We start from the raw sequence: 140,623 nt of genomic DNA on the forward strand, positions 1-140,623 counted from the left end.
ATTTTAATCATCATAATCATTATTCCTATCATAATAAATCATGCTCATGTTTTAATTGTATTATTTATAATGAATGTATTAAAAACTAATCAATTATTTGACTTGAGGGAGAGGTCAGGTCGCGGGGGCAGTAGCTTTAATAGGGAAGCCCAGACTTCCCTCTCCCCAGCCACTTCAACCAGCACTTCTGGGGGGATCCCGAGGCGTTCCCAGGCCAGCCAGGAAACGTAGTCTCTCCAGCGTGTCCTGGGTCTTGCCCGGGGTCTCCTCCCGGTGGGACGTGCCCGGAACACCTCACCAGGGAGGCGTCCAGGAGGCATCCTAATCACAGGCCCGAGCCACCTCCTCACGCTCCTCTCAACGCGGAGGAGTAGCGGCTCTACTCTGAGCCCCTCCCAGATGACCGAGCTTACCTCTAAGGGAGAGCCCGGACACCCTGCGGAGGAAACTCATTTCTTCCGCTTATATCCGGGATCTTGTTCTTTCGGTCACGACCCACAGCTCGTGACCATAGGTGAGGGTAGGAACGTAGATCGACCGGTAAATTGAGAGTGTCGCCTTTCGGCTTAGCTCCTTCTTCACCACAATGGACCGATACAAATTCCGCATCACTGCAGACGCTGCACCGATCCGCCTGTCGATCTCCCGATCCATTCTTCCTTCACATGTGAACAAGACCCCAAGATACTTGAACTCCTCCACCAAAGCTGCATTCCACTTGGCAAGCCATTACCCATCAGCTGCCTCAGGAGTCCCACAGGCCAAAAAGGCCTGCTAGGACTCTTTCTTCAGTTTGACGGCATCCCTCACCGCCGATGTCCACCAACGGAAACGGGCGTTGCCGCCATGACAGACACCGACCACCTTACGGCTACAGCTCCGGTCAGACGCCTCAGCAATGGAGGCGCGGAACATGGTCCACTCGGACTCAATGTACCCCCGCCTCACCTGGAACGTGTGTGAAGTTCTGGCGGAGGTGGGATTTGACACTCCTTATGACAGGGGATTCTGCCAGACGTTCCCAGCAGACTCTCACGATACGTTTGGGTCTGCCAGGTCGGACCGGCTTCTTCCCCCAACAACATACCACCAGGTGGTGATCAGTTGACAGCTCTGCCCCTCTCTTCAACCGAGTGCCCAAGAAATGCGCCCGCAAGTCCGATGAGACGACCATAAAGTCGATCATTGAACCGCGGGCAAGGGTGTCCTGGTGCCAAATGCACGTGTGGACACCCTTATGCTTCAACGTGGTGTTCGTTATGGACAATCTGTCATGAGCACAGAAGTACAATAATAGAACACCACTTGGGTTCTGATCGGGGGGGGGGGGGCGTTCCTCCCAATCACGCCCTTCCAGGTCTCACTGTCATTGCCCACATGAGCATTGAAGTCCCCCAGCAGAATGATGGAGTCCCCAGCGGGAGCGTTCTCCAGCACCCCCTACAAGACTCCAAAAAGGGTCAGTACTCTGAACTGCTGTTTTGTGCATACGGATAAACAACAGTCAGGACCCATCCCCCCACCCGAAGGCAGAGGAAGGCTACCTTCTCGTCCACCGGGCAGAACCCCAAAGTACAGGCACTGAGCCGGTGGGCAATAACTATACCCACGCCTCTCACCGTGGGCAATTCCAGAGTGAAAGAGAGTCCAACGCCTCTCGAGAGAACTGGTAACAGAGCCCAAGCTCTGTGTGGAGGCGAGCCCGACTATATTTATTCAGAACTTCTTGGGCTCCTCCCCCGTCAGAGAGGTGACATTCCATGTCCCTAGAGCCATTCCTTGACCTTATATGCTTCTTCTTAAACCACTCCTTCATCGTCCTGGCAGTAGGTTTTGGGTCATTGGCCGCTAGAAGACCCATGCACGACCCATCTTTAGTGTTCTTGCTGATGGTTTCATCCAAGATTTTACAATACATGGCTCCGTTCACTGACTACTCAATGCGGTGAAGTCGGGCGGTAACCTCTGGAGAAAAACAACCCGAAAACAATGTTTCCTCATCCATAATTGGCGGTAGAGATGGTGTTTTCTGGGTCATACTTTCTCGCAAGCCTCCTCTGAATCATTTAAATTTACTGGTGTACTTAAAGCGGGCATGTACATGTGGCTTCTTGAACAGGGAGACCTTGGAGCCACTGCAAGATTGCAGGGGTATCAAATCTGGAAGCCTTCAGTCACATGCTATATTCTTTCACGCCTGGCATTTCTAAGGAAGTGCCACTAATATTAATTAAGAATCTTCATTTACCCTAACATACAGTACTAGAAAAAAGTTTGGACATACCTTGTCATTTATAGCACGAGCTGATGTTGTTTACAGTGAGCTTGTATTTATGTGATATACTGGATTACATACTGTATATTTACATTTTACAGTCTACCGGCTCAAAATCAAAGGTTGTCCTGCTTGTCTTGTCATTACTGGCAACTGTTAACCATTAGATATCGGCAGTGAACACCCAAGAAGTGCCACATGTTGCGGAGAAAGGACAATATGAGACTGAAGAAAATGTGGTTTGGGGAAATGAGTAGCTGTATTTCTGTGCACGCTGCCACGCCCGGCAGAGGAGGCCACGGTAATTACATGAGTACAGGACTGTGGAGGCCACTTGAAGGGCGGCAGTAGGGTCCTGAAACTAAATTTAAACCCAGAGAAAATACATGTTAGATGGCACGGGAAGGTTGAAGGCAGAGGCTTTCCTGAACTGGAGGATGGAGTGCAGAGTGGAATTAAGGGTAAACACTGTAAACATGCAGAACAGAGGAAAAAAAACATACTCACAATAGTTTGTTTGGTACATGTTGGTAGTATTTCCTCATTTATTTGCATTCTTTGAGAATGTGGTACATAATATATTAACTTGTCAGTTGGACAACATAAAATTGTACATCCATGATCCAGATCTGCTCCAGGTTGCTTTCAAACTGTTCTATTGGTGTGACTGTATATGCCATTTGAGCAGGGTGAATTGAAATCTAGTCGGGAGGATGAGTGGTCATAAAATGATGGACATGTTCAGCAACCATGCTCAGGACAGCTGTGGAGTTTAAACAATGTGTGACCCAAAGTGAGTCACAAAAATATCCACCATTGCAATAATAACTTGCATAATACTAGGCTGCATGGTGTAGCTTATGTGTTGCAATATGGTTTTTTCTAACATTAACTGCTAATTGTAACCATATCATCCAAATATTGCTACTGAAGCTGATACTCAAAACAACAGGAAATATTTCCCAATCTTATCCTGTCCAATTATAGTTATTCTTTGCAAATTGCATCATTATTTCCGTACTGTAAAAGTATACTACATAGTTTTTGAGAACCTTTAATTGAGCCAGTTGGCCTCCATTTTGCCATAAAATCTCACGGCACACCTCCAAAACAAAAATGGCAGAAAACAATTTTCCTATACTTAAATGTTTATTTGATTTGTTGATATTATACTTATGTAGACTTAACCTCAATGTTTTGTATTGTCCTATTTTTCAGTATGTCAAAGGCTTTGGAGTTTGTTTCAACAAAGTAAAAAAAAAACAAAAAAAAAACTAAACATGATTGACTGGCACGTGTGACGTCACATCTTGCAGTCAATCTCCACGAAACTACTCGTGGACGTGACAATACAATATCATAAAGCAACTACGTTAACTAACAAAACACGTAATTACAACGTAAGGAAACATAGTTATTTCAAACAAAACCGGTCCCTATTTCGTGTATTTTATGCAAGAGGTTGTGCTAAATTAATAGCGCGTAGTTGGCTGTAGTTAGCTTCCGGGTAACCGACGATGCAGAATAAGTGCTCTTCGATGTCACAGCTAAATTACAAGTAGGCACTCGGGTTCCCACCGGACTCATATTATTGGCTCGAGACGAGGCGCCACTCCCTCTGTGCTGTTGGGAGGGGGGACGTACGGTAGCAGGCGGCGGTCACTGGGTGGAGGGGAAGACACCCAAGGAAGGTGAAGGACCCCCGAGGAAGGAGGTCGTTGAATTCGGGACAGACACAGATGTGGATTAACGTCCGTCTTGTGGCCGGGAAAAATACTCGACATGCACCGAGTAACGGGCAGGAGTGCAGGGAGCAATTTGATAGAGATGAGCCCGTCTGACTCTTATAATGGTGAGTAGTTTGATAATCAGCACTGTTTTTTTTTTTTTAAATGGACAGTACTGACACCGCCGAAAATTATCCGAGTTGTTTTGCCTCTGGAGGATTTTATTGTAAGCCTGTAAACACTGTAAAACCAACCTCATATTGACAGTAATTACTGAGATATTTCAGCCAGTAAGTGCTGACAGCAATGACGCCATTACCAAAATTACCCTTTACGTATGCACTGTTTGTTTTTTTGTCTGTTTGAGATTAAGTCATTAACGCATTCATAAATGCAAATGTACTCAGGCAGTATTTCTATTAAATCCTCTCATAACCAAAAAGATATTAAGACTCAATGTGTGGTGTGTGTTATATATATATATATACACTTAGTTAGTTTTGTGTGACTCTGGTTTGTGTAAAAAAGTTTTTTAAAAAAAGTTTTAAAACAAAATCAACGATATCCACCTTGAACATGTCTCCTAAGTTTTGCCTCTCATTATAAGGTTGTGTACACTGTGTAAAAAAAAAAAAAGAAAAAAATCATGGCACACTCAACTTATTTACAGAGCTCTTTAAAATAACTACTGCAGCTGAAACAATTAGTGCTACACATAAATAAATGTCGGTGATATCCTGCAGTGCCTCATCTGTGTCTTTGAGCAAACTGTCACTGTCCATATGTTGGCTACCTTTTCCACCAGCGGCCAGTTGGTGGTCTCAAGGTGTAAGAAGTTGTGGTCAGACTCCTCAGAGGAGAGCTAGCGACGAGCCATATGCTCCCAGTGGCATACAAGAGTTCCAGATTTGCTGAGATATTTCAGTCAGTGTTGACAAAAATGACATGATGTCATTGTCAAACTAACTTTCGCATAGACACTGTATTCTTACTATTAAGTCATCATCACTATTCACCTTAAGCATGTCTCCTTAGTTTAGCCACCTCACATGTTGTGCTGTGGATGGAAAAAGTGACTTTTCGCGCCAACCAGTCTGACAGCTGGCCCACTTACAGGAAACAATACATGGAGACAGGCAACCGGGCAACTCATAGACACAAGTCAATCTGCGAATCTCTGTTTCTGACTTAATTTAGCCTACACACATGATAGTGTCTTTGTGGCCACTTATGGACATGCTTCTAAAATCTAAACCTGTTGTTGTAATGAATTTAAAATTGAGATAGTGTCTTTGTGCCCACTTATGGATGTCATTCTAAAATGTAGCCTAAATCCTTTGTTTTGTAGCTTTTTGTAGATGTAAACTCCATTTTGTGTTTATCATCATTCATGTTTACTTGTAATATGGAACCATTCTTTATGATGAGTGTCCAACCTTTATGATGAGTGTCAATTAAGAGCAGGTGTAACTTCAACTGTGTAAACATTTTTCCCCCCAAATAGAAATGCATACATTAGTATTGCACACTTGTGGCTGGAAACATTGGTGGCCTTCCCGCTATCAGCTGCTTTCTGTTGAACAAAGTTGTGATTCTAGAGCTACGTGCTTGCTGCTTGCTTGTAGGCAGAGTGCCCGTTGTGCAGAAATAGGCTAAGCTGTATGAGAGACTTTCTCATATAACAGCAAGCCAGACCTTTGCTGTATGCACTCTTAAAGAGAGGAAGCAAATGTTTGACCACCAAATCCATACCATAAACAGACAATACTGATGATTAGCTGGATTCATATAACCCCTATACTATCATAGCCATGATGCACATATTGCATGTCTTCTAGACTGGCATTTATTTATGTACATTATGTGAATGTTCTGTCTAATGCTGTGAATTCATTTGTTTGGCAAAAGGCAAGTGAATGTGATCATATAAAAGTTGAGTCTTTCAAATCTAACATTTTTTTTCCGACTGCTGCTTGACACAATAACAAAACTGTACATGACACCATAACTGTGTCGTAGCCACTTTCTGTGGCTGGTGTGAGCCCTGCCTCCAACTGTAGTACAGATATAGACCACAACACTGGCTGCTCCATACCTGCAGCTGTTCATTATTGCTTTATAACTCAACTTCAATACCATTGTTATGCCTCTCACATTCTTTATGTGCAAATGAACCAATGTTACACAAGACTGGATGTGACATTTTTATTTTAGTGTGTCTCATGTTGCTGTCTTGCAGATGATGTAAATGGCTACTATCAGGACTCACCCAGCCCAGGATCACTACATGGAGAATCAGAGGTGAAGACACCATACATGTCTTAAAGTACACTAGGCTGCAGTATATTGACTAACCTATCGAGATTTCTGAATTAAATAGTTACTGAGTCAGGGATTGAGTTCAATTACATAATACATTGTACAGCAGCTGAAATAAGTATTTAACACCTTAACAATTTAACCTATCAATAATCAAACAGCAATCCAGCCCCCTGTCAGTGCAAATGAATAACAGCTGGTTCAGTCCTAATTGATGGCCTACAAAAAGGTCTCATTGCCAAGGTGTTAGTCAAGACACATCTCATGATGGGTAAGAGCAGATAGCTGTCTCAAGACCGTTATGAAGTAATTGTTGCAAAACATAATGATGGCATTGGTTACAGGCGCATATCTAAGCTTCTGAACATTCCACTCAGAACGGTTGGGGCCATAATACGTAAGTGGAAAGCCAATCATATCACCATAAATTTGCCTTGATCAGGTGCTCCTCGTAAGATTTCTGACAGAGGAGTGCAAATAATTATCAGAAGAGCCAAGGAGCACCTGCGGAGAGCTTCAGACAGACCTGGAATTAGCAGGTACTGTTGTCACAAGGAAAACTGCGTAATGCACTCCGCTGCCATGGCCTGTATCCACGCTCCCCATGCAAGACCCCCTTGCTGGAAAAAAAAACCTTGTCAAAGCTCGTTTAAAATTTCCTGAACAACATTGGAACGTGCCAGTTAAATACTGGGAGAATATAGTCTGGTCTGATGAGAGCAAAATTGAACTCTTTGGATGCCATAATGCACACCACGTTTGGAGGAAAAATGGCACTGATTATCACCCTAAAAACACTATACCAACAGTTAAGAGGTCAGAGGTGGGAACATGATGATATGGGGCTGCTGTTCAGCAGATGGTACTGGTAAACTTCACACTATTGAAGGAAGGATGAATGGGCAAATGAAACGAGACATTCTTGACAAAAATCTCCTCTCATCTACAAGGATAATGAAAATGAAAGGAGGGTGGATGTTTCATCAGGATAATGATCCAAAACATACTACCAAGGAAACTCTCAATTCGTTTCAAAGAAAAAAATACAGTGGCTTGAATGGCCCAGCAAATCACCTGACTTGAACCGAACGAAAATCTATGGAAAGAACTGAAACTCAAGGTCCATAAAAGAAGCCCATGGAACCTTCAAGATTTGAAGACTGCTTGTGTGGCGGAATGGGCCAAAATCACACCAGAGCAATGCATACGACTAGTTTCTCCATACAGAAGGTGTCTTGAACCTGTCAGTGCAAACAAAGACTTTTGTACAAAGTATTAAATAAATTCCATTTTGCGTGTTCCATACTTTCCCCCTGTGTCATTTCACATTATTACAAACAACTTAATTTCTGAGTTTATTTGTTCTGCTTTCTTTGTATGTATGTATCAACTTTATTGTTTTTAGAAATAATCATTAATTTAGAATTTTATGGCTGCAACACGTTCCCAAAAAGCTGGGACAGGTGGCAAAAAAGACTGAGAAAGTTGTGGAATGCTCATCAAACACCTGTTTGGAACATCCCACAGGTGAACAGGCTAACTGGGAACAGGTGGGTGCCATGATTGGGTACAAAAGGAGCTTTCCTGAATTGCTCAGTCATTCACAAGCAAAGATGGGGTGAGCTTCACCTCTTTGTTAACAAGTGCGTGAGAAAATAGTCAAACAGTTTCAGGACAATGTTCCTCAACGTACAATTGCAAGGAATTTAGGGATTTCATCATCTACGGTCCATAATATCATCAAAAGGTTCAGAGAATCTGGAGAAATCACTGCAAGGCCGAAAACCAAGATTGAATGCCCGTGACCTTTGATCCCTCAGGCGGCACCTGTGATGGTATGGGGCTGTGTTAGTGCCAATGGCATGGGTAACTTTCATATCTGTGAAGGCACCATTAATGCTGAAAGGTACCTACAGGTTTTGGAGAAACATGCTGCCATCCAAACAACGTCTTTCATGGACACCCCTGCTTATTCAGCAAGACAATGCCAAACCACATTCTGCACATGTTACAACAGCGTGGCTTCGTAGTATAAGAGTGCGGGTACTAGACTGTCCTGCTTGCAGTCCAGACCTGTCTCCCATTGAAAATGTGTGGCGCATTATGAAGCGTAAAATACGACAACGGAGACCCCAGACTGTTGAACAGCTCAAGCTGTACATCAAGCAAGAATGGGAAAGAATTCCACCTACAAAGCTTCAACAATTAGTGTCCTCAGTTCCCAAACGTTTATTGAATGTTGTTAAAAGAAAAGGTGATGTAACACAGCGGTAAACGTTTTGCAGCCATTCAATTAAATATAGGTTGAACATGATTTGTAAATCATTGTATTCTGTTTTTATTTGTTTAACACAACGTCCCAACTTCATTGGAATTTGGGTTGTATTTAGTGATAAAAATGGTGACGTGTTAAATACATATTTCAGCCGCTGTACATAAATCTTCCAATACATTTTGGATAGTTACTACATATGCTTCCCATTTTGTGGGGACAGTTCTGGGGAATGCCATTTTCTGTTCCAACATGGCTGTGCCCGAGTGCACAAGTTCCACAAAGGCATACACGGATTAGTTTGGTATAGAAGAATTTAGCTGGCCAAGAAATGAGTTGAACGAGAAAAGATTATACACCAGGCACTCTCAAAATCTAGTAAAAAGTCTTCCCATAAGAGTGTGAACTGAGTGAAATTTTCTTCTTTTCACTTCCCAGTACTCTTGTCTATCGTAAAAATACTTTTTATTTTTTCAAATTATTGACAATTGATGTTTAAAGGACTTTGTTCAGAAAACACAAGTAGTCGTTGTTTCTGAGTATAGTGTTTCTTTACCACTTTCGACTGGCCCGGCATGTACAGTGTGTATGTGTGTAATGACAGGATTATTTAAAAAAAAAAATCATTTTTAGCGTGTGAACTGTTTGTTTTGTACTTTTTAAAATAATTCAAAGTCAAGGGTTCCTGTTTTAGTCAGTTGTATTATATTGTAAATGTACACTTAACGCCAGCCTCAAAATTGTGGATTATTTGAACATCAGCACAAACTTCATATGTCGTCAATGACTCAAAAAACATCTTTTATATAGGTTGCCTGATCAAGCTGTGTATATTTTGCCTTATTTACAGATCGTTGTGCTGTATTAACTGGATTTATATGGAACTGCAGGGCCAAGGATTCCTTGTGTAAAACGCTAAGAGATTATCCCATGCTAATGTGCCCTCTTGCCCCCTTTTTAAGTGTCATGGTGTGTGTGTTGAGACCTGTGAGTCTCTCAACACCAGCATGGCCACACTGGCCTCATCTGACAATAGTGACGAAGCTCATATGGACGCTCACACTTTAGAGCCCATCAGTTCTTTGATTGGGGTAAGACAACAGTCCGGTGCACAGGTGCATGCTGCTGCTGTGTTTGCATGTGTTTTTCTGACACCTTGTGGATCTGTGCTGTTTTGTTTTTTTACTAAGCCAGATCCTGATGCCTTAACTATAGTTTTTCAGAATAGATTTGAAGTAATTTTTTTACCTAAACATTTAGCTTGTTTTGATACATTCTCCTCAGTGACACTGTTAGGTTGGAGTTCTTGGACTCTACTTTAAGGCTTACTCTCACTGTACCCTCGGTTCCTCCACAGTTCTGGAAAAAGCGGGCGCTGTTCCTGATGTTTCGTTCGAGGGTATGGCATGGTAAAAACAGGCTTTTGATGTGATGCGTATGGTCCGTCTGCCACAATCAGCTTCATAGAATGAAGTGTGCCTGACAGAGCTGAAATCAGTGTGCATATTGGTTGGAAGGAGCTAATTGTAAGTAGCTTCATGAGCATGTTTTTATTACTCCTGCAGAGTTGGAAAACATGCTGAGGCGATGCATTATGAGAGTTCATTAAAACTGCTTTGCTCTCACTTGTGATAATTCTATGCTTCACTAAGAGGAAAGTGGCTGCTGGAGCATAATTAGTGTTCACTACTTGTTGTTGGCCTCAGTTTCAATATGTGTGTTTGTGTTTTCTTTTGCGTTTATTGAGCTTAGCATTATACCGTAGTGTGTTATCGATTAAGACGCTGCACGGAACTTCTGCGGCTGACCATTTAAGGTCATTTCCTTTGCTCATTCAGTATGCTGCATATTATAACATGCTGAAAAATAAATCTGTTTGAGGGTAGATAAAACAAACAGCACAAAAAGCTGGTTGCATCAGTATGCCCTTTGTTCAAGCACATTTTCCTTCATTCATTTTTGGTCGTAGTTGATCAGCATGGCACAACTTGACTTGGAAATGTGACCAAATGCACCCCACAGATTTTCAATTTGAAATTTTTTTCAATTGGCCCTGGCGAGACCAATCATTTCAAAACTTTCATTTTCTTCCGGTGAAGCCATTCATTTGTTGATTTGGGTATACTGTATGCTCCAGTTAGTTGGTTATACAGTTTTCTGTTCAAATGCCAGGTTTTCCTGATATTCAAAATGAGAGCAAGAAATCATTTCAAAACGTTCTCCACCATAATTGTGACCTATAACCACTAAAACGCAATGGAAAAAAACAAGAAAAATACCCACCATCTTTTACAGAGGATAAGCAAATATAAACAATGGAGATAAGTTGGTTGTACGAATCTGCATGCCGTCTTATATGTAACTGGGGGTGTGGCTGTTCATAATTAACCAATCACATTCAGACCAATGTTAAATGGGAGTTAGCACACACCTGCCACCATTTAATGTGTCTCTGATTAACCTCAAATAAAGTTCAGATGTTCTAGTAGTCCTTTCCTGACATTTTCCAGTCACATCCTATAGCACAAACCAATGTCCACAGAGAGCTTCCGGAGCCTCAGAGCCATCTTTTTGTTGAAAGGTGTCAGTCAGCAGATCAGTACAAAATAATTTCTAAGGTTACATATACCATGCAACACAGTGAAGAAAGTGGAGACAATATGGCACAACAGTGATATTGCCAATCACTGGATGTCCCTCTAAAATGTATGAAAAGACAATAAGAAAACGGATGAGCTTTCCGAAAGGTCTGTCTTGGGCAAACACAACAAACACTGCTTATCACCAAAAGAACGCAACACCTACAACACCTACATTTCTTCAACCTGAACTGGGGCCGTGTAGTAAATGTGAAGGGAATTGCGAACAATGCCAAATACACGTCAGTGTTAGCACATAGACTACAGGGTTCTGGTAGACAGCAAAATGTCAGGGAAAGCCTACGAGAACATCTGAACTTTTTGAGAGGTTAATCAGAGGAAATTTAAATGGTGTGCTGACTCCCATTGAATGTGAGTTTGAATGTTTGGTTAATTCTGAACTCAGCGCACTTGCGCAACCACATTATCTCAGTGATTTATGTTTACCTCCCCTCTTAAAAAAACGTTTTCTTTCAATTTGGGAAATAAAGGTTATAGGTCACATAGTGTAAAAAGTTTTGAAATGATCTACTGTGGTCTATTTTTTTACATTACAAATTTGAACAACAGGTGTGTAGACTTTTATTTTTAAATCCCCCGTATCTGTTAAATGTCTTTCTGAGTAGTATTTATGTTTTCCAAAAAAATTTTCCTCTGAAAAAGTCACAATTAAAAATATTATTTTTACACTTCCCCTTTAAATTAGTAACTTGCTGTGTAACACCATGTTTTACACATACCACATACGTAATACGATATAAAGTAGACGAGCGGAACCAAGACATCACCCAGTAGTTTGGGGTTAGTGGTGGATGCACAGAACTCTGGTAGCTCCACTTGGCAGAGGCGGGGTCAAACAGAAGCACGGATTTTTTTTTCTTTCTGGCTGATCTGTAATTACAGCAAATTAGAGACTTTTTGCTGTTGTTAAGGAAGGCCAACGCCCCTGCATGGTCATCATAAACTAATTCATTCCAGGAGCTAATGTAGGAATTCAGGCTTTATTTGGGATAAGAGCTGTTGAAAAGGTTAAACATTTGGACTTGTAAGCTTCTCCAGCAAATTAGTATCCAGCTTTTTCCGCATAAAGGATTTGCACACATTGATTGATTGCTTTTAGACTGAGAAGCCAGACCGCAGAGCTTTACCCTTCATCAGCCTCTTCAGACTAGATTATTCATGATTTAACGGCCTTATTTTCAGCCTGTTGTGGTAATAGCAATGGATTTTATTGAATTAGCTTGCTATCGGATAGCGTTTCTCACAAATATGATGACGTCATCTTGAGGAGTCTTTTTTTCCCTCCAATCTCCCTTCCACCTCTTTACTCATTGCGGGACGTGTGAGCGTGTGAGGGCTTGCATGAAACTCCTCTGGTGCAGAGATACTGGGGGCAGCAATGCTTTCAGTGCTCTCCTGCAGTCTTTGTAGGAAGGCAAGTGGTGCTGGATCGGAAAGCCGGCTTTTCCCCGGATGCATCATAGCCATAAAGGGAGGAGGGCCATGGAGGTAAAGTGCTTTCTCTCCTCCTCGCAGAGTGCAGACAGGCAGGGCCCACTCTTTTCCTTTAGACGTGGTGGTGGTGGGCGTTGTCATTGTACGGAAAGTATTTTCCCGCTGTGGTGATGTTAAGTAGTGCATGGTTATGTTTAGCTGCCTGAACAGCTGAAGAAGCATCAGATGCTGGCAGACAAACTGCCCTGTCCTCTCTTGGAGCATTCCTGTGGAGTTTGTTTCCCGTCACCAAAGCAGGCGACAAACTGCAGGGCTACTGCTAGCTAACACACGGCTGACATTTACACTGGCCACAATAATGCTGGTCTAAGCCCAACAAGTGCATGAATTACAGGAGAGAAATGCTAAAACACTGGATAATGTAAAACCAGATTGTTGGATCTCTGTTTATTTATTCATTTGTGTTCCCCTCGACATGACCATGCTAAGCCTGTGTAGTTCTAATTTGAACAATACGGCAACTTTAAAAGTTATGCTTTAAAAAATAAAAAAAATACACAGTGGTCTCGACCTCTACAGTTCCGGCTAAGTGTCATGTCATCACAAGCGTTTCATCGTGTTTTTTACAGCAGTGATTTTGACATAGTAAAACAATAAATAGACTGAAAACTGATCTATAAAACAAAAAATAAGAACCCATAACACTACATTTTTAAGGATCTGATTCAAAGTGCTGATACAGGTATTTAGTATTTGCACAATTTCTTGTCATCAGAGGTGGGGAGTAATAATAATAATAATAATAATAGTAAATTTTATTTGTATTGCACTTTACATCCATAGAGCTCAATCTGCTACAGAGAGGATAATGTTAAAAAAAAGGAAATAGATAAATACAATTGGATGCAGTAATATAATGAACAGAAATGTGGAGTAATTAAGAGAGGAACTAAAACCACATTTAGCAATATGCTTTTTAAAAAATAATGTTTAAAAGCATTTGTAGTCCACAGCCTCGGAGCTGCAGAGGACAAAGCCCTATCACCTTTGGTGCGGAGCTTGGTTCTTGGGGCTCGGAGGGTATTTGTGGCTGCAGAACGGAGGGTGTGTGAAGGAGTCTTGGGGCTGAAGATTTCGTTTAGGTACTGAGGGGCATGTCCGTGTGGGCGAGGAGGGTAAAACATAAAATTTGATTTGAATGGGATTCAAATTAAACTGTCAAGCATTTCAGAAAAGCATTATCATTCAACAGAACATAACCATAAATAAATTAATGATGGTGGTTGTTCGGTCATCAGTTGTACTTAAAAAAACAATATTTCACAAATTCTGTATGTAAACGTATGAGCACAACTGTACATATATGCGGTCATACGTACCCCTGTTATATTGGAATGAAAGTGTAGGCTACACCTTTTTCATCACCTCTAGGTGGCGGTGGCATATTTGAATGAAAGTATACACCTTTCTCATAACCTCTAGGTGGCGGTGGCATATTGGAATGAAAGTGTACAGCTTTTTCCTAACCTCTAGATGGTGTCATACATTTATAAAATGTGAAAGTTTTTTTTTTTTAACATTTTCCCCTATACCTATGTATAATGCGGAGTATTGACTTTTTACAATTATTTGGGGGAAAAATATGCATTATACACAAACAATTACGGTACTACTAATTAAAAAAAAAAATTGAAAGAAATTACGGTATTCCATTAGATTCTCAAGTAACTTTTTTGATAACTAACATAGTAGTTTTAATGCAATATACTTTTTACTTGAGTATTTTTGTTAAGACATGCTGCTTTTACTCTGTTACGTTGAGCTACATTCCACTCGTTTATTTTTTTTCTTTGATCTACCGGTATTATTGCTTGTGTGATCTATTTATGTTGGTTTGTCGGAGTACCTCGTGTCACATGACTGTTTCACCAATCAGGGAAACCATTACCGATGTTTGATTCAGTTTCACCAATCAAAAGGAGCCAGGGGTGTAGTCACATGACCGCATACAATCTATTATTGTTTTTATTTGTGTTTTATTTGTATTGTTTTAAAAAAATTTCGGGGTGGGAAGGGGGGGTGCATACAAAGTCTATGCAGCCCCCTCCCAAGACTTTTGCATGGTACTGTACCTGAGTGTGATACTGTGGGGCTCTCTACTGACACAGTGTGCCTCTGTGAAGTGTTGTCAATTGTGCACCAAGACTTGTAGTGTGTTGTCCATGTTGTGAGCTCTTCTACCTTGTTATAGATCGAGAAACAGCAGCAGAGCAAAGACTTAGTGTTCTTGCGTGATGGAGTACGCAGGATTGATTTTGTCCTGTCCTACACTGAAGAAGAAACTGAAGGAAGGCCGGTAAGAAACAAGTGCATACCTGTTGTTTTTTCTTTTTTTTACCCTTCTTATTTTGGTTCCAAACATTGTTGAGCGTCAAGGATCTACATCTTTAACAATATCTGTTAGTTCTACAGTTATGCACCAGAAAACATCTTTTTGACATGACCCTTAGAGTAAAAGGCAGAAATAAACCAAATACTACATATTGTTGCTCAGTCGATAAATTTGATGAGGGATAGATTTGATTCAAACCCGCGACACACTTTTGGGTCCCGACCCTCTAATTGAGAATAACTGTTTTTTAAAAGTGTATGGTGCCTTTTACGCCACTCAAAAACGGTTTCTTCCTTGTAACTGAATTTAGTATTTTTGCAAGAATACCTTTTGCAGATTTCCATGAAACTCCCAATTCACTAAAATTGATTGCACTGTTTTTTTTCGACTGCAACAAAGTGACTTAATATTATTCTATGTACTCTGAGTTAAGTACGGTGTGCAAAGATCATTCATAATATATGCCTTCAAACGATAGCTACCCTTATTCCATTTCATGGGCCCTTTATTATTTGTCTGGTCAGAACCGGTTCTTACAGGATGTCCCCCGACTCCAGTGGGAGTCAGCAGCGACATACTCTAGATAGCGCAACACTGATAAAAGTAGACAAACGTGTTCTCAGCTTATAGAATTTATTTTCATTCCAACAAGGCCGCTTTTCCTTTGGCTTCAACTCATGGAAATATTCCGTGAACTGACCATTGAGATTTTTACACAGACTCTCTACTTTGTGCCACTATGTTTGTGGCAAGTCTTAAGCTGCAGAGACTTTTAGAGGTTGATAGTAGGGTGTTAGACTTCATATCTGCCTGTTAGCACTTTACTGCTATGTTACTCCGGCATGTTGAATTCAACTTAGGAGATCCCAGTCAAAGGTCCGAGCACTGGTCTGCCAGGAGCAGGAGCATTTTTTTTTTTAGTGTGTGAGGAGGAAACGGGACGCCACGTCCTGTGTTATTAGCTGCACTTTTCAGTATATGTCAGCTATGACAAGGGACTCATTTGTCAGTACTCTTGACGTCATGAAAAAATACCAAATAAATGGAAAAGGTTTTCTGTATTTTCCCTTAATGCTATTATCACTGGTGTAAATTTTCACAGAGGAACTTAAGAATCAATGATTATATGCACCAAAGAAGCTTTTTCTGGCTTTTCCATTTTGTTCATGTTGATATTTGCAGAATTGTTATATTTTTAAAACTTTGACTGAGAAAAGTATCATAACACACACATATCAGAGTGGATAGGTTTACAATGCATTTCATTTTTAATGGCCGTAGAACTGTTGCAAAGGAAAAAAATATATATTGACTACAATATTGCAATTTTTTCTACTAAAGGGAAGAAAGAGGGAGTTGTACGAAGCCAACCTAGTGAAAATCGGCTTGGAGCTGGAGACAGAGGATAAATCTGTAAGAGGTCATGGTCATTGATTTGATAATGTCTCACAATGTAAGCAAATATAATGGCCTGAAAAGCAAATTGTTTACCACATTTTAGGAATCGGAAGATGGGAAGACCTACTTTTTGAAGATCCACGCTCCCTGGGAAGTGTTGGCCACCTACGCAGATGTGCTGAAAGTCAAGGTCCCCTTCAAGACCAGTGACATAGAAAAGAAAAATGCGATGCGAATGAGCTGGCTGGCCACCCCTTTTCGTCTTCCGGAGCACATCATGTACCCTGAGCCAGACTACTTCACTGCTACCTTTAACAAGACCAAATCTGACTTCTTCCTCATCGATGACAGAGACACATTTTTTACCCCTGCTACTCGCAACAGGATAGTAAGTATGCTTTTTTTGGGGGCAAATCTTCAAGACAATATACAGAGAGAAAGAAATAAAACATCACTGCTGTTTTTTGTTGACCGGTATGTATTTTTTATATCAGACAGCATTGTCTATTGCATACTTACAGGGAAATAAACCCTCATGGAGAACACCTGCACAATTAATACGATCTCGACAAGAGCTGTAGAGTGTCCAAAGCGTGACTAATTTAAAAAGAAAAAAAATCTGCAATTCAAATGAGCCACTCACCTTATTGTTGGCGGATTAATGGTCCCAAATATTATAGAGATTATAAGCACACGTTAGGTTAATTAAGGACTAAATGTCTGCAGGTGTGAAGGTGTGCGTGAAGCGTTGTTTGTGTCTATATGTGCCCTTGACTGGTGACCAGTTCAATCCAGTAGCCCAATGTCAACTGGGATAGGCTCCAGCTCCCCCCCGTGACCCTAAAGAGGACAAGTGGTGTAGATAAATATATGGGTGGATGTTTAACTGCAAGAGAAAGTTTTTCTTTTTTTTTTTTTTTTTTTTGGGAAAATAAAAACAGTTGTGTGGAGAACTCAGCATCGTAGCTGAATTGTAGTTGTTGTTTTTGAACTGGATCCGAGATTGTTTTATGAAGTGCTCGGTGGCAGTTTTTCTTTTCTTTTTTTTTTGAAACGCATATAACATGCAATCCTTTAACTAAGTCTGTTTGTTTCTTTGCCAAGGTATATTATATCCTCTCCCGATGTCCATACACAGAGGATGAATATGTTGAGAAAGACAAGAAGGGGATCAAGAGGTTGCTTAACAATGGCACCTACACGGGGGCATTTCCACTGCACGATGTGAGACCCTTTTGCTGAGTGTAATGAAATATTGAATTAGAGGTGCAATGATTAATGGATTAATCGACAACTAATGGATTCGATGAATCGATGAATCATTTAGAGACCTTCTTTAACTTAACATTGTCCAAATCCTTGAAATCTCAACCTCTCAACAGTAAATAATAATTATGTTAATAATAATAATAAATAAGTAAATCTTACTTAGTGTATTCATTATAATAATAAAGCAGACTGATTATCTTGTGTGTTACATCAAAATAAGACATTTGCAAACGTCTTTATCAACTTTTTTTGTTGACACCAAACCAGTAAGTGAATCATAAACAATTTACGTAATTTGAAATAATGTCCTGGTAATAAAGGGATGCAAATGGATTAATTGAAAAAACAATCAACAGATTAATCGATTTATTAAAGTAAGTCTTAGTTCCAGCCCTATACAGATGAATCGATTATTAAAATAAGTCTTAGTTGCAGCCCTGTATTCAAAGATCAAAGGTTTTTCAGAACAAGGATTTAAATAACAGCACTTTATTAATGTGTCCTTTGTGTGAATGCATGCAGAGCAGATACTGGACAAGATATAAGGATCCTAGTTGTGAAAGGGACCGATACAATCTCTACCAACACTGGGCCAAATTCTCATGTTTCTTCAAAGAGCAGCCCCTCAATCTCATAAGGTGATTGATTATACAGAGCACAGTGTCCATCTTTGTTGCATGAGCAAATTCATACAGCTCACAAGCTAAAACATGTTTTTCCCCCTCTACAGGAAGTACTACGGGGAGAGGATTGGCCTCTATTTTGCCTGGCTGGGGTTCTACACTGAGATGTTGGTTTTTGCTGCGATTGTGGGGACAATTTGTTTCCTTTTCGGATTGTCCTCATACAAAGACAACGAGTGGAGGTAAATTGGGAAGGAATACATAACACTGTGTCCATAATAATCGTGCTCATCACTGCCATTGATTCCAATTGTGCTTAGTAAGGAAATCTGCAGTGATGAAATTGGAGGCAATATTGTGATGTGTCCATTGTGTGACAAGAAATGCAGCTACTGGAAACTCAACATGACATGCAACGCTTCATGGGTAAAGACATCTGTATTTCATAGTTCATTCATGATCCGTGCTCTATGACTTTTAAAGTGGGATATTACTGCATTTCAACAATTTCTTACATTCTCCAACGTCTTTTCTTTCAGCAAGCGCACCTGTTTGACAATGTGGGAACATTGTTTTTTGCCATTTTCATGGGGATTTGGGGTGAGTAAATTCAGTCTTGCACTTTTGAGCTGCAGGACCACCTAGTGGTACAGCTTCTGCAGCTAGCCACTTGTATATAGTGTCATCATCATACAGGGGTGGCGACTTATTCTACCTCTTCATACCATCACTATCACATCACAGTTATAAAAAAACATCAATAGTACTACACACAAAAAAATGCACGGATGATGCAACTGTGCCACGGACATCATCTGGATCTTATAACATGACAAAAACAACCATTTAATAATGTACATTATATTGACCAGCGATGCTGATTATTAAATATATCAATGTATTGAGATTGCTACAGACATGTTTTACTAGTCAAATTTGAAACCTGGTTAAAAAAAAGAAAAATAATCCCAATGCTTCTATAGTTTTGCTTGCATTGGCCAGTGCTACTGATTATAAAGGCCTTGGGCTGATTAGATTGAAATGGGAGCACATAGAGGCTGAAATCTGATTGGACAAAAAATGTCTTATGTCCACTTCCACGTACTGGAAGCAATGCAGCCAACAGAAACGGTATGAAATGAAGAGAATAGATTGTTGGGATTAAATGAATGCAATTTGATGGAACAAATATTACCATTTAGGTGGTAAAATAGGTAAGTGCTTCTGAGTAAGCCTTGCGGCACACCACTGATTTATTGTACAGTGACATTGTTCCTGGAGCTCTGGAAGAGGCGTCAGGCCCGTCTCGCGTACGAGTGGGATCTGGTGGACTTTGAGGAGGAGCAGCAGCGACTGCAGATCCGTCCGGAGTATGAGAACAAGTGCACCAGCCGCAAGCTGAATCCCATTACTCAGGTGTTTACATGCTAATGAAGTAAAATACTGTTGTCATTTCTAAGTGCTATGAGTAGAAAGCAAATGAGTATAGTTGGATAAGGACTAAATACACATTATGAAGTAAATTGAAGTTAGACACATTATTAAACAGGAACTGGATGCTTAAAATTTGCCTTCGCCATATCATATCCATCTTCAGGAAGCAGAGTTGGTTTTTGAGAGGACTGCTACTGATCTAGTGGGGAAATTATTTCTGTGCTGGGTCACCGTGTTTTTCTGGGTAAGGGTGGTGCTCCAAATGGACTGACTGCCACTTTGATGTGGGAGAGGTTTTCTTGTGGTGTACGTTGTACCGATGAAGACCACAGGCACAAGTTTCCTTCTATGCTCCATTATCGTACATCTGATAATTGGGCCTTACATGCGGATGCATCTTAGGTCTGCCTCAAATCAAAAGTGATTGGTAATTAAAGGAACCTTGTGGAGTGGCTTTTCAGGCTATAACAAAGTGTCACTGACCTTTTTTTTTGTACACGCTTTGCTTGCTCATGGTATAGGAAGTGGAGCCTTACTTACCCATAACAACAGTCAGGTGTGCACGCATATGTCTGTCTGGAGCCACTGTCCTGTTGTGGGTGAGCATTCTATCTTAGATCTCTCAAGTTTATTTTCTCTTTTCCTTTATAACAGTAATCATGTGACCAGAACTGACTGGCAAATGTATCATAGTTTGCCAACCATGCATGTGAAGTGGGCTCGTATTTTCATGCAATATTTGGCCTACTTAACTTGCCTTGCCTGCGTGTCTGTATTTTGGCATTTGCACTTGTAAGAGTACTGGTTGTGGTGTTGTGATAGCAGTCATATTGTCATGTTCTCTCTTTGGCATCTCCGTCCCAAAGATCTCTCTGACCGTTTCCTGCATCATTGGAGTGATCGCGTACCGCCTGGCGGTATACGCTGCCTTCGCTAGTTTCATGAAGGACAATGCACATTTGAACAAGATGGGTTCCTCAATCACCCCGCAGCTGGCCACGGCTGTCACGGGCTCCTGCATCAACTTCATTATCATCATGATCCTCAACATCTTGTATGAACGAGTGGCTGTTTGGATAACTGACCTCGGTGAGGGCAAGAGCGACGTGGTGTATTCCTGTCTTTGGTGACGTTCAACAATGTTTCAAATGTGCCAGCCTTTTTCTGTATGAAGTATTTTATTTTCTATTTTATTTTTTTTGCATATCATTGCCACAGAAATTCCAAAGACCCATGTGGAATATGAGAACAAGCTGACAATAAAGATGTTCCTATTCCAGTTCGTCAACTACTACTCCTCCTGCTTCTACGTGGCTTTCTTTAAGGGCAAGTTTGTTGGCTATCCTGGAGGTTATTCTTACATGTTTGGCCAGAGGAGCAGCCTCAGGAATGAAGAGGTAGATAGAAATCACTATTTAATCAAGTTGACTTTAATTCTGTTCTGTTCAATTTCGGTATGTTTGCATTCAGTGTGACCCCGGTGGCTGTTTGATTGAGTTGACCACCCAGCTGGTAATAGTGATGACCGGTAAGCAGGTTTGGGGAAACATCCAGGAGTCTCTGGTCCCGTGAGTAAACCAAAATATAATCTCCATTGCTTAAAAAAAAAAAAAAAAAAACGCTATGCATATGCATTGCCAGCACTCGTTGACCCACTTGTGTCTGTCAGGTGGTTGAAGAACTGGTGGCGCAGCAAAAGAGTTCGGGCGCATCCAGAGAGTCTGGACAGCCGCTGGGAGCAAGACTACAACCTGCTGATGTCTGGGCATCTGGAACTCTTCTACGAATACCTGGAAATGGGTATAAATGGGTAGCCATCCCATAGCCTGTTCAATACATTCAGTCAGTAACTGAGATATTGTACTCAATGGCCACGTTAGGCACACTGGCACAACAAATTGAGGTCCAATACAAGGGCTGTATAAACTCTGCTTTTGCTCAAATTAGAATGTTCATTTTTAATGTCAGAGGTATAAATTAAACAATGTTAATTATAGTAGTTGTAGTCACATCAAACCTGTAGTTTATTTCTAATTCTAATGTCCTTGTTTTAATCAGAGTGCAGCAAAAAGTATTTCAAACACCTTCAATAGGATGCAGTGCAGTAAAACAATACTGAAAACTCCACCACAGTAATAAAGATTGTTAAATCCGAACCTCTCCAAAGATGTCATTTAAAACTGAACGTTTACTATTGTTGGCAAATGCAGTGTTTTCCAACCTTTATTGAGCCAATATACATATTTTACATTAGCAAAGTCTCGCAGGTTTCACACTTAAGTTGAACTAAGCTGTTTAGTTGAACAACAAAGCTGATGTACTCTCAGGAAGCCGCGACTTAACGTTCTTTTTTATGAATGGCAACAGGTGCATACACTACACTGCAGGCTAATTGTACCACAATATCGCTGGATATTGATAGATTCACAAAGATACCTTACTTATAGTATATTATTGAATAATAATTTTCTGACCAGTAAGTACATTTGGATAATCTCCCACGGCACACCTGATGATCTCTCACATTGGGAATCATTGGGGTCGGCCTGGTTAATGTTTACGGAGGTAAATTTAATGGGAAGCAAGGCTGCAATCAATATCATTTTATATTCAAAATACAGCCAGGACTAGAGAAATGGATCCTGCAGGTGGTGCTGTTTCTTCCCTAACTTCCCTTTTCTCTTTTTGCTCTAGTGATCCAGTTTGGTTTCATCACTCTGTTTGTGGCTTCCTTCCCTCTGGCTCCCCTGCTGGCTCTCATCAACAACATCATTGAGGTTAGAGTGGATGCCTGGAAGCTCACCACGCAGTTCAGACGTCCTGTGGCATCCAAAGCTCACAGTATCGGAGCCTGGGAGGAAATCCTCAGTGGGATCGCCATCCTCTCTGTTGTTACCAATGTAAGAGGTGGACTACATCTTTTTTTGGCTATGTCTCTGCCCGGTTTCATACTAATGGCATACAAATTACAGCGTTTTTTTTTTTTTAACCAAATGTTGACTCATTGTTGTTGAGTCTTACAGCTAACTGGTCTTCTGTTGCTTCTTGTTCTCTTCTTGTCCTTTTGCAGGCATTCATTGTGGCCTTCACCTCTGACATGATCCCCCGACTCGTGTATATGTATGCTTACCAGCCAGATGGGGTGGTTACTATGAAAGGCTACATCAACAACAGCTTGTCTGTGTTCAAAATCTCAGAGATCCCACTGGACAACAGGCCAGAAGATGGGGAGATTCCCTACTGGTTCAGCAGCTCCATCACAACCTGCAGGTTTGTGCAAGTGTCTGAGCTTTGAGTGTTGGTCAGATGACAAGTAACTGTGCATGGAGTGTGTCTTAACTATCTGCTGTGGTAATCAAATCAGAGTTATTGCTATAGCACTATTCATAAATTAAAATGCTACCAAAAGTGATTTACAGAGATAAAAACAGACAATTAAAAAAGCAAGAAATATACACAAACCCACCTATACCATCCCAACATATAAATGCAAACACACATATTGACTAATAGTGTAGAGACATGGCATAGCAAGGCACTGAGGATCCATGTGAGGGAAGACAACCTGTGGGAGCCATCCACACCGAGAAGTGCCACCGGCCGCAGCCACAGAGGATGCCGCCACGGAGACCACCACGACCTGGATAGAACTCCACGTTGTGCAGACCCCCCACCCAGTCCCCCTGGCCCAGGGAAACTGCTGGATGACATGACCAGTCTGAAAACACCTCCCAGCATGAAGGCTCCCATGAGGAGACACTGGAATTGAACTTTAGACTGAAAGACAATAGGACATAATAAAAAAACAACAACAACAAAACACAAGGGACCATAATAAATATAATAAAGTAGGATAAAAATGTAATACATTGATACATGAATACATGTGTCATATATAAATATCTAAATCAACAAATAATCAGTTAAAAGCTAAACCAAACAGGTAAGGCTTGAGCCTCCTTTTTAAAGCATCAACAGTCTCTTCTGCTGTTTCTTGTTCTGATGTTTTTGTCTGCACTGTGGTATACAATTGCATATTGTTGTCTTCACATTTACAGAGTTGACTGAACCCTAATGCTAGTTAACTATTCATGCAGGTACCATGACTACCGCTACCCTCCTGGCCATACGAATCAGTACACCCACACATTGCAGTTCTGGCATATACTGGCTGCCAAGCTGGTCTTCATTATCATCATGGAGGTAACGTCAACATTTACTGACCACATTCACTAACAAAGGATCAGGTTTGAAGAAATGTTCCTAAATGAGAAATGCAATTTGTTCACAATTGAAAGGTTTCCAGGCATCTCGATAAAAGGTCGCTGACATTCTTTGCTCAAAATGCACAAAGGATTAAGAATTACAGCACACTTCTAACACTGCCCTTTTTGAGGCAGCATGGCGGACAAGTGGTTAGTACATCTGCCTTAGCACATCTTGGCGCCGGCAGTCCTGTGTGGAGTTTGCATGTTCTCCCCATTCTTGTGTGGGTGTTCTGCCGCTACTCCAGCTTCCTCTCTCAGGTTCATTGAAGACTCAAATTGTGCATAGGTATGAATGTAAGCGTAAGTGGTTCGCCGCGTTTGAGTGGCAACCACTCCAGCGCCCAAAGTCAACTAGGATCATTTCATAGAGACTGTCTACAAGGCCGCGCAAGGTTATTTGTGTTCTAGTATAGTTCACAGCTGTGCCTTCATCCTCTGCAGCATGTCGTCTTTCTGGTCAAGTTCTCCTTGGCCTGGATGATTCCTGATGTTCCGGCCGACGTGACGGATCGAATAAAGAGAGAGCGCTACCTAGTCCAGGAGTACCTCCACAACTACGAAGTGGAGAGGCTCAAAAGTCAACTCAGCGGAAACAAGGACGATGGTACTGATGAGGATGCGGTCTACTCGTCTTTGCCCACACATGAGGTGTTATCAGAGCATCTCTAGCACTGAGAGCAGCTTCTCAGTCGGCAAGATGTGATGACGGTGATCCAGACACGCCTGCTTGTTTATGTTGGTCCCTTTTTAGCTGTGCAGTAAACCCCTGCTATTCGAGCCCTGCCGCGAATAGTGAAATTCTGCTAGTAATTCACAACCCTCCAAAAATGTTTGTAATTGCCCGAAATTAATATTTTAAATAACTATACCGCAAACTATGATCACAAAACAATGTAATATCATTTAAAACTTTTAAGTTGCAACATTAGCATTTAAAAAAAATAGCTTACAGATTTGATTTGTATGATGTGCCATCGGAAGTGCGCGTGTACATTCACATGCGGCAAAGATTCTCTTAACCTCCGCTAACAGCCCTAGCTCTTCCTCAACATGCAAACATCTTAGATCTCAGTCGAGATGTGTCACTTTAACATACTTCCTTGACGCCAATTACTACTTGGTATTCGCCTTAAGTTGATCCCCAACGTACAAAGCTGTTAGCCTCTCAGTCGAGACGTGCCACTTCAACATGCTTCTTTGACACCAATTACTACTTTCCAAATGGCCAGAGCTTCGGCACCATCTTGTGGCACCTTACAGTGTTACAGAATGAACACAAGACAACACAAATAGGTGCGTTGTAGTGGTACAAAAATGCAAATAGTGATCTGTGATTGAGGGGGTTGACTGTATTTGTGTCATTATTAATGACGCACGCACTTGTACACACACAGCCTTTATGAAGGAGCTCCAGGTGTCCTCAGTCCTCAGCTGTCCTGCTTTCAAGCATGCTGAAAACCTAGAAGACTTGAATATAACTGCCTTGTATTTATGACCTTTATTCTATGCTGTAATTGTAATGCCGAGAATGATCACATTTTGCTGTAAGAAAAAGGAAAACAAGCCACGCCTTTCAGGACTATTTATTTTACTAGCCAGTATAAGTTGCTTAAGAATAGACGCCTTAATATATATAACACTTTGTCCTTGCTTTGATATTTCAGTGTTCGGTCATGTGCAGTTCTATGAACAGCTGTGGTATTTGCCAAAAATGTATGAATCATTTGATTCATTAGTAGTTTTTACTGTTTCTGTAGTTCCTGAGGGTATCCCATAAGTTTGGCCTTTGAAATGGCAAAACGTAATAAAGACAGGGTGTCCCATGGGTTTCCATACGTAAAAAAATGGTTTTGTTTTTTTTCCAATGAAAACTATTTTATTTTAAATATGCTCTACATGACTACCGTTGTTTAAAAACACGTTTCAATGCGTGTCCTCCACTGCTGAAGAACACGTATTAGCACAGCTGCAAAGATGTTCCTTGAAAATACAGTGGTACCTTAAGAGTCATTCGTTCTGTGACCACGCTCGTAACTGAAAAGAATCTAAATCAATTTCTGTGTTTTTAAATAAGAAGTACTTTAAAAAACAGTAATAAATAGAATGAAAAGTAAATAAAACATTTTTGGTACATTTTTTGCTTCAATTCAATGGACATTGTGCTGCTCCTTCTGGTGTGAGCGCCTCGTCCCGCTTGGGTAGTAATAAAAGACACAGTGGATATGGAAAGTATTCAGACCCTTTGCTCAGTATTTAGTAGAAGCATCCTTTTGAGCTAATACAGCCGTGTGTTTTTTTTGGGAATGATGTAACACGTTTTTCACACCTGGATTTGGGGATCCTCTGCCATTCCCCATTGCAGATCCTCTCCAGGTTGGATGGTGAATGTTTGTGGACAGCCATTTTCAGGTCTCCAGAGATGCTCAATTGGGTTTAAGTCGGGGAAGAACAGTCACTTGATGAAGCCACATTATTTTAGCTGTGTGCTTAGGGTCATTGTCTTGTTGGAAGGTGAACCTTCGGCCCATGAGGTCCTGAGCACTGGAGAAGGTTTTCTGTCCATATGAGGTGCTGTGTGTACATTAATGTGGGGGGGAAAACAATGCGTGAGTGAAAATTTAAGGGGGTCTGAATACTTTCCGTACCCACTGTATAGAAACAGCCACGGAGACAGCCACAAGCTATTCAAGGAATTTGTCAAACCTACACACACTTAAACATGGTATGACACTATATATAAAATGTGTTGCTCTTTATTCGAAAGCATTTTTTAGGATAACTGAAATATTTTTTTTAAATGTTAAAAACTAGAGTACATGTATGGAAACTTAAACGTGTATGGGACACCCTGTAGGGCACAGCGCTAATAGAACACAAGCTACAAAACTAGCTGCTTTTTATATTGGTATGAGATCCTCGATATTTTTCTAAACCAAAACCTGACATGTAACTTGCTTCACTTAAAACGTAGTTGCAAAAATCTGCTGCTGTTGCCACTGTGATTAACAAGGCGCTTTGACACTGACGGGTCATCCAGGCTTAACAGCTGCTGCGTGTTGAGAAGTGCAAGCCCTGAGTGATTGAGGAGATCCCTGTTTAATGGGCCCGTGTTTGCCAACACGCTGGAGCTAAAAAAAAAAAAACAGCCACTGGCCTTCTACTTAACTGTTTGCTCCAATACACAAAGCGCCATCGCCCAGCTGTTCGTACATGAAAAAGATTTTTGATTTAGATTTTTAATCGCACAACGCACTTGATGAAAATGGACTTATCCAAGTCATAAGCATGCCAGTCCTGCGGTTGTCGTGACGAGGCCGCATCCACAACCCTTGAGTGTTTGGAAGTAACAATGTGTCAATCTGACGGTGTTCATATGCAGGATATTTAATTTTAGAAGGCTGTCTACAGAAAAATAGTCTTTAATTGAAGTATTTAAATTGCTTAAAATAGCAGCTAATCTTATGATCATTTTATTTTATACTAATTATTTGTTATTTCTTGGTGAATTCATGTTTTGTGCCTGTTGTCCTTTGTCACTTTTTATACTTTACCAAGTGAACCTGTGTACATGTGCTATCCAGTCATCAGGTTGTGTATTTTTCAAACATTTCCTGTATTGAAATCTCCAGAATAAAGTCAATTTCACCCCATGTTTGCATGATTCCTAAACGCTGTAACTGTCCACTCTGCTGTTTTGCTGAGAACATTGGCAAGCGTGAACATTCGCACAACAGATGGGCCGAGAGGATGCTGGTTCCCTGTCAGTGTTTGTTCGCACTAGTGGGTGTGGTTAACACTTAAATACACTGGCACACTCTTCTCACCTGGCATACAAAAACAAAGGCAACATGTATATGTGCTCTTTTTGCTCCCCTATTACTCGGACACGATCACCAACTACCCACACATGAAAATCAGGAGTGGACCTTATATTGTCTTTAAAATATCTTGAATTATAACCTAAACATATCTCTGTCATGATTAGCCTTGCTAAGATGATTGGTCACATGTTTTTTATTGCAAATATTCACAGTTTTTGAATTTGATGCCTGCAACATGTTCCAAAAAAAGCTGGAACGGGGGCATGTTTACCACTGTGTTACATCACCTTTCCCTTTAACAATGCTCAACAAGCGTTTGGGAACTGAGGGTACTAATTGTTGAAGCTTTGTAGGTCTAGTACTCACACTCTTTTACTATGATGCCACACTGTTGTGACACGTGCAGAATGTGGCTTGGCGTTGTCTTGCTGAAATAATCAGGAACCTCTCAGAAAAAGATGCTGCTTGGATGGCAGCATATTTTGCTCCAAAACCTGTATGTACCTTTTAGCATTAATGGTGCCTTCACATATGTGCAAGTTACCCATGCCATGGGCACTAACACGCCCCCATACCATCACAGATCCTGGCTTTTGAACTTTGCACTGATAACAATCGGGGCGGTCCTTTTTCTCTTTGGCCTTGAGGACGCGACGTCCATGATTTCCAGAAAACAATTTGAAATGTGGACTCACAGAACACTTTTTCCACTTTGCATCAGTCCATCTTAGATGAGCTGTGGCCCAGAGAAGCCAGTGGCATTTCTGAGTGTTGTTGATGTACGGCTTTTGCTTTGCATGGTAGACTTTTAACTTGCATTTGTAGATGTACCGACGAACTGTGTTAACTGACAATGGTTTTCTCAAGTGTTCCTGAGCCCACATGGCAATATCATTTATACAATGATGCCGGTTTTTAATGCAGTGCCGCAAGAGGGATCGAAGATCAAGGGCACTCAGTGTTGGTTTTCGGCCTTGCTGCTTTCGTGCAGAGATTTCTCCCCTATTCTCTGAATCTTTTGATGATGTTATGGACCGTAGGTGATGAAATCCCTAAATTCCTTCCAATGGTATGTTGAGACGTTCTTAAAGGTCCCATATCTTGGTTATTTAGACCTCCATAGAATGACTCTCTAACATGGACTTAGTATAAAAGTGTCAATATCATTCATAAAATAAACACGTTGCTTTTTTTTTTTTTTTTTTTTTTAAGCATACCTCAAATTTCCCAGCCAGCTTTTTTTGGAACGTGTTGCTATTGAGGTAGATGACGATGTCCAATAATTAGGAGCAGCTCTCAGCACAACCACAATGATGAACTTTACATTGGTAAGTCACTGTCGAGTCCACCAAAGCTGAACACGATTTGCCATTACAAAAAAAAAATAAAAAATTTCTCACTATGTAATTCATTTTGTGGCTGGTGAGTTTATACTGTACTTTAATTCAAGATGACAGCTTGCATCCTGCATAAACACGCAGAAGTGGATGAAAGTGAGCATGGACAGCTGGTGTCTGCTGTCAGTCTTCCTTTCGCCTCCTCATTGCATATACATCCCAATGCAAACATGTACCGAGAAAAAGCTTCTATACTTCTAATGAAAGCCAGAGAACATCAACGAAAGGCCCGAGCTGGAATTTCGAACCTGCAGGAGCTTTCCGCTGTGAGGCAGACATGCTAACCACTTTTCCCACAGTGCTGCCCTATACTGTATTGAACAGTGTTTCCCAAGCTTTATTGAGCTAAGGCGGAACAAACAAAAATGTCACAAAAGGTATGAATGAATCTCGTGTCAATTTACTCACAATGTGACTTCCTCGGTGTGAAATCTGAGCCTGTTTAATTGAACACAAAGCCGATATACTTGCAGCAAGCCATGCATGACAGGTTTATTGTGTCTTCTGCCATCTAGTGGAAGAGAGTGTAATTTTTCTGCTTGTCACAATACGTCGCTGGCATCGACAGTCGAACAAAGATATATTTCATTCATTCATCTTCCGTTTGTCGTTGATAGTTCATAATTTTCAGATCAATTAAGTGAAATTGGATCATTTCCCGCGGCGCCTTTGATGATCACTTATTTCACCCCAGTACGCCAAGGTTGGGAGGTTTTGAACTTTCACCCTTCTTGTGATCACTGTAAATCATGATGTGTTTCTTAATGAATTAGGCCTGCTTATTATTGTATACCTATTAGCCCATTTATGCGGTTGCATGATACGGGACACTACTTTATTCACATCATTTACTTTAGATAAATATTGTGCACATTTGGTAAAAATCAATGTTGGTATTGACAGCGAGATTTCTCAAAGTTTGGATCTTTTTTTTTTTTTTTTTTTGTCTCGTTTTAACTGCTGCCCCCAGTGGCTCACGAAAATGTTGCAAGTGTCACACATGATCGCAATGGCACGATCATTATGGATGCACGTTGTTTTTTTACAAACACCCTGATGTATTTTATTATTATTGTTATTATTTTTCAATCAAGTCTTTTTACATAATCCAACTGAGTGCCTGGACCTGTAATTCTTTCCAAGCTTTTATTGATGAACATTTCACCCTTCCTTGAGCACCAGGGAACACCGGGATACCGACAAGCAGCGCTCCATTGTTTTCACTGCCGTATTATATCGACAACATTCCCCTTACACTATTCCGCCTTTACAAAAACAAGGATCCGTAGGTTTTTTTTGTATTTGTTTAATTAATGAGTTGGATGGGATAGGAGCATTGCATTCGACCTCATTAAATTAGGCATAATCATGTTGTTGTATAGAGAACAATCCTCTTAATTGTGCAGCGGGCAATGCTTTCATTTGGGTTTCCAACGTTTGTGTGTGTGTGTGTGTGTGTGTTTTTTTTTAAGTGTGCAACGTGATTCATGGCTACTCATCTTCACACCACCATAGTGAAGCAGGAAGGGTAGGTAGTGTAATAAACGTGAAGAATTGTTCATGAGGGGGCGGGGCTCCGGTTGCACACAGGTGGAGCGCTCCTCCTCTGTCCGTGGTGCTGAAAGCTTCTCTCACTCCGGACGCGAACCTCCTCCACCGGCCGCCTAAAACCTGCAAGCCCATCCAATATCCCCAACGAGCTTTCCCACTATTACATCTTGATACACGCGTCTTTCTAACGGCCAGTGGATCTTAAAAAAAAGAAAAGAAAAAAGAAAATGGCTCTGCGTGGATTAAGAGACTGCGCAAGGCAAAAACGGATTTACAGGAGCCCCGCTTTGTGACTGTGGAAGCAGTCTTTGCACACTGAGCGTCTTCGTCCTTTCCTTATTCAAGCTCCATTGGATCTCCAGAATACAAGACGTTTCTCTTGAGGGGGGGTTGGGGGGGGGGGGGGGGGGGAGCGCAACGAAAACTCGAATTATTCGGATTATACTGACAATATGAACATACATCACTTGCTTTTCTTATTCTAGAATAGTCGTGCAGTGATCATTTTTGGGGGACATGGAGCCTGAGAGCAGTGAGGGAGCTGTTCCAAAGACTAAAGAGGGACTAAAACAGATCGCAGGGAAGGCCCTGGGAAGTCTGTACAGGTAAGGCAAATTCATATCATTTATGCATGTCTTCAAACAAACACAAAATGCATTTCACGTTAGGGAATATCGGAAACAAATCCACTTGAAATGAGCACAATTCGTCAATATTTATTCCTATATTAAAAATGTTTTTTTTTAAATCCAGGTGAGAATTGTCATTTATGTGTTGAATGTGAGGATGCAGAGAGCACACGAATATTTAAGGATCACATATTTCCCAGGAGGATTAATCCCCCCCCCAACCCCCCCCCCCCCCGCCACCCCCACCACCAGCTGTGCATCTTTTTTTTTAAATGATTATTATTATTAATAATGAATGAAACACACGCAGTCTTGACACAAAGTCTACCATGATATCTATTAGCGTTTGGATCAGTCTGCATTAATGCAAAATCGATGCTCGTCAAATCAATTGACTGTATTTGTTGTATCCTATCAGGACAGCAGAGAGGCAAAGCAAATGCTTTAGAAATATTTGGAGTTGTCGGGTTAACGAATTTTATGATTTAAAAAACAAACAAAAAGGTTTTTATCCTTCCCCTCTCAGAACAAACAAATATGAACACATTCAAAAGAGAAAAAACGGATTTCAAACATTTGCTTCCAAGCTGGGAAAAAAAAACGTGACTCAAAGGTGTGAAAAAAAAAAATCTACTGCAGGCCCACTTTTTCCTCAAGGCCTGCACAATTCCACACATCATTGTTATTTTAAAAAAAAATATATTCGAAAAGGAAGATAGCCACACATTTACGTCATGTTTTTTTTTAAAGTTATATTTAAATACATATATTTACAAAAAAAATCAAGGAACCGCAGTGATGCTGTCGTTGCTGCAATGCGGTATGAAGGTCATTGCCTTTCCTTTTGGTGGGGGGGGGGGGGGGGGGGGGGGGGGGATAAATGGAATTTGCAATTAAATGAAAAAAAGTGTGCTTTTTTTCGGGCAGCATGTTCCAAATGAAAAAATTCAATAAATGCACATTCTGCGTGTTTTAATTTTCCATTTTTTTTGCATATCCGATTTGCCTGCATAGTTGACTATACGGATCTATGATTTTTATTTATTTATTTTTTTTTAACGCCCCATGCCGCGCAGGAGGTTGGAGAAGCGGCAGCAGACGGGCGAGGCCATCGAGCTGACCGACGATGGGCGGCCCCGGGCCGAGCAGGGCCGCAGGGGGCCCCTGTGCGACTGCACGTGCTTCGGACTTCCACGCAGGTACATCATCGCCATGCTGAGCGGCCTGGGCTTCTGCATCTCCTTCGGCATCCGCTGCAACCTGGGCGTGGCCATCGTCAGCATGGTCAACAACAGCACCATCCACCAGAACGGCAAGATCATCATTAAAGAGGTGCGTGCGTGCGTCTACCCCCAACCCCTCCCCCCCCCCCCCCCCCCCAAATTTGGATTCCCTGCACATTCTTACTATTTGCGAGCCAAGATGTGTTCAACTAATATTCTTTTGTTTTTGACAGAAAGCGAAATTTAACTGGGACCCCGAGACGGTGGGGATGATCCATGGCTCCTTCTTCTGGGGTTACATCGTCACCCAAATTCCAGGGGGATATATTTCCTCCAGACTGGCTGCCAACAGGTCATTCATTGCTTAAATTCATCATAAGATTGTTATATAGTCAATATTTGTATGACACAATACGGTGTACACCTATTGTGATGCAATAATATACTGTATATAAAAAATGACAACATATTCATGCGGGCATATATTGTATACAAGCATCTATTTGTAAGTAAATGAACTTTTGTTTTAAATGACGATACTATTTATTACGTTCATCATAAATAATAAATAATAATAATAATAATAAAGAGTTTAGAGCTGCTTCTTGGGTACTGGTTAATGCGAAGGGCGACCACTTTGATGCTTATTTCTGAAATAACAAATTTGCTTGCATTACCTCGACTTATAAATAGTCACTATTATTTATATTTCATTATAAATAATTAATAATATTCATATGAAGACACACATAATCCAGTCCAATTTATTTATAAAGCCCATTTTAAAAAAAAAGAAAAGAAAAAATGAAAGAAAGAGACCAAAATGCTGTATATAGCATAAATAACATCAAATCAGAAGTTGGTAAAAACAGTGCTATAATTTCATTAAGGACATTTCCAAGTGATTTCCACATTTTTGAACGGTACTGTAATATAGCCTACTTTACAACAGTGTGTTTTAACGGAAAACTGTTTCTAATACAGCACTGTTTATTTATTTCCCTAATTTAGCACCACAAGAGGGGTAAAATATTAAAAACTACCTTGTCCTGACTCAATGAATACGCATTCATCAGTGGATATTTCAGGTGTACCTAATGCTGTGGCCATATCTAAAAAATAGATACATTTCTTCCATTTGAAACAATGTAGTGATGCCGGCCACGTTCACGCGAGCTCGTGTCTTGAAGGAAGTCCAAGCTCCCAGTTTTGCTGATGACGCCCGAGCCAGGCGAGCCTCCTCCCTCCGATGTTAATGAGCTCCCATGGGAGATGCCGTGTCTAATCCTTTATGTTCACATGTCGGCATGGCGACCGCACCAGCCTCGGCCCTGTGTGAAATGTGGCTGCGACTAATAATTGTGGGATGATTCCGATCCGCGCCGCGTGATTTCTACAACTAATTGAACAGGGGCCATTGGATGGAATTAAAGTGAGGCCACAATGATATGAAGAGAAAAGACAAGAGGGGGGGGGCGGGGTAGGGTGGGGTAGGGGGGGGTTTGGGGAGCAGCAGCAAAGTACAAACTATGAACAAAAGATCATTCAAAATGAAGTGATCTTTAAGTGACAGCAACCAAACACTGGCATATGCAGTTAGAAATATGTACAGATCTCAGAGTACTGCTGATGCGCATGTATCTAAAAAAAAAATAAAAAATAAAAAATAAAGAGCCAGTATATGGACTAAAAAAAAAGCTACAAATGGTATATACTGTCGAGCAATACTGCTGCATGTAGTGGAGGAGCAAATGTTTGAGTAGCATCATGTTGCCAAGTCAGCTGAGCCCACAGACACCTTCTGCTGCAAACACCTTCTTTTCTCACTTGCCTTTCCTGTGTGTGTGTGTGTGTGTGTGTGTGTGTGCACGCGGGCCATCCAAAGAAACATTTATTTATATGCTTTAACAGTGGTATGTGTGATTTTTTTTTTTTTTTAAACTTCAGTGTGCAGGGCGGAATATAAATAATCACTTTTGTGCAGTGTAATCACAATGTGTTCCAAGATGTTTTTATTTTTATTTTTTTTTAAATTCCCAAATACTGTAAGGGAAAAAGAACTAATCCGCCGCAGGGGTCGAACTGTGAGTCTACACAGGTATTTTTAAGTAACATTTTAAAAGTCATACACGTGTAATATAAGTGAACCATAGTCACAATAATATATTAAAACAATAAAACACTCACTAAAATGTAACGTCAAACTACACATAAAACAAAATGAATTACATGTTGTGTTGCTTTGCTCTGATGAAGTCCGTTCAGCTCAATGCTAACAAACAATGCAAAACAGCATAGATGGGCTAATGAATAGCCTTGGCTATAACCCTTTTAGCAACGGATACTGTATTTGAACACAAACGGTGGCGTAACATGTAGTCAGGCAATATAACAATACTCACAAGCATTTAGGCAGATATTCTTTCTTCTTTGTGAAAATTACTACTGTTTCAGCAGCCTAACTGAATCAGTTCTGAAACACATCTTCTCGCCAAGGCGTACACACCGGAAGGAGCAGCACAATATCCAGTGGATTAAAGCAAAACGTGGCAAAAACTCTTTGATTACTTGCATTTTATTCAAATGTGTCATTACTGTATGTTATTTTTTTTAAATCAAGTACAATATTATAGAATGCTATTTTTTTTTTTTTTTACTTTTTTTTAAATGACTTGGGTTGAAAAAAAAAATCTATTATTAGTAGATTCAATTAAATTGGCCTCCTTACCTTTTGACTGCCCCTTGTAATAACATGACAAAAAAAGATAATACATTTAAATGTAGTTACATTATGCGTACCAGAGATGCTGATTATTTAATATATTAATATGTGTGCAGATTGCTACAGACGAGTTTTGCGAGTAACAATTTTTACTCTGACCTGTCAATCAGAGGATGGAAGAACGCTGATGAGGACAAATTTGAAATGTGATTGGTTCAAGAAACAGTCCAATTGCTCATCAAGTTGAAATGGGACGGCACTTTTGATTCAGCCTGTGGGGAGATTCGTTTGACATGGCAGCACATACAGACTGAAATATGATTTGACAAAAAAAAAAAAATCCAACATCCACATCCACATAATCCAAGCAATGCAACCAAGAGAAAAAAGCTGTGAAATGGACTGTTTGGCACAAATTACTACAATTTCACAGACCAAATGTTAAATCCATAAATGGTCAGTACTTCTGATAATGTTTTGGCCAGCAGAGGTTACGCAAGCCACTGTATATGTATAACATTTACAATTTGGAGCTTCCAGATGTTTATGTGCTCAATGACGTCGTTTGTTAATATCCAACTGCCTTGTCCGTTCAGGGTTTTCGGGGCTGCCATTGTGCTCACATCCATCCTGAACATGTTCATCCCCTCTGCGGCCCGCGCGCACTACGGATGCGTCATCTTTGTGAGGATATTACAAGGCTTGGTTGAGGTACTGTTCCATACTGACCAGAGTCGGGTCCCTCCCCTGATGAAAGTGCCCTGACATTCTGTATTTAATCACCTTTTGTCTTCATCCTTTTCATCAGAGTGCACGTGGTTGTCAAGAGTGGTCAAAAAAAACGAGCGAATAGTAGCGCTTATGTGGCGCACTCTTAACTGTTCACACAGAACAAAGGAGCTCTGGACAAAATGTGCGCGGCCATCGCAGCTCAATAGAAAGATTCAGATGCTATTATAAGACTGAAGGTTATGTTCTTTTGTTATGTTGTTTGGCGGCATACTGTCGCGTCAATGGCGCTTCGTGACCATGAGAGAGAGAGAGAGGGAGGGAGAGAGAGAGAGAGAGAGAGCAAGCGACGCCTGTGTACAGCGCAGCATCCACTTATTACTGCAAATTAAACATTAGCATTTGGGCCTGTCTCCCTTTGCAAGTCCCAGCAATTTGTGTCTATCAATAGTTGATTGTATGCCACTTAGTGGCTAATGAAGATTTAATGATGATTTTTTTTTTGGTCTTTTTCCCTCCATCAAGTGGCAGTCTGTTTGAATTTGTACGCAGTCACACCTCACCTATTAGTCTCCATTAGAGAGGTCAGCTACGACCATGTCGCCCTCTTGTTTAGCAAGTCCACTTTGTCACCGGCGCACTTACCGGCTGACTGCAGACGGTGTTTACCGACTGTATATAAAAAAACAGTGTTAGGGCAACACAGCAGGAAAACTACATCGCTGCCGTCCATCACATTGTCTCGCATTTAGCAGAATCAAGCTGACAACGTTCATTCATGACATATTTGGTAACTGTAAATAGCAATAAATCAGAATAAATGTATGCTAATAAAGTGGGAAATATGAATTATGAGGAGAAGTTTAATGTAAACTTGTGCAGGAAAATAACAGCTATTCAGCATATTCAAGTTTAACACCGACAAAAAGCAGACAATAAATGAAGAGAAGTCAAAGACCTTGTGAAGTGAGTTCAGTGATTTGTTTGTAAATACATGAAACATATTTGAAAACAGTAATTGCTGGAAAGACTGACAACGATGTACTACTCAGTTGTGGAGATATAGCGTTAAACTCTTTTTGATCATTTCAGTTTTTCCCAGATTTTTGGGGGCGTCGCTAAAAGTGGCATCCTGGCAGGAGTCACCCTTCCCCCACTATTTAAGAACTTGAGTACCTGCCATTGCTATGTGCAGTTAGCTAGCTAGCTAAGCCTACACCTCGAGAAAATACATCTTGCCTTCAGATTGTCCACTGGCATTGCCGCTTTAGAGCGCCTCATCGTTGGCCGTGAGCGTGCATACATCACTCAAAGAAAGATGCAAGAACGCGGAAGGGGAGGAAAAAAAATTCCAAAGCCGGACTTGCCAGCATGTCGAGCACGGTTTCACGCTGGCTTGGCCACCTTTGAGCGACTGTCGGCCGTGAGTGCGCACACCGCATAGAAAGAAGGCGAAAATGCGCGAGAAAAAAAAAACCAAGTCAGACGTGACAGCCAACGTGCGGACGGGCTTTGGGCTGGCGTGGCCGCTTTAGAGTGCCTTGTGCATATAGATGTTAAGAATTTACAGAGCCACGCCCACCACACTGCAGTTGCACAGCCGAGGCCACGACCCTTTTCCTGCTCTCTTCCTCTCCTGTCCTGTCCCTGTCCTAGCCTACATTGTCCTGTTCTTCTCTCACAGGGTGTAGCACAAACAAAACAGAAATCTAATGTGACATTGTAGAATGCATATATTGATTTATTTTTCTTACAGCTAGTGTCCTGTCTTTTGTTGTTTTTTCTTCTCTCTCTCCTCTGATTTTTGTTTTCTGTCAATCCCCTTTAAAACCACATTCTGTCTTGACTGAAATTTGCAAGAAATATCCACTGTAGTAGAAAGAACCAGCGGCAGTACATACAATAAAAAAATACAAAAAATAAAACTAAAACGCCACTGTTGCACAGTAAAACTGTTCCAGCATATAAGGAATACAGAATCTCCATTCCGCTCGATCGAGCAGCTGAACAGGACGGGTTAAAAAAAAAAAAAAAGAGCAGCCAGAACAGCTTGATTTATATTTATACATTTTGCAGGGTGTGTCAAATGTAGTCAACATTGATTTTCACTTGACAGGAATTTCCAAGAAATACTTTACTGACGGCGTCACTGAAAATTGAGCACGATGATGTTTCTGTTTGCAGGGAGTGACTTATCCAGCGTGTCACGGCATCTGGAGTAAATGGGCTCCTCCGCTGGAGAGGAGTCGTCTGGCAACCATCTCTTTCTGTGGTATTTGACAAAGCACAATTAGCATGTCTGCCTTTGACAGATTTGGAATTAGAATTGCAAAATATGTAAACATCTGCTACACACTTGATGTTGCTGACTGGGCATGCATGCTTGTGAATAAGGCAACCAGAGATCATGTTCTGCTGACTCATAGTGTTTGTCCTGCGCAGGATCCTACGCTGGTGCGGTCATAGCCATGCCTCTCGCTGGAATCTTAGTCCAGTACACAGGGTGGTCGTCCGTCTTCTACGTGTACGGTCAGTGAACCGGTCATGTCCTCATTTAACCTCTGCATCCTTAGTTAGGTCACTACGCTTTCAGGTCTTCACTATGAAGTTGCACAAGCATGAGACTGTGCATGTATGACCATTAAACAAAAAATCCTCCGAACTTCCAAGTTGATTTATTTCCATAATTCCTTTCAAAAAGTTCAACTTTCATAGATTATAGATTCAGGGCCCACCATTTAAACAATTTCAAGTATTTATTTGTTTATTTTTTTACATAATGTGGGCTTCCAGCTCATAAAAACATATTCGTATACTCTCTGAAAGTTGAACTTTTTGAATGGAATGATGGAAATAAAGAAACTTTTCCATGACAGTACCATTTTTTGGAAAGGGTCCAATCATGGCACCCACCTGTTCACCTGTGGGATGTTCCAAACACGTGTTTGATGAGCATTCCTCAACTTTCTCCGTCTTTTTTGCCACCTGTCCCAGCCATCTTTTTTGGAACGTGTTGCAGCCATAACATTCTAAGTTATTTGCTAAAAACAATAAAGTTGATCAGTTTGAACATGAAATATCTTGTCTTTGTAGTGTATTCAATTAAACATAGGTTGAACATGATTTGCAAATCATTGTATTCTGTTTTTATTTATGTTTAACACAACGTCCCAACTTCATTGGAAATTGGGTTGTACAATAAGTCACTTAAAATGTTTTTTGTTTGATTGATCATATCAAATTGCTTTTCACTGGATGCACTGTACATGATTTGAGTGTGTCACACACCGCTCTGCTAATTAGTGTGTGTAATAAGTGGTTAAATGGTAGTAAATCACAAATTGATTTCAATGATTTTATTTCCCATAACAAGTTGTCTCATCAAATGACAAATGAGTCATTCTGAAATCATTTCATTTCCCATAACAAGTGATCTCATAAAAAGAGTCATTTGGATCATATATGTTCTATTTTCATAAGCATATGAGACATTTAGCATGAGTCCCTGAACCTGCTGTCCACGCTGTCAGTAAGGGGTAACTAGGGGTCTTTCTTCAACCGAGGCTGAAACTAAAAACTTTCACTCGTTTCATCATTTTCACATTCTCAGCTTTTTTGGGAGAAATGGAATGAAAAGTCTCAAAAGGCGCCTTATAGTTCACATTGACTCATGTCTATATACAGTATACTGTAGCACTGTTGGTTGTGTCTCACCAGCGGACCTTGAAATCTTCACAGGCACCTTTGGCTTAATCTGGTACATGTTTTGGATCTTGGTGTCCTACGAGAGCCCGGCCGAGCACCCGACCATCACGGAGGAGGAGCGCCGTTACATCGAGGAGAGCATCGGCGAGAGCGCCCAGCTGACGGGCGCCATGGAGGTCACTCCTCCATCTCGGCCCAGCAATTTGTGCAATTCCACACGCACGACATCCACTTACTCTTTCATTTTTTTTTAAAATCAGAAATTCAAGACCCCTTGGAGAAAGTTCTTCACCTCCATGCCCGTCTATGCAATTATTGTGGCAAACTTCTGCAGGAGTTGGACCTTTTATCTCCTGCTCATCAGCCAGCCTGCTTACTTTGAAGAAGTGTTTGGCTTTGAAATAAGCAAGGTAAGACCATCAACCCAGAAGTCGAAGTAATGATATCATTTTGACCCTTTAACAGACAACCAGCTGGACTGAAACAGAAACAAATTTGCGGTTGAAGAGATTTGTCGTGTTCTAATCAGTGACTGTCTCATCTTCAAATGGAATCATCTTGTCTCGCTCATGCGAGAGGAGCATGAATCAAGTTTTGTCTGGCAGTTGAGATTCAGGCTCAGGAGGAGAGTGTGATTGCTGAGGGTGATATACGACCCAGACATTAGACCCCTAGGGCACACTCTCTCACACATAAACAAACAAACACACACACACACACACACACACACACACTGATAGATCATCTTTGTTGCTTTCACACTTGCTTCCCAGGTCGGAATAGTGTCAGCGCTCCCCCACCTGGTCATGACCATCATCGTGCCCTTAGGAGGCCAGTTAGCCGACTACCTGCGTACACACAACATCCTGTCCACCACCACGGTCCGCAAGATCATGAACTGTGGAGGTGAGTTCACGTGTGTGGTGAAGTTACAAAGTGAAGTTATGACAAGTATGCACCAGTTCACCCATGTGTCTGGCCATTTTTAGGATTCGGTATGGAGGCCACCCTCCTCCTGGTGGTGGGTTATTCTCACAGTAAGGGGATAGCTATCTCCTTCTTGGTGCTGGCGGTGGGCTTTAGTGGCTTTGCAATATCAGGTGAGGCTTAAAGCTTTATGTTACGGGGAGAGGTGGTGAAATTACAGTACTTGCACTCTGTACTTCAGCAGAAGTGGAAGTACTCTGGTAAAATTAGAAGTACTGATTTGACTCTTTTACTTAAAAAAATACTGACTCAGAAAATGTGCTTAAGTACAAAAGTAAACATGAACACCGGTTCAGCGTTCCTGCATGCCGCTGCGTCCCAGTTTCCCCCCCCCCCCCCACCCTATGAATCCCAAAGATCCCTATTACGCAATCAATCGAGAACTCGATCGCGGTTGACTTGAACGCTCTCTATTTATGTCTTTTTTTTTTTTTTTTTTACATCATGTCGTCATCTGCAAAAGTTGAAAAAAAAGTAACAAGATTATTTTGACAAAGTAATGAGTAGAATGCACCGCTATCTTTCTAAAATACAATAAATACTCAAGTAATGTATACATATACCTGACAAATCTACTTAGTATTTGTACTGGTCCAAAATCTGAGTGCAAACTTCTATTGTTTGTAGGTTTTAATGTCAACCATTTAGACATCGCTCCACGTTACGCCAGCATCCTCATGGGCATCTCCAATGGCGTGGGCACCCTGTCAGGGATGGTCTGCCCTCTAATCGTGGGAGCCATGACAAAGAATAAGGTGAGCTATTTTTGTTCTGCCATGCAGCAATCAAAATGTTAATGCAAGTTGGGAGCATCTGCAATTTGCATTTTGGAATGGAATGCTGTTTTTGGACCTTCTCCTCCACTTTGTGACAGCTAAATCAAAACATCTTCTTCTAAACACCTCACAGTTTAGTTTAGAGATTTTTTTCTTTTATCAATTTCCAAGACCAGATGCTTCAAAAGCTTCCATTCACAACGGTCGAGTTCGCAAAATAACATTACATGATTACCTTCAACAATTTTGCCATTACAGCTACAACGCCAAAATCCATCCATTCGCTATACAGCGCTTGTCCTTATTAGGATTATGGCTGGGTTGGAGCCTATCCCAGCTGATTTTGGATAAGTGGCAGGGTACACCCTGGACTCCACTCGTCAACCACATGGCACAAAAAGAAGATCAACCGTTCATGCTCACATTTGGGCAATGAGTCTTCAATTAGCCGAACATGCGTTTCCTTGGAATGTGGGAAGAAGCCGGAGTACCTGGAGAAAATCCAGAGGACATGGACAAGACTATAGAAAGGAAGGCTAGAGCAGAGTCAAAAACACATGTAAGAACTGTGAGACAGACATGCTAACCACTAGCTCAACTTCCTGCCATAACGGAAAAATGTGCAAATGAATCCACTGAGCTACAGCAAAATGAATTGCGTTTATCCTTCACCCATATGCCACTCCGCGACAAAGCTCAGTGAAAAGCAGACTAAAAAGTGACGAAATTCGACTTTGTCTGCACTCGGCAAAGGTCAAAATCAAGCTCTTACAAGTAAGCCGAGAAATTTGGCATTTTTCCACAAGCCTACTAAATTGTTGCAGTGTTGTAGTACGGTGACGATCAAATCAATTCTGTGGACCTTTAAATGGTGACGAGGTTCTAACCACTACTTCTGGTCCCAGACTCGGGAAGAGTGGCAGTACGTCTTCCTGATTGCCTCCCTGGTGCATTACGGGGGCGTGGTCTTCTACGGGATCTTCGCATCCGGGGACAAACAGCCGTGGGCTGACCCGGAGGAGACCAGCGACGAGAAGTGCGGTTTCATTGATGAAGACGAGCTGGCCGAAGAGACGGGCGACATCACGCAGGGTTACGGCGTCATGGGCGGGCCCGCTAAAGGCTACGGGGCCACCGCACAGCTCAATGGAGGATGGGTGCAGGACTGGGATAAGACGGAGGAGTATGTTCAGGAACCAGCCGGGAAGATGTACTCAGAGCGAGGCTACTCTTAAGAGCAGATACCCGTATGTCTAATTTCCATCAAAGATTGCACAATTGAACATTATAGATAGATGATTCCATTCTGTGTATTCTAGTTGTACGGCGGTTCCGGTTTCTAACAGCCAGTGTAATGGGGAGTCCACGTTAGATTCCCACACACTTCTCATCCCATCCACAGTCAGCGTAGAGAGGTTGCAAAGCAAGCTGCAGGCATACGTTGTAGTCTTAGGCACCCAAACCTCATCAGTTTACTTGAACAACACGAGCCAGACGACACTGCAGTAGACCATCACAAAAGGTCTCTCTCCTATTGCACTGAAACTACGACAAGAATTCTAATAAAAAAACAGATTATATTGTGTTTTATGTACTGTATATACCTGTATACTGTTTCTGTGAGACTATTGTGGATTTGGGTCGTTGATCTGTGTTTAACATTGATATAAAAAGGCCATATTTTTCATGGACAGCACCTTTTCAGGGAGACGGCTGCTTGCAAAAAAGGGTCTCCTCCTCCTCGAGCGAGACGTGTAATACTCTCGAGGACAAAAATAGGGCGAGTGAACCTTAGGATTGTTGTGTGTGTTTGTTGCATGACTTTGCGCCAGTCAATGTTGAGCTGCTGCGTTGTCCTCATTCATCCACCCGCCATGACAGATGAGAAAATAAACTATGTGCAATGCGATGGTGAGGTGAGACAAATCAAGAGGTCGGTTGTTCATCCGAGTTTGGTGTGCACTGCAATAAACCCTGTGTAATGGCTGCTACCCACCACCTTCTGTTTTTGTAACGTAACACTGGCTTGTTGTTTCAAACTGTTCTTGTTTTGGAGTCATGTGATGATCACCGATAAGATGCGTGCTTTTAACAATTTTACCCATGTCCCGAGAATCCAGCTTTAGTGCTCATTTTGCCGACTTTTGACAGTGAAGAATGCAGTACTGTATGTGGACGACTCCTTTGGTGTTTCTTGCTTCTTTTCACTCAAGCGACTTTATGGACGCATGAGTAGCCCACATCCATTCAAAGAAGGCTCTCCCATTTGAATTTCTTTGCTACTTTGCTCCACCATTTGCTGTATGAAATCTGCAAGGATGTTTAAAATATATAAATATTTAAGAATGTTTCAGATGGGCAAAATATGTTATTATGGCATTGTGCCGGAAGTCAATGTATACAGATAAATGTGATTTTATGGATACAAATATTGTGTTTAACAAAGAGGTATGTTGATGTTAAAATGTGCGATAAAAATGTTCATTTTTAAAAAAAAACAAAACAATAACAACGCAAAACTCCTTCTTTTGTCATCACCTTTTTCAACCTTTGTGTATGTTTAGCAATGATTCTTCACTTAAGTACCTTCTCCAATCAGTACGTTGTAGCTCCCATTCTCTCCATGTTTCTCATTAGTAAATCAATGGCGGAGGTCTCAGGGGTCTGAAGCAAAATATTGGACTCGGTAGCTTGGCAATTGCTAGACGGAGGGTGGAACAGCAATTTTAATGGCAAGGCTGGACTTGACATCCCAACAAGAATCATTATCCTTCGACTCGATGAGGAAGCACATGGTATAAAATCTGTGAGGAAGCCTATGCATGAACTCATTTAAAATATTGGAAAAAAATATGACTATGACATTTGTTTTTTGTTTTCTATTCTATGCATTTAGAATTGCTAACCTAATGTCGCTGCACAACACTTAGGGTAAGTCAATCAATGGCACTAGAGGGCATTCTATTATATTTGTGTAGCGTGCGTGGACTCTGTGCAAGTGTGGCACACCTTACACATCTCAGCATGTCCTTCTCCACACCTCTAAGGTCAGTCGTGCTACACGCAGCACATATTGACCTGGCTCCAAAATTAAATCTAGTCACGCGAGAGACAAATCAATAGCTCCAGAGAGCTATAGCGGATTACATAAAATCAAGTGTATCAAGAAAATTTCAATTGGGCTGAAAATAAGGGGAGGTCAGGTTGCAGCTTTTATTTCCCAATTTTGGAGGACAAGCAATAAAAACAAGCTGATACTGCAATTTCACCGCAATCACATTTGCAAATCATCATTTACATTGTAATCAAACACCAAATTAGTGCAATTTTTTCATCCTTATTTAATTATCAGCAACCATTAGCCAGCCATGAGGTAAAATCACAAATAATGGGAATGCAAATCACAAGGAGCATCGTTGGAAAGTTTGTGAAGTGCTCTCACATGCGATCAATTTGTAGGTATTTATATACAATACATTGTATTTGCATATTTGTAATTTTCATATAGAGGACAAGGTGTTGCTCTCCCTGTGCTTGCATCGGTTTTCTAGGGCTACTCCGGCTTCCTCCCACATTCCAGAAAAATTACTTTGATATACAATAAATTGTCCTTAGATATGAATGTGAATGAATGGTTGTTTGTCTATGTGGTCCGCGATTGACTGGCAACCAGTCAGCTGGAACAGACTCCCGCTCACCCGTCAATCTAATAAGGATAAGGGGTATATGTAGAAATGAGATGGCGGAAAGCCCTTTGTGTTCAGTCTCAAAGCATGAGCTGCCATATTAGAGCATGGCTCAGCCCAACACCAAGCCTGACAAATGATTAGCTGCGGCTCATCTGCGAGGTGCTGAATAATTCAGAGCAAAAATGGCGTCCCTCCATTCTCATGAATCTGTGCTCCACTATTTGACCTGAGTCTGTCCGTCTCAGAGCCCTACTGGCTTTATATCCCATTAGCATTTCTTTCATGTATTCAGGACCTAAACCATTGAGTGATTTATAGACCAGTAGCAGAACTTAGTCCCTTCGGCAACATTCGTTAAAGATCGGCGGATACTTGGAAGTATCTGCCCGTCTTCGTCTTTAAAATAAACAATATGACTGATGACTGAACAAGGACCATCTCGTTATTTTCTTCATTGGTATTGATGTTATATTGGTATGATTGTGCTTTTCGGAAATGCTTTACAGTTACGAATAAAATTAAATATGTTTTGCTGAGCCTTCAAATTTTCTTGAATGTTACCCATCTTACAAATTTTGCCAGGGAAATAAAACTTATGAACACAACTGTGCAATGTTCTCCCCTGCACCAAACGAAGGTAGAGTTGCATTCAAAATCAGAGCAAGGAAATAAAAAGTTCTACGTGTTCAAACAAGTGCTTAACTTCAGAGAAATAAAATACAGAAAGGTTTGTTTCCCCTTTTCTGTTTTGCATCTCGACACAACAATTTGACGTATTTTAATTGAACAAACTTAACAATTGAACAGTTTTAGAGGTTATGTTTGTTCAAAGCTTTTTTTCCCCTTCTTTTTCCTCATAATGGCGTTTCACATTCGGTATGCACTTTTAATAAGTGCTCCCAGTGCGAACTTGTTTGTTGTTTGTTTATATGTGCGCTGTGATTGGCTGGCGACCAGTTCAGGGCGTACGCCTCTCACACGAAGATAGCTAGGATAGGCACCAGCATGCCCGCGACCCTTGTGGGGATAAGCGGTACAGAAGATGGATGGATAGATGACAAAGATGTTGTTTTTTTGGAGTTTGTAAAGTAAACGCTTGCGCTGCTGTCCCCCCCCCCCCCCCGAAAATGAGTCATTTTGATTGGCTCGCAAAGGCTACGCGCGTGGTCATATGAGTCGTCTGATTGGTGAATTGGAGTCAAACGACTTTAGTGATTTGCGCAACGGGCGCCCTATGCTGAAGTCGAAGTTGGAGTCTAAAAAGAGACCCGCACACACGTGAATGGATAAATAAAAGTAGCGAACGGCATGTCGATCATTGTAACGGAGTAAAAGTATCGATCCTTCTTCACAAAAATACTCAAGTAAAAGGAAACAGTACGGTGCATTTAAAGTACTGTGACAAGTACAGTTTATCGAAAATGTTACTTTTGAGTAAATGCAGTGTGTTACTACCCACCTCTGACTATAAGCAACATTTTCATTATTCTCCGAGCATGACAGGAGTGGCGTTTGTGTTGTGCGTGGGGCCGGAGCATTGCTGTTTACGCACGATGGATAGCTCGAGTCACGTTAGTGTTTACTGCGCTGTCTGATCACAAGAAGCGGCTCGATGCAAGCAGGAAGCAATTACGATAAATCTCAGTTCCTCCTTGGATGATCGCCTCCTCGGCCGAGGAGGAGGGTAAAAAGCATCAACACTCGCCGCTGCCCGCCTCCTCGGTCCATGTGTTAATTTGACAGAAAACCCAATTGTGTCACCAGTCATCTGGAACGTGTTTTTTCTCCTGCCACACCAGTCAGAGTGGTCATGGCTGTTGCACCGTTGACAAGCTTGTTAGGGTACACGTTGCGCTGTAATTGAACTAAATCTGGAGTCAGGTTTTTCACTCATAGCAGGGAGTGGCCTAGATTCACATTGCTGACTTTGTGCGGCATCATGTTCACATTGCTGTTGTGAAAAAGCGAAAGGGCGAGCAGAGGGGAACGGAGGGACTCTTGTCGGTGTGTGGGGCAGGTGTCGTTTGGCTCCTGGGGGACTGTAATGGGATGAGGCCCCAGCCGAATGAGTGTTTGATGACGGGCTTGCACTCCTCTCGAGGGAGCCTGTCGGCATGCAATTATCCTGCTGGTCGTGCTCTCCTTGCCAAATTGCACCTCTCCGCACTGCCGGCTGCCGAGCCATTCATTTTCTAATAATCCTCCATCAAGTCACTGGCTGTAATTAGAAGCCCAAATTCTTAATGTAGCCTTGGAGTAATTGGTGTTTCATGAGCCGATCGCTTGTGGCGTTACACCACCTCGGGGCAATTGAATTGTGCAGCTCCTTCCATTAATAAAACAGAAGTGGCTGCATGCTTGGAGCACCAATCAGTCCCTCTTACATATATTAACATCACACATGCATGTGCTAAAGTTTAAACAATACTTTGTAAAGGATGCACGCTTGACTGACTTTGCTCAGAGCAGCAGGCGGCTCAGTTTAAGCTTTGTTTCCATCTGTGCTTACTTTTTCATCCTTCTGAAACATTTATATATAGCAAACTGAATACCCATAATGCAGCAGGGAGCTTTGATGAATAATTTTTACGAGGGTTACGTTTTTCGACCTGCTTATTACTCCCCCCCGTAGATTGCGACATCCAATATATTATTTCTTCTTCTTCCTCCACAGAACTGGCTCGGATCCTGTAGTTTGTATGTGAGCTCATCTATCACAAGTTGATCCAGTTCCCCTCACCCATATCACATTAGGGTGACAGTTTCATAGCTCTCCCCTCTGCAGTGTGTTCATATTGGTATCACACCCACGGAGACAAAGGGACGAGTGCTGGGGAAGCACTTGTGATCACAATGTGAATCAAATGCTGAGGAATATTTGTGTTGTGCACCTTCAAAAAATATATTTTTAGAGGTACACAGAAAAAAAAGACTTGAATTCATATTTCTTTTGCATTAATATTCCTATACTAACATTTTGGTGTTTAATTCGTAAATTCTTTTTTTTTTTTTGTATGAAGGTGACTAAAAATGAAATATTGTAAACTCAGAAGCGACTTTATTAATATGTTTCGACAACCTGCTCCACACAATGATATTTACCCCGGCAACATGTAAAGAAGAATTGGTCAACTTGGATAAAATTGTGCTAAAAAAAACATAACTGCGCAAAAAAAAGGATGGCATAGAAATATTAAATTGCTATCATTTTTGAGTTACGATGCACATTAATTGTTTTTTTTACCCACCGATACCGATAACTTACTGCTTCTCCAAGCTGATACCGATATACTTTTAAAAAAAAAAAGATTTATATCAGGAGTCTTCAACAATGACCCCCAAACTGATGGAAAGCTGGAGTGAGGACCCCCTACTTATGTGTATTGTATATAATTGTATTTTATATCAAAGTGGACATCTAATAGAATGCCTTTTTATTTATAGAAAATGTAATTAAAATTAAAATATTATACTAATATCATATCATTTATTATCATACATCATATGTATATAACATGCAATGTAATATAAGAATAAAACAATGCCTTTTTATAGTCACTGTACACAAGTACAATCAGATTGAGATAAGATGGGATGTATAAATGTACTTTGATTATTTTGCAATCAATACTATAGTGTTACCTCAATAAACGTTTTTTTCTTGTTAAACTTGGCGACCATTCATGTTAATGTTTATATCTATCTATCTATCTATAGCTATTTTTCAGTACTCCATTGCGGGTATTGTCTGACTTGAATGTGTGTGTGACGTCTGTGGCGTCGTGTGGCGGTGTGCTAAAAGGCTCTAAATCGAAACATAAAATCTTGATCTGACATCAACTGATTTGTTTGTGTATGTTTAACATCATACACATGTTGAAAGTCTTAGCATCTATTTCATTTTGTTTGAGTGAGCGGTATTGCTTACCATACACTCCCTTCAAAGTTGACTTTTGGGAAGATACTGGCCCAATTTTTGGCCCTAAAAAAAAGTACAAGGAATTACATTAGTTGAAACATTAACCAACCATGTGGCAAAGCTGTGTGGAATGCATCAAATTACAAATGAAATAGCTCAAACTGGATTGTTGTCTTTTGTGTGTACAGATTGTTTTTCTGCAAGCACAGCATACAAGTAGCTTACTGGGGAGTCTGACGGAGCACTTTTTATAAATGTCCCCCCCCCCCGCAAAACTTAAATGTGAATCCTCCAATGACTCAGTCCAAAAAAGAATATAGACTTCTCTGCATGCTTGATTATCCTCATTGTGGGACACAGGTGTGAAGCGTGGCCCCCTTGGCTACACTCACCCCGCCCAGTCCCCCACCGCCATCCCTCAAACCCCACCTCTGTGATCTGTCACTGCTGGGGCCAGACGAGGCCGACGCCGGAGCGGCTTAGGCACGTGCCAAGGGAGGGCTCTAAACACCCCCCACCCCTCCAAAACACACACACCCTCGCATTCAAGCCACCAGATGGGGGCTGGATCCGACCTTTAATGAATGCTATGAAGGCGCACAACAACAGATGCCCTCCACTTGTCTCCCTGCAGTTTGTTGCCACACGCCGTCAAGGAACCATAGAGCAGTTGGGGGGTAGTAAGACCTATCCACTGAGGACACTTCATTTGGAACAATCAAATGAGAACCAATATTTTCTCCCTCTAAATGAAGTTAACTGCAAACACAATCATCAAAACTGGGCATTATTATCAGCTATGGTAATGTAGCTCATTAAAGATCAAATGAAACTGCGTGATGCAGATGTACCTAATATTGTGCACAAGCGAGCGCCGGTCCAAAATAGCGGCACTTTGTACCTCTAGGAATATCACTGTAGCCCTGCAGTCTGCATATCTAAACAAATTGCATTTAGCAGTGAGATGCACCATTTTTTCACTGTTATGTGATGTAAAATATTGTATTTATGTTCAAAAACACTGTTGGTGCTTATCGAAAGGCATATATAATACTTTTTTTTTTACATAATGAAAGAAAATTGGAGATGCAGGTTTTTTCAGTGGACAGCAATGAAATACTACACTTTTGATATACAATCTTGATAAAGGTTGTTAAGAAGTGTAGCCCAGTTGGAAATTGTGATTGATTTACCTTACATTTTTGGATTCCTAAAAAACAAAACAACCAGAGAGAAGTGACTATGTTTCAACATAGTCATGATAAAGATATTATTCGGCCTCATTTTAAGTAATGGAAAACAATTGATTAGGTAAATATACATATGATTGTCTGAGAATTTGTCAGCTTTTAAATCATTAGCCAAATTTGGAGATTGCAGAATGCATTTCTTCACAGCGAGAATGTATAATGTTACCAATGCCAAAATATGTCACCAGCGGGTGTTTGAGATGTTATTGCTACTGCTCAGGTACTTCTCAAAAACTCCAACTCAAAAGACTCTAAATAGCTTTGATTAGAGGTGACCTATCATGTTAAAAAATAGTGATGGATTATAATTACTGTATATAATTTAATTACATGGTTGGAACTATTTTCACATCAATTGGGGTGCACGTGTTTCTTTTCATTTGGGGGCTAACATTAAACATCACCATGGCTACGTTCCCTCTGTGCATTGTACGTGTGAAGCTGTGAAGAAGTCCCAAAGGCTAAATGTGAATTGTGCTTGGAAACGTGGAAATTGCCATTGGTCTTGCAGAATTCCTAATTGGTTTTGGTGTGTTGCATCCACATAATGCAAATCCAATTAAGATTATTTGCATGTTTTTACCACAGAGGAGCAAGTGAGAATTTTTTTCACCGTGAAAAAGGTGAGAATTTTTTAATCATGGCCGTTTCCCCTTTTGTCAGCCACATATGTTCCGCCCGCCTTGGAAATAAATTGGTTGTGTACGCGCGGGGCGTTACTCGGTGACCCTTGTCTGTCTCCGCGTGAATTGCTTTCACGGCGTGGGAAACGAGCCGTGGCTGTGTTGGTGTTTGCATGCAAGCGATGACGGGGCCTCTAATCCCCGGTGTGGTGCACACCAGCAATTGTGCAGCCTTTGACTGAACACACAGGATGTGGCTAATTGATCCCTTTGCCCCAGAGGTGTTGTGGCGTAAAGGCAGCCATGCGTGAATTAGTATTCAAGTCGCATGACTGACAGACCCAATCACACTTGTGTCCCACCAATGCCATCCGCCTTATGCGGAACGTCACGTGACTGAACCTGGAAATCAGGTATTCTGTTTTGTACTTCTTGGATCCTGCGTCGAGATGCGAGGACCGAGGGAGTTACAGACAAAGAAATGCAATTTAGCGAGTGACTTTAGTTGGATGAACAATTTCATTCCTTCCATCCATACCAGTTTGTATGACACCTTGTGTTTTACAGCATTATATCATGTCATAAATCAAGGGCTGCAACATTGCCCACACCATACACACACACAAAAATAAAATAAAAATAAAAGTGCTGCTTGCCATACATCTCCACAAACTCATTTAGTGTGAACAATTCACTGGCTGACTTGGAGTCACATGACGTTTGGTTACACGAAAGCCTGTGATGATACAGTGTATGTTTTACTTTTTAGATTTTAGATAACAGAATTACAGTTAGTTAAGGCATTACCACAGGGGTGAAGGACAGTTCTGTTCTAGAAATTGCTTACCAGTGATTTCCTTGAAACATTGTTTGAGTATCATTTTACACACAAATAAAGGTAATATAAGCAAATTTGTTATTTCAGAGATGTGTATCAAACTGGTAGCATGAATCCATACCCAAGAACCTTCAGAAAGGTTGGTGACCCCTGCATTAGCGAAATTAGGTAAACCTGACCTATCTAACAAGAGCTGTGTCAAAACTGCCTGTAATAATGCTCAATTTTGATTGACGGTCATAATAGTTTTAGCAATACCAGGGATGGGCATTTGACTAGATTTCCTTTATTGACTGGAAAAAAATAAATATCATTAATTGATTATTATTTGAAAACATCTTTTTTTAAATATAACTACAGTAAACTGCCACTGTTCGTGGAGGATAGGGGCTGAGTCCTGTGGTGAATTGCAAAAATCGGAAATTGACAGCCAATCGAAAGGTTTGTAATTGCCAATAGATGCCATTAGATGGCTGCAGAACACTGTTTTCCAATTAGACAAGGCTACAGCCTTTCTTTGCTGCAAAGCATTATACAGTAGCCATCCATTTTCCATACTACTTATCGTCACTAGGGTCGCGGGCGTGCTGGAGCCTATCTCAGCGCTAACTCTGGAACGAGAGGCAGGGTACACACCCTGAACTGGTCACCAGCCAATAGAAGGGAACATATAGACAAACAACCATTCACACACACAGTCACACCTATGGACAATTTAGTCTTCAATTAACCTACCATGCATGTTTTTGGGGATGTGGGAGGAAACCGGATTACCCGGAGAAAACCCACACAGGCACGGGGAGAACATGCAAACTCCGCACACACGTGAGGCCGGATTTGAACCCGGGTATTCAGAACTGTGAGGTGGGTGTGCTATCCAGTTCTCTACCTCCCACATCCCAAAAACATGCATGATTGGTTAATTGAAGATTAAATTGCCCATAGGTGTGAATGATTGATTGTTTATATGTGTCCTGCGACTGGCTGGCCACCAGTTCAGGGTGTACCCAGCCTCTCTCCCGCAGGTAACTGGGATAGGCTCCAGCATACCCGTGACCCCAGTGAGGATAAGCGGTGTAGAAAATGGATGGATTATATTTTTATTTTAACGCCTTCCTCAAGTGGGCAGCACATCTGCCTCACAATTCTGATGTTCTGGGTTCAAATCAGTGTTCAGGCCTTGCCGTGGGTGTTTGCACGCTCTCGCCCATTTGTATTTTCTCTGGGCACTCTGCTTTCCTCCTACTGTCCAAAAACATGCATTTTCGATTGACTACATTGTGCATTGGTGTGAATGTAGGTGTGACTGGTTGTTTGTCTACGTATGCCCTCTGACTAACTGCCTCTCACCCAGTAAACTTGTACAGGCTCCAACTTAGGGTGTGCTATAGAAAAATGGAGGGGTGGATGTATTTCCAGTTTTTTTGTATATTGTTTTTTTTTTTTTTTTTTGCTTCCATGAGTGGGTCAAAATATTTGAAACAGCTTACAGTGAGATTCACTGCAGTCCTTTTTTTTTTTTTTTTTTTTACGACTAACATTCATTCTATTCTCATTCATGAGGGATTGACTTCCCTTAAAATTGAGGGTATGGTATCAATTCAGTGTACGGATTGAGACAAAATGCTAAATGGTTGACCACAGTTGTGAAACTATCCATCTAGCTGCGACTGACACTTGTGTATTTCTGTTAAGAGATCTCCCCACACACTTAGTCCTCTGACATCAAAGTCTCCATCAGATATCTTCAAATCATTCAGCTCTTTTTCCACAGTTCTCCCCAAAGTGGGACATGCCTCCAGCAAGACCACAAAGTGCTCAGTCACTTCCCGAAAAGACACTTTGGGACTTGTGCTGCTTTGCACCCATTTGCCTTCATCGACGCAGTACTCCATATCTGCAGCCCATTTTTTAAGAACAGCGCAGTACATGTCCCTAAATTTGACATGTTCTTTGGCCAGGTCTTTCAGAAGAGATGTAGGCAGTGTGAAGCACATGTGCTGCAGCAGGCTGTGTTTTTGCTGGAGCCAGTCCTGAAGAAAATCCACTGGAGCGATTTGTGCATGCGCATTTCCTCCAGTCAGCAAAGCGGCAGCGAGGACCAAACACAAATGTTCTGCTTCTTTGCATCCCAGGAGGACAGCGTCAAGAAAACGCTGCGCCCGGCAAGCTTCGCCTCCTCGGCTCAGCAGGGCGTGAAGGCTCTCCATCAACATGGCGCCCTGCACCTCAACACCGGCTTCTGACTGACCCGTGAGAGGATTTAAGATTTTATAAGCAGATTTGCATTGAATGATGTGACTGCAAAGCCCCGTGACATCCTGATACTCTCCTGGTTTGATGGTTGCTGGCTTTTTGGTGTCAAAAAGTATCTTCATGATGGAGAGGGGGAGATTAGGGTTGTTCAGGAGCCCTGTTAGCAAAAGGTGCTGGCATTGTGACAGGTCCAAAAAGGAGAGGTCTGCGTAGTCAGCGAAGACAGCTCGCAAACTGTTATTTGTGTGCTGCAGTTGCATCTCCATAATCCCTCTTATATTGGGGTTTTGGTGGAACTTTGAGAAAAGGTGCTCGCAGTAGCAGGCCCAGTGAAAAGCCCGAGAGAGAGACTGCAGGTCCCAGAGACGAACGTCACCACTCCTCGCCGCCACCGCCAGCAACTCGACCGTACTCGACAAGTTATTCAGCGCCGCCTCCATGCGGCGCTCTCGGCGGGCACAGAGCTCTGCCGAGGAGCCTCGGTGCTCCGACTCCCGCGGAGGAGGGCAGAATTAAGCCCCAAATGTTCGCCCTATGACGACCATCGCAGCGCCATCGAAGCTACACGCTAGCTAGCTAGCAAGAACGGGCTAGCTACAGCCATAGCATGCTGAGTTCGGACGTCACGTAAGTTGCAAACGCTTTAAAACATTTCCTCTATTGAATACACACGGCGTTTATGAGCGATATATATAACTATCGTAGAGTAGAACTACATATATCATTAAACTCACGTTCCATTTGCCACTTTATCCTTCAAATTGTTTTGTATGTGCCGCTTGGATGGATGCGCATGCGTAGTGGTGAGTTGCGGTTAACGCACGTAAACTTCAAAATAAATACGACTTTAACCCTCGATTGGTACAGTATTATTGTTTTTTTCTTAGTTCTCATTTATTTGTCAACTTAAGTAACAAAACCCAGACGAACAGAGACATTTAAAACACTTCAATCTACTGACATTTGTATGCTGCAAACTTTATTTTGGTTAAAATCATCATAATAATAATGTTATTAAAAATATTTATTTTTAATCTCCACTATTTTCACTTTACAACAGAATAGGTTAAGTCAGTTGGTCCTCCACATTGTACTTATTCCGTCATAACATAGATGTGAAATAGAACACTGTGCATGGACGACTTTATCGAACTGTTCTATTGAATGTAGCCCAGATCTGGCATAACGAGTCAATAAGGCAGCATACTAGTGAGGGGAGGTGGGGAGATCAAACTTCCCTCCCATCCACGAGTTGTGCGTGTGTGTGTGTGTGTGTGCGCGTGTCTGTCTGTGTGTGTGTGTGTGTGTGTGTGTGCGCGCGTGCGTGCCTGCGTGCGTGTATTAATGCGTGTGTAGCCAGCACGTTGTGCAGATCCTGTCCAGTTTGTAGTTGAGAGTTCTGCAGCTTAACCTGTAGGTGGGTGAGCGGACGGCAGTGAAAAGCATGAAAAGTGGGACGGGGCAGCTCAGAGGACGACCGAGAGGGAGGTGGGCACCTAGCAGCTGAACCTTGAGGGTGAGCACTGATAACAAGCCTTTTTGTACACTTCACGCACTGTTTGACTTATGTCCTGTTCCCAACTTTTTTTTTTTTAAATTTAATGTTCAACAGCAGTACTGGAAGTTTTATCAACAGTTAGGATGAAATCAATTGTTACTCGATGACAGTTAAAAGCCGGTAATTGTTGCTTAGATTAATACAAATGATGACTTCTAAGTTCTAGCTGTGGGGATGGTTTTAATTAGGGGTGCACTCTTGGATTTGTATCATAACTCATCAGCCTTAAACCTATATCCTGATTGGTGGATTATCTGATGTGATTTTTTGATATTTATTGACACTGTTAAATGAATAGAGTTTTTAATGTAATGCTTAATGCCTTTGGGAAAAAAAACAAAGCAGCAGATGAAAGATCTCATTTATTCAACTGAATTCAGGCACAGCAGCAAATCATGTGGTACAGGGATTTCCATATGAATGCATCCATATGTTCTATCACAGGATGACTAACCGAACTGTTATTTATTGATAGTGTATGTGAAGCACATGGCTTAATAAAGGCCTGATGTCGCCTGTTTCAAAATGAATGAACCCAGGGTAAACTGGCACATGATCACGGATGAGGTTTTATGGCTTGCTGGTGAAACTCTTTTATTCATCAGGTCAGCCGAAATAAACTAGTTGTTGAGCAGCAGTTTATACAATTTGATACACCGCACATGCAACGTTTATATGGAAATACAGTGAACTTGTGCTCCTGTTGAAATGGACAAATCTTGCTCCAGATCTGCTGTGGGATTCTAGTGCATGACATGCAGAAAGGGTCAGAACAACAGAGCTCGTCTTGATTTTTTTTCTAATTGATGTGATTCAGATGCTGAAATTCCCTTCAGTACAGAATGTCTTTCCCAGAGCAATCTGCAGACAGCCATGCTATGTTATGGTGCCTTCATGGCAGTCATGAGGCCTCTCAGTCTGAGGAATGTTTACCTTTATATCTTTGTATATTTGACTATTATTGTGCAGGTCTTCTGTTCCTAATCCTGAGTCGACATCTGGATCTGGAATCTGACACAGGGAAGCACATCTGTAGCTGGCAGGTTTACTGGGATGTAGGCGTACAAAAAGTCCAACACGGAGACAAGGTTGGGCATGTTTTTTGACCTACACTTGAGGAGGTCAGGCAACAGTGTAGTGCCAGGCCAGAACAACAATTGGTTGTTTCTTTTAAAGATATTTCCTGAGGAAGATGTGAGTCACATTTTTGGAGAACAACGCAGCTTTTGAGCAAAATGTAGACAAATCAAACGAAATACAGTACGCCAAATGATGGGAGATTGCTAAGGGAGGTCAGTAGTATTTTTGCATGGTGGGTTATCTACCACCGAGGCTTACAGTTGGCAATGGACTAAACAGCAGAGTCAAGAAATTTGCAATTTAGTACAAAATGTCATGACAGAAATTTGTGTTAGCTAGCGGGCGAAACAATGTCGAGCAACATAATTGATCAGATTCTTTTCCTGCACAGCCAGTTGCTGTTTCCGCCACTGCTTCATGGAGTGGAAAAGGGTTAGACTGAATTGTTGTAAATGAGAGATGCCCAAAACATGACAAGCAAAGAATCAGCATATGTGTTATTGCTGCTCTTATTGTGTATGGTTTACTCTAGATGACCAACACATCACACGCATAATGACATGTCCAGGAACAATAGCGAGTCCATCACACAACCAGATGTCCCTATCACAGAGTCCCTGGCTTGGTGTTGACCTAAAGATTTGTGATTGTAAATACTGAACATATTCACGTTTAGGATTGTTGTCCCTGACTGATTTCCGAGCAGATCGGGAAAGAAAATTTTGTCTCAACACACCTCACACCAAAGGCTATTCGGTCTGGGTTAATCTTTTCGAGATAACTATATCACACATTTGATGACTTTGATCTCAAGAAAGGAAAATGCTCAAATGAGGCCCAATTATTGATACGTGTGTGACAAAACCTGAGGAAGACATACAATCAGCATCATGAGACAAGAGTTTCAAGCTTTCTTCACCACAGCGCCTTCTGTTGAATTTAATGGGCAACCAGCCCACTTGCCCAATTGTCTGAGACACCATCCAATGCGAAAGCAACCAGAGTGGCTTCGAATGGTCTTGTTTGAATGAAGCTGTGAAACATGAGAACTTGTCCTGGTGCCCTCATTCTGTCTGCCAGTCTGCTCCTCGGTGCTGGTGGGAATGTAGCACCTGTGTGCTGCTGCTGACCGCCTCCTGAATTTAGGATGTAAAGACAAGTCAAGCGGCGCTTGTCTCCGGGAAGGCATGAACTTGGCCGCATGTCAACGTTCAGATATCCACAGAATGATTCAGTGTCATCCAACTCCAGAGGGGCTCCATGAACACATTCTTCAAAAAAATATCTTCATATAATACTGAGGCTCTTATTCCTTGTTTGAAAAAGTCCCTCTTGAACTTTGCATAAAGTCCATTTGCCAATATGAAGGCTGATATGTGTTATTTGAGTGATCAGTAACACTTATTCTGCATTGAATATGGTTGATACCTAGAACAACATTTTAAAGGACAATAATGTGATGGTTTTGAGAATACTATTACTACTACTACTACTAATAATAATTATTGTCATTATTATTTATTTATTTGTTTGTTTGTTTTCTTACAAAAATCAAATCAGCTCCACTGTGTAGAGTCGCAAGAAAAGGTTTGTGAAACACTTTGGAATTACCTGGATCTTTGTATAAATTGCTCACAAAATGTGTCTTTTTCTTTGCAAGGCAACTTGTTGTGTGGGATGATCAAAATTAAATTAATTATATTATTTGTATTAAATAAATCATTTGTAATGATTTGTTGAAAAAAAAATAGTAACATCAGTAAAAAAAAAAAAAATGACATACAACACTCACCTGTGTTAATGCTATTTCCTGAGCAAGTTTGAGCAAAGACATTTGGTGCCCCAGTAGTCAAAGGGACACTAGGGAAATTACTCCAAAAGCATGTAGGAACATTTGCTGATTGCACAAAATCCTTAGAAGTATTATTCTTCAATCAAACAGCCAGTATTATTTGCAATGTCATCATGGCTGCACAGCCTCATAACTGCCTCCTGCATGCCAGGAGTCGTATTGGTGGAATTCCCAACTTGAAGCCCGTGCACTTGTGGAGTAGAATGCGAAAGACTTTCACATTATAGTGAACACTTAGTGTAGCTGGATATGGGAAGGCTGTGTTTAGTCAATGAAATCACATTACAGGCGCTGAGGACAAGTTAAATATGGTTTTGAATATTGATGGCAAGTGCAGTCCCTCACCAGGCTGCATTAATGAGGCCTGCTGCCTTGTTGAGTCTGCTTAAGTGACTTAAACTACACACGGTGGACTGAATGGAAGACACTTTTTGTTGTTCTTATGTCTGTGCAAAAGACGTCCAGCTCTAATGTTTTTTTCTTTTCTGTCATTCATTGTCATCGGATGTACTGTAAACCCCACCACAATTTGGCCCATAGGAAAAATCGTTTTCATTCAAGTCACCTCTGTTCCTTGTGGGAATTACAGACCCGAAATGTCAGCTGTTCGAACACAATTCCCACAACACAAATCATAATGTTGTTAAAACCTTGTTGTTCAGTTTTGTTTCAGATCACACATATTTCAGAGAAGGAACATTATTGACCTGAAAATAAAAGTACACACACATGCACGCTTGCACCATCTAATGCGATCCAGTAAGAGTCTTACAAATACAATAATGTTCAGTTATAATTTTCTATTGACACTCAATGTCTGAAATTTACTAGTAATATGTTTACTATTTTAGTTGTAATTGTGTCATATTTCCCGGAGGTATGAATGTGAGTGCGAATGGTTATTTGTTGATATGTGTCCTGCAATTGGCTGGCGACCAGTTCAGGGTGTACCCCGCCTCTCGCCCGAAGATACCTGGGATAGGCTCCAGTACGCCCGCGACCCTAGTGAGGATAAGCGGTACGGAAAATGGATGGATGGATGGATGTGTCAATCAAACCTGAAGAGTATTGCCTTTGTCAATGCAACATTTGTGATACAGCTCTTGTATCGGATCTAACTTTGTGCAGGTGTACCTAAGGAGATTGCTGTTGCGTGTTCATCCGTGCCAACTAACGACACACACAATGATTCTACATTAAATTCAAGACCTTTGCAAAAAAAAAAAAGATCCATTACATACAGACAGGCCGGATGTTTCCTTTCCAGATGTTCATGCTTCCTGTCTTATGTCTCTCATTACTTTAGGCTATCCATAAGGAACCATGTGCAGCTCGCTGAGTCCCAAACATCTGAGCAGCCCCGGCCTGACAGACATGCAGCAGTACCACCAGTGGCTGGCCAGTCGACATGAAGCCAGCTTGTTGCCCATGAAGGAAGACCTTGCTCTCTGGCTAACCAATATGCTTGGTGTGTGCATTTTTAAAGTCACTATCAGGTTACCATATGAAAATGCTGGCATAGAAAGTGCATTGACTTATAAATAGCTCACCTGCAAAAACACCAAAATCATATCCTCCAGTTGTTTTACTGTAAACCCATTGCAGGGGATAAGTAAAGCTGAACCATCAGTCTTTAATCTCCTATAGATTTGCCTTAATTGAATAATGGGCATCATTACAACTCGGGAATAATGCAGCGCCAGTGGTGAGGAGTAGTGGATGAGCAGCAGCAGGCTCACTATTGTCTAATAAATCACTGTGTGTCCTCTTGTTAAACTGCAATGCACTGACAAAACAAATGAATGAATAAGTAGTGGCTCTAACTTGATTTAAATCAGCTATGTGCTTGTAAGTAATACAAGTAGACTTGAGAAACGATGAGTCAACTAAATTTGTATATTGCTTGACAAATGAAACCGTTAATTGCTGCTATGTTTATGTGTAACATTACTACGTAAGCATCAGTGGTGGGCCGTGCATTTAGTGCCCGTGTACTCAGTCGGGACTTACCCGACTTGATCCACTACATAGTAGCATCAATATCACGTTGCAATTATAGAAACCACTATTACTATCCAAAAACCATACCTCACAATTTTCTGGAAAGGTCCGCCATTGAAATTGATTTTAAAGTATGCCTGAGAGTTAGACAAAGTTAATTTCGCCTCCTCTGTCAGCCATAATGGGTATAAAAGAATTCAAACGTATGAATGTTTAGTAAGTCTGAACATAACATACCCTAAACAACTGTTAACTGAAAAACGTAAACACAATAAAACACTTGCACAAAGCCTTAACTTTCATATCAAGTGACAACGTGCATTGATGCTTGAGTCTTACGGCTTTGAATGTGAGTCCGCCTACTTCATGCAACATTCAGTACATATATTTCTCTTCTGATATTCTTCTTCTATTATACCTTTTGTTGAGGCTGTTTCCTCTTTTGGTTGAAGAGTTGTTATAAAAAGCCCGGTTAATCCTGGGATGCTCGCTGAACTGAACTGAAATTGAACATTTCCTGGCGGCACGGTGGTCGACTGGTTAGAGCGTCAGCCTCACAGTGCTGAGGACCTGGGTTCAATCCCTGGCCCCGCCTGTGTGGCGTTTTCATGTTTTCCCCGTGCCTGCGTGGGTTTTCTCCGGGCACTCCGGTTTCCTCCCACATCCCAAAAACATGCATTAATTGGAGACTCTAAATTGCCCGTAGGCATGACTGTGAGTGCGAATGGTTGTTTGTTCGTAGGTGCCCTGCGATTGGCTGGCAACCAGTTCAGGGTGTACCCCGCCTCCTGCCCGATGACAGCTGGGATAGGCTCCAGCACGCCCGCGACCCTAGTGAGGTGTAGCGGCTCAGAAAATGGATGGATGGATGGAAATTTGGGTGGTATACTGTATTGTATAAGTTGAGGGGCATTCTACTTCAGAGGTTCTGCTCTAAAACATATTTAACATGTCTGCAGCATATGCTATGTCTGCCATGTTTGTTGAGTGTGTGCAAAGAAGCGCCACTAAACATGTGCATAGTAAAGTACTCTAACAAATACACCATTTAAATGTAACATACATTTTGTATGAGTATTATATCAAGTGAAACAATTTTGTTTTAGCTTTTTTTTGGTTGCATTGGCTGTAGTTCAGATAGATAGAGAGATAGACAGATACTTTATTAATCCATTAATGAGGGGAATTAATTTCACACTTAGATGCATGCGTGTGAACTTCTCTGACCGCCTGGTATCTCTGCAGGTGGATTGGAAACAGCTGAGCTAGAAGAAGCCATTAGTGTTGCCATTAAAGAAATTGTACAATTAGTTTAAACTTTCTTCTCGAAGTTGTGAGCGCATGCAATGCTACTGAAAGGGCTGTTATGCTAAGCAGAGTTTAGGTGGGAGGAGAAGTATGGAAAAAGTCTACTGTTTGAGTGGGAGGAGGACGCTCACTTGTATTGATGAGTCGTGGTGATGGGAGGCAGAGACATTTATAGGACCGAGGAGCCAAAATGAAATGCTTCTTCTAGGTCTTTCTGGAATTTATTGTCCTCACACAGCAGGAGTTGCAGGGAGCATGCGTGTCTGTATAAGTCAGGAGCTCACTGAGTATTTCTCAAGATTGCGATCGCTTTTTCTGTGCGCAATACAACATTTGGAACTCATTAAATACTGTGAACCCCCAGACCCTTCCTGCTAGAAGAAATAAAGAGTTAAAAAAAAATCCCTGGTTTCTTTCCACAGACATCCCGTTGCCACCACCTCCTATTTCACAATGATCTCACTGAGAAAGAATGAACCATGGGAAGTCAGTCAATTTTTACACCGCACTTTGAATCCCAATCTACACCATCTCTACTTAGTGTGCATCTTAACTAGGTTAACGGTGCAGGTATATGTTTCCACTTTGCTTTGCCCTCATAATGAAGCACCTTTGGAAGTTGTAACATACCGAACATGTGCAAAGCCGCACAAGTCAGGTTCAACCAGGCGTGTCGTCTCAACAGACGTTTCTTGCAGCACAGTTTGCGTCCACTGGGAATGGACTGGAATGATGAATTTCCTATGCTGGATTCTCCCTATTTTTTACTTTGTGTTCCCTGATCAGGCCTGGAAATCACCGCTGAGAGCTTCATGGAACGCTTAGACAACGGCTTCCTCCTGTGCCAGCTGGCTGAGACGCTGCAGGAGAAGTTCAGGCAAAATTGTGGAGACCTGCCTGCTCTCAACAACAGAAAGGTACTGTAGTAAAACACTGGGGACCATGACTATTACATCGGTCTGGTATGATAATACTATGCTAATAGAGAGGTCAAAGATCTGGCTGAGACGGGAAACAACATTGTGATTTTAAACCCAAAATTTTGTCAAAATCCAGATTTGTGATGCATTTTTTTTTTTGTATATTGCAAACCCATTGCCATTGGTTTAGCAGACAAATTAACCGTCCCAACACGTCATAGGTTAGTACAACTCCCTTTTCTAATTTAATTGATTGAAGACCGATTGCTTCAGGACAGCAACAGTCATGCTTTTGAGACGCCCATCAAGTCCAAAGACAAAAATACCGTATGCTACTACAGGAATCTCGTTTGATGTGCGTCCCGCGTCTGAGACGCACAAAAATGAGCAGGGATGCATAAAACGTGATCAATCTGCTCCCAGTTTGCTCCGTTGCGAGGCAGAATTTACTGGGCAATAACGCAAACTGTCCACGCGCTGCACAGTGCCCCTGGACAGACATACACTTAGGAAATCACTAATGAACTCAGGTTATTTATACATTTGACTCACTAAAAGAAAAATGCTGCCCCCCTATCCCTAATGCAGATTTACTACAGAGCAACTCTGGCCCTTCATTCGTAAGTCATGATTTTCCACTAGACATGATGTCTTCAGAGACAAATCTGTCAAGACAAAAAATTACAGTAATACCGTCCTAGACAAATATATAAAAAAAATGTCTGATGCATGTTTTGAACTGTTAGTTGTGATATTTGACCAGACATGTCATGCTTAGAGTGATTACATGCTTCTGTCTGAGGGAGAAAAACGATCAGCTCGAGTTTCTGTTTAGAGGGCAAATGGGAAGCACAAGACCTCTTTGTTGGCGCTTTAGTGCGAGTTGTTGATGTTTGCAGTGGGCCATGGCTGTGCTGATGACGGTGGATCTCCTGATCCCAGCACAGATGTGAGGAAATGCTTGAGGTCAAGAGCGTGGGATGATAGAGAAGCTCCTGCTATAGAGGTGCTATTGATGATCACATCGTAGATTCAGAAAAGGACAGTAGGCACATTTGCAGACGGTCTTGTCAGACAACCTTCACAAACTAAAACATTGAGGATAAAAGTTTGCATGAAGTTGTTGTACAGGGAAACTGCTGCATCATAGTGATTGCTTTTTAGTGCTGTCACACTGAGAGCAATGAGGCACGGCGAATCAATGAAATCAGCCAAGCCTGCGACAAACTGTGTACAACACACTCTTCAGATTGCATTTAAGTCAAATGATGCTTCATCAGCTCATCATGGACCTGGACTTACTGTAATATGTCACCACAATAAAGCAAATGTCCATCTGTGTTCCAGCTGCTTTATAATCCCATGTGATGTGGGAATAAGTGATTCCTTCAGAGACCAATGATAAACTACTCTTTTGTGGTTGCTGTCTCTTCCATATCATGAAAAAGGAGGATGATATGTCTTTCTCGTCACATTCCCACCATGGGGTACGCTCAATGCAACGACATCATTATCTTGTGAATTTTATGGCTGTCTCAGGGGCTGAAGGTTGAGTATGTGCAGATGTGAAGGTAGAAGTGTTGGGAATCTAAACCAGTTACCATCTCCAGCTAGAACAAAAGCACTAGAGTGAGAGGTGTTGTTTGATCACTGTCAGTTACCAGGATTCTCCAAAAACTGCACTCTTGATTTCCATAAAAATTAGTGGAGGAGCAGCACTTATGGTGATAAAGAATCTGTTTAATTTTTGGGGGCATTGTATTTTCTGCTTTTGTCATTTGGTTAATATTTCAACCTAGCTCCCAAATTAACAAACTACAGACAAGCTAGGGCAGCACGGTGACTTACTGGTTAGCAAGCTTGCCTTATAGTCAAGACATCCCGTGGCTTTTCTCTCAGTATTCTGGCTTCCTCCCACCTCCCCAAAACATTCATTTTAGGTTAATTGAAGACTCTAAATTGTCCATAGGTGTGAATGTGACTGTGAACGGTTGTTTGTCTTTAAGTGCCCTGCGATTGACTGGAAACCAGTCCAGGGTGTTGTCCAAAGTCAGCTGGGATAGGCTCCAACCCACAAACCACCCCAACGAGGACACGCGCAATAGGACATGAATGAATGGACAGACAGACTGACAAAAAATATTGTTAGTGAAAATAAAATAATTTAACACTCCCACACTTTATTGTTGTTGATGTAATTTGTGTAGTAGAAATAAATCAAATTCCTAGTTCTGCTCAGATTACACACAGGCGACCGCAGAAATTGCCATGGGCCACAATGTGGTTGGACAGAAAAAAAAAAAAGAAAAAGAAACTTGGTGGAGGTTTGTCCTCTATGAGTGATTCCCAGCCACTGTGCCATAGCACACTAATGAGTGAGATCATCATGAATTTCACTTAACTGGTCTGAAAATTATTTATTTACTACCAATAATGTACTATTGTTCATCTATCTATGCCAGTGACTTATAGTGAACGACAGAACAGTTAAATGCTCTTTCACTAGATGGTCTCTCGTGAGCTCTTTTAAATGTGAAATATGTGCCTTGGCTCAAGAAAGGTTGGGGAACGCTGCCCTACCGAGTGCTATTCTAGGTCCCTAATGTTAGTGGTGAAATGAGTTTAAAAAAAAACAAAACACTGAAATCATTAGAAAAGGTGTGGGGAATAGAGAAAGCCACAGCAGAAAGAAAAACGCTGATTGTTAGTTCACACCTCAAATGAAATTGTGGCTAAGGTTATTTTTTTCAAGGAAAGCATTTGGACATTTACAGGGACAGTAAGGACCTCCAGACAAAAACAGCCCAAGGAGAGCCTGGAAAGAAAAGAAAAATACCCACAAAGACTGCATACTTCGAGCATGAGGTCATCGCACCTTTTCTCATAGCACAGACGCACATATCCTGTATAAAAACCACAGTAACGCGAATAACTCTCCCAGGAGAGACCGTGTGGGGGCCGTGGGCTATGAGCATGTCATCTGATCTCCAATCATAGTGAGCCTTGCAAAGTAGCCTCCCATATACTGACCCGCCATCTCCCGTATTGATCTGTCTGCAAAAAGGTCCTGAAACAAGAGCCTCTCAGCTGATGGAGAAGGAAGTGGCGGTGGGAAACGTTTTGTTAGATATAAGTCGCTTTTGTGTGCTGTGGGTTTTACATACACACTATTCATGAATGATAATGTTTCTAAGGATTTTCAAATCATCTGCTCACCTGTTTATGTCCCAAACAGGTAGTTCCTTACCGAAGGATCCCATGCCGGCGGACTGCTCCCTCTGGCTCTTTCTTTGCCAGAGACAATACGGCCAACTTCCTGTCTTGGTGTCGTGAGGTTGGAGTGGGGGAAACGTGCTTGTTTGAGTCTGAGGGTTTAGGTGAGTGTACGCTTTAATGGCTTCCATAAAGAAATGTTTGTACTTGTACTGAGCTGTGGACGCTTCTGTGGAAGACGCCAGCGTCATGTGGTGATAAAACTGCCAGCCAGCAAACAGAACTCATGTGAAAAATATGTCTCAAATGAGAAACTTATGAATGTTTTCAGAAACAGCATGTATTTGCTGAGATGCAGTGTCGGGCGGAAAGGCCAAAGAAGTAAATAAAATAAGACATCGTATCAGAATGAGCGTATAGCTATTTCCATGTTTTCAGGTAACATACTTGTAATATGCCAATATGACCGCATGGCGGCAGTGTACTTGTAGAATGAAATCAGTGCAATCTGATTGGATTCTTAGTAAGTACTATGGTCACCTGGCAAGTGCCATGACATTGGGATTTTTTGTTCATCCATGATCTCACCTTTGAAGTAATATATGAAATATTTTAGGAGTGATAAGTGTTCTAGGCTGATCAAAATAATAGCCTCTCTTTCTGGAACAAGAACTACTAAATCAATCTCAATTAAACTTTGTAAAGTGGTAGGGCAAGGAAGAACCCAACACATAAATCCAGATAAGGGTGCAAGTACAGGCTTTTATTTTTGTTGGAACCTTCTCTTTGAACTTTATGGAGGTTTGTGCTCAGGATATGCTCTTGTGTAGTGAGAAATGGCAATGATATCTTACACACACACACAGACACACACACACACACAATTAAAACAAAAGTAATACTACTAAAAAGAGTATTTGCTGGCATGCATATTAACAGTGTGAATGCTTGGCTCTCAGCATTCACTGTACAAACAAAAGCACAGAAGAAAGGAAGTCAGGAAAGTAGGCCAACACTATGCAAATGTTTTCCTCAGCCAAGAGTAGGCACAGTTCTCCTTCCTGCTCATGTTATCTCAATATTCTCTGTGCAAATCATTTTTGGAGGCCTTGTTTCTCACTCATTGAGCCAACCGCTCAATGAACGCCCCCATATCACTGAGCAGCTGACAACTGTCCCTTTCCTTTTTTCCTTTTTTCCCTTAAAGGAAATTGTCAGTTCAACAAAGCCAGGTTTGCTACCGTGCCGTGTATATAGTGTGTGTAATGTACGTTGTGGTGTGAGTCACATGTAGTGGCGTAGTGTGGGCCAGCAACCCCCGAGCCTGACTGATTGCTCACCTTATTACGCATCAGGTATATTACATAGTTAGTTACTAGAAGTAAGTACCTTGTCAGCAAAACAAAACTAAGCTGTTGCCACACCATTCACTGTCATTCTTAATGTTTTGATGTAAGTTCACTTTGACAATTTGCTTTTTGACCTTTTAAGGCTGCCATGCTTCTCACTTTTGCCTGGAAAACCAGAAGTCAGCCAGATAAATTCAAGTTGGCCTTTCAGATTACAGTGGTCACATTGATACTAGCTAGAATAATGTTATCTACGTTAGTTCACATCATGTAACTGTTTGTCCATTCATACACACAATGGAAACTAAGAAGGAACAAAATGACATCATAGCTAGGCTTCGACAAGGGAAGTTGAAGGGGGAGTGAGTCCGATTTTCTTTTTTCATTATCACTTCTATTTATAACTTTTTTTTTTCTCCTTTTAAAATGTTAAGTATTTGACACACCCAAATCCCAACCCCCACACCACACCATTAGTCACATGCAGTACACTGTACTACTTGTGTCACTGTCTTCTGCAATATCGTCTACTTCAGTTAACAAAACAAAACTCATTTTGTTTACTTCGTCACGCTGAGAAGATTAAGAATGCATGAGCTGCCATGTGAGCAGAATGGCTCAAAAGATGTTAGCCTACTGATCAATTAAAAATCTCAATAATCACAATTACTGGTCGATAAACTATTATTTATATTGTATATTTATATTATTAAAAATATATCACTCAATCGACTTTCATTGCATTATCATCATCATTGTCAACTCAGATCGGAATAGACTTTAGATTCTTGATTTGGATGGTAGCGGCAGTCAACTGCATGCAAATGCTCAACTGTTAGCATGTTAGCACATTATTACCTAGAAACTCTAACATTATCGTTTTGAGCATGTTAGCATGCTGGCGGACACATTTGATTTTAGGTACCATTGACGGATGTATAGTACTGTTTGTGTGTGTTGCTGTTCACTTTTCATTCATCTTCATTCACCACTTATTATTATTCAGGATAATGTATTGTCTGATAACCAAACTAACTGTTTTACTTCTGAAGTTCTTCACAAGCAGCCTCGAGAAGTCTGCCTCTGTCTGTTAGAGTTGGGCCGGATAGCATCCAGGTACTGTTTAACTTTTAATATGCACTCACCATCACACGAGTCTTTATCAAAATAATGTTCTTTTGTTGGGGCAATTTTTATATACTGCACAGCTCACGGATTGGATCTCATTAGATTATGTGGGTGTACCTAATCATTTGGTCTATCTGTGTAAATGTATACATTTTAATATTTTCTGCATCATATACTGAAGAGTGTATGCTACCGCAAGGACCGGCACTGAACTCCTTGCCGCCACAGATACAACGTGGAGCCCCCTGCCCTGATAAAACTAGAGAAAGAGATCGAACAAGAAGAGAAAGCACCATTACCGCCGCCGTCGCCCGCATCTCCAGTTCAGCCCCTCCCTCCATCCCCACCATTGTCAACCTCCCCACCTCCCTCCCCATCGCCGACCCCTCCCAAAGTCACCTCGAGCAAGAGGAGCACAGGGAAGCTGCTGGATGATGCTGTAAGTCAGTAGTTGTGCTTGTGGCCTCGAAAGGCAAACATGTATAAACCCTGTCAGTATGTGCCTCACAGGTAAGACATATCGCTGATGACCCCCCCTGCAGATGTCCCAATAAATTCCATGTGGAGAGGCATTCACAAGGGCGATACCGTGTTGGGGAGAAAATGCTCTTTATACGAGTGAGTATATGTCACTATGTTATCCGACAGAAGACTTTGGGTTTTAAAATGGATAGAAAAGTGTCTTTTAAGTGCCACAAATAAGTATAGTACAACCCCAATTCCAATGAAGTTGGGCCGTTGTGTTAAACATAAATAAAAACTGAATACAATGATTTGCAAATCATGTTCAACCTATATTTAATTGAATCCACTACAAAGACAAGATATTTAATGTTCAAACTGATAAACGTGATTGTTTTTAGCAAATAATCATTAACTTGGAATTTTATGGCTGCAACATGTTCCAAAACAGCTGGGACAGGTGGCAAAAAAGACTGAGAAAGTTGAGGAATGCTCATCAAACACCTGTTTGGAACATCCCACAGGTGAACAGGCTCATTGGGAACAGGTGGGTGCCATGATTGGGTATAAAAGGAGCTTCCCTGAATTCATTCACAAGCAAAGATGGGGCGAGGTTCACCTCTCTGTGCGTGAGAAAATAGTCAAACAGTTTAAGGACAATGTTTCTCAATGTACAATTGCAAGGAATTTAGAGATTTTCATCATCTATGGTCCATAATATCATCAAAAGGTTCAGAGAATCTGGAGAAATCACCGCATGTAAGCGGCAAGGCCGAAAACCAACATTGAATGCCCGTGACCTTTGTTCCCTCAGGCGGCACTGCATCAAAAACCGAAATCATCGTGTAAAGGATATCACCGCATGGGCTCAGGAACACTTCAGAAAACCAATATCAGTAAATACAGTTCGGCGCTACATCCGTAAGTGCAACTTGAAACTCTAGTACGGGTACTAGACTGGCCTGCCCGCAGTCCAGACCTGTCTCCCATGGAAAATGTGTGGCGCATTATGAGGCGTAAAATACGGAGACCCCGGACTGTTGAACGGCTGAAGCTGTATATCAATCAAGAATGGGAAATAATTCCAGCTACAAAGCGTCAACAATTCGTGTCCTCAGTTCCCAAACGTTTAGTGAATGTTGTTAAAAGAAAAGGTGATGTAACGCAGTGGTAAACATGACCCTGTCCCAGCTTTTTTGGAACCTGTTGCAGCCATAAAATTCTAAGTTAATGATTATTTGCTAAAAACAATAAAGTTAATCAGTTTGAACATTAACTATCGTGTCTTTGTAGTGTATTCAATTAAATATAGGATGAACATGATTTGCAAATCATTGTATTCTGTTTTTATTCATGTTTAACACAACGTCCCAACTTCATTGGAATTGGGGTTGTAGTACCATTTTAATAAGTAATAAGCCACTGGAACTAAAACGAAGATAAAAACATTAGCTACACCCAACCTCAAAACCTCTGCCTTAGATAACAATGCTCAGTTTTAAATGACATTATATTATGATCGGAGGCAGGCCATGCATTTTGCAGCTGGGCCTTCAGTAGAAATGTACTCTACTTAATACCGCCACTATCACGGTGCAATTATAGAAAACATCAATATTACAGTATATAAAAACGCAATATATCAGCATGCAACTGTGCTATGTACCATCATATGGCACAGTTCAGAATGAATATTTGTCTAATAACAAAGAATTTAAATGAAATAAACCATATGAGAGGCGGCACGGTGGCCGACTGGTTAGAGCGTCAGCCTCACAGTTCTGAGGTGCGGGGTTCAATCCCTGTCCCCGCCTGTGTGGAGTTTGCATGTTCTCCCCGTGCCTGCGTGGGTTTTCTCCGGGCACGCCGGTTTCCTCCCACATCCCAAAAACATGCATTAATTGGAGACTCTAAATTGCCCGTAGGCATGACTGTGAGTGCGAATGGTTGTTTGTTTGTATGTGCCCTGCGATTGGCTGGCAACCAGTTCAGGGTGTACCCCGCCTCCTGCCCGATGACAGCTGGGATAGGCTCCAGCACGCCCGCGACCCTAGTGAGGAGAAGCGGCTCAGAAAATGGATGGATGGATAAACCATATTAGAGATGCTGATTATTCAATGTATGAATGTATGCAGGTTGCTACTTGGATGTAACAAGTTTTGCTCTGACCCACCAGATGATGGAAAAATGCAAACATCAACAAGGGCCAGGTCGCTCGCTCGAATTTGAAATCTGATTGCTTAAACAAACGGTCCCATTGCTATTACAGTGGCGCCTTGAGATACGAGTGTCTTGATTTAAGAGTTTTTCGTTGCTTGGCCAATTTTTTTGTCTCGAGATACGAGTGCGCTTCAGACCCCCACAGCTAGGTGGTGTCACCAAACTTCACAACATCCAGCCAATTTCGATTCACATTGGTTTCCTTGCAGTGGTACGACAATATCAGTCGGTGCTTATATTGTACCACTAAGCTGGTTAAGCCATCTGCCAATAAACCCCACTGAAGAACAAATAAGACAAAACCTTAGGTACGGTTGTGTTTTGTGATCACATTTGCAGGTTATGTGGAGGGTAAATTATTTTCCTGAATGTTTATGTAGCACAATACTGTTGAGTGTAATTTTTCTTTTGTTAAAAAAAAAAAAAAAAATGTCAGTGCCTTTGACAGTGTTTAGGCCAACAGAGAAGGTCGGACTTGTCGGGACAGTTTGTCGCAGACTATGATGCACTGCAGTTTTTCTGATGGTGCTCCTGTAATAGATCTCTACAGGTGTACTTAATGTCGTGGCCAATAAGTGTATGTTGATACTGTGACACACACTCTGGAATGAAAGTTATCCAGTGTGTGCAAAGAGCCTGCTGTTCTCATTGACTGGAAATGCTATTCAGATTTCCATCCCCAGCCAAGCATGTGACTCACTGGCTATAAAGAAAAAAATAAGAGCCATGCATTCCGATTCTGATGACCAAGTTATTCCTCTCAAAATATTTGATCATGTACCATTCATTGATCATCATGATCTACTTGTCCAGGAAATGTTACTCAACTTTCCATGAAAGAGGAGATACATTCTCCAGTTAGTAGAGATTAGATTAATGTATTGTCAGTATCCTTGGGATGATGGTTACTTGTCACTTTATTTAATAAAAGTCTTTACAGCTAGAACAACATGACACGTTGTGTAAGCTCTTTTTCATCATATTCTTTTGTATGATTGCATACCTTAATCTTCATCGCTTGGTTGCTGAGCAACCAAGGACAGATAGTGAAGAGCTTGAGCTGCCTTTCGTCACCGCAGTATGCATGTAAAGTCATTTTTATTTTTATAGTCTGGAATCAATTTGGCTCGAATGGCTTCACAAACATGCCTACATCTTCTACGGAAAAGGAGACTGTTCAGGCCAGACTGAAATGTCATGGAGACAGTCCAACTATGCTTTGTGTCTTATGTTCATGTACACTCACTGGTCACAACATTCGGTACACCTGTACAATCTAATGAGGTTCAATATAAGAGCTGTATTGCACACAAAAAAAGCCTTTAGAACGATAACTTTGACAATGTTTTAACCCTATGTGACTTACTGAAATACTTGTGAAGTCCCAATTTTAAGCCCAGATCCTTTGTTAACATAATCATGAAATCATTCTTTTACAGTAGGGCCTTGAGATACGACTGACCCAACTTAAGTGTTTTTCGAAATATGAGCCGTCGATCGGCCAATTTGATATTTTTGCAAACTTTAGAGCGTTGTATGGAGGCAGGTGACTCAACTTCACAACAAGCAAACAGTTTGGCAGATACAATTTGGAAATATTCTTAGAAAAAAGAGAGACTGTTTATTAATTTAAAAAGACAAAAGCCAGGAAGGATCATGGAGGCAAAAAAGTACTAAATGAACAAAGTTCCCCCCCAAAACAAGGTTCCAAGTAACAAAGAAGCACTAGAGGTAAACTCACGACATACAAAACATAACACGACGAGAGAAACGTGAGCCACCGCAACAGACCACAAACGATGAACCAACAAGGACTGAAAGAAATACTGTAGAAGGAAGGAACTAAATAACGACAAATAAAGAGAACGAGGAACACCTGGACAAGTGGCTGGAGGGAGCTGATAGGTTGACACAAGGTAGAGGGCTGATGAGAACATAACCATATGAGCAGACTGGACATGAACATGTGACACAGGAAAACTTGACAAAAGCATGAAATGAACTAAATCATCAGAAACAAGTCAACAAAAAGACAGACCATGACAAAGTCACTGTGAAACTAAACATACAACAAAGACAATTACACATTGTGTATTTAAAACAACCACATAGCCTCCGCTAGCTTGATGCGAACAAATAATGGGAAATGCCATAGACACACGGGCTAGCAATTAACATGTATGTGGCGGTCGGTGTTGTTACCCTTGGATATATGAACACAAATGGTGCAACAAGACTTGTAGACAGACAATATAACAATACTCACTGGCGTATATATTTTTATCCTCTGCGAAGAACGGAGGCGTGCACACCAGAATGTGTGACAAAAATGGTTTAATTCTTTTTAATTATATTGAATTATGTAATTACTGTATGTTTGTATAAAGTATAATATTGTAATGAAAAAAAAAATTCACGAAGAAACATTTTTTTGGGGGTGGGGGCTGGCATTAATGGCATTGCGATTGATTTCAGTGGGAAAAGATGATGTGAGGTATGAGTGTTTGTAGTTAAGAGCGCAGTTAAGTAACAAATTAAACTTGTATCTCAAGGCACCACTGTATTTATAAAAAATATAGTATAATATAGTTTACATGTGTGTGTGTTTATATATAATAAAAAAAGATAACTTCAAAATTATTTTATCTCTACTGCCTTGTAGTGTTATGATACCAAGAACAGTTAATAAATAGTAAATACAGTCAATAAGATGAGCAAAATATTATTAACAGCTGCAAACTACCCTAATAAACATTTACTGTAAATACATATACAGTAAATTAATGTCTGGTTAAACTCAAGTGATCATCCTTGAAAGGGGAGTCTTTCTGATACTATATTACTAATGATACGCTCATTACATTGTGCAAGTGCACCTACTGTTGTGGCCTATCGTAGTGTAGTCCCGGTTCCAATGTGTGTGCAACATCATTTGACCTCTGTGTGTCACTCGGCTCAGTAAAGATGCTTTCATCAAAACTCCCCTGACGGTTGAACAGCCAGCAGCTGCTTTTCCTAAAAAGCGCTGAATATAATCGTTAGACGGCCATGCCTGCAAGACCCTCTCAGCTCCAGGAATAAATGAGGTGGCTGTAGTTCCAGTAACTCCTCGGTGTTTGTGAGAGGTGCTGTCAAATCTACGCCCGAGGGCCCTTGTCCTTCTACGGGCTGCCAGTCACTCCGGCGCGGGTCGTGTCCCAAAGCGGCGTGATTGAAACGCCTCCGCGACACACAGCTCCATTAAATCCACAGTCACAAAGCCTGAAGGCCCGCAGTGGCTGATTGGAAGCACCGCCCTACCAATGGCCTCTAGATTGATTCTTTTATGAGGCTTATAAATGTTGCATGTTGCGCCGCTTGAGGGCAGGAAATCTCATATCTCAAACTGAGGTGAAAATCACACCTTTTAGCCAACGTGTTCTTAGTAACCTGATTAATCTTTATTTTCGAGAAAGGATATTTTGTAAAGCAGCTTGCAATAGTATAGGTGTAATGATGTGCTAATGAGGTAGTTAATGATGTGTGTTCATAGTGAGGCATAAATGTTGAAGGCCTCGAAGAATGCTATTGTCTCTACAGTATTTCTTTTAGCATGTTGCCATAGTAGCCAAATGTGAGAATGTGCCCTGCTATGGCAGTGGACACAATTTTGAAGAAAAATGGAGAGGGGAAAAAAAAAAAACAACTCGAGAAACATGATCAAGTTGAATCCATTCTTGAGGGAATTTTAGTTGGACACACGAAAAGGTTTTGTGAATGCAGAAGATGATGGAACTGAATCGAAATAATCGGCGTTCACGACCTAAATTTCAATTTTTGTAAAGTTGAGTTGACAATTTGTTCTATAAGGTGGACATTACATTTTTTTGTCCAATCACATTTTAGCCATGTGTTGCATGTCAATCTAACCTGACAAGGGCCTTCTGAATAAAAATGCCGGCCAATGTACCTTAAACTATATTAGCAATGGAACTGTTTGTTTAACCAGTCAGATTTCAAATTCGTCCTCACAGGGCCAGAGTGCTGGCCCCCGATGACGTCAGCATTTTTCTGTCTTCTGATTAGTTGGCTGGTCAGAGCAAAACTCTGTAGGAATCTGTATCAGCATCTCTGGTGATTATGGTGTATTTTATTTAAATGGTTTTTTTTTTTGTCATGTTATTAGATTAATATGTATTCTGAATTGATTCAGATGATGTACTGTTGTGTGCTGTCATATTGCATTTCTGTAGCGCATTGATGGTTTCTATACTTACAATGTGATAGTGGTGTTATTAAAAGGGGAATTAAGTCGGGGAAGTCCATACTGAAGGCCCATGTAGCTTATCTACCACCCATCACTGTTGAGTTTGAACCCAGAAGCATTTTAAAATAGATGGAAGTCACTATATACTGCAGATGTGGCAGGGTCTGCATCCTTCTGAGGGAGCATTGGAAGGTCGATGACCCAATTTGAAAGCTCCTTCAAATGCAGCCTGCTTTTCCATTGCATTGGCGCTATCCTATGAAGCCTCTCGTATCCCAAGACTCTTTGCACACATTGTACAGTAGACTATTGCGGCTAGTTCCCATTCCAACAGTAGAGTACAATACCTTTTCGTAGGATTTCTTCATGAGGAGGATTGTCTTTATTTAATGCATCCTCCCTGTATTAGCTTGTTGTCCATTTTACTAGGCTCTCTGGAGGGGGCCAAAGCTCCCCCACTTGGGGAGACCAATTCAATAATGTGCAACATCAAAGTGAGGCTCATCTTCAAACCAAAGCCCTAATCAGGGAAATGCCAATAATCTTACAGAGGTATCTAATCCTGCTTGCGTGTGCTCAGATGCTGCACAACAAACACGTGATGGTGCGTGTGGGAGGAGGCTGGGAGACGTTTGAGAGCTACCTGCTCAAGCACGACCCGTGTCGCATGCTCCAAATCTCCCGCGTGGAGGGGAAGACGTCCCCCGTCGGCGGCAAAGGCCTCATCAAGGACCTGACGCCCGACAGCTACCTAGTGGTGGCAGCCAACTACCGCAGCAAAAAGTCAACACAGGAGACTGCTCCATGATGAAGACTGTAGCTGTGTGACATTCATGTAGAGACATTTAAAAGTCATCATTGCAATATAATGAGTCAACTGGCTATACATGGTGTACATTTCCTTGACTAATATTATAACCAATTTAGTTTTATATGGCGGCATGGTGGTCGTCAGAGCGTTTGCTTCACAGTTCTGAGGACCGGGGTTCAATCCCCGGTCCCGCCTGTGTAGAGTTTGCATGTTCTCCCTGTGCCTGCGTGGGTTTCCTCCGGGCACTCCGGTTTCCTCCCACATCCCAAAAACATGCATGGTAGGTTAATTGAAGACTCTAAATTGCCCATAGGTGTGAATGCGAGTGTGAATGGTTGTTTGTTTGTATGTGCCCTGTGATTGGCTGGCGACCAGTTCAGGGTGGACCCCGCCTCCTGCCTGATGATAGCTGGGATAGGCTCCAGCACTCCCGCGACCCTTGTGAGGATAAGCAGCTCAGAAATTGATGGATGGATGGATAGTTTTATATCTTTTGCACATTATTTTGCTGTTTTAGTTATGTGTCTGAATCTATAGGACTGTATCTTTATTCTTAAAAATGTAACCTCATTGGACATTTTAAACTAGTAAGTACAGTTTATATGAACTGAGTTTATGCCCGTGGATTCCAAAGTATGTTTTGATGATTGACACGTGGGTATTAAAAATGCAACTTTGACACTTATGTGAGGAGAAGAGTACAATAGGGGTGCTACAGCATGCTGTGCAATTTTTACATTTCTACACTACTAGGTTAAGAAATAGAAGCTGGATTGAATATTTATATTGTGTATGTTTGGTTGTTTTATCAGTTATTTTATATATTCTTCATTTTAAAGATTCATTCCTCAAACTTCGACCCTCGTGAGGATAAGCGTTAGACAAAATGGATGGATGGACTGTTGAAGATGTGACTTGTGAAATATTAAACTATTTTAGAGGGGTAAGGCTAACAGGACTATATATATATGTATATATATATGTGTGTATATATATATATATATAGAGAGAGAGAGAGAGAGAGAGAGAGAGAGAGAGAGAGAGAGAGAGAGAGAGAGAGAGAGAGAGAGAGAGAGAGAGAGAGAGAGAGAGAGAGAGAGAGAGAGAGAGAGAGAGAGAGAGAGAGAGAGAGAGAGAAGAGAGAGACAGAGAGGGAGAGAGAGGATTCCAGTGAACCATAGGGAGAGCCATTATCCTCACATGGAGAAAACATGGAACAGTGGAGGACCTGCCCAGGAGTGGCCGGCCTCCAGTGATTACCCCAAAAGAACAGCAATGACTCATCCAGGAGGACACAAAGAAACTCAGGACAACTTCTAAAGAACTGCAGGCCTCCCTTGCCTCAGTTAAGGTCAGTGTTCATGACAACAATAAGGAAGAGACTGGGCAAAAATGCTATCCATGGCAAGGGTGCCAAGGCAAAAACCACTGCTGACCAAAAAGAACAAAGGCTCGTCTTACTTTTGCAAAAACAAAAAAACATCTGAATGAGTCCCAAGACTTTTGGGAGAATATTATATGGGCTGACGAGATAAAAGTTGAGCTTCTCGGAAGGTGTGCGTCTCGTTACAACAGGCGTAAATGTAGCACAGCATTTCAGAAGAAGAATATTATACCAACACTCAAACATGGTGGTGGTAGTGTGATGGTGTTGGGCTGCTTCGCTCCTTCAGGACCTGGACAACTTGCTGTGATTGATGAAACTATGAATTCTGCTCTGTGACAGAAAATCCCGAAAGAATGTTCAGTCATCGGTTCGTGACCTCAAACTGAAGTGCACTTGGGTTCTGCAGCAGGATAACGATTCATAACACACGAGTAAGCCAACGTCTGAATGGCTTAAAAAAAACCCAAATGAAGGTTTTGAAGTGGCCTCATCAAAGTCCTGACCTGAATCCTACTGAGATGCTGTGGCATAACCTTAAAAAGGCTGTTTATGCTCGAAAACCCTTCATTTCTGCAGAATTCAAACAATTCTCCAAGGAAGAGTGGGCCAAAATATCTCCACACATAAAAGACTCATTGCCAGTTATAGAAAACACTTGATTTCTAGTTGTTGCTGCTGAGGATGGCCAACCAGTTATTAGGCCATTACTTTGTCACACAGGGCCAGGTAACCTGGAATAATAGTTTTTCCTTAATAAATGAAATCATCACTATTTAAAAACAGCATTTTAAGTTCATATGGGTTATATATGTCTGATATTTGCATTTGTTTGTTGATCATAAACAAGGTGGGGAAACTATGCAAAAAGAATTTCAGAAGGGTGCCAGTATTTTTTCACAGCCCTGTAAGGTTGTTTTACTATTATGGATTCATGTTTCATCTCGCCTGGCTTCATTTGTTCTACTGTGCTCCCCCCTAACGGCGAAGAAAGTAATTAAACGTTTCTTGTGCCGCTTCTTGAAGGCATGTATGATGCTATTATTTGGTATCAGCTGGTGCACACAAACATGTCAGCGTTTTGTTAATAGATGCCAATCGAATTTCATCACTACTTTTTACTCATTACATTTTTAAACTGACTTCAGAAGTGTAAACAGTTGAAAAAAGAAAGCATAACATGACCTAAGTATAGAAGCATAAATATGGCTGTGCAGCATGTCGTCCATAATTTTTTTTATTTTATTATCTGAATGTATAGTAAATACCTGCATACAAAATCCACACGGCCATTTCAGAAATGTTTTTTATTGTAGCAAATTACATTGGCTTGATTATCCATTCCTTTGCGACCAAATGCCGAAAGTGTTTACAGATCAAGTCAAAGCAGTGAAAAATGCAAGTTAGTTAAATATCTTAACTATTAGTCCTTCACTTCTTCAGTACATTCTAATCACACTACGGTTTGCTGATAATTCAAGTGTACACACACATACAACTGTGCTTGAAAGAAAAGCTTACATATGGCAACGCCGTTCACAAATTCAGCAGGTTATACATGTAGCTTGTATATGTGAAATTCACTGCAGCAAAGTGAGATTGTGCTCACAATAAGATTAACAAAAGTAGTGTTAATTTCATCAGAAATGATGCAACTGGACCTTGAACATGTTATACGTCTTGAAAGAGTTGGTTATGTTTATTCACACCCCTGATGCAACATTTGAAAGTCTGTGATGATGCTTTTTGTGAAAACATTGTGCAAATACTGCTTTAACCTTGCACTTCACAGAGTAGCCTAACATGAATAAAGCAGTCCAAAACTGTGTGAAGTTTGTATAATCATGCTTGGAAATGTCATATAAAATTGGACCCTTAATATTGTATATTGTGAATATTGATCCTTTTGTTATTGTTTTGATGAAACTTTCATGTTGACCAGTTTTTGCTAATATGACCCACTTGTCTAGTTGGTTTGGCAACAAGGCTGCAGCTCTGGGTATTCCTGCCCCAATCACATCTCACAGATCAGCATTAAGCACTGTGAGCCGTTTGTCTCAAACTATTGCGAAAATAAAACCCATAAATACAGATGTGGACAGCTGTTCAAAACATCTCGCAGTGATCCCTCTGTGGTTTTTGGACCTTTTGAGCCTTATCACTTCAGCCCACCTGCCACTGTGGAGCAAACACAAAAAGAAAACAAAACGATTATCATTATTATTATTTTTGTTATCATCTCAAATACCCTGTAAATTCAGAGATTTGTTTCTAAATTCATTATACATACAGATAATTGCTGAAACGTGTAAAGTCTTAGAACTACATGGTACTCAATTGTGGAGATATAGCGCTGTTTTACACCATTGCAGTTTTCCTGATTTTTTTGGGGGGCATGGCTAAAATGGCATCACGTAACGCACTTTGGCCTGGCTGCTTTAGAGCACCTTGCTGTCGACTGTGAGTGCATGCATGTCACAGAGAAAAGGCGGATTAGCAAGGAGGGGAAAAACATTTAAAAATCCAACTTGACAGCCAGCATGTGGACCAGGGCTTCAGGCTGGCATAGCCGATTTAGAGCGCCTCGTTGTCAACAGTGAGTGCTTGCACAATACTGAGAGAAGGCAGAAGAGCGAGGTTAAAAAAAAAATAATAATAATAAAAAAATCCCACGTAACACCCAGCATGTGGACAGGGTCTTCGCACCTGCGTTGGCGCTTTGGAGCGCCTCGATGCCGCAGCATGGAAAGGCCCGATGACAACCTGTTGGGATATACTCCAGCCACCGGCTGCTTATAGTCGATATATTTTGAGGCTCAAACATGTAGTTCGTATGTGTATACATAAGAAAGATGCTAGACGAAGTAGCATCCCTTTGGAGTTGTGGTGCATCAAATGGACACGCTAACAGCATTGCAGAGCGGAGAGAATGGCTTGATTTTTTCCAAATTTTGAAGCCTAATTTTATTTACTTGATGATTTTTTTTTTTTAACCATTCAAATATGGGAAGGTAGTGAACAACATTTCCCTGAGGTGTTTTAAATTTAGAAGACATTTATTTTTTTATTTACAGGCACTTTGAGCCCACGTTATAGGAAGTTTGATCTCAGACACAATTGAGTTAAATCTCTGACTGAAAGTGAACAGATATTAATATTTTGTATAAAATATCAAAATGATTCACTTATCCAGTTCCTGCTTAAATAGATGCACTTTTACATAACTGTCTTGTTATTATTCAACTTCAATGCAAAGGGTCACAAAATGGCTTACCTTCAACCCACCACCGCTGCCAGAAACAGATGTACTCATCTTCTGTTTCTCAATCTCTTCTTGCTTTTTTCTTTTCCTTTCAACCGCTTCTGGGTTTTTGACACCCCGGTGTGCTGTCTAATAAAGAGCATTGGATATTAAACTGCAGGTGTTTAAAAACATACTGCATACATACAGGGCTAGGGGAGGGTCCAGACAGCGTTTTTTTTTTTTTTTTTTTTTTTTTAAACAAACAATTTACATTTAGCAATAAGAGTGCATCACAACCAGCAAAGCGACATCCAGTATAACTGCCAGAAACGTATGAGATTCAGAGGCAACGCACACTAAAGGTGTGCTGCAATGTGAGGGTGGGTTAAGATTCAGCGTGTTTTATGAGGCTAGCAGTTTTTATTCCGCACAGTGCCAGAGTGAGCCCTGTTTTTCTCTCGCTCTCTCTCTCTTTTTTTTTTTTTTTTGCAGGACTAAGGAGGATGTGGTAGATGAGGTAAGGTTCAATCAAGAGTCACCAATTTATGTCCACTTACCTTGTAGCAGCTTTTGTGTGGCTCTTACGGGTGTGCAAGTGTCTTCTCTGGACAGTAAAACATTGCTCACTAAAGATCATCTTAATTTCCTTTTTTTTTTTTTTTTTTAAACATATCAGTTCACTTAAAACACATAGAGCTCTGCAAACAAATTCTCAATTCACACTTATGCGTTTACCACTAAAGAGATCAGAAATAACGTTAAAAACAGTTGATCAGATTTCCTCATATAGTGGCCTCTGTTCTAAACGACGCCACACTCCGAAGTAATCTGACTAGCTTTCCATTGATGAACAATTGGGTCTGTACTTTGTGAATATGAAATGTAATATTTTCTTTCAGAATTACTCTTGTGCACTACATGCATGGAAAACACATCTTTCCTTTTCCATTCATTAAGTCTTTACAGTGTCAATGCGTCCAGTACGTTTTTTCTTTAATTTGTTTTTTAAAATACATTTTAGCCATTGTTTCCCTTATAGGATTTATTGTTTTCAATGTTTTAACTTTTCCGTTTTATGTGTCATATATCCATCTCATTTGATACCATACTGGCCTGAATTCCCTTGTAAAAGTGAAATATTTAAATGAAACCTTTCTGGCAAAATAAAAGGTAAAAGACGGCCAAAGCACCACGAACATCCTGAGGCTGCAACGTCACATGACACCTTCATGAAGGTGGGATTATTTACCACTCATGCAGTCAAGCTGTCTGTTGTGTTTAAGGAGTGGAAGCATTTCTTTCCCAGACAAACATGTTTACCTCTTTTTGTCTTTTTTCTGCAGCCTCAGCCAACTGTTGCCTCCTCGTCTCCTGGAAACACGACAACAATCTTTTACCTTCACAAGTAAACAAACCAAAGTGTGGTTTACCGAGCTCGTCCTCGCGTGTACACGATTTCAAGGTAATATTTCAGAGTAATAGCACAGACATTGTATTGATAGGAGTTATTTGTCGTGGTTACTACATACTGGATCTGGAGTGTCAACAGCGTCGTCGACTGACCCACCAAAGCACGGTAAGCACATCCCCATTCTGTACTTCCAAGCAAAAGGCAACGTTGAGAGTAAGTTTTCGGATTCTATCTACTTTGTGTTGCTGCTAAAACTACCAACTAACTACTGCCCTACTAACTGGACAACTCTTTCAGCTGTGTGGGCCGGCGGTGGTCAAAAGAAAAGTAAGAGGCAGCTTGTACTCTTAACGGCTGCTGAGGCTCCGTGCTGGGGCATGACGTCGACGTTAGCTTCGGCCAACATTAGCATTGAAGCTAAAGCTACGAAGCACAGCCGCGACAGTGACGTATACTATACAACCCGGACAATACATAATACTATACAACCTCGTATTTAGACGCCTCTGCATTTGGAAAGTAGCCTTTGAACGCAAATGTTAGACTTCGTAGTTAGCTTCGGTAACCGTTTTTAACCTATAGATATAGATATACTGTACATATTACCCATTGGTTTCACCCAAAGCTAGGCTAAGGTAGTGTAGTTGTACTGGGGTATGTTCAAGAACAATCAACTAAACGAACACTACACTTCTGTTAACGCCTAATCTCTTACGTAAGAAAACGTTATACTGTTATTCAGAAAATGCTGTACTATATTTTCTAGTCAACGATATTTGTTGACAAGTTTGTGTGAGTGCAGCAATTAATTAATCGGTGAACGACTTTGTAACGGGCAGATTTTGAACACAACTCAGGAGTGATCCCGAGTTGTGTACACAGACACGCATTTCCAATAGCTTGTGCAGTAGCACCATCTTGTGGCGAAAGTACATAATTGTCAGCCTGACAAGCACCCATAAACACTGTAGTAGTATCAACTGTACAGCTGCGTTAACAATTATGATTGACTGCATTAAAAAAAAAAACTCAGTGACTGGCACAATAACTCTGTGATCATGTCACACATTCACTACACAACCATTTTTCTTTTCTAAAATATACTGTATAACACTGTATGACAGATTGCATGTTTTGCTGCTGAAATACCTGAAGTGGGACTTCCATCAGGTAAAATTGCATTAATCTAATGAAACAAAGTTTCAAACGTTGATTTATTCCACCAACTTCAAACCAAGTCCACTTTTGAAAATATATTGTCCTCTTGTTGTAATTGGTTGAAAGATGGAAGAGCCTTTTGAGGGGGTGAGTGATGCTCCATAAAGCAGTTCCATCAAATCAGTATTCTCAAGCTTGACAGTTTAATGCCGGAGCCGATTTCACCCAGCAAACACTTCAAACTCCTCCCCTCCATCCCAGCAGCAGCGTTCCAGGTTATTTTACAACTCAGAGTGTGGCACTGTGGGGGAATGGAAGCCTCATGAGATTATGCAGCGTTTACAGGTGGACATGTGTCAATGTCAAAGTTATTGATGGAGGATTTACGTTGATGACACATGGAGGGGAAATTATCTCAGCATGTTGATGGCTCCTCAGGTGAGTTTCACAAAACATGATAGCTTTAAGTCGAAAAAAAGTGAGTTTATGGTATTTGTAAATATAGTCCATCTATATTATTAATATTGAAGTCACTTTTCTTATGTCATAGGTAAGGATATCAATACTGCATATATCTCAACAGATGTATTATTGACTATCACTCTGTTTCCAATAAAACATGTTTTTCTTATTCTTGATTCTTCATATACTATAAAACGTGCAACAGGATGCATCTTCAGCATTATTAGCAGCAGGAAGTATATACAGTTAACAAACTATGTCAATGATAATATAGGCAGATTTCTGATCGTCAACCAAAACATTAAACAAGAATGTGTGGCGACCAGGAAATGTGGTCATGAATAACCAGACTAAAATGTCAGAACATTGTATTTAGTATTTTAGATCAATAACAACTAAACTAAATAATCAAAATCGGAACTGAAATATATACACTACTGTATATATCTAAAATATACAAGAAATGTATTTCACCACAGTTGCTAAAAAGCATCTTATGGACACCGTGTACATCTTAAGTTGATAGCAAACCACTAAGTACAGCAGATAATTCATTCTTGTCATCCCTTAAAGTTGTGCTGTTAAATTGCTGGACCTATGGATAGGAAACAATAGATGGAATTAGATCTTTAGTGTTGATTTATTCATGAACTTTGAATGAATGTTGGAAATGCCTGGTAAAGCTGTTTAGTCAACATACAAAGTTGTCATGTTGTTTTCCATATTCAAGAAAACAGTAGGTTGTCCCAGTCTACTTTCTATTTAAAAAAATATTCAAATTAAATGTTTGCAGAATAGTTATGAGATCATTTTATCATATGTGCATAAATTTCAGTGATGAGCCACAGAAACAGAGCATGACAACCATTCACTTTAATGAGGTTATTTCCAATGCGCATGCATGCTGCAACTTCTATGAGTTGTTACTGCACATATCATTATGGCCTGAGGCATACGTACATAAAAATGTAAACGCTGTGGTCATGTTCTGATTGCGAATAGGACAATGTTTGCACATAAGGAGACGAAATCTGAAGTCCAGTTTCATTGTTTGCCATCAATTACAACATGTGTTAACCTGTCACAGGGTATTTATGTCTATAACTGGAATGTAAAGACCAATATCGCATTGCTATACAGTATATTTTGACTTGTGTGACCTGGTTATTTTTTACATTTTTATTGTCACTACATCAAATATTTTCCTGTAACTATTTCATCGTTATTAATCTTTTCTCTGCTGATTGACTGATAGAAATCATGCAGTTCTCCTGCCTCAGAGCCAGGCATGCAGGGTCCATTGCTACCAAATATGGTTCCATCCATCCATCCATTGTCTCAACGTGGCTCTATGATGAGACATTGTTAAACGTTTTATCCCCGTCATTCATACTATTGAATAAGCTAGGAATGACATATTGGAATCAAGCTTTTTTTTCTAAGCATAATATGTTTGCTTCTTGGTGTGATGGATAGGGGGCTCATTAACAGCCAATGAAAATACCTCCCAACATCAGGACTCTCAGTTATCTACTTCTACTAGTACTGTACTTGCTTATTTGACTCACTTGACACATACTTTGGTCAACCGCTACTGCCATACATTATTTTTCTTTTCTCTAAATACAAATTTCAAACCATGTTAGAACGCTGCAAATCATCTGGACTGATTAACATACTCTAATGGTCAGTTTGCTATATTTAATACAGTACATTCAGAAAATACTTTTTTTGTTTATTCCTCAAAAACAATTACAGTATACCTTGTGTTTGCCAGTTTTATTTTGGCCCCATTATTTGTATTTGCTGTGAACCCTTTTTTTTATTTTTATTTTTTTTATATATACTGTGTCAATGGGTGCATAGCATTTTGCCTGCTCACTTTAAAAGATGTCTTCTGGTTTGATGGAAAATGTTTTCGACTTCTAGCGATCACTAATGCAGACTGTTTAAGAGCTGTTTAGGTGCACACTGGCTCTGAGAGGCCATGTTGTAATGGACAGAGCACAATTAAAATGCCCTTCAGGCTGCAGACACACCCCCTTTACCTAATGTTTTTGTATGAGATTATATAAATGTTAATACCCACTTTATTCTGTCGTCAAGTAGCTGGCAAGTGAAGATTTCTGTGCTCACTCAGACTCGTGTAACATAGTGCACATTTTCCTTAATAGAAGAATGGAGTGTCCTTGCGCTATCTTTTGTTTAAATAAATAATCAGCAAGGCAGGAAGTTCATCCAGGAAGTACAGTACGGTACCTGCTCATGCATCGATCTAATTTAATGTCTCCATGCCTTTTGAAAAATTTAATGACAGTTTTTCACTCTGAGTGCAGCCATACGAGACAAACACACACACTTACTCTTATCTGACCACTTGCCAAAAGATCTAGTATGTCTAGTTGCACTTTGTCAATCAGTGCTGGGGCAATAATCTTCATTAATGGCAGCCGGTCGAACTCTTACCATAAGAATTGATGGGACTATAATTTTTCTGTCCAACAAAAAGCATATATCTCCAGATTTTAAATATTTTTCATGCATCTGAAAAACTGATAAAAGTCCAACTTTGGAGACATAAGCTATTCATTGAAGAGTGACATGACAATATGGAAATACTGGACAGGAGTTAATTGAAAATACAGAATCATTTATACAAGCTTTCATGGTCATATATGCACGCAAACCTTGTATACATTTTCAAGAATATTCCAAAAATATGTACATAACAATTCAGTTTACTGTTCAAGGTTAATCAGTCATTTTGTGGATCACCTTGTATAGTATTCCTATGGAAAGTTTCCAACATTGAATTTTGTAACTCTACCCGTGAGTGTCCAGCTAAACAATGGCGGCCTTATTTCTGACTGAAAGTGTCATGCCTCAAGGGAACGCAAAGGAATTTTCAAGTCCTTTTAAAAATGCATGAGTGCTGTAACGTGATAGGAAGCTGTGATCATGTGTATATTGTGCTGATGCACATTTCTGATATTGCCCATATTTGCCAAATATGTCCAGTATGTCTCTGGATGTGCTTTAAGACAATATGATGTGACTGACACTGAAGAACGTGTGCTTGTTGTACAGGAGGACCATGTCAACAAGACAGTTGCATGTCAGTTCCCCTGCTGGACAATTGGGCCTGCCGGTCCTCCGCCGGCCACAGCAATGTTCCTGTCAGTCCTGCTCTCAGCCACTCAGCCTCCTGGAGCTCCTCGCCCACTCATACCCACTCTGGAGACACCCAATGCGAGCAGACCTCCGGTGAGTTTGTACCATCAACGTGCGGAATGTCCATCTAGCTGCAGCATGCTTTTTCAATTATGTTGCTGTTAATGTGACAAGTTGCATAAGAACAGATTAATACCAACTTCCAACTTTGAAGGAGCTTCCTATGCGAATGACGTTCAATAGACCTTGTGATGATGTATTGAACAATACTGTGACTGATTTAACCTCTGTGTGAAGAAGAAAAGTCGAGACCCATTGATTGATTGAATTCAGCACACAAGCAACCAGAGATCTGTTGAATAACCTCTCTTGGATTAAATTAAATCTGCTCTGAGATCTGATCAATCAAACTGCAACCTTATGTTTGAATAAGTAATGATAGAAAAGTATAGAGCTGCTTGATTGATGTTGACTCAGTTGTCTTTTATGGTCACATAAAAACTGTATGCAATGTTATATGGATTAGCTGCTGGTGGTCCTGCTCCGATATATACAAACCGTATCCAAAAAAATGAGAATATCATGGAAAGGTTTATTTATATCCATAATTTCATTCAAAAAGTTACATTTTCATAGATTGTAGACTTAGGGCCCACAATTGAAATAATTCCAAGTGTTTGTTTGTTTATTTCTACATAATTTGGGCTTCCAGCTCATAAAACCCACGAAGTGAGGAATCAGGAATGGCCGCATCAGTTGCAGACAGCCGTAGCTCATAGTGTAGCTGGGGCGGTGCAAAATAGTGTGCACCAAGCATAACCCGGTAGTACCCGGACAGCGGAAAGAGGGAGGTTGGGCGACTGTTCACTGTGGATGCACTATTTAAAAATATATATTTTTTTCACAATATAGTGTTTATTTCATCAAATTAGTTTTATCAAATTTGTACTGACCAGTGTCTGAACCATCTTGTGCCCCGGCACAGTGCCGTACTGGCCCCCGGCCACTTTAAAAATCAATTTAGAGTCTTCAATGAACCTACCATGCATGTTTTTGGGATGTGGGAGGAAACCGGAGTACCCGGAGAAAACCCACGCAGGCACGGGGAGAACATGCAAACTCCACACAGGCGGGGCCGGGATTTGAACACTATAAGGATAACTGTGTGTGTGTGTGTGTGTGTGTGTATATATATATATGTGTGTGTATATATATATATGTAACTATTGAAAAGTTAAAAAAAAAAATCTGTCAAATTAATGATGGAAGGCATAGTTAAACAATTTCTTTATTTTATATCACAAAAACAGGGGTGTGAAGTCATTTTATAGCCACTGTACATGAAAGCTGCAGTCACAGAGATCGACCTTAGGATGGCAGTGTTTAGTCTTACTGAACCCTTTCTCCCCCTGCAGTGCTGTCATCTGACCTACATCCAGGGAAGGATGAGATGAAATTTCACATGGGGCTGAACCTATAATAGTTGCTTGATTATTTATTCAATGGCTGGGCACCGGAAATGCTGTTAGCTTTGAGTTTTAAGTGGCGTGTTGCAACGCCCGCTGTCCGCCCGCCACAATTCGCCATCCCTACATCTGAACATTGGGGAAGTTGGAGAGCAGATGGTATTTGCATCGATATGGCACCTGGTTTATATGGCTAGGTTTTATGTGCCACACACTTGTGTGTGAGAGTCGTCATCAACATATTCTGCATACTGGCGGCACTTTGATGAGCCCAAAAATAAAGCGGGCTCTTGTGTCCTCTGTCCTCTCTTTTAGTGCAATAAGGCAAAATTTAAACTTCGATTTTAATATCCCGTTAAGCAGCTGTACTACGGAAAATAAGTAGTATTTTTCAAGACTTATGTGTATCAATTAGCCTCCAAGAAGGATTGCTCTGCAGCAGTGTGTCTATTGATTGTTGGAGTTTTTGCTCAGGGTCTGCGATGCCAAAGCAGATTGTTTGGATCAGAATGGGATGAAAGCATGTGTCGTCTCTTTGTAACTGCATCGTTATTGTTGGCCAGTCAACATTCTGGCATGTGATTCACTCATTGTGTGCTACTCTACTGTGCATGCTAGCCCCGCCAATAGTTGCATAATTATTCGCGAGGAAAGTACTCCAACCTTGTCCGCTTTAAAGGTTGCCTTCTGCAGATTGTTTGTTTCAGCTTCTTACACTTATGTCCAATAGTATTACTATTTATATCTGGACTCTTCAGAATAGTGTGATGCTTTGGTTTTTCTCAGTCATTCTTGTTTTTTTATTAGCTGTGCATTTGCGTCTTTATCCTGTGGGTCGACCCATGACCTGCAACTGTGACTTTCTAACGCTGACCAACACATTTTGCTACAGAATCTTTCGATAGTCTTAAAATTTATTTGCATCCAACAATAGGTTTAGGATACTCTGTGCCTGATTTAGGAAAGCAGCCTTTGAACATAACTGAGCCTGATGTAGGGGTGGGCAAATTTGTAAAATGGATTTACGTGCCAGGTCAGTTGTGGATGAGGCAAAAAAAAAAAAAAAAAAAAAAAGTTAGAATGTGTATGTAAAATATTCATCCATCCATTTATTTTGTACCTCACTAGGGTTGCAGATGACCTGGAGCCTATCCCAGCTGACTTCGGGGAAGAGGCAGGGTACACCCTGGACTGGTTACCAGCCGATTGCAGGGCACATGCAGTTTAGACAAACAACCATTCCCACTCATATTCACATCTATGGACAATTTAGAGTCTTCAGTCAACCTACCATGCATTTTTTGGGGCAATGTGGGAGGAAGACGGACTTCCTGAAGAAAGCCCACACAAGCATAATGGGAACATGCATTCCACACAGGAAGGTGCTAACCACTTCATGTAAAATAGGCAAAACAATATTTGAATAATAAAATAGTAGTTCATTCTTTTTGAAATGTTATTAATGTAGAGTGGTGCCTTGAGATACAAGTGGTCTCAATTACGAGTTTTTCAATTATATGCACTGTCGTTCGGCCGTTTTGTTTGCTTTGACTTGCGAGCAAAAATTCGTAATACGTGTGTACGAGTAGTGAACTAGTCACAGTAGTTGTAAAAGTATTACACTGCCTACTGGTGGCCATAGTCACGCACAACAAAAGGAGTTGCAATGAGTTTGTCATGATGGCCAAACTTAAATTATTTACATTCTATTGTATTACTTTTGCTGGCTTTGAGTCAAAACCCATGTCCAAATTTGATCAAGTTTATATTTTGTCACAAATCTACTATTGGTCAGTCCCCACACGGGTATGTTATTTTTACGAATTAATGACCAATCTAAAGTGTTGAAAATGGCTTGTTGTTTTTGAGGATGCAATGTTAATGGCTTAACAAACATGCTGTTTTTCTGGTTTCTGTAAAAGTTATGGTTTTGGAGATACTGGACAAGGATACGGCCTAACACCAGCAATATGTTTTTCCAAGTAAATATGATAGAGTGCCGTTTTCCTTATTAAAAAAACATCACTTTTTTTTCCTGGGGGAGACTGGAATGGAATAATGGTGTTTCCATTCATTCTACTGGTGAAAGAGGATTTGAGATACATGTTTTGAGTTAAGAGTGTGGTGAAGGGTGATGGAATGTTATAAACTTGTATCTCAAGGCACAACTCTAATTGAGATTACTTAAACAATTATTAGATATGAAATTGTTTATTTTACTATTTTTATTATTATTATTAGTTAATCAAATTTAAAAAGTTAAATGTATACTGGAGTGCCGTGAAAAAGTATTGGCCCACTTCTCAAATTCTTATGTTTCTGCACAGTTTCCCCTCTTTACTGTTTAAGATCATCGAAGAAATATAACCCAAATGAACTTAAAATGCTGTTTTTAAAAGGGTGATTTCATTAATTCAAGAAAAATGTTACCTGGACCTGTGTGAAAAAGTAATTACCCCCCTTGTTCAATTCTGAATGAATTGTGGCTAATCACAATTTTTTGTTAATTTTCACTGATTACACCCAAGCGTGATTACCTCTAAACCTGTTCAATCAAGAAATCACTTAAACAGTATCTGTCCTGACAAAATCAAGTCAGAGAAAAGAGTTGAAAAAGCTGCAACAAAATGACACCATCCAAAGAAATTCCAAACAGTCGCGAAATCGAGTAATTAACATCTATCAGTCTGGAAAGGGTTGCAAAAGCCATTTCTAAAGCTTTAGGATTCCAGCGAACCATAGGGTGAGCCATTATCCTCGCATGGAGAAAACATGGAACAGTGGTGAACCTTCCCAGGAATGGCCAGCCCTTAGTTAAGGTCAGTGTTCGTGACACAAAAATAACGAAGAGACTGGGCAAAGATGGCATCCAAAGCGAAAACCACTGCTGGCCAAAAAGAACATAAAGGCTCACATCAAACATCATACCAACAGTCAACAATGGTGTTGGTATTGTGATGGTTTTGGCTGCTTAGCTCCTTCAGGACCTGGACAACTTGCTGTGATTGATGGAACCATGAATTCTGCTCTTTAACAGAAACTCCTGAAGGAGAATGTTCAGCCATCAGTTTGTGACCTCAAGCTGAAGCACACTTGGGTTCTGCAGCAGGATAATGATCCAAAACACACCAGTAAGTCAACATCTGAATGGCCTAAAAAGCAAACTGAAGGTTTTGGAGTCAAAGTCGGGACATGAATCTGATTGAAATGCAGTGGCATGACCTTAAAGGCCGTTCATGCTCGAAAAGCCTCCATTTTTGCTGAATTCAAACAGTTCTGCAAGGAAAAGTGGGCCAAAATATCTCCACAGCATTATGAAGGACTCATTGGCAGTTATAGAAAACTCCTGATTTCAGTTGTTGCTGCTGAGGACGGCCCAACCAGTTATTAGGTTTAGGGGGCCGTTACTTCTTCACACAGGGTCAGGTAACTTTTTCTCACCCTCCTTAATAAATGAAATCACTATTTACAACACCATTTTGAGTTCACGGTTATATTTGTCTGATATTTACATTTCTTTGACATTAAAGTGGGGAAACTATGCAAAAATCCAAGAATTTGAGAAGGGGGCTAATAGTTTTTCACGGCACTGCAGTATACGTTAAACTTTTTAAATTTGCTTCAATAATAATAAGAATAAAAATAGTAAAATAAACAATTTCATATAAAGTACATAAAATAAAAAACATGTTCATGGCACTGTAGGTGTAAAAAATAGTTTACTGTTTTTCAAATTTGCTATCCAATAAACTAGTTAGATAAATGAATTGATATCTTCAAATTAACCAATTTAAGATAGCAACGGCTGACTTAATGTGTGTAGATACTTTGCCAACCCTGGTCTAAAAGCAGTTTTTGATACTTGATATTGGATCCCATTAGCTTGTGCAGGTGTACCTAATGAGGTGGCCACGTTGGCTCAATGTGGAAGAGTAATCCGCAGTCTTTTCGTTTGTTTGAAATCAACGGGGTCTCCATGTTGCTGCCACCTTATGGTGCCATTAGGCTGTGAGGTGCACGTGTGGTGGGGTCAAGCCGCCTTCAGTCAGTGTGGCTAAAAGTTGACGACTGATCGATGCTCGGATCAATACGCGGAATCGTCGCCTCATTTGAGAAGTGCCAGTCGGGTGAGTTTCCTGCAGTCCGTCAATCAGAAAGGGGAGGGGGAGACGTGTCAATCCCTGCAGCCCCCCTTTACCTCTATCCTCCTCCCCCGTGCACGTCACCATGACAACAGCCGCGGATGGTTCGCCAGTAGCGGAGGGATTGGGGTGGGGGGGGGGGGGGGCATGCGGAGCTTAGACAGGTGTTGTTGCGCTTTGCGGATCGTCCGAGGAAGGGGCTCTTTAGCCAGGATGGAACCCGAGAGGACACCTACACATCCCCGTCGCAGTTTCACACGCACGCGGCCAGTTTGCTGTTCGACTTAAGGAATTTCGTCAGGGCGGAAACACGAGCTCGCCGCAATGGTGCACCACTCGGGCTCCATCCAGTCCTTCAAGCAGCAGAAAGGTGGGTTGCAAGTCTGGCCAATGCGTGTCTTTTGCTAGTGAGCTTTTGGAGACTTTCCTCCAATTGTTTAGTACTTTTTAATATCAACATGGACTCAATCAAACATAAAGGACTTGGAGGTCTCATGGTCTCTTGGGATAAAGACCCTGTCTCCGCCACATTAGTTGTATTTATAGTACATTATTGCATGATGTATGAGATGCTGCAGGACTATTGAGTACATTTTTGCACGATGTGCTCAGAAAACGCATGACCTTTATGCACCGATGCACGATGCCATCGGTGCAAACAAAAGCTCACAGGCCAGCATAATCCTGAGCTCATCGCTGTAAATTACACATAGGCATAAATGAGATTTTTATTTATTATTATTTTTTTTTAATAATAAAGAATGACTCGTGTCCTGCGCATATTGAATTGAATTCTCTTATTTCGAACATATAAGAGTGATATGAAAGAGAAGAACAAAAGAGACAAGATTCAAAGAAAATACAAATCAAGTGAAATTGTACACATTTGTAAAGGAGTAGGAAGAAATCAAAACTTGCTTCGCTTCTCCCTATACCTCTCCTCCCCCTAGTTCTACTTCCTTATGATCCTATATGACTATTACATTCTATGAACATCAATATTATAAACCTATACCAATACAATAACAATAAGTAAGATAGTATTTATATATATATATACATCTTTATTCTCATAAATGAATACAAATCACTATCTGCAGTATTTTAGATGTTAATTAAAAAAAGACAAACAAACACCTAAATATGTATATTATACATGAAAAATAATATAAAATTATTTATTGTCACATACAGGAATGTACTTTTATATTGAAACTGCTTACTCATATTTTGTAAAGAGATATATATATATATATATAATTTTTTTTTTTTTTTTGCATTTGTTTATAAAATGGTTGATGCTTGGACATTTTTTCAGATCCACATTGAGTCTGTTCCATAGTCTCACTCTTTTATTTGTTACCCAGAATGTAGTTTTATTGTAGTTCTGCATTTTTGGATCCTCAAATTTACCGTGTCCCTTAATTTATACCCCCATGGATCTTTTTGTTGAAAAATTTTCTGGAAATTGAATTGAATTAAGTTTATGGCTTTATAAAGAAGTTGTGCCGTTTGAAATTTCACTATCATTAATTTAAAAAATTTTTTAGACTACAAATAATTATTAATCTTTTCTACAGTTATTTATAAAAGAGTTTAGACTGGTTGCCAGTCAGTCGTAGGGCAACTGCAGTCATTTAGCTCCAAATATCACAAATGCATCATAAGGGAACATCTTCAACAATAATTCAGACTCAAGTGACCTATAAAGGTCTCAATTGGAGATATGAGTGCTTTGTTAGGAATGAAAGAAAGATCATCCAAGGCGTTTGACATGAATATTTGAATATTCCCATGTCCGATTACAAAGGCAGCAAACGACGTGGAAAGATGACTTGAACTTTCACGCCCCACTCAATAGTTGAGTGAGTGCTAAGTTAAAATCGATGACAAAATAATTTTAGTCATCAGAAGGCATCTCGTACTCACACAGAGGCATACAAAACATCAAACAGCCTTCCAGATGAAAATATTTTGGCAGAGATGCGTTCTATTAGGTTCCTATCATTACTTGGATCTTAATGGTCATTCAAATCTGAAGCTATCCAAGTGCGAACAATCCTCCAGTTAGTGAGTTAAATCTCTCTGCCCTTCTGTGGAACAGTGAGACTGAACATTAAATACGGAAATCCTGCGACGATTACATTCCTACTGCCATCACTTCTGAAATGCCCACAGTACATTTGAGCACAAGCATGACGCACAGCCGTCTGCTAATGCCTGTGTATAGCTGAGTGGATTGCGGCTATTTGGCAGATGAATGACAAACTCAGATTTAGCATCGACATCAGCATAGTGGCGAATGCTTGCTATTGAAATGTACTGCGCTGCTCTTGGGCCATCGAAATTGACAACAAAACCTACAAACACCTGCTGAGTTGCACCAGAGCAGCTCACCCGTAACACTAATAAGAAAAAGTGGTATAGGAAATTAATGGATAGAAAACCATTAGAGGATGACCAAAGTGGCTGCTTACTTGGCTATACGTTCCTACGGGGATCTGCTTGACTGCCTTTATTCATTTATTTTTTGCAAAAACCCTGTTCATCTAGAAAGGACTTCTGTGAAATTGGGCAAAGTAGTCTCCATGAGAGGTCAGTTCCAATCAGTACATGGTTTTCCAATTCGATCTTGAACTGAAGGACTTTTGGTATCAAAGCAAGAATGCTATTGTTTTAATTACAAACACTTTCTACAACATAGTTTGGCGTCAGTTTGTCATAGCTTTAATAGCTCGTTTGGTAAGCTATCATTAAGTCCTATATTAGCATAAAATCGTGTATGCGTGTGTGTGTGTGTGTGTGTACCATTGTTCGCACAGCCTGAACCAAGCCACCTGTGCTCTTACGCAAGCAGCAGATGCTTTTGTAGTCGGAGAGATTGGTTTGAGGACAGATTTAGGCAGGGGACGCTTGCTACTGTTGCACATCCACCGCATTTGTGTCGATGTTAGATGAGTTGGTCCGTAGACGTTTTTATGGTACCATGCCAGGTAGTGTGATTCAACAGTGAGCCTCTTTTTGTTCTGCTTATGACCAAATGATCAGTCATAACACATTGCTGCTTTAAATTGCCACAACTTACAAATGCTCATTGGAATCTAAAAGTTAATGCCTTTTATTTAGGTATACAAGCCATGTGACGTCATAAAAACTACAATCAACACTGGTTATAAAAATATATGATGCTGAAGAGATTAGTGAGAAGGAGAAAGTTTAATCAGCGCAAATGATGCAATCCAAAGGTTGTGGCAGGATTGTCTAATAGGTTCTAGACCTCAGATAAAAAGTGACATCTGCTCTGAGGTGTGTTCACGGTCACCCTCCACGTGGACAGCAGACGGCATCTGCCATCAGAGACTCGAGCAAATTGCCTCTGTTCTCCGAGGAGGGGGGGGGGGGGGGGGGGGGGGGGGGGGGGGGGCGCACTGATACACGGAGTAGGGCCAATGACTGCTAGTTGGGGACCTGGCAGTCATAGTAACGGGGGGGAGGTGGGTGTCACTTACTTGCATGGGGGTGCTCCCGAGGCCGGGCCCCCCGGGCTGGATGACTGCTTGGTGTTGGGGCTGACCTCTCATGGCCCGGGGCTGCTCCTTGGGTTCCCCCCCCCCCACCCCTCCCTTATTGTTCCCTTGTCAGGTGCCCCTATCCGCCCTCCTTTCCAACAAACAAGGGACACTCTCCCGTCCAGGGACTGGCTGCATTGCGGGCCCTGCGGGTTGGCATGACACCAGTCTAAGATAAGATAGTAAGGCAAGGTAAAGTTATTTTTTTTTTTTGAGTCATGCAAAATTCACAGTGAAATTTGATCAGCCTTGTCAAGATAAATAAGATACAATAAGATAACTTAATACAGTGGTGCTGTCGTTCAGATCATTTTGGGCTTTGAATCGCCAGCAAAAATCTTTGATATGAATGCTGCAACATGGCAGTGAACTCAACTTATCTCACGCCACAGTAAGCAGCAGTTTGGCATCGTGAATAAATGTATTTTATAGTGTGCTCTCAGTGTCTATCAAAAAACACATTGCAGAAATTTGTGTTGCTTTTTTGGGCAGGCTGGAACAGATCAATGGCATTTTCATTCATTTCAATGGGGAAAGATGATTTGAGTTACGAGTGGGGTCACTGAAGGAAGTCAACTCGTATCTCAAGACACTACTGTACATCTAGAGTTCCAGGGAAGTGCTTGTCACAATACAGCAGCAAAGAGCCAACATTGTAACGGTAATGCAATATCCAATAATATAACGATAGTGTACTGTATCTGTTGTCCTGGGGCCTCATGTACAAAGACTTGCGTGGATTTCCTACTGAAACATGGCGTACGCACAAATCCAGGAAACGTCATACGCACACAAAAAATCTAGATGTATGAATCTGTGCATACGCATGAATCCAGGCACATTTGCTTCGTACATCTTAATCAAGGTAGAATTGAGCGCACATGTTGGAGTAGCCGACTCCTCCCTGTCCACGCCCATATTTAAATGTGCAAATCATATTTCAATGAACCCTGCACCTGAGATGCCGATTATCTGCATGATCAGGAAAAAAAGGAAAATAAGCAAGGTAATGAAGAAAACGTTTTTTTTCTGAATGTGAAGTTGCTCAATGAAGTGGAGGTGTGCAAGAAAATCCTCCGGCGTGAACACCAGGCGAAAGAGGAGTGAATGGGACAGCGTATGTGTGGCTGTCAATGCTGTGGAGTCAGAACACTGAACTAAAAAAGGACGTGGTCAGACATTAAGGTGGATGTGAAGCGGAGGACAGCTGCCCACCGCCAAAACAGGCGGAGGAATCAGCGCCGAGGGCCTCACCCCATTGGAGGAGAGAATCGCTGCAATCATGGGTGAAGCTGCTCTCGCAGGGGTGATGGGACCACATGTGGCTGACACTGACTACCCCACAAGGTAAATACCATGTATTTTTTATAACGCACAACAAATGTGTTCAGACAGTCATCTACACTCAGCCCGATGAGATTAAGGTTCATGCGTAAATGTCGTATGTATGGTATTTGTACTAAATCTTTTGAATTCAAATAGAAGCGCATTAGCATATCAAAGAGGATATACAAAAACATTTGTTTGATTATTCAATGAATTATTTTAATACAAAGGAGAGCACACGCAGTCGCAGCCACGTGCTACATGTTCGGGGATTCGTCCACCGTCTCTAGTGTCACAGACGCGGAGGATTCCTCCAGCATTCCTCACTGAAAAAAAGAGTCCTCTGAATTTACTTAATTTGAACAAGTCCATCGGTTGCACATGATTGAAATGTGTTAAAATGACATAATATACCAGATTTTAAATCAGATGCAACCGATGTAAATGTTCAAATTAAATTCAAAGGATTCTTTTTTTTTTTTTCCAGTGCTGGCATCACTGGTGTCACAGACGCGGAGGATTCACCCCCCGTTCCTGGCCTCTCCTCCGGCATCCCCAGCGTCTCCGATGTAATTACACTCCTACAAGCGGCTGCTGCTGCCGCCCGACTGTCCGTGTCCTCACCCGTGCTGTGCTGGAGTCGCGGGACCGTGAGGGCCAATAGGCGGCATAAATGATCGTCTTGATCAATTTATAGACGTCCTCGCAAATATCAGTGATTGATTAAATACACTGATCAACAAGTGAATTCCGAGTCCTTGCTTCTTTTACATTGTTGAAATCAAATGTTGTCGGGCATGAATTGTTCATCATTGCTAATTGTTCATGTGTTTCTGATGTGCACATTTATTATAACAATTTTCCAGCATCACCACAAAGTGTCGCCAAGGCGCCAACAGCTGCAGAAACGTGCGTGCGCCAGCCATCAAGTTGGCGTGAAGCACCGCACATTTCCACGGTCATGTCACTCTTGATACATCTGAACTTTGCCGTGAAAAAGAACGTACGCCACGTTTTTGTGCGTGCGCATCTTTTGTACATGAGGTCTGCTCAAATATGCGATTTGTGCGGAATATTCAGTGCTATTCTAGGCTTGTGCGAGTGATCCTATTGATCTTCATGTGGTTTTGATATGGAACCAGACAAGAGGATGAAACACACTTGCTCTCATTGCTTAGAAAACAGTTTTACAAAAGAGCCTGGTGGCGTCCACGTCTGAGAGCGTGTGTATTTATCATTTGTTGCCTGCTGTTTACATCTGGGACCATGCTTATTCTTGTTTGATATATTTATGATGGCAATAACACGGTAATCACCGTGTTTGATTGCTCGCCTTGGGAAGTTTCAGCTCATGGTTTAAGTAGGAGTCCAGCTGCAGCTTTAACTTTTCCAAACTTTGACTGTTGTTTTGCAGAAGTTTGCTGCTTTAAGGATCTCCTTAAATGCACCGCATACAGTGGATATAAAAAGTCTCAACAGCCCTGTTCAAATGCGAGGTTTCGATGATATAAAAAAAGATAGACGTGAAGAAACTATTCTAAAACCTTTTCCACCGTTCATGTAAGCTTTAATTGAAAAAAAAAAGACAAATCTTTTCAAAAGGGTAAAACAAAACAACAACTGAGATAATGTTGGTTGCAAAAGTGTGCACACCCTTATATATCTGGGGATGTGGCTGGGTTCAAGAACCAATCACATTCTAACGCATGTTAAATAAGGAGTCAGCACACACCTCCTACAATTTAAACGGCCCCTGATTAACCCCAAATAAAGTTTTGATGTTCTAGTTGTCTTTTCATGACATTTCTTTGCTTTCTAGCAGAAACCTGAAGGTATTGTGCTAACACTGCTGCAGATAGAAAGCAAGACCAATAGCTCCACGTTTAAATACAGTACCTTTCTTATCAGGACAATCCACTTGATGGTGCCATGAAGTAATGTCTTTCAGGTGGTTTCACTCATTTTGATATTCGTGAAAACATGCATCCAAAATCAAATATCAGAAGAATTGGTGCCAATATCTAATGGATCCCTCTTTGTCCTATCATTCAAGCCAGTTAGTTTTTGTTTGATTCTGCTGAACAACAGCCATGAGTAAAGGACCCTTTCAGTGGATCTGAAATGCACTCAGGCAGAGCTGTCCATCTAATGTTATATGATGCAGGCTTAGTTGAAAACTGAGACACTAAAAGTGCTTTGAGCTCAACACAGATGAATAATTAAAGGTATAGACACTGAGACACGGTGGGAAGCATCCCACTGACCTGAATTCTTGGTTCTACTTTATCTGTGGACATAATATCTTGATGGTGGCACTGTGGACAACTGGTTAACACATCTGCCTCACAGTTCTGAGGACCGGGGTTCAAATCCCGGCCCTGCCTGTGTGGCGTTTGCATGTTCTCCCCGTGCCTGTGTGGGTTTTCTCCGGGCACTCCGGTTTCCTCCCACATTCCAAAAACATGCATGCTAGGTGGATTGGAAACTCTAAATTGCCCTTAGGTGGGAATGTGTGTTTATATGTGCCCTGCGATTGGGTGGCGACCAATTCAGGGTGTACCCCGCCTCTCGCCCGAAGATAGCTGGGATAGGCTCCAGCACGCCCGCGACCCTTGTGAGGATATAGCGGTACATAGAAAGGATGGATTTATAATATCTTGATGCTTAATGCTTCAAACAGGAATAGTTGACCAATAAGACTCAGATTTCTTGGCCCGTTTTATTTAATGTTTACAACATTGTTGTGCTTCTAGTTGCTTTCTGAATGCTTGCAATTTGACTGTAAAATAGAGGATTTACTTATACAGGATCATCTTTTTTTTTTTTATGGCAGAAATGCTCAACAAAAGCATAAAGAGCAGATACAAGACACACGACGCACCTTAGTTTTATTGAATGCCACCTCGCAAAAACACACATATTCACAATGCTTATTCCTATATACAATGTCAACCCCCTGCCTAAAAAAAATTAATCCTTTTAATCTCACATCACAAGACTGACATGCGCAGGGTGCACAGACAAGATCCAAATCCCGGATCATGACCCTCGTCCAGCTCCCCTTGTGATTGTATATATATATATATATATATATATTGTTTTTTAAATCGCAGCATATAAACTTGTTTTGGCACACGCTGGTTGTGAGGTGTTTCTTCCCACACTCACTTCCCTCTAATCTCTTTCGTTTTATCTTATTTTAGTATTCCTGCGTTTTAAGATTGTTGTCCTTCTGGTACTGGACTCACTAAACACAGACGCAGTCAAATCGCACACACAGGATTAATTTAGCCAGCCCACAGTGAGATTAAAGACTGGATTTCACATTTCATGAACCTTATATATATATATATATATATATATATACACACACACACACACACACACACACAGCTACAGTGGTAGCTCAATTTACGAGTGACCTGATTTGGGAGTTTTTTTAAGATCTGAGCCATCACTTGACAATAATTTTTTTTGTCTTGAGCTTGCGAGCAAAAATTTTAGTTACAAGCGCTTTATGGCGGCATAACTTACAAAAGGCTGCTATCTTATTGCTTGTATGCAATGCCAAATGGCATAGACGGGCAAATGGAGCTAGCATGTTGTCGTTATAACCCTTAAAGCAACTTATATTTGAACACAGACAATATTAACAATATTCACAGGCATATATTCTTTATCCTCTTTGAATAACAACCAATAGTACTGCATCTTACTCAGTGCTTTAGTTGTGGATCTCGTCTTGGTTTACTATGAATCTCTGCATTATACTTTCCCCTGGTGGCCAAGGCATGCACACCAATAGGATCACAATGTCAGGAGGCATTGAAGCATGAAATCATGATGCACAAACTGTTGAATTATTTACATTCCATTGAATTGTTATCACTGCATGATTTTAGAAAGTGCAAGACTGGAGAGTGCTACAGTATTTTTCTGATCAAAAAGTTTTTTGCGGGGCTGGCATTTACATTCATTTCAATGGAGAACGATGATTTGACTTAACAACTGTGGCCACAGAACAGATTAAAGTTAAAGGTCCCCTTTCATCAAAATATATTTTTTTCCCCCCACTGGTTTAGTCATAACACAGGTCAAATTAGTCTGCAACTTAAGTTTGACATCTATGCGGTTTGTTGATTGAATGCAAATAGCCCTTGAACACCAAACCGCTTACAAAATGGGTGGATTTGAAATTGCCGATGTTTTGACGTAATTTTGTCAGTTAATATTCAAGTATCTGCCCACTTAGTGGTTGCTGCACGCCCACTCGTCTCAGGGAAAATGGCTGAGTGACAACGCGGCTGTGTCACGTGCAAAGCTTTGCATTAAGCACCAAACTCAGACAAGTTGAGGAATAAATGGCTTCAATTTATTTTTTGACAAAGTCCTAAGCATTTCGGAAACCACAATTGTGCTGTGTTCCGGTCCATTTCGTGAAGGAGGACTGCTGGAAGTGCATTTGCGGGTTTTGAGTGAGTGACCGAGCCGTGCAAATACAGTATATAAAATAATACGTGTTGTGTTTTACAACAACACTTCACTGTATTTAGAATTGATAATTTAACTGTAGATTAAATAGCGAAGCTTGAGGTCATTGTCACCAAAATGTGCACGAGCACGTTTCTTATTAGTGGGAGACCAATCCAACGCTTGGTGAATTCTGCTTCACAATGAGACCCCACATCAAAGCATCCAAACGCAACGTAGCTATGAACACTTGGCCGTCAAGATATCGTCAGCTGCCAATCAGAGCGACGCTGTTTTCCCATATTAAAACTGAGAATATCAGAGATCCAATCAGAGAAAAGCTTATTTACATGTCAAATATTATGAGAAACCTGGCCAGGTGAAAAAGACCAACTCAAATAGCTTGAAAAAGGGCATCCTGGGTATTTTCAACCCAAATGATCCTGCAAACCTGATAAAAGGACATACAATTTTATATTACAAAAAATGTTGATAGCATGGGTCCTGTACTGTGTCTTCAGGTCAGTAAAGTTCATAGATATGTATGTTTGTGCATGTTGATAACCTTAGTAGCTGGGGATGTCTTTGTTATCTCCACAAGTTATGAAATTTCCATAGAGTCAATTTCACACAACACAGAACTTGTCCAATTTGTGGACCTACGTTAGAGTTTGCAAATCCTTTTTGGGATCACCGAGCCTCGCCTCGGCAGGTCCATTAACTTGGCTAGGCTCTGTTGTGTCATCTCAGACACAGAGAGCCTTGCAGAATATTTAACCACCTGGAGCAGATTCACTGCAGCCTTCTGGGAATAAATATGTATGTGTTTATTGTGTGGGAGTTGCATGGAATTAAATGAAGCACCATCTTCCGTTGTTTGCATAGTGTGTCGATACATGCACGCTTCTAATCTTCAAGCCAATCCAGAGGCACTTTAGTCAAAAGATCAACCTTTTTATCTTCCATTCAGACACCAGGTGGCCATAAAACATGCTATTTCTGCATCTGTTTCTTTCTCGCCAGGCCATTGAACATGGACACTAATTGCCATTATAAGTGGCACAATATAATATCTTTATCAAATGAGAGATGAACAAGCTCAAGCTCAGCAGTGATTTTAAACATTGCAGATAATGGAAATGGACTACGATGTTAATAAGATGCCAAGAGTTGGTGGCATTTTCTTACTCAATTTTATCGAGTAGAAGGCATTTATTCCAAGTCAGGGGCTACTTTGAGAAGAGGCCTTTAGTTGTACAAACGCTTATGAATGGATGAACGAGATGCTGCTGATGATCTGTTGCTTGGTCCTAATGACGTGGAAATGGTTTTCCTTCTGTTTTTATTCTTTGTTCCTATGGTGCACTTCAGTTGGAAGCAGTACTAATTAATGAACAAGTTTCAGCCTTGAATATTACTCACTGAGTAGTGTGGCCAAAGAAAACAAATGTATATTGTACTGTGGTCCTATTTTTTTGTTTTCGTTTTGCTCTTTGTTGAATTCACTAACAAGTTGCACGCTGTTCTGCAAAATGTGTCCAGGTAAAATTATTAGAGCTACCCATTTGCACACCATCATTTTGTCCATCCATTTTCTATATTGCTTAAATCTTCAAGGGTCACGGGTGATCTTTAGCTAATGCCGGCTGTCAGTGGGTGAGAGGTGGGGGACTGGTTGCCTTTCAATCACAGGGCACATATAGACAAACAACTATTCACATGAACACATATAGACAATTTTGAGTCTTTGATTACCCTAACATGCATGTTTTTAGAATGTGGGCGAAAGCCAGAATACCCAGAGAAAACCCACATAAGCACGGGGAGAACATTCAACCTCTACACGGGAAGGCCAGAGCGCAAATTCTAACCCCGAACCTCAGAACTGTGAGGCAGACACTAACGAGCTGTACAGTGTACTGCCCCCTAATTCTATAGATCATGATATAAAAGGGGTTTATTTATTTAAGCGGAGAGAAATGTATCGGGGCATTGTCTTGATTAGACAGGAGGACACTATTTTCTGGCACTTTAAAGTTTAGGATTTATGTCGCATTACTATTATACTGTACGTCGAGTTTGAAACAGCCGGTTGGGCTGATGCAGTTGGTGGTGGCCAGTCAACAACTCATCATGTATCAAATGATAGATGTCGAAGATAGATGTTTAATAGATGAACTTATCACTATGTGATAAAAGGCTTCCAAAAGTAATTCTGCAGCTTGTTTGTTTTTTTTAAATTGAACCTTTATTTTATAACCTGTTGCCAGAAGCTTACAGTTTTACTCTTTCCATATCAGTGTGCCTAGTACTCATAACTTAACCAACTCCTTTCCCATGCAACAGCAATCGGGGAATCCCACAGAGATCAATCAGTACCATGAGAACGAGTTATCGCGTGGCTCGTGGCTGCGGCAACGGCCCCCGGGGATGCAGAGCGTATCATTGCAGCTGTTCATGCCGGCAAGGTCACGGAGAGAACTCTGCGCCGGAGGTGAAAGAACCCTGTGTTCCCATTATGAAGAGAGAGATTGGTCTCATCAATACATTTAACATGACCCCTACTGCCTTCATGTCAATGTTTTGGTTACAGTGACCTGCTTCCATTGCTGGACCTCTTTTTCGGGTAATTAGCCTTGGCACATTCTTGCTATTCATCGCTGCCCCTCAATCTCTCGTATAACAGTCTTGTCATATCACACTTAGTGCACTTTTGTAGCCACACTGACCTTGACAATGACCTCCGCTGGGATTTTTGTTAAGCTGATCTCACCGGCATTAACCTACTGGATATATTGAGTTCATTTTGCGCGTGGACCGTCCACCTCTGTCGTCTTGACTTATTGAGCGCAGTAATTTGATGGAAGAGGAGTGCTGATGCATTCAATGCACCTCCTCCATGAAGGACAGAATCATCCTCATCATCATCATCATCATCATCATTATTGCACTAGCTCATAAAATAGACGGAGGGCATCCGTCCATCCTCCAATCTCCTCTTCACTTAATTCCATTTTAAAATGGAAGTTCTCATCCATGATTTTTCTCTTTTGTACCATATTTCCACCAGCTGTAGTATTTTAGCGTGACCCCTTTTTTTGGTTTTTAGATTTTCATGCAATGTAACAATTGCTAGCAGAGCTGATTTCTTCTTCCAGACGTTTTTAGAGCCGTTAACATGAAATGCACACAATACTGACCTTTGAACTATGCTAGTTTCTTTTTAAAAGGCACTATCACACTATTCACAGCCAAACTTTACTGCAAACGCTGGATTATGCCCTCATTGCCAGTTGTTCTCTTGGAGCACAGGTCCCTACTGGGGTCAAACAGTCTTCAATTAGATGTAACAGATTGCGAATGTGTATTTGCAGTAAGTGGTTGTAGTTTTGTCTGTGTGAGTTATATGTGGCACAATAAGCCATGCTTGCATTTGCTGCTTAAGCCCTGTTAGTCACTCAAGCATCTGACTTTTCAGCCTCGGTGTCTATCAGACATGGCTACGGTACGTGTATTGTCACACGAGCCCATATATCGGGCCAGCCTGCAATTCTCTTTTTATGACCCTTTAATTTGCAGTGCGTGTTAACACTGTCAGAAAGTCATAATTCTTGTTTATATTTACGACTTGGGGTGCAGTAGCTCTACTGAAGTGAATTAATTGAGAAAGCGTTTGAAATATTCTGTCAACCTCAAAGTCAAGCTGACAGTATTATTTTGCAAGGAAGAATTGGCAGCAAGGCAGATGGCATAGTACAAGTGGAGGGAACGTTCTTAAAAAAAGGATAATAATCAAGTTAGACCTCAGTTTTGATCCAATGCAACTTAGATTAAGAGCAGTTAAGAATCATCCAGCTACAAATGACTCTGTTAAGTCTTCATATTGATGCCCAATGCACTCTTATTTTTGATTTAGCAAAGATTTACAATCCACATTTGTTTACAGAGATGGATGAGTGCTCTTTAACATAATCCACACTGAAATTGTTTGAGCACTCTCAAAAAGCAGAGCCTTTTTTTCCCCCCAAATAAAATGCTTGGCCCATTTGCTATGAGTGTAAGTGCATCACCCACTAAAATAAAAGGAATATCACTCAGTAGACCGCAGACCACCGCCAAGCTGAAACAAACCAAATAAAATGGGGCACATCTGTTCTGTTTGTTTGTCCATAGAAAAAGCGACAAGGGGCTGTTTGTGTAATCAGCAGCATGCACTTTGGGCATAATAGCCCGTAGATGGCAATGGATTCATTCTTCCAAACCTTAATTTAAATCTCGAGAGATCATTGAGGGCAAACGATCCTTTTCAATGATGTCGAGAGGACAGGACAGAAACACAACAAAGAGCGAACGTTAAAAATAGTTACATTCAAAAGCAAAATACAGTGGTGCCTTGAGATACGAGTGGTTTGGAAACCCCTGTAATGATTGACAGATCCCTGTAGATGACAGCATTGCATTGCTTTGGAATTGAAATCAGCACAGCTTTTGGGTAGAAAATAAAGATTAGGTGGTGGATTTCGGTTTGTCACGTTGATTATGAGAAAGAGAGATGCCGACACTTTGGGTACCTCACTCTCAAACAGCATGTGTGTCGCGGGAGGTAGAAAGTGTGTGTCGCGATCATGAGAAAGGATGACACAGTTCATGGAGTGAATGAAAAAAAAAAAAACACAGACGTTCAGCTTGAGCCATGTAGTCAGTCAGCGTCGCCCACGCCGTGTTTCTTTGTAATACATTATTATTTTACCATCAAAACTCTTTCTCAAAATATTAGTGTCAAAGTCACTGTTCGGCTTGGCATGTTTCTCTTCACAGAAATCTAATTTTCTCTGCTCTTTGGTCAGAAACTGGGGTTTGTGGTGAAACCAACCCATGTTGATTACGCAAGAACAGAAAAATCTCGAAATAAACTTTTTTTTCTGACAAAAGAAGAGTCTAGCTACTCTTTCTAATATCGTCACAGAACACAATTTCCTTTGGTTCTTGAAAGATCAGTCAAAAATGCTCTAAAACTGCTGGAAATATGGGGAACTCTCAATGAGTGAATATTATTTTAATCCAATATAACATTATGCATAGTTTGAACATTGACACAGAGAAAAAGAACCTGTACTTAAAAAATGTTACTTACTTTAATAATCCAATCCAAGTAAAAAACATTGTAGGTACCAGTTCAAATGTTTTTCATAAAAGTGTTAAAATCACCTTTACACCTCTCCAGGCATGCACACCAGCATCAGCGAGATCCTGAAGGAGAAGAGCCTGAAGCCGTCCCGCCGCAGTCTGCCCTGCCTGGTCCAGAGTCAGACCCATCCCATCAACCTCAACCACTTCCTGTCTGTACCTTTGAGCCCGAACCCCAAAGCCCAAGTGGAGGTTCTGAGTCAGAGCATCAGCACCTCCTGCAGCCTCCTGCCGCCACAGACAGGTCAGTATCGTCACAAACAGGAGTTACATCACTATTCTGCATCACTCTGTGTGTGTACACATTTGTGTGCGTGTATGTGCTGTAAAAGCTTGCCTTAGGGGTTGTCATATTAACACCAAAAGGTGTGTTTACAGGATTATAACAAGATTAGGTTTCAAGCTATTTAGCAGAATTGATGATTCTTTTTTGGTAATCATATTACACTCACGTTTTTCTAGCCCCCCAGCTACCCCCCCCCACTAGTGGCTCTATTGGTATCAAAAGACTGCAATTACCCCTTGTTATAAGCATCTGCGGAGTACCATTTTACTATTGTTGACTTCTACTATCCGCAATTAACTGGCACTCAGTCGCATCAGGTCTGCGACAAATATCATTAAAAGTTATCTATTTTTTTTTTTTTTGTGTGTAATGCATTGCTCTTCCGTCATTGCCATCATTCCCTCCATACTTGTTTTGTGGATACTATGCAGCTGGCAGGATGCTGCAGAAGACGTAGAAAAAGACATGCTGTTCCAGATGTAATGTGCAGTTTCGGGGGGGATGAAGTAGTGCCGTAATGTTGCTCCAATTACAGTGCAGCACTGAATGGAAATGTTCCTTGGTGAAGGAGTCTTTCATTTATCTCAGTGTGAATCCAACCCAGTGTTATAAATAAAATAAAAAAACAAGAAGATGCATACCGGTGTGCACAAGACTCATTAACATAAAATGTCTGCATTGCGCTTTTTATTTTCGTTTGTGTATATACACATTTTCTCTCTCAAAAAATTTGTACCTATTTTTTGATTGCAAAAACTTGATTTTTTGTTTTTCTGTGAGCCGGCACCTGGTTAGCACATCTGCCTCTCAGGTCTGAGGACCCGGGTTCAAATCCCGAAAAAAGAAAAGAAGAAACCTTGAGCAGGGACCACAGATGGAGGGATCCCCCTTCCAGGATAACCAGGCTGCCACGGATGCCGAGTGGGCAAAATTGATCACATCATATGGTTGTGTACAATGTTAGGTAAGACACCACAAGAGTCCATTTCATGAGCTGAAGCGCCACAGGAAGACGCCTTCGGGAAAGTGGTTATTCCTCAGGACCGGACCCGTTCGGTTTATGTAGAATCCTCCTTAGCAACGTCTCTGGGGAAGTGGTCCACCTCAGATCTTACCGTACCAAGAAATCAGCAAGATAGGAATCTGCTCAGTCTTGTAGTATTTTATGAGTAAGTAACAAAACCTTCAAATCGCATCTCAAATGAACCGGGAGCCAGTGCATGTTAGCCAGTAGCGGGGTAATATGATCAAACTTTCTCCTCCTTGTCAAAGATCTTGCTGCAGCATTTTGTACTAACTGCGGGCTTTGAAGACTAGACAGACTCTGCTAAAAGTTGTAAGGGGGCATCGCTCGATCAGGTATGTTTTAGACGTGTCAATTATTGCACCTTGTATCCAGCAGAGAACAGCAAGGATGACTACACGGAGGAGTCTGAAACAAGAGCATGGGAAACCAGAATAGACGGATCACTTCTGCCACGAAAACCTAGCACACGGGCTAAACTTGAGGCCCGCACAGAGTCCCTCAAGGTAACGCAGCCCTCAGTAATCCACATTCCCTGCGCTAAACCTCCAAACATTTTACACTACTGTTGTATGACTTTTAACATGCCCAACTTGTGTTTTGTAACCCGTCCGTCATTGCTGCTGCAGGGAAGGAATCCGTCAGCTGCATCTGGACTGTTCTTCCGCGATGGAAAGAAACGCATCGACTACATCCTGGTTTACAAGAAGTCCAGCCCGCTGGTGGAGAAGAGGTGCACCTTTGAGAAGAATTTACGCGCTCAGGGCTTAATGCTGGAAAAGGAGGTGAACATTCTTCTCAAGGACAAAAACAAGACGAAAAAGCGACGTGAAATTCTTGCTAGATATGATGAACCATGTGTTAACACATTTTTATCACATCTTTTTGTTTCACTTCTGTATTTTCCCTTCTATTTTCTAAAAGCCTTCCTTGACGAACAATGACATCATGTTCGTCAAAATCCACACTCCCTGGGACACACTTTGCAAATATGCAGAACAGATGAACATCCGGATGCCTTTCAGGTAACACAACAAGGGATTAAAATGCACCATATATTTTCTTGCAGTGGCTGGAAGCTTCTTAAATTTGTCTCTCTTTTCCTGTGGAAGGAAAAAATCCCACTTTACAGACTGGAAAAGAAAAACCTGGGGCAGGTAATTCTTTTTGGATCATGATTTTTGTCTGTTGGATGATTAAAGGGCAATGTAAATAGGCAGGCCTTGAGAAGACTCCCTTAGACTGCGTTTTCTTTTCAGCATTGTAATCATATAAAAATACAAAGCAAGACTTTCAAAATGCTTTTGAGAATGCATTGTTGGCATTGTTGTCCCAGCAATGATAGTGAATTAAACTGTCCAACCATGTCAAACACTGCAGGGACGAACATGTCAAAGACACTTTTCATAGAACAATACTGTCACTCAGCCACATTGACTGCGCTTTCCCAGTGAAACTATCTATAATCGTTCAGTCAAACACCGACGAGTGGCACAGGCTTATTTGCGCTCTATTTTTAGAAGGATGCAGGCGTGCTTTGAAGTGATGTTCAAGTGATGTCCAAGCTCCGCTCAGGACTCCAAATTTCTGTCTTATCGCCGCAAGCAGACAGAATCATAGCAGTGACAAATCAACAATCACCAACAAAGCGGCTTTGTTTTTGTTTGGTTGGGGAAAATATTCCCCTTTAAAAAAGTCAGTATGAGATTACAAATAGTAAACATTTGGTTATGGTGTCTGACATTATGGTGGAATTTGAAGCGCAGTCATCTGTATTTCAGCGTGCCCATGTTGCTAGAAAATAGACCAATTTGTATTTATCCTTTCTTACCATTTCCCAAATACTCTAGCCTTTTCTGTGTATGACTTTTCAGCGTGACGAATGATGACCATTCGCGTTGGCTCACAGTCTTTTCCAAAGCCGCTGTACTTCCGTCAAAACTCAGACGTAAATATGCTCTCAGTGTTTACTAATGGTCTGTCACTTACCCACATCCCTGTAGGGCTGAACATCTGGACCATGTGCAGGCGGTGGCAGCTTGCTGCATCCATAGCAATACTTGTACCTGAGTACCTGCTCTCCTTATAGCAGACATAAACCCCGTATTCACACAGAGTCCCCGTTTATATTCATCTAATCAATACCAGGGTGGCAGCATCTTTAAGTCATTTTACAGCGCCTCAAGTTGAATGTGAGGTGGCTCACAGGATTGCATTGCAATATGAGTCTGGACCCCCAAATGAAATCAGTTTGCGTTCTGGACGGATGAATATCATAGTGCCAAGAGGAAGATATAATGACCCCTATGGTCACATGTGTTGATAAAGACTGCCATAAACACTATCATGAAAACAAAAGGCTTTATCAAATATTATTTGCAAATATTCTTGTCATCATTAGCTATAGTGTACATTTTTACCTGACAAGACGGTAAATCTGGTGTGCAAGCCTAACATCTGCTACTGTATGTCAATCTGCTTTCAATATTGATGTAAGAATGTTAGCGCAAAATACACATGCTTGTATATACTAGTGGTGGAATGAGAGATAAACTAATGATACATACGTAGCCAGGGGATTCAAACTGGGGGATAAACTTGACACTGTCAAGGGGCCCTGACAGTTCGGGTGCCCCCCCCCCCCCAGTTGTCCGACAAATGATTTCTGCAAAGAAATCTACGTTCCCACACCCAAGCACTCGGCCTCTTTTTTGAAAAAAATGTCACTATCTGCCTTGTTTTGAAGTTCGTGCCACCATCTAGAGCTCATAACCCAATTTTTACACACGTCAAGACAAAAAAATCGTCTTAGCGACGCCTCGTATTTTGAAAAACTAAAAAGGCGGTTCACTTGTAAATTGAGGTAAGAAGAAGGGTAATAATACATATAGTACATACATTTTTTTCCTGAAAAAAAATCTTAGGTAGCCGGCACGGTGGACACGCCTGTGTGGAGTTTGCATGTTCTTCCCGTGCCTGGCTGGGTTTTCTCCGGCACTCCGGTTTTCTCCTACATCCCAAAAACATGCGTGGGAGGTTGATTGAAGACTCTAAATTGCCCGTAGGTGTGAATGTGAGTGCGAATGGTTGTTTTTTTTCGATGTGCCATGCGATTGGCTGGCGACCGGTTCAGGGTGTACCCCGCCTATCGCCCGGAGAGAGCTGGGATAGGCTCCAGCAGCCCGTGACCCTCGTGAGGATAAGCGGCAAAGAAAATGGATGGATGGATGGAAATCTTAGGTATTCAATCTAAGATATTAAAACTTATTGTGATTGTATTACTGGTTTTGAGTATGCTAATGCTTACTATAAAATAGGAGATATCATAATTCTATAGGTTTAGCTAGTATGAATACGCTAGTTTTAAGACAGTGCGGGGGTTTTAAGGCTAGCCATGCTTACTTGAGAAAAAGTCAAAGCCAGATTTTTGCCGATCTATAGGTAAATACCTTTGCTTAAATTAGGTAATATGGTCCTCATTTGATGACTTTTTTTTTTTCCTTTTTCAGACCAGTTTTTGCAGTGTATCTGTAATATGTATTAAGATGTCAGGGCATGTCAGTGGTGGAGTCAAAGTTAATGATCCACTTTATAATGTCAATCTTCATGTTAATCCGTGCCGTTAATCCCGTCCCGCTGTGCTCCATCTGTGCAGCCGCTTTCATCTGAGATGTCGTCAGATAAAGAGCTGGCTTCCCAGAAATCCCATGAAGCTGGACAAAGCGGCGTTGCCTGACCTGGAGGAGACCGACTGCTACACTGCCCCCTTCAGTCGGGCACGCGTGCATCAGTAAGACATCAAGTCACTCCTGTGGGAACGGTCTACGCAGACGCTCGGCAACATGGTCACTCCTGCCTGTTTGCCTTATCTGTTAACAACATACAGTCATGGGCGTATTTCGTCCTTTGGGGGCACGAGGCAAACGGAGTCATGGGGCCCTCCACATACGTGTACTACAAAGATTTTGAAAATGATTCTTTTTTTTTTATCATCAACTAAAAAATGTGAATTTGCACGATAACCTTTATTAGTCCCACAATGGTGACATTTGCAATTTGAGAAAACTCTCAGACGTCATAAACTAGATGGTCCTGAAAATTCTTCATTCGGATTATTATCTAAGTTACCATTTAATATATTTTGCCATTTCGAATTATTTAGTCGTCGTATTTTCGTGACGAAAAACATCAATTGTGTCTCTCTCCACTTCATCTCTACTGCATCCTCCTTGACTGACACTGACAACAGTGCTACTACAACTGGCGAGAGTCTCTGATTCTTCCCAGTTAAGCACAACTGGTGTCACCATGAAAAAGATGGAAACATTTGGCGGTTAAAATGAAAACTGTTTGTTTTTAAATTGCCCTCTCCCCTTTTCTACTCCACTGAGATAACTCCGCCTCATTTTCCTCACAAAGCACCAACAAGTTTGTTTTGCTACACTTTTCCTGAATCAAGTCTGTACAGGTGCAGATGGAATAGATGGAATAGTCCATTGCATGTGAAGGGAGGGGGAGCACTGAATTTTTTTTAAATGTTTTTAAGCGGGTGAATTAAGACTGAAACTATAATTGTTGCTTCATTTAAAGAAAACTTCAATAATCAGTTTCTATGAGACGTTTGGGGGCCCCTGGAAATCCCAGGTAATTGTCTGTTTCCTTAATTGTAAGTCCATACAGAATGAGTGTTCATTTTTGTTGTTGTTCTATATAAACAAAGATGTGCGAATGAATCGAAGATTTGCAGCGTGAAAGGAGTTGCTAAAGGTCTCAATTTGGATCATATTGATTTCTTCTCAAATGATCAGTGGCTAATGGTTTGTGCCGTTCATTTCCACACAGCTTCACTATCAACAACAGAGAGACATTCTTCTCCAACTCCACCAGAAGCAGAATAGTCCACCATGTCCTACAGCGCACTAAATATGAAGACGGAAAATTAAAAATGGGTATGACGCCAACATAAATTCTAGGATTCAACAGCTTGGAATCAGCACCGAGTTATAAATACATTGCTCTAATAAATGCATTAAGGATATATTTTCTTTCATTATGTGTGAACGATTTCTGTTTTTATTCTGCCTGCATTTAAATTGCCTCAAAGTTATGCCACTTTTTGAAGAATAGTTCTTGCGCCAAAATGTAATCGTCGCTGGGAGAAATATTTGTTTAGGGGGGCTCGGACGATTAAACGTCACCATAAACACATGCTAAGAATTTATTATTATTTTTTATTTTGTATTTTGAATCCGAGTGACGCCACTGGCTCCTGTACTGAAATAATGCCTGTTCTTATGTGACAGCCAACAGGCTTTGCTAATCAAAGCCTCGCCAATGATGAACTTCAACGGATGCCACATGAATATTTTAATAAAGCCAAACCACTCCCCAATGAGACATTCAGCCTCCCCTCTTGATTTTGCTTCCTTTTCATCGAGGGGGTAACAATGCAAATGAAGGCATAATTCATTTTAATTCACTGAATAAATGTGAGTCAGACAGTACAGTATCCTGTCTTCGTGTTAGAAACTTCATGTTCATTTCTGCATTTTACAATGTGCATAAATGATGGCACAGTTTCAAATCAAACGAATGGCTAGCGGGTTATTTCCATGTGCAGGCAGCTATTTAGAATTCGTATTGTTTTAACACCTCTCATGTGTTTAGGGTTGCATATGCCGATAAATTGTTACTGCAGAGGAGTAGCTTTGTTTAAATAGGCCCCTCACTGCAGAGACTCAGTTCTTGACTGATTTAAACTGTAATCTGCACACTATTGCACCGCAGGTATCAACCGGTTATTGGGCAACAACACATATGAGGCTGCCTTTCCTCCACATGAGGTAAGAAGTTTAGAATTTGTGCTGAAATGTTTCACAAACTCCAGCTAATCTGCTTAGCTTTGTTCTGTTTTCTCTTCAGGGTGGATACAAAAGCAGACATCCCATTAAGACGCACGGTGCCCAGAACCACAGGCACCTGCTTTATGAGCGCTGGGCTCGCTGGGGAATGTGGTACAAGTACCAGCCTCTGGACCTCATCAGGTACTCTGCCTTTGGATTAGATTTTTCCCTCACATGAGGTTGTGTGTCCTAATTCTTAGCCACAGCTTGGCTTTAAATACATTTGAAGAAGTGAGAGACAAATAGTAACCTAGTTTGCCTGTTCACGCTCATAGGATTAATCACTTCTGTGAACATACTCATTTATCAAACACTGCAGGTTTGTAAAGTGTCTCAGTAAACTCCAGAAAAAGTGGGATGAGAATGAAACCTTCGCCTTCCTCCTCCACAAAGTACTTAATGACTTAGTTTCAAAGAACAGTTGCCAAAAACAGAACAGTACCCCTTGATAGGAAAGAGAGCAATTAATAGAGAAAGATAATGAAATGTAATAATTCATGTATATTATTTAGTTATCTGACACTGTATACAATCGTAATTCCAATGATACTATAAGAAATTGAACTAAAAATTCTAAAAGACTACTATTCAGTGCTGCCTTGAGATACGAGTGACTCTACTTATGAGCTGCCGTTTGGCTGATTCTTTTGCTTTGACTTGCAAGCGCAAACTCGAGATACGAGTGCTATAGGGGGCCACAGACTCAACTCACTTCACAACTAGCAGCAGTTTTGCAGATTGTGAACAATTCTTCCAAAAAAAAAAAAAGAGGCTTCAAGATGTTTATTGGCACTCCCAGTTGAAGTTTACTGTCTAAATAAACATAAAACCAAAACAATGACACATATATTTAAAACCACCACATACCTTAGCCTTTAAGTCTGCTAGCTTATATTTTCTTATTTATATTTTTAAAAAAATATTAAATTTAATTACCTCCAATGTTTAAGAGTAACAGTAGTTCACTCCAATTTTAAAGAGACAGTGACGGGTATACATTTAAAAACATATGTAATTGAAACAGCACAACCTTTTACACTATCGATCTGGCAGGAAGCTAATGAGCATTATTGGTTCTCATCGCTGCATCATATTGCACCTTCCAGCCTTGTACTTGATTGACGAGCCCAACACATACTCCTCACATGACATCTGCATCACTGCTTCAGTCTTAATAAACATGCTTGATGAGGCTTCAGTTGTAATAGCGGACGCCGTCTTCTCTCTCTGTCACGATCAGGCGTTACTTCGGAGAGAAAATCGGTCTTTACTTTGCGTGGTTGGGCTGGTACACGGGCATGTTGATCCCCGCTGCTCTGGTTGGCGTGTTTGTCTTCCTTTACGGACTCTTCACCATGGACTCCAGCCAAGTCAGGTCAGGTGACAACCCCTGTGGTTACTACTGTACAGTGAGTGTGCATACAGTTCATTCATGAATATGGTTCCGAACTGAATTAAGCGCTTGTCCCTGCAGCAAAGAAATTTGTGAAGCAAACACAACCATTATGTGTCCAATGTGTGAGGAGACCTGTAAGCCGTGGACGCTGAGTGACAGCTGTGTCTATGCAAAGGTCTGCTATTTTGTCTGCACACATCTTGTCGTCATTGAGTGACAATTCAAAAATGATATCAATACAAATACTATAAGGCTCCATTTTGGTGCCACCAGGTGCAGTTTACAGTCATTCTGGAAAGTATTCAAAGTTGTGTTGTGTTATGGTCTTATTTCAAAATAGATTAAATGTATTTCTCCTCAAAAGTTGACACACAACACCCCATAATGACCAACATCCATCCATCCATTTTCTGTACCGCTTATATACTAAAACTAAAAAGCTAAGAATGTCAATATGTTGAAGAATGCCTCTAGGGGGCAACACAAAATCTTGAAAGACATTCAAGCTTCCTTATATGTACCCATCTATTTTCTATGCTGCTTATATTAATTACATTAAAAACAGTTATCACTATAAACTCTTAAAATTCAATGGCCATCCTGAATTTAATTGTAAAGCAATGACTAATTGACAATAGTAATATTGCATAAATTAGCATACCCACATGTCATTTTAACTGTCCGCTAATAAACATTTAAATGTATTGACACTAAAGCTAAATCTAATCTAATGTGCATTTTAGAATAAAATTACATATTATACACGCATAGTAGACAATGTAGGTTTTTATTTATTTTCCTGGGAATCATCCTTTTCACATCAAAGCTGTAACATTTATTTTTGATATATATCACCTCAGCCCCTGCAAATATTGGGTCATCAACATATAATAACATATTACATATAATGTATTAGTTTATTAGTTCTAATGTAGTAGTTTTATTTTTCACTTATTTACAGGATAAGCGGTTCAGAGAATGGATGGATGGATGTTATTTATAGTGTATTTCAGATGCTTTAAAATGTATATGTATTTGCAACTTGTTAAGGATGTAGATTGGGTGACATGTTATCTTATAAATGAATGACAACGGTAAAAACAATGAATGTTTGTGTTCGGTGAGTGTAAATATTAAAAGAATATTGTGTGGAAAGCCTGCATGTTTGATCTAAACCTCTGTTGTGTGTCAAGGTGACCCATCTGTTTGACAACGGTGGCACTGTTTTCTTCGCCATCTTCATGGCTATTTGGGGTAGGTCCATGCTGTTTTTCTACATTATGACAATGCCCATTATAACCAGACTTTACACCGATCTGATCGGCCTGATTGGTATCGGCTTTAATGTCATAAATCGCCGATCCAGTCAATGGCATCATTGATCGGCTCCGCAAAGGACATTTACTCCACGTCGCCATCGTGCACAGTATATTTGAATCCAAAAGCTAGTTTATTTTGAGCCTTGTCGCATGTCTTTTGACGTAGTACTGTAAATATCTGACCGCCAATACATTTATTTTATTTTTTTTAAACATGTCGGCGGTGTGGGACAGACAACAGGTCTGAGACAGACAGCACGTAATGCGTGGCTCAGACCTCAAGACAAATTTGGTCTTTCTCCATTGCACTATGTCAGACTACTGCAATCAAATCTTGTATTCCGATCCCACCTCATCTTTTACGATCACTGGGCTTTATCTTGTCAACTCAACACGCGACCGGATACACTCGGTACCATGGTGACGACAACGACAATGGATCGCGTCGCGTGTATGATAAGAACAAAATGGGGAAAAAACGTGCTGGTGGTCACCGGTGCTCGGGACAGGACTTTAATTCAAGGACTGCTTGAGGTATGTTCACATACTTTTAATACGATACGGCTTGCAAGCAGGCAACAAAACGTTATGAAGTCTAGCAAGCTATTGTTGTTGTACCGGCGTTCTGTCGAATCATGCTCTAAAGTTTCAGTGTGTGTGAAGTAATTTAATTACAGTAAGTTAGCACCCATTATTTCTGTCATCTTGTAATGTTGGTTAGACCTGACTGATTAGAATACAGGACCTGATTGGAGCAGAGATTTCCAACCAAGTCACATATTTTACAATTGAACATTTTTTCACGGCACACCAACAAACAAAAAGGGGATACATTATGTACTTCCTGCCATCTAATAGAAGACCATTCATTTGTTCTGTCTGTCACTATGCCTCACTGGCATAAATAGACGAACAAAGATACATTAATGATTGTAGATATAATTTTTTGACCAATTAAGTAAAAGTTGATTAATTTCCCACGGCACACGTAATGTGCCACAGCACACTGGTTGGGAATCACTGGACTAGAGATTACTTTTGAAGATACTAAGTATACAGTACACAAGTATGTACAGTCAATGAACAAGTGACTTAAATACACACAGTGCTCCATCTAGCGATCGGATCGGTGATCGGTTATCGTTTTATTAAACTCGCTGATCGGCCCCAAAAAGCCTAGTTATGACTTTTTGGATTCAAATCTACTGTATTTAAAATTGGGATGCCAGTTCTGATGCATTGACTGTATGTACACAATCTGCTGTGTGAATCTGATTTATATATATATATATATATATATACACACACAGTATACATATGATGCACGATGATGATGATGATGGTATACTTGAGTTTTCACAGCTATATCATCTTTGTGATGTGGACAGTGAATGTTACTGCAGCTTCTGGAAATCATCTTTCTGCCAAATTGACAAATAACAACCTGTGCCCAGAGGTAACACTTGGCACGTAGTGTTCTATGTTTGGGCTAAATGAAAGCAGTCGGGAGCCCAGAGAGGTTCCGGCTTGCTAACTGTGGTCCGTAGCTCAGAAATCCGCATGACGGCTTTTAGCAGGGAAGACCAAACTAGGCAGTACTGCACCACTGAGTGCACTCAAGGTCTGATGTGTGTGCGTGTGTGTGTGTGTGTGTGTGTGTGTGTTGTAAAACATTGTTTTGCCCTGGAACTGCTTTTGTGGCTCTTAAAAAGTGGGTCAAGCTATATTCAACTTCAACATCTTTAACAGCCATCAAAGTTGTTGCTTGCATGTTGGAGCTTCGGAAGCCAAAATAGTTATGACACACGCTGGCCATGACCTCAGGTAGTCCTGCACAAGCTAATAAGATCCAGTACTGTATAAGAATTGTATCAACACATACAGTATGTACAAAAATAACAATTCTCCCATTTTGACTGACACAATGAGAGAATTCTAAATAGATAGAGAGAGAGAGAGAGAGAGAGAGAGAGAGAGAGAGAGAGAGAGAACATCTACAGCATCAGAGGAATCTCATCGTTCAAAAGAATAAGTCGGGAGAAAGGGACAAAAGGATTTCCAAGGCGTTAACTGTACCGTGGAGCACAGTGAAGAAAGTCATCATCCTGTTTAGAAATAATGGCAGGACAGTGACATTATGACCAAGAACTGGATGTCCCTCCAAAATGTAGGAAAAGATGAGCAGGGAGGCTGCCAAAAAGGCTGACAGCAACATTGAATGAGGTGCAGGATTTTCTGCCAAGTAGTAGCTGTTCAGTACAACAACAAGTAACAACGTAGCAACCATTTTCTGTCTTCTTCAAATGTACGGTGTACGGAATTGGGTGGCAAGACGGAAGCCTTATCTTACAGAGAAAAAAGCTCTTGAAATCTCCCAAATGCATGTGGGAAAATGTGTTATGGCGAGATGAAACCAGCTGTTTTTCTTCAGCTGGATTTTGGGTCTCGGTCAAGGTAGAGGAAATTTTGAACAGTTCCAAATATGAGTCAGTGTTAGCAGAAGACCTTCTGGCTTCCCTTAGAAAACAAACAAAATGACAGGAAAAGCTTACTAGACCATTTCTGAACTTTATTCGGGGTTATTCAGTGGAAATTTAAATGGTGTGCTAACTCCCATTTAACATGGGTTCATTCTGAACACAGCCACATACCCAAGTTATAAGAGGGTGTGCAACCACATTATCTCAGTTGTTTATTTTTACTTTCCCTTGTGTAAAGATTTCCCCTCCCCCCCCCCCCCCAAAAAAAATTATTTTTATAGGTTGTTGGTCAGATTTATGGAGGAAGAAGTTCTGAAATGATTTATCTTGTTCTCATTTTTTTTTTTAACCTGGCAATGAGTTACCTTGTGTATGAAATTATCAACGACTGGACGTCCTTCATTGTCAAATCTCATTCTTTTTTTTATGGTGTATCCTGACTAATCCATAATACGTGGAAATTCTCGAGGTCATCGCTGGTTTAGTGTGCTCCGAATATCACGGTAGAGCAGTGCAACAAAAGCAACAATGCCCATACCCATCAAAGAATTTCAACGTGAACATTGACCTTATTCCATCAAAGAGATTTAGGATGTAACAAGCAGTCAGTAATGACTGGCTTACAGTTATTGAGATGTTCCCTTTGATTCCGCCCATAATTAGCACTCAGACTTATGTTGTACCTCAAAGCTGATCAATAATGTGATGGATCCCTGCAGCCACTGTCTTCCTGGAGTTCTGGAAGAGGAGGAGGGCCGAACTGACTTACGACTGGGATCTCATTGACTGGGAGGAGGAGGAGGTAGGTCCGCGAGAGCCTCTAATATAGATCCACTCGCGCCTTTTATGATTTCGTCTCCATTTTTTTGCGCCGTGCGTCATCTAAATATGACACCGCCATTGTGTTCCGCTAATAGCGTCTGCAGTTCAATAGATCATAACCGGAATGTGTGTCGTTCATTTCATCAGGAGGAGCTGCGGCCTCAGTTTGAAGCCAAATATTCTAGAATGGAGAGAATCAATCCCATATCTGGCAAGCCCGAGCCTTTCCAGCCTTTATCAGACAAACTCAGCCGGCTCATGGTGTCTGTGTCTGGAATCTTCTTCATGGTAAACCCTTTGATCTCGCAATAATCTGCCCACTTGAGCTTTTCAACTCACAGTGAGCCTGTTATTATTCTGTGTGCTGCCACTGGAGTGATCTCATGTGCCAGCTGTGGCATTACATCCCCCCCTGCTGGACAAAATATCATGGCACATGATAATAATAATAATAATAATAATGAATAATACCTTTGTACACTACTGTACAGTAATTGTCTCAATGTTTATTTCTAGTAGTGTTTTAACACCGCTAACAGCCTTTTAAAAATACTCTCTGCTAAGATTTCCCTGGTCCTGACAGCCGTGTTTGCCGTGGTGGTTTTCCGTCTCATTGCCATGGAGAAGTTTGCCTCCTTCAACTGGCATTTTGTGAAGAAGAACTGGCAGTTTGCCACCTCTGGCACTGGTGTCTGCATCAACTTCATGATCATCATGTCTCTCAACGTGGTGGGTGTCTGGACAGGAGCATCATCTGGCATGTTCACATACTGAAGGCCGGCGAATTTCCCGTGAAAAACATTTATAGTATTTTTGCAAGTTTATTCTAGGAAATGTCACACCCACAACCAGAGAGTCTTTTTTTCCCCCTTTTCTTTCTCCCGCCGCTTAACATTATTTGTCGCCAATTCTCTCCTTTCTGGTTTTTGTCAGGTGTATGAAAAGGTGGCCTATCTGCTGACAAATTTAGGTGAGCTCAGTACACTTTCTAACATTATTATAGCTCTTGTCCCAGCTTGTTGACAAGCCTTTCTTTCTTTCTTTCTTTCTTTCTTTTCCCTCGTCCACGCCGCACCGCCCTCATCGCCCCCTGCAGAGCATCCAAGGACAGAGTCTGAGTGGGAGAACAGTTTTGCTCTCAAGATGTTCCTCTTCCAGTTTGTAAATTTGAACAGTTCCACATTCTACATTGCATTCTTCCTGGGAAGGTAGGCCAGTTGCCATGGATCACATCTCCTGCTTTTACAGGGTAGAAATTTTGGATCATGCAAAGTGTTTACTTTCCAAATCCCATGTCAGTGTATGTGCACAAAACACCCTTCCTTTCCCTTCTCAATGTCTAGTTACAGTATATCAACACAAACATTCAAGAACTCACGCTAAGGTTGCAAAGTAGCAGCACATTTCCTGTGAAAAGTCCCCCAAAATCTTTGCATTAGATGAGCAGTTCTGCAAATCTTCTGCATTTGACATATTTTGTCGGAATGATCGGGTCTATAGAGGATAGTACCTATGGGATTTTTACAAAGGAACATGTGGAGTGTCACCATTACCGAGTGGTTAGCACATCTGCCCCGCCATGCTGAGTTTGGGGGTTCGAATCCTCGGGCCAGCCTTCCTGTGTGGCATTTGCATTTGGTCCCAGTGCTTCTGCAGGCACTCTGGTTTCCTCCCGCATTCCAAAACCATCCATGTTTGCTTCATTGAAGACTCTATATTGTCCTTAGTTTTGAATGTGAGTATGCATTATTTTTCTCCATGAGCCCTCCAGTCCAAGGTGTACCCTGCCCCTTGTCCGAAGTCTGCTGGGATTGGCTCCAGCACACCGGCAATGCGAAGGATAAGCAGTATAGAAAATAATCGATGGATGGATCATTTATAGTACTTCTTTTTGTTATAAAAATTCATTTTTGACTGAGCTGAACACACAATATGTTCATCAGTGATTTTTATACATACAAATATAACACACTAATATTTATTCTCCAAGAAAAACAATTTCTCTGGTTATGTGGGGGTGTCATGTGGCTAGTTAGTAGGTATGATCTTTTTCTATTTAAACTGGGGCCTTGGCTAAGTAAAGGCTGGTAAACATTGCCCTAGTGTGGGCACGTTTGCATAGTTACGTACTGTATATGGTGGTTGGTATACGGTTCATTGCACACAGTGAGGTAACAACCAGCATATTTTGTCCTCAGTTCATTACATACTTTAAAATGGACATTTCTTACCATTCATATGCCTTTCTGTGGAAAATGGAATTCCTCGATATGATGTGCCACATACTTAGAAAAAGCCTGGAAATGCAAACGCAGGTTTTTATTTGACCTAATTGTGTGTTCTTCTCTCCCGCTTAGAGTTCATTAGTTTTCCTCTAATTGAATTTCTCAGCTAATATTGCCGGTCTCAATCTGTTTAGGTTTGCTGGAAGACCTGGAAAATACAATAAACTTTTTAATCGGTGGCGACTGGAGGAGGTGAGTGCAAGCATGCATCAATTTAAGCGGGTGATTATTTGAGCTGGGATTCAGCCCCCGTGACTTCATGACTATCTAATTTGCTTTGACTAAGTGGCTCATCCACCCATTAATTAAGTTCGTAATAACAATATTGATGATTTTGTTTTCCGCACTCATGATCAAATCATGGATTTTGAATACAGGGGATGAAATAGTGATATAATAATTATTATTGTAATTTATTTTATTGTTATTTTTACCTAAGTGTCACCCTAGTGGCTGCTTGATTGATCTGTGCCTGCAAATGGGTGTCATCATGTTTTTCAAACAAATCTGGAATAACTTCATGGAACTCGGTTTTCCGTAAGTAATATTTTGCTATAATATATATTTTTTGGGATTATTTTCATTTAAATGTAATTGATTGTACAAGTCAACATGTATACTTTACTCCTCCTGTCACAAATAACGCATGCCGAGACTTTACATTCTTGCATTGTTTGCTGCATTGTCAGACCTCATTGTTGTTGTTGTGTTGAGTCACCGTGTGTACGGTCCGTTGTTATCTCAGGTTGCTGCAGAACTGGTGGTCTCGCCGGAAGATGAAGAAAGTGGGTGGCGCCGGAGGACAGAATGTGGAGAGTAAAAGTCAGCTACCTCAGTGGGATAAAGACTGGAATCTGCAGCCCATGAATGCACACGGCCTCGTGGACGAGTACCTTGAAATGGGTGAATCATTGCACTTGGACAATAGTGTTGTTCCAAAAACACAATGTAACAACATGCAACTGTGCCACGTACATCATCAGGAGAAGTTCAGACTCAATATTCAGCTGATAACATTACACAAAGATAATACGTTAAAGTTATGTACATCGTCCTCAGCACATATGCTGATTATGAAATGTCTTATGTGTGCCCATCATCCCTGACATGTTTTCCTAGTCAAACTTGGCTGGAACTTGCTCCGACCAACCAATCAGAGGACGTTATTGTGGGCCACCTGTGGTGAATTTGAAATCTAAATGGTTCAAGAAACAGTCTCTTTGCCAATATAGTTAAAGTTACATTGGCCAGCATTACTGAATCTGAAGCCCGGACAGGTTAGATTGACATAGCAAAAAAAAAAACAATCTAACATTTACATACACGTACTGGAAGCAGTGCAGCCAAGAGAAATGCTACAAAATGAAGAGAACACAATAGGCAATTTCATGGAACACGTATTAGAATTTAGGTTGTAAATGTAGGTCAGTGCTTCTAATCGCGTTTAGGCCAGCAGATAAAGGACAGGTCAAGTCATGAAGAAAAACTTTAAGTTCTTCCGAAAAATGTACTGGAAAGAGTATGAGTACATTCATTTTCAAAATGAATCACAACTCTATTAAATAAAATATATATTTTTTTAAATGAATATGGCTTTTTCACCCAATCTGCTGGATCTGATTGGGCACTGTCCCACCTGTCTGAAAATGTAAACGCATGATTGAGTGAACTATTGTCGCCCCTCAGTCCTCCAGTTTGGCTTCACCACCATCTTCGTAGCTGCCTTCCCGCTGGCTCCGCTCCTGGCTCTGCTCAACAACATCATCGAGATCCGCCTTGACGCCTACAAGTTTGTCACCCAGTGGAGGAGACCCATGCCTGCCCGGGCCACAGACATTGGTGAGCCTGAGCTCTGACAGTCCCTTCACGCTCATTCTATTTTTCCATTTTGAACATTTCTCCAAACACAGCTCAATATGCAGCCAGCTCCACTTTGTCATATGTTTGCCAAGACTTTATTGCTTTTAAAATAAACACACCCTTAAACCATTCCGAAGTTCCTCAGGTTTGTTGATTATGAGAGGAATGCTCCACACAGGACCGAAATGTCTTGATTTATCAATCAAACAGACACAAATTCCAGAAAGGTCATCTTAATTAAGAGAGTAATGTCCTTGTATTGACTCTGTTAACGCTCAGTCTGACATATTTATATCAATGGAAATTATTTGGGGAATGTACAGTAAGTGCATACACACACCTAAAAGTACATTTATGGAGACTGTTAAACATTGTAAATACAAATGTGTCATTATATTACAAACATAAGGATAGGGCCAACATCTGCATGTACATTTTAGTCATCTTTTCTGATCGTTTATATGGCATTTTAGTACTTGTACAATTTGGAAGTTTGACTTTTCTATAATATTGACTGATTTTCACCCATTTTCTAAAGCTATTGGAAGGCGAAGTACTCTCTGTAACTGTCAACAAATGATATGTCATGACCACGAGTGCCCCCGCTACCGCTCTGCTACTCAGCAGACCTTGTATAGTCCACTGTGAGGCCCAAACTCTCCTCTCCTCTTCTATTCATGCCAAAAAGAACACTCCTCAAGTTGATTAAGATGATATCGAAAATCTTGGCAGACATGAGCTATATGCCATAATTTTCCAATTGAAAATGAAAGAAAAAGATTGAAACATACCAAACAGTGCATGTAATGATTCTTGAATATGCACAGTTTGCACGACCAATATTGAATTCAATGTTTTGCACACACACACACACACACACACACAATGCTGGTTCATAAACCATCATGCATGTTTGAGGTTTCCCTGTTCTGCCCGTGCATTTCAAATATTTACGGCATACTTGTCAGGTATCTGGCACGGGATCCTTGAAGGTATCGGCGTGCTCGCTGTTATCACCAACGCCTTTGTCATCGCCATCACTTCTGACTACATCCCTCGCTTTGTATATGCCTTCAAATATGGCCCCTGCATGGACAGGGCATACCGTCATGACGATGAGTAAGAAAACAGGATGTCAATTGTGCCAGCACAGGGATTTAGCCGCGGGTGTGCTGAAACGTCTCCTTTGGCTCTGCAGGTGTTTGCGAGGCTACATGAACAGCAGCTTGTCTGTGTTCGACATGAGCGTGCTGAAGAACAGCAGTGAGTCCGAATACTGCAGGTACCGAGACTACAGAGCCCCACCGTGGAACGCGGTGCCGTACGAGTTCACGCTGCAGTTCTGGCACGTCCTGGCTGCCAGACTGGCCTTCATCATTGTCTTTGAGGTATGTTGAGTAAGCATTTATTATTTAGTATTTATTTGAAGTCCCTCGTAAAGTGAAAATATGTCTTCCAAATCTGACATGCCCCAGCGAAAGGTGTTGTAAACAACCCTCTCAAATTTGAATAATAAAAAACAAATCACCAAGTATATAAAATGAGGCTTCAAAATGGTTAAAAAAAAAAAAATCAAGTCGTGCTCTCAGACGCTGTGGGCGTGTGGCCGCCGAATGCGCTGGAACCTCGGCCCGATCAGCTGCCAACCGTCAATCAAATGCTTCTAGAGCCAGAAAAAAGCTGCTTCCTCTATTATCTTACACATGGTGTAATGGTACATTCGCCTGACTTCGGCACAGGCAGTGTGGGTTCGGTTCCCACTCAGTGACGGTGTGAATGTGAGTGGGGGTGGTTGTCCCTGTCTTTCTGTGCCCTGCGACTGACTGGCGACCAGTTCAGGGTGTAGTCCGCCTTTCGCCCAAAGTCAGCTGGGATAGGCTCCAGCACCCCGTGACTCTGAACAGGATCAGTGTTATTGAGAATGCTTGGATGGATAGCTACATGTTTGATCCCCAAAAATACTGTATGTCCACTAAAAGCCTCCGCTGGCTGGAATAAATCCCACTGGGTCATTGTAGGGCTTTTCCACACCCTGACAATGAGGCGCTCTAATGCGACCACGCCAGCGCAAAGCCCTGGTCCACACGCTGGCTGTCAAGATCCCTTCTATCCCCTTCTGGTGCTTCTGCCTTTCCTTTCATGACGTGCGAGCACTTACGGGCCGACAACAAGGCGCTCTAAAGCGACCATGCCAGCGGACTATCTGAAGGGAATATATCCATTTTCGGGCTTGAGGCATAGCTAGCTAGCTAACTGCACGTCGCACTTGCGCTGAAAAATCGTTGATGGCATCGAAGGCACTGATGTTCTTATTTAGTGGTGTAGAGGCCACTCGTGCTGGGGCCGAGGTGCGTCACTTTAGCCACGCCCAAAAATCGGGGAAACTGAAATGGTGAAATACAGTTTACCGCTATATCTCTACAATTAAGTACTACAAAGTTCTCAGTCTTTGCGGGTTTTTAGCAATTATCTTCAAAAAATGGTATAATGCATTTAGAAAGAAATCTCTGAATTAACTTTACAAGGTCTTTAATGGAAATTATTCAAAATGATGCCTACTACAATAGATTGTAAAACTCTTGTCATAGTTGTGGAATACATTTTACTTGAGGAAATGTGAGCATGTGAGTGAGAATGGGATCTCCCTCATTTCTTTTGAGATAATGCACCACATAAAAAGTCAGATATTTGACAAGAAAAATATAGGGTTGTACATAGAGCATAGATAATGTATTCATCTGTGCCAGAACTATCCAGCATCGAGAATCATAACGGTACCACCCATCTGATTGTGATCCTCCAACATTGAACTAATACTGAAAAAGTGCTGTACAGTGGTGCCTTGAGATATGATATAATCTGTTCCATAACCACGCGAGGAACTCAAAACACTTGACCTTTGAAATCATTTGAAATGCCATTAGTCCGCTCCAGCTTCCCCCTAAAAAAATCAACAAAAAAAAGGTGTAATGTTTTTTTAAATAAGAAAAATAGCATTGTAAAATACTGTATAAAAAAATACAGTAATGACATAATTAAATAGAATGTAAAAAATTGCCCAGCTTCTGCCACATTTTTGCTTCAATTCAGTGGGAATTGTGCTGTTCCTTCTGGCTTGCATGCCTTGCCACCTGGGAGCAGTAGAATACAGACATACATACATGCAGACAGACACGGCTATACATGGAGATGGACACTTCTCAGCCGCGGTAATATTAGTCGTTCTTCGCAGAGGATAAAGAATATATGCCTGTGAGTATTGTTATATTATATGTTTACATGTGTTGCTCCTCCAATTCTATTCGTTAGCCTGTCTACTGCAAATCGGAACGATGGCTCGTATCTCGAAAAACTGGTATCTCAAGGCATCAGTGTATTCTATAATGTTTATTATAGCATTGCTAAAATCCTTTTAATGATGGCCAAAGGCTTAGGCAAATAAAAAAAAGTTGTTTTCATGAAGTCCCTGTACAGAGGCAGTGCTACTAATTGAAGGCAACTTGGAGCGTTGGCTTTGCATGCTCATTAAGTTCCACTGGCATGAGTGTAACTTCATATCGGTGAATCCTTTCCTCAGCACCTGGTGTTTGGCATCAAATCCTTCATTGCATACCTCATTCCGGACATGCCCAAGGACCTTTGTGACCGAATGCGCAGGGAAAAGTACCTCATGCAGGAGATGATGTATGAGGCGGAGCTGGAGCACCTGCAGAAGGAGCGCAAGAAGAACGGACTGCGTTATCACCACGAGTGGCCTTAACTTTTTACCCCTCACGTCTTCACCAAACGCCACGCAGCCCTCCACTCCCGCTTGCCTGCTTCTTTCTGGAGTTTAACGTTCAGCAGATTCACCAAAGACTTCCCATGTGACACCTCCGACCCCCCCACCTCTCCAAAGCTGCTTCACCGTGAACACTCCGTCCCTCGCCATCTGTTGCGGAGTTGGCAGCACGCTTGTGTTCCGATGCCCTCCTCGATCCATCGCCTGGCTTCCTGCAGTAGCATCTACCCCCCTCTGCTGTGTATCATGGCCTCAGTGCTGTTTCACCACTGTAATGTTTACTATGCAGATGAAGGGCTGCAGCGGTTCACTTTGTCAGCCATCTTGCACTCTCTCTTTCTGTGTGGCAGCTAGCACTTCGTCTGCTTGGACTCGCCAGCCTCGTGCGGTGCGCTGCATGTTTTCAGTTTTCTCGCCGAGCATCAGCAAAACCACGGTGGTTCCAGCTCATTTCGTGGCGGAGTTCCAAATAGAACGGACAACGTTCCTGCAAAGTGACTGTATATCGCCCTCGAAGCATGCTGAATTCTCTTTATGGCAAGATGTAAAACAACAGCACTCATCACGGAGAATTGTCAAAAGCAGCTTAGAAAGTGCATGGTAGTGTTGTTGCTGTGTCCTTTCTTGGTGCCTGGTTTGTGTGCGTGTGTGCGTTTGTTTGTCGTGCTACTGCTGAGCTTGACTGCCTTGCGTTCGCAGGATGTGAACTTTTCGCGATATGATTGTGCCTACAGTTGTGCGCCGACATCACGTGTGCCTGTTTGTGCTGCACGTGCGTTTTCAAGTGCAACAAGTCCTCTCTCTCTCTTAACTTGTTCTGCTGAAGAACCTTCTAGACTCTGCCGACTGGGTTTATTTTGGACGTGAGTCACACACACTTAGGTACCTAGTGCGATCCACTGGCTCTAAAACAACAGCGTCTGTCGTAACGTAACTCCCATTATGTGCGACGTATGCACCCAGGAGCCGCAAATCTGCTTTTCCCCCTTTCTACGCCCGTGGCCTGTTTTTCATTTGTTATTGGAAGGGATGAAGCATGGTTGAAACTTGGATCACTTGGACATACCTGTGGCTTGGATGTTCACTGCACAAAGAACATCGATCCACCGTTGTTCACTCGCCCCAAAAAAGCACTTCCACATTCATTTTCCAGCAAAGAATCCCGGCCAGCTACGATTTTAGCTCCGTTGTGATGTTAATTGTTCTGACGTTTCAACATTTGGTTGCTTCAAAGGAAAGCCGCCTGTCATTGTCTTTGCCCAACCACAGCAACAACAACAACAACAACCAAAACAGGAGTTACACATTTTGAAGCAAGACTAAAAGCGCTCCAGATTACAAACAAAAATATATTGCCTAAATTCCAGTCAGAATATGTCAATATACTCACAAGATTGTCTAAATGCTAGTAAAACAGTCAACAGTGTGTCCATATAGATAGTCCGCTCCATCGAAACACGAAAGAACAGATGATTCAAGACATTTTGAAGGGAAATGAACCACAATTTCAAATCCGGCCTCGCCTGTGTGGAGCTTGCGTGTTCTCCCCGTGCCTGCGTGGGTTTTCTCCGGGTACTCTGGTTTCCTCCCACATCCGATAAACATGCATTGTAGGTTAATTAAAGACTCTTAAATTGTTCAGGGTGTACCCCGCCTCCCGTCTGAAGATATCTGGGAGAGGCACCAGCGACCCTAGTGAGGATAAGCGGTACGAAAAATGGATGGATGGATGTTACATTTACAAAAGCAAACGGGATAAAAAGAAAATAATAGATACTATGTCAGTATTGTTGGGAAAAATAATTTGTACTGTTGATTTTTGACATTAAATAATCCAATGATGTTGCTGTTCTACTGTATGTACATATATTTCATGACGTATTGGTTAATTTTCCTGTTATTTTGTTTTTATTTGTACTCACCCTCAGATGTCCTGTCTGCATTTCTCAGGTGTCCTCTGAACGACCGCTAATGATCAACTTTCCAATCATATTTTCTACAATACAATCAATTGGTGCATATGCAAAGATGCACCCACTAAAAGCACGCTTTTGTTTTTGTTTTGTGTTGTTTGTCTTAGTAGATAAATCTTAAGCATATTCCACTTTAAAAAAAAAACAACAACAGCAACAAAGATTGCGTTCATGCTGTTCTAACCGATAATGTCATTTTAAAGTCATTTGTATTCACTCGAGGGAGACTAATCGTTAGGGAGCTAGTCCAGGTTACCTGCTATGTGAACATCGAAAATCTATGCATGTTGTAATCCTTGTACAGTCCAGTTTGCATGATTTAGTGCCTCCTTTGAGCAGCACTTACATCAGTAAGTTTGTCTTCAACATATCGCAAACACATTTTTTCCAGACTGAGTATTTTAGGAAGCCTAGACAAAATGTAATTTAGGTGGAGGGACAGAATTTTATACAGTGCCGCTATTTTCTAGATTTAAAAAAAAAACAAGAGAATTTATTAAATCTGTTCAAAGATGAGTCTTAGAAATGTAGACCCAGCTTGACAGAGTTGTTTGAATTGGAATTCTGTTACCCCCTAAGCTGTCATGGATGAGCTCCGTCACACAAGTATGAAGTCGGCACAGCGACAATAGCACAATGTGGGCATTGTAATGATTAGTAATAACAGCATGACATTGCACTCTCTGAAAAGAGTGGAATTTACTTGAGCAAGTTTTTACTTTTTAATGAGCGACAGGATGTGACATGAAGTGTATTAGTAACATGGTTTACTTCGTTCTTGTTTACATGTAAAAAAAAAAACAATATATATTGAAATGTATAAAAACAATGTATCATAAGATAATTTGGATATCCCTCTTTTCTGTAATAAACCATGGATTGTATCTTTTAAATTGGAATCGGTGCTGTTTATTGCTGTCAGTGATATGAGTGCCTGGGGGAAAAAATCGATAGTGTGTGTGAGAGGATTTCGGTAGAGCGCATGAGAGTGTTTCAATACTGTGTATAAGAATGTTTCAGGAGTGTTTGAGAGCATTACAGTAGAGTGTAAGAGAGCAGTTCAGTCGTGTGTGAGAGCATTTTATTAGCGTGTATCAGCAAATACATTTCAGTAGTGTGAGAGCATTTCAGCAGTGTGTATGACAGTGTTTCAGTAGTGTATGAGAGTATTTCAATAGTGTCGATAAAACGTTTTTAGTGGTGTACTGTATATCAACGGGAAAGAAATGCCAATGTACAGTACCTGTATGAGAGCATTTCAGTAGTGTATATGAGTGAACAAATCAATAGAGATTGAAAGTGTTTCAGTCAAAAAAACAGTCGTGCCTGTGAGAGCATTTTACCTTGCGTACGTGTGAGAGCGTTTCAATGTGTGTAAATGTGAGTGTTTTAGTCGTGTACTGTGTATGAGTGAAAAAAAATCAGTGGCGTGTAGAGCAAAAACAATTTCAATGAGTGTTTCACTAGTGTGCATGAGAATGTTCCAGTAATGTATGAGAGCATTTTAGCAGTGAGTGAGAGCGTTTTATTGTCCACTGTATGAGCGAAGACATTTTAGTGGTGTACGTGAGGGCATTTCAGTAGTGTGTGAGTGGGGGGGTGGGGGGGGGGGAATGCGTCATGAGTGTTTCACGAAGTGCGTATGAGAGGTAGATAACCTGACGGCCTCTCATACAGTGTCGTAATCTCTTCAGGTTCAGTGTCCGATAGAACGACATTGATATCGATATACAGGAAATATTTTTTCCCCGACATCCGAGTGTGTGCCACTGTGCGCAATTTTGCCTTTCCAATGTGATGCAAATCTCGCTATTCTCCTTCGGAGTTGATGAAGACTCACAAGAACCAGGCCGTTTCATAATGGCTGAATATTAATACCAAAACGGAGGCATATGCAAGAGGTGCGTATCTACAGAGATGGGCAAATTTCTGTCGATCAAAAAAATTGTTGCTTGGCCTCGGCCGAGATCTTTCCTCAATTGAGGGACGTTCTAGTAAGTCTAGTAAGCGCTGCGTCGGCACAAAGGTTTTTGCAGATTTTGTTTATGGAGCAAACTGATTTATTTCTTTGCTCCCTCTGCAATTATAAACCAAGATTCCACTTTTCTCTGTATGTATGACTCTGTTGAAGTAATGTTTTTGTATGGCAAAACTACAACTTGAGAAGGAATAACGGCTTTTCCGCACTTACCGTCAATACTGGTCTTGAAGAAATTCCTGAAGAAATCTGCTGACATTTCTTTTCAACTTGGAACAACACATTTTTTCTCTTATTTATTTACAAATGTATTGCCTGCTTGAGCGGAGCAAAGGCGGTTAGTTTACCTGCTGGCATGAAAAAGACACATCAGATATGAAATCTTATCCTCCCACTCCTCCAGAGAAGTAAAAGTTGTGTGCCACGGGGAAACTTTAATACGTTAAACCCTTTTCCATTTGAAAATGACAACTTAGACTAAAACAAGCAAGAAAATGAAGACAGATATGAAGAACTTAAATCACTGTGTTACTGCAACATCCAAAGTAATCTCTTACATGTCAATTAGACTCAAACAAAATTAGAATTTGACTACTCGGCTGGAAAACTGTGCATGATGTGTCTACAAGTGTGTATGATGGCGCTTTTCACATCGAGCAGCAGTTTTGAACCACTCGTTTGAATTGCTTTACCTCAATAAAAAATTCAAACACCATCAGAAGAAAACTCCAGCATTACCTTAAACTAATTAATTGAATAGACTACAAAGACAAGATATTTAATGTTCAAACTGATAAACTTGATTGTTTTTAGCAAATAATCATTATACTTAGAATTTTATGGCTGCAACACGTTCCAAAAAAGCTGGGACAGGTGGCAAAAAAGACTGAGAAAGTTGAGGAATGTTCATCAAACACCCGTTTGGAACATCCCACAGGTGAACAGGCTCAAAGCCAGGAACAGGTGGGTGCCATGATTGGGTATAAAAGGAGCTTCCCTGAATTGCTCAGTCATTCACAAGCAAAGATGGGGCGAGGTTCACCTCTTTGTGAACAAGTGCGTGAGAAAATAGTCGAACAGTTTAAGGACAATGTTCCTCAACGTACAATTGCAAGGAATTTAAAGATTTCATAATCTACGGTCCATAATATCATCAAAAGGTTCAGAGAATCTGGAGAAATCACTGCATGTAAGCGGCAAGGCCAAAAACCAACATTGAATGCACCTTGACCTTCCAACCCTCAGGTGGCACTGCATCAAAAACCGACATCAATGTGTAAAGGATATCACCGCATGGGCTCAGGAACACTTCAGAAAACCAATGTCAGTAAGTGCAACTTGAAACTCTACTATGCAAAGCAAAAGCCATTTATCAACAACACCCAGAAACGCCGCTGGCTTCTCTGGGCCCGAGCTCATCTAAGATGGACTGATGCAAAGCGGAAAAGTGTTCTGTGTTCCAACGAGTCCACATTTCAAATTGTTTTTGGAAATTGTGGACGTCGTGTCCTCCGGGCCAAAGAGGAAAAGAACCATCCGGACTGTTATGGACGCAAAGTTCAAAAGCCAGCATCTGTGATGGTATGGGGCTGTGTTATTGCCAATTGCATGGGTAACGTACACATCTGTGAAGGCACCATTAATGCTGAAAGGTACATACAGGTTTTGGAGAAGCATATGCTGCCATCCAAGCAACATCTTTTTCATGGACGCCCATGCTTATTTCAGCAATACAATGCCAAACCACATTCTGCACGTGTTACAACAGCGTGGCTTCGTATTAAAAGAGTGCGGGTACTAGATTGGCCTGCCTGCAGTCCAGACCTGTCTCTCATTGAAAATGTGTGGTGCATTATGAAGCGTAAAATATGACAACGGAGACCCCGGACTGTTGAACAGCTGAAGCTGTACATCAAGCAAGAATGGGAAAGAATTCCACCTACAAAGCGTCAACAATTAGTGTCCTCAGTTCCCAAATGTTTATTGAATGTTGTTAAAAGAAAAGGTGATGTAACACAGTGGTAAACATGACCCTGTCCCAGCTTCTTTGGAACGTGTTGCAGCCATAAAATTCTAAATTAATGATTATTCACTAAAAACATGAAATAACTTGTCTTTGTAGTGTATTCTATTAAATATAGGTTGAACATGATTTGCATATTAACACAACGTCCCAACTTAATTGGAATTGGGGTTGTAAATTTTCTGACTTGTTCTCATTTTTTCATAACTGTAACCCCTAGTGTCACAAACCACTTTACTTTCATGCACCAAGAAGATTTTAGATCATGGTGACCGTAAGCGAGGTTACATGATTGATGCTACGATACGCACACAGCACACATAAAGAGAGCAGCTCAGCCAGGGAATGGAGCCCATCGTGGCCACAGCTATAAATCCAGCTAAACACACATGTGAGCAGGGCAAAATGGTAGGAATGGGGGACAAAAGAGTCACAACGCTCAAGTCTACAAATCATCAGAGGGTGATTGTTCCACGGAGTGCTTCGTAACGCTGTGATATGTTTCACATTGACACACCCAATGTGTTCACCAATACCCGAAACTCTGTGAAATTCAATTAAAAGTTTCAAATAACAGAACTCCTGGAAAGACTTCTCAAATTAAACATGTAGAATTTGTCAACAGAGCACAATGACAATCCAGAAGTTCACGATTCTTAAACCATTAACTCATTCAGTGCCAGGCCTCCCGGTTCACATGGGTATTTGACTTCTAAAGCAGTTAGTGGCAGTGAATGTGTTAAAAATTAAGTGTATACTGAGAAGGGAAAAACTCCACGCGTACAAACAAACTTGTTGGTAAATGTTGACAAGATCCACTTTCCGAACCAACGCGCCAAATGAATTTAATTGAGGGCTATAACTCTGGTCGTTAAATGCTTTTTGTGGCGTTTTTGTTGTTGTTGTTTGTTTGTTTCTTGTTGTTTTTTTGCAACATTTACTCCCAAAACTGAAGTGGCCTCCAAAAAGGGTGTTAAGAGAAGAAGGAGAAAAGAGAAGATAATATGATGCTAAATAAACTCATATTGAATGCAGCGAGACTCCAGCAGTGTCCCAGTATTTGTCCAGTTTTATTAGTACTGTATAGCAGTGGATGATCAGGGCCAACAAGGCCTTTTCTGCTGACCTAAGCACTATCAGGAGCACTGACCTACATTTACAAGCTAAAGTTTAATATTTGTTCCATGAAATTGTATTAATTTATTCCTAGCAGTCTATTCTCTTTATTTTGGAGCGTTTCTCTTGGCTGAACAGTGCTGTATGTGAATGTTGGATTTTTTTTGTCCAATCAGATTTCAGTGTCGCTGTGCTGCCATGTCAGTCTAATCTGCCCAGGGCCTTCGCAATCAGTGGTGCTGTCCAATGTAACTTAAACTATTATCAATGAACTGTTCCTTTAACCAATCATATTTCAAATTCATCCTCACAGGGCTGACCAAGGCGTCCAAATTTGCCCATCCTCTGATTGGTTGGTCACAGCAAAACTTGTTACAGTGGTGCATTCAGATACGAGTTTAATTCATTCTGTGACTACACTCAGTGACTCAGTAATTTGCTGTAATATTGGTCCATTTTTCAGAGGATAAAGAATACTGTATATGCCTGTAAGTCTTGAAATACTGTCTATGTACATGTGCACCGTTTGTGTTCGAATAAGCATGACAACACCACCATATAGATACTATTTGTTAGCCTGTCTATGGCATTTCCCGTTATGCGTAAACATCAAGCTAGCGGACTTAAAAAGCAAAGTTAGTTGTTTTTTTTCAATGCCCAACATGTAATTCTCCTTATGTTATGTATGTTTCGTTTGACAGAAACGTTCAGCCGAGAGTGGCTTTAAACAGCAGGAAGCCTCATTTTTGAAAAATTGTTCACTATCTGCCAAACTGCCACCTGTGAAGTTAGCAGAGTTGAGTTCACGGCCACCTTAAAGCGCTCGTACCTCAATTTTGTTATTTTTTTTTTGCTCGTAAGTCAAAGCAAACATTTGTCAAAAAGACGGCTTGTATCTCAAAAAACTCATAAATCAGATTACTCGTATCTCAAGACACTACTGTACTGTCAAGTATGACTAGCAACACACGTCTGCAGCGATTTGCAAACATGTATGCATTTAATAATCATTTAATCTTGTGAGTATATTGAAATTTTTTGTTTTCTGTCACGTTATGAGATAAATATTGATTCTGAACCGCTCCATTTGATGTACGTGGCACAGTCGCGTGCTGTCATATTACGTTTTTGTATAGTATTGATGTTGTCTATAATTGCGACGTGAATGGTGGTTTTAAGAGGTGGATTAAGTCTGCACTGAAGGCGCTTGTAGCAAATGCACGGCTTGTCACTGGAACTGGGTAATGTTTCTTCATTAAAAGCAGAGCAAAGAGCAGCACGGGAGGTTTTTCATGACAGAGAGGACGCTCGTAGCGCTTATTAGGTCACGGTCTCTGTGAGCACCCTCGTACGATTGATGTTGCTCACAGGGCACAGAAATAAAGTGCAGCTTAGCAAGGTAATCGTTGAGCCTACTGTGGTCGGAGCTATAAATCCAGCTGAACTGCAGAGGACGAAGAAGTCACTATCCTCAAGTCCACAAATCATCACAGCTCACTTCACCTTGTGGGGGGGGGGGGGGATGTTCCATACTATTTAGACCAATACTGTTGTATTTGGCCCAAAGCAATACTGGTCTGCTATTTTCCTTTAAGGACATACAGTCCTGATCAAGTAGAAAAAGTGAGATCAGAACCAAACTTGAAAACAATGAAGTAGACTACTGTGGACCATTGTAAGAGCAGTTTCATCAAACCGGGTCAGCACCACTGACGATTTTTCTGGGTGAAAGGGAACTCTTCATTCATCTCCCGACTAGTTTCTGTTTACTTTATTTTAAAGTGTCTGCCCTTTCCCCAAATAGTTTCTCCTCGGCCCTTCCCAGGCACATTTGTGAAGCAAGCCATCTGGCAGCTTCAGGTAAGAAAAATATTAAGCACTTGGTCAGGATTTTCACACCAACGAGACATTTCAACCACTGCATACCATAAACTATTCCATATACTATACATTTTCACATCATTATTTTTGCACAGCAGCTCTGTGGTTTAGCCTTGATGGAAAAATGCTGGGAAAAAAAAAAGAAAAGTGAGGTTCACTTATGTTATGCGAGGACTTGCACTGATGGACGCGTTGTTCCTTGCTTGGAGGAGCAGAAAGGATGACGAAAGGTCAATTGGCATGTGTGTGAGTGGGTGGGTGGGGGGAGGTGGTGGGTTATTTTCTATTGTAATGATAACTCATACGTAGTTGAACTGTTGAAATGATATGCTTTTGTAAACTCTGCATCTACAATGCAGCCACATCAAATAACTATGCACATGAGTTAGAGTTTTGTAACTGTGTGTGTAGGCGGAATAAGGAAGAGTTTCATCGTTCGCCTAAAAAGAAGGCAGTGTGAAAAAGATACAAAAAGATGAGCGTTGAATCGTGACAAGGGAGAGACACAACAGTATAATACAATACACTTCTTTGTGTAATGGCGTGTTTCTCTTGAGAATTGTACACCCTGTCCTTCACTGGACTCCTCAGTCATTGCCGAATGCACAATAGTGAATCTGTTTTCTTTGAAATCACTGCGAAAATGTCACTTACAAGTTCTGCTCTACCCTGCAAAGAAAATCCTGATCAGTGTCAAATATCTACACATCTCCAGGATTTATTTGCAGGTGTTGTACCCAGGCTCTAAATGATACTGTATGTTAATTTGTGCGTGTGAGAAAAATGACAAACCACAGTGGGACCTCTAAGGTCAAACACCATCTGTTTCACGATGCCATAGTCATGCGCTGATTTGTTTGTCTTTTGAAACCCTTAGGAAATAGAATAGAAAATAGAAATAACCTTTTATATCACCAACCTTTATTAACTCTGGAGGTATGGTTTTCGGTAATATTTTAACATTCTCATCTGTCACGCAAGTGTAAAATGAAGTTAAAGGCGGTAGTTTGCAACTTGACAGAAAAATCACTTTTTGTTATATTTGTTAAAATAGTCATTACAACTTGACGGTAGTAACAAGACAACAACAATTACCCATCCCTGGCCCTATCATGTGCCTCAAATTTGATATACAATAGAAGCTCAATAGAAGGGACTAATACGGGCGGCGGGGGTGGGGGGTTCATTTGATATAGCCGCTTGTCTGTTACATTAAAGCACTTTTTTAAGCCATATGCACCCATATTACTGTACAGTACAAAATTATTGTTTTGTAGTTTTTTTGTGGCCTAAACGCCCAGTACAGTACAGACTTATTGTAAATGAATATGAAAAAAAGCTCGAAAATGTTTGAAAGTTTCACATTTTATCCAAACTTACCACGCCGGTGTGCTTGGTCATGGTGACATCGGTGACGTACAGTACTCATTATAGGCAAGCTGTTTCCATGAGCCGCGAGAAATTAGTGTGCTTCCTAGTTCCAAATCTGTTGCCAAATGTGAACGGCTTGACAACAAAACAAAAAAAACTGTTCCTGTACCAGAAATAGCATGTTCCAGACTCAAAGACGATGTTTTGTATTCCTCAGAGTTAACACCGCAGAAATGGCCCTCTCTCTCTCTCTCTCTCTCTCTGGGCTGCGAGTCTATACACAATAGACAATAGATACAGCATAACCATCATGACCACCACCACCACGTCCATGCCCCACATTCAACATGTCCGCCACGCCACGTAGGCACGGGAGGCACGTCTTTTGTAATTAGATCTAGTCATATTGTATATCTGTGACCCAGAAATACTTCAGTCCCATTCTCTTCCTGCATTGCACCACAGCGCCAGTAAACAAGAATGGGCAATTTTCGAACTAACAGACTTTGTCAACGGCAGTTTAAGTGACAAATGGAAAAGATTTTTGGGACGCATTGTTCAGTCCCGACGGTCCGTTTTAGCTGATATCCGTTATCTCGGGGTCCGTCTTATCAAGGCTCCACTGTACAAAAAATTACCGTAGCCCAGAACCAACCAACCAATCAGAGACAGAAGGCACGACTTACAAGGAGTCAATCATTTGTTGTGCACTCGCGCTGGCCTGTTACTTTGTTACCCGAGAAAACCACCCTATTCATAATGGAGTGCTACTACAACAATGCATGTTTGAAGTTTTAGTTTTTTGTGAGGCCATGATGACTGTTATATATAATAGATTTGGCATTGTAGGGTAGATCCAGCATACTATTCAAGCTTGCTACAGCTTGTCTGTGCTTGTGACGAAAAGCACTTTATTTATTCAGATGACACCAATACAGTACAGATATTTGTGTACAAAAAGATTGGCAAAAGAAGAAGTAGCCTACAGATTCAACTCCTTTACTTAAGTAAAAGGAAACAAGTACAGGCTCCGACATAAACTTAAATATAAAAACTAAACATGAACTTTCACTGTCAAGTATGTACAATACCCATATTGAGAACTTACTACAATGGAAAAAAAAAATCTGCAAACAAGATTATTTCCCTATTTTATTAGCTTTTATAGTGCTCCTGGTTTTTTTTTTTTTTTTTTAGTTTATAAATCTCCAAGAGCTCAATCAGTCTCAACTGTGGTTGACTTTACGTCTCTCTATTTGTACTTTTTTACATCGTGTTGTCATGCACAGAGGTTGAAATAGGTAAGTAGTCTATTTTGACAAAGTAAGGAGAAGAAAGTGCAGATATCTGTTTTCAAATGTCGGGACTAAAAGTAAAAACCTGTCAGAAAAACACATAAGTACAAATACCTGAAAAAGAGCACAGGGAGAACATGTCATCCCCGTACAGGAGGGGCTGAGACTCGAACCCAGCAACTCTTACTGCAAGGCAAAGGTACCTGAACTAACCACTAGTTCGCCGTGTGGCCCTATAGTGATCTGGTTTTACTTTTCTAATTAAAAAATAGTCAAGGACACCTATTACGCCAGCGTTTACTGATGAGAAAAAAGCCAATGACCCTGGCTGCTCACATGGTCCAGTGGTTGTAACTTGAGGCAAGCATCTTAACACTAAATGAACTCTTTAAAAGCTCAATCGGTCAAAACATATTGCACAGTTATTGCAGTTTCAAAGCTATAGTTCAACGCTATGACAAGCACAAGACTCATTAGCCAAAAAGTTCCTCTCTGCTCTACTAAAC

At 41.0% G+C, this 140,623-nt stretch overlaps 6 protein-coding genes and 1 long non-coding RNA gene across 10 annotated transcripts; 5 read left to right on the forward strand and 2 right to left on the reverse strand.

Moving 5' to 3' along the window:
• The first annotated feature begins 3,815 nt into the window (after nt 1-3,815).
• ano5a (anoctamin 5a) lies at nt 3,816-27,721 on the forward strand. Of its 2 annotated transcripts, none has more exons than XM_061774687.1 (20): nt 3,816-4,127; nt 6,242-6,303; nt 14,939-15,043; nt 16,421-16,492; nt 16,581-16,865; nt 17,582-17,701; nt 18,269-18,384; nt 18,477-18,611; nt 18,690-18,795; nt 18,909-18,969; nt 19,634-19,785; nt 19,967-20,047; nt 20,670-20,892; nt 21,022-21,200; nt 21,274-21,371; nt 21,473-21,603; nt 22,498-22,703; nt 22,874-23,073; nt 23,901-24,006; nt 24,513-27,721. In XM_061774687.1, exons 1-20 carry the CDS (start codon nt 4,058-4,060, stop codon nt 24,738-24,740), a joined length of 2,736 nt encoding a protein of 911 aa, XP_061630671.1. In that variant the 5' UTR covers nt 3,816-4,057; the 3' UTR covers nt 24,741-27,721. The 2 variants fall into 2 exon arrangements, with proteins under 2 accessions (XP_061630671.1, XP_061630672.1); XM_061774688.1 differs by lacking the exon at nt 19,967-20,047 and adding an exon at nt 20,325-20,402 and having other exon boundaries at nt 3,897-4,127.
• Nucleotides 27,722-30,857: 3,136 nt separating this feature from the next.
• Nucleotides 30,858-44,135, forward strand: slc17a6a (solute carrier family 17 member 6a). Its single transcript, XM_061774689.1, has 12 exons — nt 30,858-31,445; nt 32,546-32,801; nt 32,926-33,044; nt 36,011-36,125; nt 38,328-38,415; nt 38,586-38,672; nt 39,882-40,024; nt 40,109-40,258; nt 40,622-40,754; nt 40,838-40,948; nt 41,463-41,590; nt 42,517-44,135. The coding sequence occupies exons 1-12, from the start codon at nt 31,357-31,359 to the stop codon at nt 42,844-42,846; spliced, it is 1,749 nt and encodes a 582-aa protein (XP_061630673.1). The 5' UTR covers nt 30,858-31,356; the 3' UTR covers nt 42,847-44,135.
• A 7,439-nt stretch (nt 44,136-51,574) lies between these two features.
• On the reverse strand, nt 51,575-54,627 carry fancf (FA complementation group F). The gene has a single exon (XM_061774690.1). The coding sequence runs from the start codon at nt 54,624-54,626 to the stop codon at nt 53,583-53,585; it is 1,044 nt and encodes a 347-aa protein (XP_061630674.1). The 5' UTR covers nt 54,627; the 3' UTR covers nt 51,575-53,582.
• A 36-nt stretch (nt 54,628-54,663) lies between these two features.
• LOC133478531 (growth arrest-specific protein 2) lies at nt 54,664-77,019 on the forward strand. 2 transcript variants are annotated; one of them, XM_061774691.1, is made up of 9 exons: nt 54,681-54,813; nt 55,543-55,702; nt 59,983-60,144; nt 62,772-62,902; nt 66,141-66,282; nt 68,520-68,583; nt 68,824-69,034; nt 69,106-69,213; nt 76,104-77,019. In XM_061774691.1, the coding sequence occupies exons 3-9, from the start codon at nt 60,000-60,002 to the stop codon at nt 76,329-76,331; spliced, it is 1,029 nt and encodes a 342-aa protein (XP_061630675.1). In that variant the 5' UTR covers nt 54,681-54,813; nt 55,543-55,702; nt 59,983-59,999; the 3' UTR covers nt 76,332-77,019. The 2 variants fall into 2 exon arrangements, with proteins under 2 accessions (XP_061630676.1, XP_061630675.1); XM_061774692.1 differs by lacking the exon at nt 55,543-55,702 and having other exon boundaries at nt 54,664-54,813.
• A 1,991-nt stretch (nt 77,020-79,010) lies between these two features.
• On the reverse strand, nt 79,011-82,988 carry svip (small VCP interacting protein). Its single transcript, XM_061774695.1, has 4 exons — nt 82,492-82,988; nt 82,283-82,333; nt 80,993-81,109; nt 79,011-79,896 (listed from the first exon to the last, which is right to left on the reverse strand). The coding sequence occupies exons 1-4, from the start codon at nt 82,552-82,554 to the stop codon at nt 79,882-79,884; spliced, it is 246 nt and encodes an 81-aa protein (XP_061630679.1). The 5' UTR covers nt 82,555-82,988; the 3' UTR covers nt 79,011-79,881.
• LOC133478533 (uncharacterized) lies at nt 82,137-93,559 on the forward strand. Its single transcript, XR_009788705.1, has 3 exons — nt 82,137-82,538; nt 87,081-87,257; nt 89,759-93,559. It is a non-coding gene; the product is annotated as an uncharacterized LOC133478533 (long non-coding RNA).
• A 2,687-nt stretch (nt 93,560-96,246) lies between these two features.
• ano3 (anoctamin 3) lies at nt 96,247-131,352 on the forward strand. 2 transcript variants are annotated; one of them, XM_061774685.1, is made up of 27 exons: nt 96,247-97,002; nt 104,484-104,631; nt 104,731-104,763; nt 107,362-107,568; nt 109,010-109,140; nt 109,264-109,419; nt 109,559-109,659; nt 109,747-109,791; nt 112,290-112,424; nt 113,477-113,583; nt 114,422-114,477; nt 114,557-114,678; nt 115,778-115,912; nt 116,012-116,108; nt 117,127-117,187; nt 120,452-120,534; nt 120,702-120,842; nt 121,119-121,283; nt 121,488-121,524; nt 121,651-121,762; nt 122,974-123,031; nt 123,279-123,376; nt 123,585-123,742; nt 124,526-124,678; nt 125,668-125,818; nt 125,898-126,087; nt 128,277-131,352. In XM_061774685.1, exons 2-27 carry the CDS (start codon nt 104,568-104,570, stop codon nt 128,457-128,459), a joined length of 2,979 nt encoding a protein of 992 aa, XP_061630669.1. In that variant the 5' UTR covers nt 96,247-97,002; nt 104,484-104,567; the 3' UTR covers nt 128,460-131,352. The 2 variants fall into 2 exon arrangements, with proteins under 2 accessions (XP_061630669.1, XP_061630670.1); XM_061774686.1 differs by having other exon boundaries at nt 96,248-97,002; nt 109,013-109,140.
• The last annotated feature ends 9,271 nt before the right edge of the window (nt 131,353-140,623 follow it).

This window comes from Phyllopteryx taeniolatus, chromosome 5 (genome assembly GCF_024500385.1).
Source record: "Phyllopteryx taeniolatus isolate TA_2022b chromosome 5, UOR_Ptae_1.2, whole genome shotgun sequence".
NCBI lineage: Eukaryota > Metazoa > Chordata > Actinopteri > Syngnathiformes > Syngnathidae > Phyllopteryx > Phyllopteryx taeniolatus.

Bases quoted from the DNA above. Each gene is read 5' to 3' on its own strand.
- ano5a (XM_061774687.1), top strand. From the start codon at position 4,058: ATGCACCGAGTAACGGGCAGGAGTGCAGGGAGCAATTTGATAGAGATG. The intron at 16,866-17,581 runs GTAAGTATGCTT...TTCTTTGCCAAG, and splicing joins CTGCTACTCGCAACAGGATA to GTATATTATATCCTCTCCCG. The intron at 20,893-21,021 runs GTGAGGGCAAGA...TCATTGCCACAG, and splicing joins TGTTTGGATAACTGACCTCG to AAATTCCAAAGACCCATGTG.
- slc17a6a (XM_061774689.1), top strand. From the start codon at position 31,357: ATGGAGCCTGAGAGCAGTGAGGGAGCTGTTCCAAAGACTAAAGAGGGA. The intron at 40,025-40,108 runs GTCACTCCTCCA...TTTTAAAATCAG, and splicing joins AGCTGACGGGCGCCATGGAG to AAATTCAAGACCCCTTGGAG. The intron at 40,949-41,462 runs GTGAGGCTTAAA...TATTGTTTGTAG, and splicing joins TAGTGGCTTTGCAATATCAG to GTTTTAATGTCAACCATTTA.
- fancf (XM_061774690.1), bottom strand. From the start codon at position 54,626: ATGGAGGCGGCGCTGAATAACTTGTCGAGTACGGTCGAGTTGCTGGCG.
- LOC133478531 (XM_061774692.1), top strand. From the start codon at position 60,000: ATGTGCAGCTCGCTGAGTCCCAAACATCTGAGCAGCCCCGGCCTGACA. The intron at 60,145-62,771 runs GTGTGTGCATTT...TTCCCTGATCAG, and splicing joins CTGGCTAACCAATATGCTTG to GCCTGGAAATCACCGCTGAG. The intron at 66,283-68,519 runs GTGAGTGTACGC...TTACTTCTGAAG, and splicing joins GTTTGAGTCTGAGGGTTTAG to TTCTTCACAAGCAGCCTCGA.
- svip (XM_061774695.1), bottom strand. From the start codon at position 82,554: ATGGGGATGTGCTTACCGTGCTTTGGTGGGTCAGTCGACGACGCTGTT. The intron at 82,334-82,491 runs GTATGTAGTAAC...TCGTGTTTCCAG, and splicing joins CTGTTGACACTCCAGATCCA to GAGACGAGGAGGCAACAGTT. The intron at 81,110-82,282 runs GTAAACATGTTT...GCTCTTTATTAG, and splicing joins CAGAAAAAAGACAAAAAGAG to ACAGCACACCGGGGTGTCAA.
- ano3 (XM_061774685.1), top strand. From the start codon at position 104,568: ATGCAGAGCGTATCATTGCAGCTGTTCATGCCGGCAAGGTCACGGAGA. The intron at 107,569-109,009 runs GTCAGTATCGTC...CCTTGTATCCAG, and splicing joins CCTCCTGCCGCCACAGACAG to CAGAGAACAGCAAGGATGAC. The intron at 124,679-125,667 runs GTGAGCCTGAGC...CATACTTGTCAG, and splicing joins TGCCCGGGCCACAGACATTG to GTATCTGGCACGGGATCCTT.